This window comes from Misgurnus anguillicaudatus, chromosome 19 (assembly GCF_027580225.2).
Source record: "Misgurnus anguillicaudatus chromosome 19, ASM2758022v2, whole genome shotgun sequence".
Classification (NCBI taxonomy): domain Eukaryota; kingdom Metazoa; phylum Chordata; class Actinopteri; order Cypriniformes; family Cobitidae; genus Misgurnus; species Misgurnus anguillicaudatus.
In genome coordinates, this window is record NC_073355.2 from 52,355,867 (window position 1) to 52,496,147 (window position 140,281).

The window sequence follows — 140,281 nt, forward strand, 5'->3', positions numbered from 1 at the left end:
CTGTTAAATATCTATTTCATTTTAACCTTTTCAAATCTGTTATGTTTAAAGGTTTGTAACAAAAACAAAGTTCTTCTGTTTCAATGCACCGTCAATAAAAATGCTCTAAAAACGTATTTTTCAAACATATTTAAAATATAAAAAATATGCAGCACAAAGTTAAAACAACTTGGTTCTGCGAGTCAAATTAACCTACTATTTTAGGTTTTGGTTTCAAAAAGTGGACATAACTTTTAAATTCAAGTGAAATCGTTCAACTTATTTTTTTTAAGTTAAATTAACATCAAAATATATGTTGATTTTCCAAAATGCTGAAATTTTTTACAGTGAAAATATATTCCAGCAAATATCATTTTTGACAATTTTTTGTATATTTGAACTATTTGAGACATTTTTTTGCTGTATGGGTTTGAATGTTGAAACTGTGTGACCACACGACTGTCTCTCTACATACAGGAGAAGCTCATCACACATGACTGAATGTAAGATTAAAAATATACATTAAATGAACTCTGTTATGAACTTTCAAAAAAGAAAAAACAACATTCAAGCGTTCTGATCAATCTCATATCATCTGATATTCAGTCCTGTGAGATTCACATCATCATTCTCAACAACATACAGCAGTGTTTCCCAACCTGTTTTTTGATAGTAAAAAAAATAATACAGTCGGCACACCACTATCACAATAAGCATTAACAGAACTGTACAAATCTGTATTGCAATGTTTAAATGACTTGAATTTTAAACTGTATTAAATTTAATACATTTAATGTGAAACTTATCTTCTAATAAACACAAAGATGATAACCTGGCATGTGACTCCGCAACCTGGCTTCAAGCGTTTTTTCAAACCCCGGGGCAGTGTTAGTTTTTCAAGGCACACCAAACAAGCAGTCACAGCACAGTGGTTGGGAAACACTGACATAGAGTCCAGGGGTCTCATTTATAAAACTGTGCGTAGGATCCTTACTAAAAGTCTACGTGCGCACAAAAGCCAAAAATTGCATATGCCAAAAAATATAAAACAAATAAATGTTCCCTTTGCAAATCACGGATCACCCGCAAGTGTGCGTACATGAATCATCTTCAGATCCCACCCTGCAAGCCTATTCTCACATTAAATTTGTTTTTTTATAGATCACAACCTTTGTGTGTGAACTGGCATATGCACGTTTCCAGCCCTGTTTTGTGTGTACACACGCTTTATAAATGAGGCCCCAGATGATGAAAAGTAACCAAAAAAACAAACAAACTACAGATTGACTGAATGGAGAGAGACTCTGTAGTTTCAATAGATGTTATTTATCATCCTGTCATAATCAGATTGATCAAGATAAACTCTCAGTGCTTTTCAATTCAAATAGGCCTTCATTGTTCATTGAACACATCTGTAATTGAGTGATCGCTCATCAGGTGGTTTTCTCAGACTTTGGATATTCTGTTAATTCTTTAATTCACAAATGAAGTCAAAAACTGTGACTCGTGCAAGCATCAATTCAGAATCAGTGATTCAATCTGTGTGTGTCCAGCAGAAACAGCATGATATTGTGAAATACTGTTGGGTTTATTTAGTGATTCTCAGATTCATCAATACATCCACATTATCATGAAGAGACATGTTGAGAGCTTTGAGAAAGTCATCATGTGTGAATATGAATGATTGATTCATCTCAATACAAACATTTAACATAAAGCACAGAATAAAGCTATTAAAAATCATTTTACATTCATATCAATATCAGCAGATTTAAAACAACTGTGTCATATTCATTCATTCATTCAGTGTGACCTGTGATTATTCATATAAATATCCCAGACAATCCTCCAGACAACACTTTGTGTAATGAGAATTTCAGACAATGATTTATAATAGTGCAAAACTTGATCTGGAGAATCAAAAGTTTATCAGGGTATCATATAAAGTAAATCATTGAATAAAAGTATCATCACTGTGTAAACTGAAGCTTTAACCCTGAAAAACATAAAACCCATCAAAACAGTGTGACTCAGACATAAAGAAAGCCGAGTGCAGATTTATGGCTTAAAATATCAAAATGATTGAAGCGAGACAGATTCAAGAGATTCATTTACATATGAATCATAGTTCAGCGTGCAGATGTGTTTACTTGATGATTCAGCGTCAGGGTCTGAAGAGAATCGGCTGCATCATAATAAAACTGAAGTTATAATGTTGAGGAAGACCCTGATGTAATGTACTGTTAAACTTCTCCCAGGAGAAGACCGGAAGTCCACCGTCTGTGGTCGGTCCGTTCACGGCCTCGGACACAAACCCCTGAGCCATCTGAATATCTGTTACCTACACGGAGATTACAAATAGTTAGTCAACCATCAGTGAGGTTTAACCATATGGTGTTATGACTGTTACCTTGGTATCATAACATCCTCCAGGACTGGCGTGTTGTTGGCGCAGGTCATTACGGCAACAGATGGATTTACAGGGGTCACCCTCCGAGTACGGATCATTCTTATAATCTAATCACAGATTTAACAATTAATAACTTTTAATTTCTTCAATTTCTCATTGCTTTATCAAGTATTTACTTTATAGAACTAAAAATATCATTTTAAACTAAAGTTAAAAAGAAACTCAATTAAGATTTTTTATGTATTTAATACTTAATATTTTTACAAACAAACATTTACTTGACCAGCATCTCACTCTCGTGTGCTTGCGGCAGAAGGTTGTGCGTAGCATAGATATGTATAAATGCTAGATGTGTTACGGTGGAGTCTCTAACGTCATCACCTGGCGGCCATCTTACCACAGGCAGCTCGCCCACTCGCAGCATCGAGCTCCAATGGTGCAGGTACTTTTAAATGACAAATGACATTTTCACATGGTTTGGTTTCTTACAAATGCTATTAATGTGGCTATAATTCTGGATGCTTTAACATGTTTCATGATTTTTTCTTGTATAAGTATGCAGTGTCATAGGTACATCTTTGACGTTTATAACAAACCAAACTGTTTAAAAATCTGTAGAAAATTGAACAAGTTCTGGTCAATTAAAAGTACCTGCACCATTAAAACTCAATGCTACGAGTGAGAGAGCTCTCCGTGGCAAGATGGCCGCCAAATGCGGACATTCCACTCAATTGGCCAGCAGCGCAGGCGAGACATCTAGCCTTTATACATATCTATGGTGCGTAGCACTCCTTCCTCCACCATTGTTTTGCCACAATGACTTCTGGGACGTCAAAGTGATTTCAGCCCGCAAGTTTGCACTCGATGCATCCTTGATATCAAAAACACATCCAGGTATTTTCATGCGTCCTCTGTACTTAAAGGTATAGCGGAAGATTTTCGTTTTCCGGGTGGATCACCTCTGTTATTGGTCATCCCAGATGTCAATCATTCTGATTATATGTTGACGTATAACCGTCGTACGTGCTCGCCTCTCGGTTCGCTTTCTGCACATGCGCACTTTCACGTGTATGTGTGTTGTGCTACGGTTTCAACCATTCATTGAAGCTCGCGTTCTCGCTGTGTTTTTTTTTTTTCAAAATGTCTGAGGGTCGCAAGAGAAAAAGTGTCTACGAATTGTATGACAAGAAGAGAAAGGACTATAAAAAAAGAAACAAGAACAGACTGTTTATGGGAGACTATTTCACACGCTGGCTGCTGGTGTGAGCTAAAAGGACAGGTTGGGCTTCCCACGCGAAGTTTCTACAGGAAAGGTACATTTTGTCATGCTATTTGGAGAAATCCATTTAAAATCACTGCTAGTAAAAGTTGATGTAAGTTATGATTAGCGATGCTAGCCCTGGCACGAGTCACAAACCGCACAGACACGGTAAACATGCCGACAGCAACTTGTAAACAGAGCGAATAGAAGAACTAGGCTCCTGCATGCTCTCTCTCTCTCTCTCTGTCTCGTGCACGCGTTTAACAGGCGTTCCCTCTCGGGAGGAGGTAGAGAGTTTCGTGTGCATTTTTTAAAAAATACGGAGGGGCGGTTCTTTTAAGTAATTCGGGAAAATCTTCCGCTATACCTTTAAGTTTTTGAGAATGGGAATAGGTTTTATGCCCAGCTGCACTTTTTCCTGAACCTGGATTAATCAGTTTGTCCAATAATGGCAGACAGGAAACCAGGAGCTGGCTGAAGTTCAGGAAGTAGTGCAGCTGGGCATAAAGCCTATTGAACTTCAGCAGTTATGACGTAGAGCGAGAACACAAAGACGCAAGATTGCTGAAGAATGCATATTGAGAAACAGCCAAATATCAGTACGCAGGTCGTAGCAGCCAACACACTGACACATGACCTCCTCACTCACTTTTCCAAGCAAGATCTTTTTTATTCCTGTTTCTATAAAACTACGAAGATGTGTTGTACAACTCCGTGTGTCCACATACAGGAACGATGATTTAAGTATTTCTGCCATGTCATAATCACATCACCACTAAAGCAAGCTCCTGGTTGGTTAACGTGATATGAATATCCGTCAAAGTTGGTATTTTGGAAAATGTGCGAATCAAACGGCCAAAGCGCTCAATTCACATAATTCGCGCCGCCTTATTCCCACGATTACCGCCTCAGGATGTCTATTGCGTCTTTGCATTGACATTTAAATCACTCACACTTATTTCGTGCAAAAATATATCGTAAGCCATCTTTGGTCACAAGAACGGGAGAACTGACTTCATAACAATGCTAGTAAATGGGATATGATGTGGTTGCTATGGTTACCGTTGTATCTCATGATGCGTTTGAGAGAGGTCAGGTCGCTCACTGAAGACTGATCCCGACGGAAGATCTTGGCACGGGGGCAAAGGTCATAGGAGAAGTCATCACCATATTGCTTCCACATCGGCTCGTACCCGCTCATCAGGTAAATCTTACGGTGAAACGGCACGTTGTATGATGGCCAGTAACCTAAAAATGACACAAAGTTTACTATACTGCCCTACAAAGCCAAAGCGCAGTAACTCTCTGCATTTGGTCAAAATTGAGTTAAGGGTTGAAATGGGCTGTGTGAGTTGTGTCTTGTGACAAAGTCCCTGATTCAATTTTGTCTCATTTCAGAGAAACGTGTGTGCCAAAATTGCAGTAACATGTTTGACTGGCTGGTGTAAAAACTTTTTCTCGGTTTTAGTGTTTGCGTAGTTACTGCACTTTGCCTTTGTAGGGCAGCATAGTACTTTACACTAAAATGGCAACTTCAAATAAGATGCCTTAAGAGAAGAAAACTACATATTTAGCATAAAGAAACTGAATGTATGAATATTGTGATGCGTGTGTGTCTGACCTCTCCGCAGGGTTTCTGTTTGATCCGAAAACTCCACCAATCCAGGAATCTGTTCGACCACCGTCAGAGCTCCGTCCTGTAGTCTGCTGCCCAGATTCACTCGACTCGTGTCCACAATCATATACTGATTATTATACGTGCCTGACAAACACATTCACAATAACTCCAGATACTGCGTTTGGTGCAGAAAAAACTCTCTCGACATTCACGTGAATGTTACTCACCAGAGTTGTATTTTGAGAAGGTTTTTGCCCATTCTTCGCCAGTGTGTGCCAGCGCATGTGCCAGTCGAACCCGCTGCCATGAGAACAGACTGGCAGGAGTGATGTAAGAGTATAGTGAGGTGTTGAAGACGTTATTGGTGGTTTGAGTCATCATCAGACCGCTGCCCAACAGATAGAAATCATCCAGAGACACCAGAAACCCTAAACACAGAGGACACGTGTGTACTGCACACTGCATACTACTGTCTGAAATCACATACTCTGACAGTATGTACTGAATTAGATGAAGTTTCTACTCATTGTCCGTATATAGGTAGAGTGGATGAAATGTGGACATCATACCAATATACATCAAGTGACACATGTCAGCATAACAACAAGTAAGCCGTTAACCTGGATAAACAACAACAAAAGGACAAAATCATCATCGCCGTATCGCCGTCTTTAATTGTCCAATTTTGGTGAGCTTGTACAAATTGTAGCCTCTTTTTCCTATTTGTAGTGGAGATGAGTGGTACCCGGTGGGGTCTTCTGCTGTTGTAGCCCATCCGCCTCAAGGTTGTGTGTGTTGTGACTTCACAAATGCTTTGCTGCATACCTCGGCTGTAACGAGTGGTTATTTCAGTCAAAGTTGCTCTTCTATCAGCTTGAATCAGTCGGCCCATTCTTCTCTGACCTCTAGCATCAACAAGGCATTTGTCGCCTAGCTAAAGTCGGCAAATTGAGCGTATTCTCGTCTGAATTTGACGTGAGTTAACTCCATATGTTCAAGCTCCAGTTATAAAAGTTATAAAAAGTAAAAAATAAATATAAAACACATGCACGCACGCACATACTTAATGCAAGTCACTGAGAAATCGTGTTAAAAAATCATGATTACCCATAATGCAGCAGCCCTAATTCGGACATATTACTCACCTTGCATACTGCTCCTGGCCTACTATATGTATCTAGCATAGAAGTAGGTAATATCAGACAGTCTTCAATCAAACTAAAAGATATTTGTGTAATGCTGTGGTTATACCAGGATAGCTGCTGAATGAGAGTTTTCCAGTAGCAGTGTGCGGTTCATTCAGTTTAAAGTCCCAGTGTTTGTAGATGCGCATGGTGGCCGCATACGTGTACCAGCTGGAGTGAGCGAACAACAGATTCTCATAACCGGGCAACATCTGAAACGACACAAACAGAGAAATAAAGCAAATGAAATGAAACTCAGATGAAGTCTGTATAGAGCGTTTCATAATTTCATCTTTATGAGCGCAGAGCAGTGACCCATGGGTGGTGATTTATACTGGTTTAGTGTTGATTTATCACCGGGCACCAGCGCTGGGATCAGATCCAGTAGATCACCAACAGCATTCAGAAACTGAATAGCAAACTGTGAGAGAGGCTGAACGGAGAAGACGACATTAAACATCTCAGTCTGTTTTCAAAGATGAAGTGATCTTTACTATCTTTATCAGCGATTCATCGTTTGCATCATGTAAATCTAATCATCAGATTAATCGACCCTAATAAATGATCATTGATTACTAGTTATCTAAACTTCTTCAGGTTGAGATCATCTCACTTTCTTGCCCTGCTGTTTGGCCCAGTCAGCCACACCAGCCTGCAGTCCGTCCAGCTGTGACACAATCAAACCCACATGAACCCAGAATGGATCCGTGCTATTCTTCTTCACCTCCCGACGAGACCAATAATCCTGTTTCCTGATGGACAAACAAATATAAAAACATGCAGATCAAAGGTGCTGTGTGCTGTATGTCAGAAGATTCATTCCCACTGGTACAAGATGAAAAATACTCACGCCATGAAGCGTTTGACAGCCACCAGTGTTTTAGGCTTGTTGATCAGCTGTGGGTACATGTTGGTGTAATGATCATAAATCTCCCTAAAACAACAACAACACACACACACTTAGAACTTTTTAAGGGGGGGGGGGGGGTAATGCTATTTCGTGCATTCTGACCATAGACTGTTAAAAAAAGAAACACTGCCACCTTCCACTTTATTAAAATGAACGTAAATGTCGGACGATGGGTGCTGACGTTTTACGCAAAAACATCAGTTTGAAGCCAGAGCATGTGCAGAAGGAATCGTCCGTGGAGCCCGGAGGTGGAGCTGCGGTATCAAACTTACGTCAAAGGCTCGCACACCCAATTCACCCATGCCCCATGAAAGTTTCATTTAACTTGGCTTATATAGCAAGCCAGTCATGGAGAGGGCAGCTTCACTTTTCAACACAGTTTAATGCAGGGTTCACACCAGACACGCTAGAGCGGCAAGTGCGAGTGATTTACATGTTAAGTCAATGCAAAGACGCAATTAGGCATCCTGCGGCGCAGCAGGCATGGCTCGAATGGCACGTTCCACGTGAATGGAGCGTTGCCGTGGGAAGTTGAAAAATCGGGACCTTGCTGTAGTAGTGACGTGATTACAGGAAACGAGTGGAGTGGCGGAGTCACTGCGGAGTTGCAGAAGCCCTTTCCATGACGTGAATGTTTCGAATGACTAGAATTTCAGGCGCGAGTAAACTCAAATGTTCAAGCGTCCAACTACGCGCGAATAGTGCGCTTTTCCCGCCTCTACCGTGGTTGATGTGAATGCCCCATTAGACTTGTAATCCTCATGCTAAGCATAGGCAAAGTGTCAAAGAGCAGTAGAGTGTGTGAAGGAGTATTTCTGAGCAAAGTCACACCTCCTTGATACCCATTACGTATCAGTGACCCCATATTCCTTTTATGGGCACGTCCCCTGGAAAAGCACGCACACGTGTCAATTAGAGTGAGAGTGAGAACAATCATTGTTCCTTTGAGCAGAAGTTACAGGCATCGCTTCATGCGACAGCTTTGTTTTATATCAAGACTCAACGATGGCATGCAAGGGGAAGGCAAGGAGAAGAAAGCCTTGTTCAGCTTTCCAAGTAAGCCAGCATTATAAAAACAGAATATAGTTTGTTTAGCAGCTGAGTTGTGCATGTGTTTGTTTAACGCTGGATATAAGTGTATATAATGTAAATGACATGAACGTGTAGTGAATCATAAGTTATACAGAGATAGTGGGATAATGTTTTGTGTGTCGTGATTCGCTTCTCCCGCTGGATGCCTCTAGGGGGTTGTGCTTTTCCGGAAAAATTCACTAGAGCTGATCTGTCTTTTATAAATCTGATCAATCTAAAGACTCTTCAGATATAAGGATGTAATACGACTCTATAGGTACTCACGATTAACATGAGATGAGCAGAAACAGTGTGTGCTTTAACAGAGCAGATTATGACAAACTAATGGATGTGAGGCATCAGAAGGCAGACACTTACGGTGCTGTCAGGAAGCCCTCCAGATAGCCAGCCATATAAAGCGTGACCTCATCAGGTTCTGGTGTCTGTCCGTATCCGGCTCGGACCTCCAGAACACCCCAGCCCGTGGAGGAGAGAGTGTCGTTATAGTAACCGTAAGCATCGCTCTGAGGGTCCAGAACACCCTCCTTCAGCAAAACGGTCTTATGGGTCGAGTCCCAGTATGCAGAGGCTTTCAACAGTTCTGTTGAGCAAACACACACACAGATACTGAGTAATAATGTATTGATCTATATCATGAATTGTTCTGACAGGGAGAACCCCTGATGAAAAATAAAAGTGATATTTTGAGATCATGTGACTCTTCATTAATCCAGGTTTAGATACTTCCTTAAATTCACTTCTGCAGTTTTACCACAAGAGGAACTTAGCTGGGGATATGAAACAGTAAAGCCAAAATTAAATCTAAATATGTAAAATTATTATTATTTTATGCAAACATCCACTCACTAAAGTGACAACAAATGTTTACAGCGAATCAAGGTCTGTCACTATAATACGATCGAGATATGAATGAATAATAGGATAATGGATAATTTAAACTATTTTACTACTTCATCTCTAAAATACAGATAAGTTACACTCCACACTTCATGTACGACATTTAAATATCGCGAGAGACTAGAAAAAGCGCTGCTTTCGATTCACTCTCGCGGTACTTTGATGTAATAAAACGAAGGATCTGCGCAGCGCGCCATAAACACACCTTTAGTTTCAGTTCAGTTGTGTCTGGGATCACGTGAGTTTCTTTATTAATAATCGATATTAATGAGGAGTCAGTAAATTCTTTTGAAATAGAAGTAACTTAACTCTTCAGTGTTTATAAGCGACAGAAACAGATACACAGTCCGAAGCTATCATCTGACCCGTGTTTATATGAAACACGAGCTTTATGAAAGTCAAAGTAATATAAAGTCAGAGTTTACTTACTGTCTCCTCTCGCGGCAACAACAACACAGCAAACAAAGATTAAAACACACAGGCGTGTCATGTTTGCGTCGACGCGGTTCAGCTGCAGCAGATAAACTGAAAATAAACGCGCCAGTCAGTCAGTGTAGAGACGACATGTAAAGAGACGACAACAGAACAACATTAATGAATCAAAATCCGTGTGAAAGACTGAAAAACACAAAAGAACCTTCACCCCAGATGGGACTCGAACCCACAATCCCTGGCTTAGGAGGCCAGTGCCTTATCCATTAGGCCACTGGGGCACATGATGCTTATAGGGGGGCGGAGGCGCTTATAAACGCGTCCAATCAGCTTTTAGCGCTGTGACGTGTCATTTATGCGAAGGCAAATCTGACCAGCTTTTTAGAAGAGCTAGTTTTACTTGGTGAAATGAATACTTTAAAGAATTTGAAATAGTGGTTATATTTTTATTCACAAGTTAAAAATGATCTTAACCGGTTAGCATGAGCTCACGATGGTGTGACTGACTGAAGTGTTTTAATCCGTTTACGGTTATTGTGAAAGATAAACCACACAAACAACTCTGTGCAATTCATCAGTTTGATTTCACACTTCATTTAGGAAGTCACAGAAAACAGAAATGACATTTAAAGTTGCCTGTAGGATTTATATAAAGCCGTTTAATGTCAAACCTCAGTAGTACCATTGTTGTTATCCTTTGATTCAGACACACATAAGGTTTAGTTCAGATGATTTAAAGCAGAACCGATCTGAAATATCATCAGATGCCCACGGCTCTGTTTGACTCAAAACTGACAAATATTCATGCCAATATTCAAATCCTGCATCTCCCTACTAAAAAAATCTAGTTAAGACCAGCATAAGCTGGTTTAAAGTGACAGTAGCCGGTTTAAGGTGTTCCTCCAAGCATGGCAAAGCTGGTAGGCCAGCTGGTCTTCCAGCTAGACCAGGTTAAAAAGTGACCAAAACACAGCTAGACCAGCTGCTACACCAGTTAAACCAGCTCAATTTCTAAAGCATAAATAGAGATATAAATTGTGTCTCAAATTAATAGCACTGTTGAGTACACTTAGATGTTCATAAGTTTATCTGAAGAAGTGCTAAGATGTTTGTTTATGAAGTTCAAACTGAGAGCATGAAAATCATACGTTTACATAAATGCACTTTTATTATCTGTGAATTACCGGGATCAGATTAACAATCACTACAAATAAAATAATCTGAAATATACATTTAAGAAGACTCATTTCTCAATGTCAATAAAGTTAGATTTATATATTCATTCGCATTAACATGATTCATATTTGTCGAGGTTTCTTGTTTAAATAATGCTGCTTTTCACCTTCATCATGTTTAGTAGTCATATCACAGGTGTATACATTACCCACCACCCCAAACCTCATCTAGAAAATACCACAAATGATTAAATTCACAAGAAAATCAAACAAAACTAGACAGACAGAAACACCATGACATTTAGATCTGTAGCAGTAACTTCAAAATATATTCATCCAGTGTTTAAGTGATAGTAAAATATAAATAAATAAGGCAAAAACTTTGTTGTGCAAACACATTTGAATACATGAACTCCACCAGACCTTATCAGATCCACGAGCTTCACAAAATCCATTAGATTTAAGGTCCCTTTGATTTGAAATGTTTGAACAGCAATAAAATGATATAATTATTTAAAATGTTCTGTGTGCACAAACCTTTAAACCCCAGAGCACACATTTTACTCATTCACTTACTGATTCAATCACTCACCTCACTGAAGTGGTTCAATCACTCACTGATTCACTCACTCACCGAAGTGGTTCAATCACTTACTGATTCAATCACTCACCTAACTGATGTGGTTCAATCACTCACTGATTCACTCACCTCACTGAAGTAGTTCAATCACTCACTCACTCACTCACTCACTCACTCACTCACTCACTCACTCACTCACTCACTCACTCACTCACTCACTCACTCACCAAACTCACCAAACTCAAGTAGTTCAATCACTCACTTGTTCATTCATTTCCTCATGTACTTTCATTCACTCATTCATCATCAACGAGTTTCTCTGCTCCGTTCTCTGTTTGCTGTAGATCTTGCTCTGCTCCTCTGTTCTCCTCCTCTTCCTCATCTTCATAGGAGAGGTTCTGTCCACTGTAGTTGATCGTTGTTCTGGACAGATCCACCTCGATCGGGAACACGTCCGCCTCTTTCAGGACAGCGTAACAGTCGTCATAGTAATGAGACATTCCCGAGACGAAGCGCTGCAGCTGGAAGACGATGTCCTGAACTGAAGAGAGAAACAGATGAGAAACACATCTTTCATACATGAACTCAATTCATCTGCATGTCTTCTGAACACACCATGTTTCTGGTCCAGCAGTTCGATCTTCTCCAGAACATCTTTGCGCATTTTAGCGAAGCGAGCGCGAGCTTCCTGACGACAGCGCAGAATCAGACGATACTCATAGTTACCGGTGCTGACCCGGTACAGTGGATCACCCAGAGCCTGACAGAGAGAAGTCATACATATATAAAATCTTACTATTTTTTCTTGATTTTCACATAATTAACAGTGTCTGATTGTATTTAAATATAATGTGTTTAAAAATGTACTTTAATGATAACTACATAAAATCATAAAGCTACAAAGGGCTGCATAACGATTAATCACAACTAATCGTTTGCAGAATTAAAGTTTTTGTTTTCATCATATATGTATTATATACATTTTTACATTACAAATAAAATATGATTTATAAATATGAATACTTGATGCACATTTTTTCTTAAAATTATACATGCATGTGTGTGTATTCATATATAAATAATTATTATACACAGTACACACATATATGATGTAATCAAAAACTTTTAGTCTGCAAATTAGCAGATTAGTTGCGATTAGTTGTTATGCAGTCCTAGAAAAGATTTTGATTTCTGTAAAAGTCTTTCAATGTTTGTACAAAAGTCTCATGACAGCCGCATGGCCACCATCTCAAAATCATCATGACTAATCCAGAGTCAGGAGCTTTGTGAAGTTGATATCAGATTTTTCAGTTTTCTGATGTTGTGTTGCCGTATAAATGAATTTTCTGAATCAATCACATCAACCGTATCATTTAATTAAAGGATATAAAACCACTAAACCTTACAAAAATGCTCAGATGTCATACTGCACATAAAAACATTCACTGACCATTCTCAATATCATAACTATGTGTATTAAATAAAACTTTGTCAAAGATGTTAAGAATTAACCTTTTCACTATTAACCTGTTAATGATATTTAAATAATTTATCTCTTGTTATGATGAGCGAAGGAGAACTTACGATACAGCTGTATTCTTCATCATCCATCTCCTTCACCTTCAGACAGTACGACTGAAACACAAACATCATCATCATCATTACATGACCTCTCAGATGTACAGTAAAGATGTGTGAATAAATCTCTATGACTCTCACCAGATACTCAAACTTAACGTCCAGATATTTTCGGATGGTGAGTTTGGTGTCTGGAATGGCTTTGTGCAGATATGTGTTCAGATCGTGCAGCATCTGCAGAGACACAATTAATTGTGGTATTTATAACTTTTACCTCATAAAATAAATGTTTTAGTCATTTGTTAAGATAAACTACACTGACAGATGTGTTTGATGGGTTTTAACGCAGCTTTAAATCATAGTTCATCATTAAAACACTCATTTTCTCAAATACACTGAATGGATGTATTCTCAGATCAGAAAAACTTATTCATGTCAAATATAAAACTCTGAGATTTTTCAAATTAATCTAATTTGAGATATTTAAGAGACCCAAACGTTGATGTTAAACTCATGTCTGTGGTCTCACAGGTTTGATGGTCTTCAGCAGCTGGATGCCAAACTTCTCCATGTTACGATGAGCTTCAGCAAACTTCACGAAAGCCTCGCTGGCTGCGGCCTGTGGCTCACGAACACCGATGACAGAGAAAACATCGCCAAACGCTGAAAGACCAACACATATGATCAGACACATCTCATAAAACCAATGACAGATGATGATGATGATGATGTAATGTGTGTGTGATCTCACCTCTGTGTGTCTGAGAGAGCTCATAGAAAGCTCTGAGCAGCCTCTTAGTGTGATCCATCAGACCTAAACACACACAAACACACAAACAATAGTTTAGTTCAAGAATCTCTTCAGTCATCGAATCAAATCTTTAGATTAGTAGAGATGAATAACCTTTATAAAGTTCTGCCGTTTTCTCCAGTTCCTCCAGTCTCTTCACCAGACCATCTAAACACACAAACACACACATCAATATAAATGCTGTATGTGTGTGTATATAAATGTGTGTGTGTGTTGGTTCTGACCGTTACACAGAATGGCTCTACTGAGACCGAGAGCATCTGCTGTTCCTGAGCTCAGATTCTCCACCAGACGATGCTTCACTTTCTTCAGAACTGAGAGAGAAACGCAAGCACACATTCATTTTACTCGTGTTATTCAACACAAAAATAAATATAACACAGCAGAAGTTCATACCGATATCCAGAGATTTGCCCTGCTTTGGGTCGGCCTGGAGTTTATTATACTGAATCACAACTTCACTCTGTACATAACAAACACACAAAACACAAGCACATCACTGTTATCACAATATTTCATTATTACTTTCTGTCAGTATTATAGCATACAGTAGTCATTTTTCACAAACACATGGATTTTTAAACCAGTAACAGAGATCTGGAGGAATCTTCTGAACAATCAACAGCAGATCCTGAATCAGTGGTATGAAAAAGTTTTTCCACATACAAAAAACACGTTTTACCTAATTCAACATCTGCTGTAAGATTATCACACGTGTGTCTGTGAGGATTTATCAGACGTGTGTTGGTACCTGAACTGTCTGGATCATCTTGGCCACCTCCACTTTAGTTTTTCCTTTTACTGGTTTACCGTTCACCCCGGTAATCTCATCGCCAGCGGCCAGAGTCCCATCCAGAGATGCTGGAGTGTTATCAAATACCTGACAGACAGACACAGGTAAGAAAACAGGTGATGCCATCCCTCGGCGAGAAGTGTTCACAAATAGATGACAAAAATGATGAAATGCAGCTGTAAATGTTCTTGTGTCTGACATTGATTGACAGGTGTCACCTGTACGATGTAGAGACAGGGACAGAACTGAGCTCCGCCCCCAATGCTGATCCCAATCAGATTCTGTTGGTCTTTCTTTAGAGTCACTGTTCCTGGAACTGTAGGAATCCCACTGTAAGACACAAGACAGTACATATAGTGTTGACAATGAAGTCTCAGAAACAGTATGTATGATAACAGAGAATTGGCTAGCAGAATTTAGAAGAAAGATCATCACAGCTTGAGCTACATTAAAGCTAGACTCATAGCTGTTCAATAGTGCTAGCTTACATTAGGATATCGGATTTATTGGCTAGAAATTCAACTGAAATTGCATTGTTGTTTTTAACTAAACTAAACGGCAAGACTCTTTAACTACATTTAAGTTTACTGTTATAGACAACTCTCCCATTTTTTTCAAATTCCCAGTTTATTCCCCTTAATTCCCATTAATTAGCATAAGAAGTTTTAGCCCTGAAAATCCCATATTTTGGCAACCCTAACTGCAATAAACAATATGAATATTAATTATAATGAAATAAACTCCTGAAATGAGTTCCTTAACGTTACGTCATTTAACAAGTCCTCCATACATGTGTCATGTGTTTTTCTTCATATCATTGTAATAATACTCACAGTTTGTCTTCCTCCAGCTCATAATCCATATCTGTAAACATGACTGCACGTGTCTGTGTTAAATCTTTTCATTCATTAAGATGCTGAACTCTGAAACACAACAATAATACATAAATGAACACAACACTTATAAAGTTTAAACATGTTTATTTAAAACTGCTCTCTAATGTTAAAATATAAAAAGCTATTCATGCATTGTAAGTGGTTTTATATAAAAGCATATGTTAAATGCATGAATGTAATTAAATGTAATTGAATGTAATGTTGTTATTCGTCGACAGATGTTAACATCAGAAAATAAAGCGTTTGTTTCTCTTACCGCGCTCTCGATGAACAATTAAAGATCAATTAGGTTACTGCATGTAAAAATAATGTCTATTCCTAAATATAAGTGTACATTTATGATTTAATCTGACAAACATTCAGTTGTTTTAGCTGAACGTCAGAGAGTACGCTCTATGATGACGTCATTTCCGTTATAGCGGAAGTCGGTTCGAGAGCGCGCATGGCGGCTCGTTCTCGCGTGTGAACTGTGTTACGTGTTCACGTGCTGCCCTCTAGTGGACTAATGACGCTGTTTGTGAAGAATTTTTTTCTATATTTATTTGTGTGGCTGTATTCAGTATATTAAAGCTTTACATATTTACATGTATTTTTTGCCTAAATATATTTTAAATATAAGCTATGTTAATTTTAAAACGTATATTTTTGAATATAATGTTAAAATGTAAGTATAAAATATAAAAGAATACATTTGCAGTTAAAATCTATTTAATTTGAAAACTTATAACACTTATATATATATATATATATATATATGTGTGTGTGTGTATGTGTATATTAAATGGTTAATATTAATAAGGTTAAATGGTTGGTTTTGGAGTTGTTGCCAATACTGTTTTAAATCATTTGTCCTTATTCACAATTTTGCACTTAAATGAGTGAAGAAACTTGACATGTGACAGATGTAAATCTACAGGTGCTGGTCATATAATTAGAATATCAATAGATTTATTTCACTAATTCCATTCAAAAAGTGAAACTTGTCTAGCAGATGACCCCAAACCATTACTGACTGTGGAAACTTTACACCTCAAGCAACGTGGATTGTGTGCCTCTCCTCTCTTTCTCCACACTTTGGGACCCTGATGTCCAAAGGAAATGCAAAATGTACTTTCATCAGAGAACTTAACTTTGGACTACTCAGCAGAAGACCCTTCTGATACTGTCTGTTGTTCAAGAGTGACTTGACACAAGGAATGCAACAGCTGAAACTCAGATCTTGCATACATCTGTGCGTAGTGGTTCTTGACTCTAGCTGCAGTCCAGTCTTTGTAAATCTTCCCCACATTTTTGAATGAGTTTTGTTTCACAATCCTCTCTAGGGTGCGGTTATCCCTATTGCTTGTACACTTTTTTCTACCACATCTTTTCCTTACCTTCGCCTCTCTATCAAAGTGCTTGGACACAGAGCTCTGTGAACAACCAGCCTCTTTTGCAATGACCTTTCGGAAAACACACATTTCAGTACCTCCTAAATGTTCTATTTCCAGCACACTGCTGTTAAACCACCTGCTACCATTTGCAAAAGTATATATGATGTCACTGTTTATATAGTTTAATCTTTAATTTATGGAATGTCTATGAGTCTGACATACTTTGATACATTAATGTTATTAATGCAATGGTAACTAGTTATCTGCAATGTGTTCACGGTGTTAGCAAGAGAGTGTGAGTGCACTCGCGCTGCATGAAGAAGGAATCATCCTGAAAGAGATTGTCCAGTCAAAAGTCAATAGGTCATCATGTGATTCATTTTATTTACGGCAACATTATTTTCATTTATTTTCCTAATAGTTAGATTGGGTAGGCCTTCACAAAAGGCCATTTCAATACAAAAAAATCTTGACAAACATTGGTCATCCAGGGGTAAAAGGGCAGGTGCTCAGACACCCTCCGCCCCCCTGCATGTGCCCGGCCTACATGATGAAATATCACAAAACTTTTTCTGTGTTATGTGTGTCAGCATTTCACTTTCCCTGCTTGATCAGGAGAACAAATAAAAATAAGTTGATAAAAGGAAATGTGACTATGATTTTCTTAAGAAGAGAGTTGTGTAGCCTTTCGGCTCGGTCAGGGGCGTAGCACAAGGTCCCGGGCCCTATGCATAGGCAGTGCTGATGGGTCCCCCCATTTTTCCATTTTAGTTTTCTAATCACTACATGAACAAACTGTATGATAACCAAACAAACTTGATTCAGTCATATTTTATTTTGCTGAATGAACAAGACATTACATTACATTACTTAGAACATTTATTTTTATTTTGCTTTATTACTTTAAGAAATAAATTACATTTTAAATATGCCATTTTAGTTTTGTACATTAACAAAAAGCTCCATTCATAACAAAAGACAAACAAAATTCACTGTCACAAGTAATTTGTATTCGGAGAAAAAAGGCAAAACGAAACAAATGCTATTGCTTACATGCTATAGCTTCCTCAAATGTATAGCTTATACTGAAGTTTATTCCCCAGTAATGCCCATTAGTGTTTATAATATAATGTTGACATGATATGTAGGCTACTACCAAGCTTTCTCAATATGCGTTCTTTTTTGATCTTGCGTCCTTGTGTTTTCGCTCTACGTCATCATTAAAGATACAATTTGTATTATCTGCGCCGCTAGATGGCGCAAGATCAAATCAATAACAATGACGTTGTTTAATGATGCTCTGAAGCAGCGTGGAATTATGGGATTTGTAGTCTTTCACTCAATCGCTGATGGCCATCAATCAGACGAGAACGAGAAATCACGTTGACGGATAAGGTAATCAAGTCTTATAAATGTTGCGTTTGATGACATCGTTTATTTCATTATGTAATTTTATATGTGATGTTCAAATGAAATTGTTAGTCATGTTGATATTACAGTATTAGTCCAAATTCGATGGTAAACACAGCACAGAATTAAGTTTTCAACTTACAATCTACAATGATTTTTCACATAATGTATTGACAGTACAAATCTTATTGTGAAATGTCTTAAAATGACCATTTATATTGCTGTACAATACCTTTTGATGAGCATATCGTCCGCGGGAAGACGCGCTGATTACAATCTATACACTAATGTTGTGATCAATATAATAGCATACGTTTTTTGAAGGGTTACGAATCAAAACATCCCACCCATCGCGTAAAACACAAGCAGGATCAGAATCTCTGTCTAGTTAAATGTTGTCGTGAAGCTCTCTCTATCCAGATAATGCAACACCAAATTGATCCTCTCTCGTTTTGTTCCAAACTCTTCTTGGGTCGTTTGGTTGGCCCGTACGCTTACAGGAGCTGACACAACCAGCGGCAGTCCATAAGCAAGCGCATAGTTCCGCATTTGTCCACAACACTGGCTGCGTCCGAAAACTCAAGGCTGTGAGGACTGTGAGGACTTGTTGCCTCGCTGCCTCATGAGGAAATGACTTCGCACTCGGAGGCCTGAAGGCCGCTCAGAGAAAGGCTTTCCGACGCACTTCAAAAGCAGCGTGTTTGAAATATAAACAGAGAGCGCCTTTGTGATAACTAATCACATATTTGAAAACTACAATACTAATTTCTCGCTAGAAATGCAATTAAAATGTGTAAAAAGTGAAAATATATGTTTATTTACACTAAATTTGCGCTCCAGTCGCTTCCTTGGCCGCCATTTTATTTTTTCGAGCTCGACCAGTGTTCTCATGTGGGTTACGTCAGAAAAGGCGGTGACAAAGGGTCACATGGATATTAACGTCATTGACAGGAGACTGCACTGCCCCGTGTCATTGTTTTGAATGGAAATTTTCTCACGATTTACAGGTAGTTGAAAACATTACAGATATTGATAGTAATCAGCTGGACAAAATATATAACACTGGCCTAGTGGTTTTTGGACATTTTACTGCAAATATCTTACAAATTGCACCTTTAACCGTTGAAGTTCAAGAACACAAGTACAGAGGAGGCATGAAAATACCCAGATGTGTTCTTGATAAGGACCTGGACTGATGAAAACAAACAAAGGCACCAGTAAAAAATTGCAGTATGGTTTACTTGGAAAAAAAGGTAGAAAACAGTTTTCACTTTAAAATCAAATGTAAAAAAGCCAAATAAATGCAAAACACAATTATCAACAGCTTTAACAAATATCTGAGTAATGTTTACATGGGTTTTTAAGTGCATGCTGGGAGTCCTGGACCAGCAGGTCCGGATTGGATATTGGGAGGACCGTGAGAATTCCCGTTGGGCCAGTCTGTCTTTTTGGCCAGGAGGGCCAGTGTTGTCATGCCATCGGGTCCCTAGACTGCCAGCACTTATCCCGCCCCACTCATAATTTGCAGTGTTTAAAAATTGTAATAACTAGAGAGAGACAGATCTGGTCAAGATGAGGAAATTTACTCAGAAGGAACCTGCACCAATGATCACAGGAGGATTATATTTACAACTAACATCTTCTTTGCTGTATTTACTGTAAACCAAGTCAAACGGCAATAGATTGCCCCCTACAGGTCAATCAACCATAGCTCAGTCTATAACATCTCCTTCCCCCCAAGTTTCACAATACAATAAACTTCATTCAACAATCATGTTACAATATAATAATTGTTTTACTTTAGTTCATAATCTTTTAAATTAACAGGCAATTTCTTGGTTCTGTGTGACTGTCTCACAAGGGTGTCTCAGGGCTGAATAATCCCCAATTAATTAAAGGGGATGAGTCTCACCAGTAATGTCCTCAGTCTCTGTTTCATCAGTCTCTTTAGGCTCTACAGGAGCTGAGTTATCTGAGAAGTCCAAATCAGGATATTCACAGTCAATAACCTCCTTTGAAAGGTTCATAAGCAATTTCTGTTGGACATGAATTTGATCCACTCTCCTATCACCCAGCATCACTTTTTAAAAACGTTAATGCCCGGAATCCATTTCGGTCCATAAGTAAAATTCCGAACAAGTACTGAATCTCCAACTTCAAAGCTGAGTTCATGTGCCTTTTTGCCATGATAGACTTTTTTTGGCTTTTGTTGTTGTTTCTGAATCTTGCCCATTAAATCAGGACGTCGCAATTGTTGTCCAGGCAACAGCTCAGCTGGAGAAAGTCCAGTGGTGGTCTAAAGGGGATCGCACACCGGCCGCGCAGCTCAGCGCCGCGCAGCGCCGCGCCGTTCTAAAAAAATGTAACACATTGTTTTCTATGAGTGTACGCACACCGGCGCCGCCAGGTGGCGCCTGTCCGCGCCGCTCAGCTGTGACTCAGGAAGTTGTTCAAATCCCTGTCGCGCCACACAGCTCCACTCACACCTTTTAAAATTTATTATCATCTTATGTGTCGAAAATCAATTACATGTAACATTGGCTGCTAATGTATATTTTACATTTTGAAATAGACGTTATCTGACGAAGCTCGCGCTATTTAATGTGCACTTCCGGTTTACAATACCTCCGAGCTTTCCTAGGCGCGACGCGACGCGGCGCTGCGCGGCGCCGAGCTGCGCGGCCGGTGTGCGATCCCCTTAAGGAGTAATCCTGTAACTGAATAAACTCGAGCCAACTTAGTTGCCATTGTTTCTTCTACACATTTTTTAACATGCCTTTAACAATTTGTACAGTTCGTTCTGCTAACTTATTACAGGAAACATGATAGGATGCAGAAGAAACATGTCATACTCCATTTTTTTTCAGGAACTCTTTGAATTCCGCACTCACAAAACATGGTATCACTAATAATGGAAAGTGACTGTAAATGTGGCCAAACTGGACATTAGAAAAGGCAGACTGACTAGAGAGAGAGAGAGAGAGCAAGAAAGTAAGGGGGAGATTCCAGGCACGCATTTAATTCAACACAAAAGTGGAGGCGGTAAAGTACTAACCACACACACAGACACATACATTGATTCTGTCGCTCTCTGCAATCGCTGCTAACGCTCTACCACCTGTTGAATTAAACTTTGCTATGTACAAATCAGATTGTTTAAAGCCATGCCAAAGTTTAACCTTATAGTTAAAGGTGTTTATGTTGCTTTTAAGGTAGACAGTGGGGCGGGTAGGTCAACCATTTGACCATGTGACATGCCGTCTAAACCTCTACTGACAAACAATACCTTTGTATGTCAGCTTCGGAGCATCACATATCTGAACCTCTAACGGTTCCCCTTCACTGTGAAACGGGGGAGAAAAAACTTTTGTGCTGTCTAATTCCTGTACTGTTCTATAACTAGGAAGGGATTTAATGTGCAAATTGGGCGTATGTCTAATGGCCAACAGCTCTGGGGTTGTGGTTGTTTGCTTTTTTATACATTAAACAGGCAGGAGCTGTGTTAATCTGCGTCTTTATTTACCAGGCTCTGCATCCAACAACCGCAACCCGGCACACACAAACAACATCATGACAGGAAGCAAACCATATATGGCACTACACCGTAACAGTGGTGACCAGGATGGAAAACCCATGACAACAAACTGATTCGTCCTATGCATACGAATAATTGGTACGTGATGAAAAATAGGTCGAGGACATTATTGGATTAGCAAGAACAATGATTTACCCATGTGGTACCAAATTCATGTTGAAACAATTCCTACACTGCACGTCACAAGTCTTATCTGAAAAAGATTTGTGAGAAATATTGGATGTTCCTATGACAAGCTAGAAACAATAAGCACCTCAGGATATCATTAACAATGGAAAGTGACTTTCTGAAGAAAAAAGGGGTGTTTTTACTGTCATATATTAATTAGAAAATTCTGATATGGTGGGACAACCATTGTGTGTAGACACCTGACTTGGATCATCTTATTCTGACTCAGCTTTCGAAAGGATGAAATCTCAACAAATTCCTTTACCCACTCTAGTATTCCAAATCCATCTTAAACTTTTGTGTAAAAACAAACATGTTTCATTAACTCCTGTTACAATCACATGGTGATAGTTTGCACTCTGTTGCTCACTTTTGAAATAAAAACCCTGACCCAGCGGCTTCAGGACTACCTCCATCCCTGCAGAGTGTTGTGGCAGCAGTAAAAGCTGTTCTAGCATCCAGAGAACTTGTAGGCTATTCTGATCTGACTATTATGGTTCCTCATTCTGTTTCTATGATTCTGTTGGAACAGAAAAATTTACATTTGTCCACGTTAATTGTGCTATCACAACACCTTATTAGACTTCCCAATGATTAAGATGCAACACACTAAATCTTGAAACTTTGCTGATGACACCAAAGATGATGGTGAACCACACCATTTCGGATTTACCATCTTTGAAGGAAACTAACAAAATTAATTTCTCCTCCACAGGAAAACTGACTGATATAGCTACAAAGGCAGCTGGCCTGAAACCCATCTCTGTTTCTTTTTATTGATTGAAACTAACTTAACTTCCTCTTCTCTTTTGTTACAGAGCATGCAGTCTCTCGCCATAAACAGTGAGAGGATGATTTAAAAGCGTTGTGGTTTTGCATTTGTCGAAGGCACTTAGGTTGATTTGAATAATCTACCCTATTTACCAAAATAATTATTTCTAAATTATACTGAATTTATCATTGCTCGTATCATACCTCAACTAAGATAGCAGTAAAAATAGAAAATGTAACAATAAGGAAAAAGTGTTATTAAGACACAAGACTAACATGAATATAAGCTCTACCTATTGTGTTACAATAGATACATGAGAATGAGAAAATAGATCAAAACCAAACCCAAGCCCATTCAAAATTTTCTTTGGCAGACCCCATTTATGGGAAAAAGGAACAAGAGAACAAAAAATCCATAACATGTTGAATTATTGGCAGGAAATGTCTTCTCTGTTATCTAAAGTCCATTTGCAGGTTAGAGCTTTTCCATCGAGATCTGCAAGACAAACCTCTGCATGGCCCTTGAAATCTGGTGACTTTGTGGTAATAAGAGACCTGAAAAGAAAGCATTGGAAGGCCAAGAGGTGGCAAGGACCATTCAAGTGTTATCTACAACACAAACCACAGTGAAGGTCACTGAAAGGACTACGTGGGTGCACAATGACCACTGAACGGAGAAGAGCAGACACTAATGCAAAGAGAATTTTGCTTTTTAATCAATGCATAATTCAATGTCTTATAAGTTTGATACAGAGAATGATAAGAACTTCAGTTTCTATACAAATGATCAGACTAGGCATACAAGATAACATTTTTAAATAGGACAACATGTATTAGTCCAGAATATTATTGCTTGGTATTCCAAACGACATGTATATTTGTCACAAAAACAGCATTTTGCAGTATGTTATTCCTTTTTAAGTTTTGATCTGTGACCATGGGTATGAAAATCAATTCATTTCGATTATACTTTTATTTTACTCAGAAATGTTTATAAGTGTTTTAATGATTGTTTAACTGGAAGAAAGGCTTTGACAGAGGTAGTTCAAGTAAATGCATGTGTCTGTGCAAATTAGGAAGTGCATAGAAAGTGCATACCCAGGTCAGCAGAAGTTCAAAAGAGCATTAAAATGTAAATGTTCTCTAGTGCCATTGTGCATCTTTTTGCAGAATCAAATAGGCCTTCAACTCAGTCTTTGGCAAGGGAGCATTTTAAATAGCAGTCACTTTTTCAGGTACTGAGCATAGGCCTGAGTGTAGGGTCTCAACTACTTTATGACCCAAGAACATTACCTCTTTTTCCAGGAAAGTTAATTTACTCCGTTTCAAATGTAGTCTTGCTTCCTTCAACCTTTCCAATACCCTGGCCTGCATTTGGAGATGCTCCCCATTATTGCGACTGGTCACCAAGATGTCATCCAGGAAAACTGCCACATAATGAAGACCTTGCAGTACCCATTCAATGGTCCTTTGGAAGATAGCAGGACTAGAATAAACTCCAAAGGGTAAAACACAATAAGTAAACAGCCCCTTATGGGTATTCACTGTGACATATTTCTTGAACGTAAATTCCTTAAATTTTAACTTATTTCTTAATTAAGTCAAATTTTCAACCCTTTGAATCTTGTGTTTAGCCTCTCATTTTATTCCCAGTTTCATTATCCACCCTCTTGGTATCGAGAAGTTGGGGTTTGGAGAAGTCACCTCTCCACGATACCCTGAATGACCTGCCTGAGAGGTACGACTTGAACCATAGAAGCGCTGTGTCAGAGACACCCATAGCCATGAGGGGCGTAAGGTGAATGTGGTGATTGACTGTGTCAAAAGCGGCAGATAGATCCAGTAAGATCAGCGCAGATCATTTGGAGGCTGCCCTTGCCTGCCTTAGGGATTCAATGACTGAGAGCAGCGCAGTCTCAGTGGAGTCACTGCTTTTGAAACCAGACGGATTGCTATCCAGGAGGTTATTTTGTGTGGAGAAAGAGGAGAGCTGTTCGAACACCATGCGTTCAAGAGTCTTGGCAATGAAGGGAAGAAGATAAACTGGTCTGTTATTCTCTAGCATAGCAGAATTGAGTGTGAGTTTCTTCAGCAGTGGGGTTATCAGAGGCTCTTTAAATGCTGCAGGGAAGGTACCAGTAAGAAGAGATGAATTGATAATGTGGGTGAGATCAGGGATATCCAAGAGCAACTTCATTGACTTCAACCTGGTAAAGACCCATGCCATATCATTAATTTAATGCTCACCCCCTATGTCTGTTGCAGCGTTAGATGGACGACCACTGGGCACCGGAAAAGTCACACACATCACAGAAAATCTCACTTTGAACATCTCTCCCAACCACTCTGAACAAATTCACTTCTACGTGATCAGATCACCACACAACCCTATCATCTTAGGATTTCCATGGCTTCATCAGCATGACCCGCTCATTTAATGGAAGGACAAACAGATAATACGCTGGGGCTCCACCTGTCAATCCAGATGTGACATCATCACTCCGAGTTACCTCTATGCTCAACCCAGATCACTCCAGTAGTCACCATACCTGAAATCCTCCCCAATGCATACCACAACATTGCTGTTGCTTTCAGCAAAACCACAGCCACCCAGTTGCCACCATATCGACCCAGTGACTGTGGTATTGAGCTCTTACCTGGTACTACACTTCCCAAGGGGCAGATATTTCTACTATCCAAACCCGAGACACAGGCTAAAAAGGATTATATCCAGGAAGAAGAGGCTAAAGGCTTTATCCTCTTCTCAACATCCCCAGCTGTGGCAGGCTTCTTTTCATTAAGAAAAAAGATGGAGGGCTACGTCCATGCATCGATTATCGTGGGCTCAACGACATCACTGTCAAGTGCTGTTATCCGCTGCCTCTGGTCCCAGCCGCCTTAGAGCAACTACGCAACGGCAATGTTTACAGTAAGCTAGACCTCTGCAGCGCCTACAATCTGATCCGCATTCATGAGGATGATGAATGGAAAACTGCCTTTTCTACAATCAACGGTCACTATGAATATTTGGTCATGCCCTTCGGTTTATCTAACAGTCCATCCATCTTTCAATCTTTCATCAATAATGTTTTCAGGGACACGCTGAATCAATTCGTCATTTTGTACATAGACGACATCCTGATTTACTGATCAACACCAGACAAGCAAAGTGGTCTTTGTTTTTAACACGCTTCCAGTTCACCATTACTTATCGTCTCGGCTCTAAGAACACCAAGGCTGATGCCCTCTCCAGCCAGTTTGATGCTTTACCTCAGGCCCCTAGCACCGAACCCATCATCCCATCCTCCCTGATCATAGCCCCGGTTCAGTGGAGCGTCATACAGGAAATCGATCAGGCTAAAACTCTCAATCCACCACCCACAGACTACCCTGACGATCGCATTTTTGTTCCACCGACCTTCAGACATCAAATCATCCAGTGGGTACACACTTCTCTCTCCTCCGGCCATCCTGGCGTTAACATCACACTGCAAAAATTAAAGTACAAGTTCTGGTGTCAATCCATGCTGAATGATGTGACTTCTTTTGTGAACTCCTGTGCCATCTGTGCAGCTAACAAGTCCCCTCGTCAAGCCTCGGCAGGCCTCATCCAACCTCTTGAATTACCACAAGACCCTGGTCTCACAACTAGTTTTTATTTGTTTTGTTTGAGCTGACCTCATGATCAATGAGTTTCTGTGTGAATGATGATGTTGGCTTATAATCATTCATGTATTCGTCGTCTTTATTCTGTTCGTTTGTGATTTGCTTTGTGGTTCATTTGAAAATTCCTTTAAGCATCTTGTCCTACAAAGTATTTACAGTTTAATGAAGATATTGTGAAGTTGAGAACAGACTTTCACATCATGCAGAGAACTAACTGTTTAAAATGTGTTATGAAGAGCCATCTTTTATTGGAAACAATAATGCCAATGATCTTCTTATCACATATCATATCAATCATTTCTGCAGAATTTCTAATCCTCTGCACAAACTCACAAACTATTTCTGTGTTATGTATGTCAGCATTTCACTGTTCCTGCTTGATCAGGAAACAAATAAAAATAAGTTGATACAAAGGAAATGTAAGATTTTCTTAAGAAGAGTTTTAGGCTTTATTTCTTAAAAAGCCAGAATGTTTTGCTCATCACATTTTTAGGTATCTCTCAGTAGCGGATCTAGAGATTTTTTCCAGGGATGGCAAAGGGGTGGCATGAGGTTTCAGGAGGGGAGCCATGGACATTTTTCATAATTTAAAATGCTACAGTTTTCATTAAATGTTTTTTTTCTCTACACTACATTACACGGAGTGAGAGTCAAATCAGAGATACAGCTGGGTTTTTGGATGGTGTGGGTCTTAATTTGTGAATTGTGGACGCTTTCTGTGTAATCACTGTCTGTGTAGTTTATAATTCAATTGTACTGTGTGAAAAAGCAATTCTTGGGGGGTTTAGGGGTATGCTCCCCAGGAGATTTAAAAAAGACCCCTCAAATGATGTCTTCTAGTAAGTTTTGAAGAAATATAGACATATTTAGTCATACAACATAAGCCATCAATAGATTAAGGTTATCAGGATTGAAACTGAATCTGGATTGAGACTATAATGCAGGATTATTGCAATTAAAGGGCATGACTATCAAACATTTCCCTCTGATTCAATAAAAAAGTACATAAGAATGTCTCTCACACACACTAAAATGTTTGCAGTTTACATGATTGTAGTATATTCTAAAAGAAGACGCTTGAAACTTTCTTTTCTGAATTTACGATTTCAGATAAGTTAAAAAGAAAACAAGTTATAAATGTTTAAGTATAGTGGAATTGAAATGTTGTGCACAAAACATTTTTCTATTTAATAAAAAATATATAAAATGTGTCTCATAGCAGCCTAGAAAATCAATGGTCTTAAAGCCACAAGTCTAACAAAGGTCTTATTAAAATTTGAGATTGATATAATATAAAATGTGGCTTCTGTAAGCTTTAATCTTAATTATGGCACATTTCCAAAAATGGCCAGTGGGCTCCAACTCGTCACCTGCTATAATGATGTAGAAAAAGTAGAAAAAGTTTAAAAATAACTTATTTACATGTGGTTATTACCTAGAGTATGTATCTACAAAACTTTATTTATTAAATTTAAATATGTTTGTCACAAACTGGAATTGGAGTGAGGACGCAAGTGCAGAGTTCGTGATGTATAAATAACATTTAATAAATAAACAAGAAACAAAACGCGAGAATCAAACAATGGCAGGACCAGGTAAACGTAGAACAGGAACAGACATGAGAGTGACAACAATGACAATGATCCAGCAACAGGTAATACAAAAGTTGTTGTATATAAACAGCTGTCATGTTAAACAAAAATCATCAGATCATCTGCTCTTTACAATCAGACTAAAAAATTATTCAAGTAAGTGCACTTAACAAATTTATTAAAAAATCTGTTTGTTTTGGACAAAATATATTTTAAATTTATGCTAAAAATAAAAAAATCAGTGAAGCTTAATTAAATATCTTTTTGAATTTGAGATATTTAAAAGTTATTAAAGTTAAAAGTGAGGGCTAAATATATATTTTTAATTGCTTTAAAGATTTATTTATGTTTTTAATATGGATTCCAAAAATATTCAGACAATCTGCATACATAAAAAGTACACTACCAGTCAAAAGTTTTAATACAAGAATCTGTCCTCGCTGAGGGGATTTAAACTCACGCATCAGACACAGTAACAACTTGCTAGTAGGGGGAGCACACAGCTAAAATTTTATTTATTCATACAAATCACTTCTCTGTCACTATATGTACAACCTGAACAAGTTATATAAAAAAAAAAAACTAAAATACATCCTTTTATAAATGTAAAATATTTTAATTGACATAAAATTATCAATTTATGACCATGTCATTTTTCTTAATGAACGAATATATATATTTTTTATTAAGTATATTTTGCATACAAAAAAATCAAACTTTAAAACACACACCTACAGATAAAAAAAGATTGTTGTAAATATTTCAATCAAATGTTTCAAAACTTTTCACTGGTAGTGTACATTTTCATGAACATGTTTTGAAAAATATATCTCCATTTTTCTCTTTTCCTTTTTTGCTCTATGAGAAGAGACAGCAGAGCCAACGATTTAGTTTTTATCCTTTAACTAAATAAAGGTGCTTAAAAGGTTTTTCACATTTCTTTTTTTTACCTTTTTCTAATCTGAACAACATTTTTCATCACAAAGAAGCTTTTGTAAAACAGAAATGTGTTTTTAATGTTAAAGTTAAATTTTTATAACTAAAAATGGTTCTTTTGTGGCATCGTGAAGCACCTTTATTTTTAAGAGAGTAAAACTGATTTCTTTAGTTTAGTCACTGATTGATTGTTTAGTCATTTCTGATGTTAATTTGTAATAATATTTTCAGATCTTCTCGCTTTGAAAATGTCAACAACTCTGGGTTTAATCGGTGGTAATGGAGGTCATAGGTTTTCCTTCACCGGTAAGAGTAATGGTGCCAGTTTACAGAGGATCTGGGTTTGGGTTGGAGGATCACAGGTGAATGCGGTCAGGGCCTGGCTTACAGACGAAAGAGAAGAAACCTTTGGTAGACCGGACGGATCATATCAAGAGTATGTGTTTCAGCCCGGTGAACTCATCACATTTTTGTCCCTGTGGGGAAACGGCATAGGAACGCGTCTCGGAGCCATCAAATTTGAAACCAATCGTGGAGGAAGATTCTTTGCGAAAATGACAAGCTGGCCATTGCAGACAGAATATCCTATGAATGTCGGCTCTGGATTTTGTCTGGGCCTTGTGGGCAGATGTGGACGAGAAATTGACAACATAGGTTTTTTGTTTCTCAATAAAATACAATCAGTAGTTTCCCAGATGAAACCGCATGTCGTACAGGAAGAAATGATATCTAGTAACTATAAGAATCAAAGCTCCGTCAGTCAAGAGCAAACGAGTGAAAGCTCAAAGACAATAACCAAAACATCCTCTTGGTCTACAAAACTAAGCATTGCCCTTGCATTCTCTATGGAGGTAAAGGCCGGGATTCCAGAGGTTGCAGAAGTTACCACCGGATTCAGTTTTACAGTAGGAACAGAATTCACTTACAGTAGAGAACAGAAGGATGAAAGAACACAAAAAGAAACATTTAAAATAGATGTGCCACCGATGAAGAAAGTGGAGGTCCATATCACCATAGGCCGATGCAGTATTGATCTTCCTTACACCGGTACAATGACGATCACGACTGAAGATGGGGTTGTGTTAAATTATGAAACCAGAGGACAATTCAAAGGAGTCACTTACACTGAAATTAATGTAAACACCAAAGAATCTGATCTGTGATATGAAGACTACATACAGAAATTCATTTTTTCATTTGATAATTAATCTTTCTACATTTAATTGCATAATTTCTTAGATGTTTAATTTCAAAATTAATATTTTCAAGTTAAAGTTACTTAAGTTTTCTACTTAAGATGAAAGAATAAATAAATCACCTGTATAATCATTTATTGCTTTACGTTATGTGATTTCTTGATGATCTTTCACTTTCAGTCAGTCAGCTGACATTGGCTTAACTTAGAACTCTCTTCTATACATTACATTATTACTACGCTTGCTAGTATGGTTTAATCATTATACTGCTACTTATGTTGTCCATTGATTTTTCTGTGTTTTCTCCTACATCTATTAATGTAAAGCTGCTTTGAAACAATAAAACAGTTGTGAAAAGTGCTATATAAATAAAATTGAACCGATCGTGTATTATGAAAACTTAACATGAATAAAGTTTTTTTAGCATCAGTTGCTTGCTTGAATTTCTCTTTTATCTTTAGCTCCACTGCAGGAATGAAAGCTAAACTTTAATCCAACCAAATAAACCCTGAAACTATAAACAGAATAAAAAATCTACAATACTAAGAGACTTTTATATCTTTAAATAGTGGTAAACCTTTACAAGTGTAAAACTTTGCCCATTGACTGTTTTAATGCTTCAATTTCTATAGTGTTTAAAAAATAAAATAGATTTTTACAGAGGCAAGGCAAGGCAAGTCAGGTTTATTTGTATAGCACATTGATACACAGAGGTCATTCAAAGGGCTTTACATAGAAATGAGAAAACAAAAATACCAATTAAGAGAATTTAAAACAACAATTAAAAGATTAAAGCTGAAGCAGCGATGGAAGGGCCCTGGCATGTATATTTAGTGTGGTAATATATGTGGATATTCTAATTAGACTGAACAAATATGATGTTGATATTGTTAAATATCTTAAAGCAGTGAATCAGTGTTTCGTGCTGCCTCTAGGTGGTGCTATCACTGTATCTGTATTTTGCTTTGTTGATGTGTTTAGGCCAGGACCCTTATGAACCGTGTGAAATATTGGGCAGGTCAGACTTGTATGCCTGAATTACAACAACTTCCAGTTTCATGGTGAAACATCACACTTTTTATTTTCTCGGCTAAACAACCTGGGGGTTTTGTTTTTTTTCTCCTAGGGGTTTTTTTACCCCGGGGAGGTAGCCTGCTTGGGCTTAATTTAGCTTCTTCTCCTAGACCAGGGGTCTCCAACCTTTTTCAATGGAGAGCTACTTTCTAAAAAATAAAAGTGGTCGAGAGCTACTTGTGTCACGTAATACCTAAATTTAGTTAATAGATAACGATCTATTAACCCACTGTGATTTTAACTCTTTCCCCTACAGCATTTTTAAAAAAAAAATTTGCCAGCCAGTGCCAGCATTTTTTTATATTTTTCACAAAATTGTAATACCTTCCAGAAAATGCTTTTCTTTAAACATAAACCATACATCAAATGAAAGAACAGATCCTCTTAAACATCAACAACAAAAAAACTTTCATGTTGTTTATTTATACTTTTTATCACGGATTCTTAAAAAAAAACACATTTTGAATAAAACAAATCAATGATCAGATTTAGAAAGATGTTCCAAACATACATAGAGTATTTACTGCTTTTGGATTCATATTAGGGAAGTGCATGTGTCATTTTTTCATTTCGACTAATCCATAGGTCTAAAAAACGATTAACTGAGGGCAGGCAATGGAAAGGGCGTCATTGTGGAAATTAAAATATTTTTATTAAAAACACTCAAATAAAACTTAATTTTGAAGAAACTATGACAGAAAAATGAACACATTCTAGATTATTAATGAAACAGATGCTTTTTAACAGAAACCTCTAACAGGAAAATCTGCGTGATGAAGTGAAACTAAAGGGTTAATAAACACAAACTGATGCGCTTTATATACTGTATATGACGCACTCTACATAATATTAAGCCTTATATACAACATAAATGTGTTATACAACGTGCATCTGCACAAAATGCAAAACTTAAACTAAGTTATGTACTGGACAGAAAGTTTAACTCCTGTCGTGCATGCGCATTATCAGCATGCGTTTAAACACATTCAGTCAAAGCACAAGCTTCATAATATTAAGCAATAAGCAGCCTTAAGTATTTTGCTATCATTTTAGCGATTAACGTTAGCTGTGTCATGCCGTCCTCTCACCTGTTCTTAGTCAAGATGTAATGCTCGTATGAGTCTTTGGTATTTCTTGCCATTTGATGTTTAAATATGAGATGATAACCCATTGAACTTGTGACGACGACTGTATTTTCGTTTTACCAAAAGTGAATCCAAAAATCACGGCATCCTTTTTAGCCATAGTGCCTCTACTCGAGGTGTGTTTGGCTTCAAAGCATCACGCGGATCGGCCGGTTGCCATGGCGCGGGCTTCACAGCGTTGCGCGCATCGGCCGGTTGCCGCGGCACGGATGCGCGGACTTATCTGTTTGTTTTTGGAACAACGCCGGTCTACAACGCGACGTCCAACACGCACCCAGTTTTAGTACCACTGGAGCTTGTAACACTAACCAGACATCCAAATGCGCCATCCACAGAAAATAAATAAATAATCAAACCCACCAGCGAGCTACCTGCAATTAAGCCACGAGCTACCAGTAGCTCGCGAGCGACGTGTTGGAGACCCCTGTCCTAGACGTTACACTAGTAATACGCTCGCTCATAATGTCGAGTCATAGCCGCAGCAAATTTGACTGCTTATGCTATTGTGTATTATGTTGTGCTATCTGTCGTTTTTCTGTGCTTTTACTGCTTCTATTAATGTAAAGCTGCTTTGAAACAATTAAGTATTGTGAAAAGCGCTATATAAATAAAATTGAATTGAATTGAATTGAACTTTGCCAGGCAGTGACTTCAATCAGCGGAACCTAAAATGGCGGAAATCATTCCACCCGGACCATTGTCCTTGAAACACCCAGCCAATTCCAGCAACTCCGGGCAAACAAATCTGGGGATTATTACAAACAGGCGTGCAGAGAGAACGTGGCGATTGGACATCTGTCACAGGTCGGGGCGGACTACAGATGTTGCAAGCCACACCCCTTCCTAGGATTCACCTCGGGGAGTTCCCAAAAGCACCCCAATGACCAGACAAACGAGAAGAGATAGGTAAAATTTAAAACAAACTTTATTAAATTACTTAAAATCAATAAGGGGGGAGGGGTAAGGGGAGCTAAAAACCAAGAACTTGGATACAGGACAGTCTTGGGTCTCGTTGACCCAGTCGTGGGTAGGGCTTGATAAGTCCTTTCTTCGTTCTTCAAGACCTGGTTCAGTTCGTTCACAAGTCTCCTGTTTTTGCTTCTTTCTACACGCCGCCGATTCCAGAATGCCCACCTTCTCCTGTGCGTAAAGAGAGACAAGGGTGAGTAGTTAACAGGGAGAGGCTCGTACCTGGATCACTGTACGGCGTTTATCTCAGCTCTGTCCGTTCGATGGTGTTACGGAGAACCCCAAGGTAAGTATGCCGTCTATCTCTTTCCGAGGCGGAGGGAGGGATGGGTGCCTTGGATGAATGAAGCGTCCCTCTCCCTAGAGGCTGTGACACTTCGTGGTGGCGCTAGAAGGTAATCACAAGGTAAGTATTTCGAATAACTGAGACATTCCTCTCGTTAGGGGCTGTGACACTACGTGATGGCTCTGAAGGTAATCACAAGGTAAATCTTTCGAATGACTGAGACGTTTCTCTCCTTAGGGGCTGTGACACCACGTGATGGCTCTGCAAGGTCATCTCACGGTAAATATTTCAGATGACTAAGACGTTTCTCTCCTTAGGGGCTGTGACACTACCTGATGGCTCTGCAAGGTAATCTCACGGTAAGTATTTCGGATGACTGAGATGTTTCTCTCCTTAGGGGGGTGTGCTACTACGTGATGGCTCTGAAGGTAATCACAAAGTAAGTGCTTCGAATGACTGAGACGTTTCTCTCCTTAGGGGCTGTGACAGTACGTGATGGCTCTGCAAGGTAATCTCATGGTAAGTATTTCGGATGACTGAGACGTTTCTCTCCTTAGGGGGTGTGCTACTACGTGATGGCTCTGAAGGTAATAACAAAGTAAGTACTTCGAATGACTGAGACGTTTCTCTCCTTAGGGGCTGTGACAGTACGTGATGGCTCTGCAAGGTAATCTCACGGTAAGTATTTCGGATGACTGAGACGTTTCTTTCCTTAGGGGTTGTGCTACTACGTGATGGCTCTGAAGGTAATCACAAAGTAAGTACTTCGAATGACTGAGACGTTTCTCTCCTTAGGGGCTGTGACACTACGCGATGGCTCTGAAGGTAATTACAAAGTAAGTAATTCGAATGACTGAGACGTTTCTCTCCTTAGGGGCTGTGCTACTAGGTGATGGCTCTGAAGGTAATCACAAAGTAAGTACTTTGAATGACTGAGACGTTTCTCTCCTTAGGGGCTGTGACAGTACGTGATGGCTCTGCAAGGTAATATCACGGTAAGTATTTCGGATGACTGAGATGTTTCTTTCCTTAGGGGCTGTGACACTACGTGATGGCTCTGAAGGTAATCACAAAGTAAGTACTTCGAATGACTGAGACGTTTCTCTCCTTAGGGGCTGTGACAGTACGTGATGGCTCTGCAAGGTAATCTCACGGTAAGTATTTTGAATAACTGAGACGTTTCTCTCCTTAGGGGCTGTGACACCACGTGATGGCTCTGCAAGGTAATCTCACGGTAAGTTTTTCGGATGACTGAGACATTTCTTTCCTTAGGGGTTGTGCTACTACGTGATGGCTCTGAAGGTAATCACAAAGTAAGTACTTTGAATGACTGAGACGTTTCTCTCCTTAGGGGCTGTGACACTACGTGATGGCTCTGAAGGTAATCACAAAGTAAGTACTTCGAATAACTGAGACGTTTCTCTCCTTAGGGGCTGTGCTATTACATGATGGCTCTGAAGGTAATCACAAAGTAAGTACTTTGAATGACTGAGACGTTTCTCTCCTTAGGGGCTGTGCTACTACGTGATGGCTCTGAAGGTAATCACAAAGTAAGTACTTCGAATGACTGAGACGTTTCTCTCCTGTGACACTATGTTATGGCTCTGAAAGGTAATGAGAATTGGAATTGAACTCCCATCTAGCGGTGAAATTCTATATGACAACCAACTGAATATTACTTTCTAGCCCCCCCACTCTTTACTTTGAGAGAGTGTTTACTCCTAAATAAAAAGACAATGATTGTTTGTCTACAAACTGCATAAGTTAAAATGTGTTTTGAAGCTCATTGTGGTATTAAGTCGGTTGATATGTTATATTTCTCTGATTTTATACAGCTTTTATACAGTCTTTTTATAGAGATGTTTTATTAGAAAATTTAAAAAGGTGAGTGATATCATTGTGTAACATTTGTATGTGTGCATTATCATTTATATTGTAATATATTATGAAATATCAAATTATTAAATTCCTTTAACAATAATATTGTTATATATAGGGGCCCAAAATTCTGTTTTGCATACCCCCCTTAAAACTGTTAATTGAGCCACTGGTCTACAAGCATCCAAAAAAAAAACCTCTTATAGTGTCATTGTCTAGATGGCTGTGATTAAAAAGATGGCATTAACAACAAAGTGCAGGTCATTCGTAACTGGAGTGCTCTTACCTAAAGCCTGGGATACACGGCACACTTTTTGTTGTCCCAGACGAAAGATTAACATCGTCAAACATTTATAACCATTTCTGTGTTTGTGGCTCCTACTCAGTAGTCCTATGTCCTACGATAGTTATCTGACGGTGTCAGAAATTTAGCATGATCAACGAACAGTGTGTTTGCTGTCATGACCAGTATTAGTTTACCACTAGCGCATGCTAATGAAGTTGCGCAGCCGTCCAAACCTAGGTGTCATCATCATACAGTCTCCATGCTTGTCATACTCAAGTTTAAACCAAACCATTAGTTCAGCTTTCGCTCATGGCCTTTGTGGTTTCATTTGTGCTTTTTCAGATAATAATGTTTTAGTACTATTAACATTGTATGAATTCATATGAAAAGGTGATGCCATGTTAAAATGAGGCAGATTTGTTTCACTAGATCATGTTGAAGAATACAGATGTTTTAGTTTATATCAAGCTCTTAGATAAAGCTTTTCATAACACTCTGAAAACAAAGGCTTGAAGCACACACTTGACACAGGCAGCTCCCAATTTCTGTTTTATTGAAAGCTCAACAAACAACAACATTATGAAAAGTGTCTCACCCACACATCTGAGTTACCTCAAAGTCCAACTCTTTGTGTTGATGGGCCACACCGTAACAGCTAAGAAAGCAGTTTTGTCCCAATCCAGAGTGAACTCCCCACCCAGGCCAGACCCTTTGTTTCAGATACACTAAAGACAGTCATTCGCCCCACACATGCTAATGGGTCTCCATTCTGATGGGAAAGGTGGAACATTTTTCTCCTCCTTCTGCCGGTATGTTGCTCCCTAGCCGAACCAGAGGTATGAAAATGCTTTTTATTCTATTGAACAGCGAGCCCTATAAACGCCCTACATTTTATCAGAGGTCCTGCTGCTGTCCTGTCCTCAATGCACTCCAAAATAGTCAGGGAGTCACTTAATAGAGATACCCAATTAAATAATCTGTTCATGTTTTGTAGTCCACAGCCTACATTACATATTTTCACATTGAACTTTGTTATTTTACATGTGAGGTGCACAAAACATTGTTCATTGATTCTCACCCTCTATATTCTCTCTCTCTACTTCTCTTACTATATTCTCTCTCTTTACTTACTCTCTTACTTATTTATCAAGTATGGTGTTATATGCAATAAACATGTATTTTTCAGTAAGTAGATGTCCTGGACATTGTGTTTTCAATGTTTTAAGGTAGTGTCCAATGGATGCTCTCTAGTGTTTTATATTATAGACTTACAGTGAGGAAAATAAGTATTTTAACACCCTGCAATTTTGCAAGTTCTCCCACATAGATCTGTCCACCCCATACAATCAGTAAGAATCTAACTACTAACATGACCAAGACCAAAGAGCTGTCCAAAGACACTAGAGACAAAATTGTACATCTCAACAAGGCTAGAAAGGGCTGCGGGGAAAGTGTCAAGCAGCTTGGTGAAAAAAGGTCCACTGTTGGAGCAATCATTAGAAAATGGAAGAAGCCAAAGATGACTGAGCATTAGCAAACAAGGAAACGCTGCTCCGTGCATTGGAGCTCCGTCGAGTTCATAATCTAAATCCTATTTTCTTACTATCTCGTTCCTATCTATATAATATAACGTACTAGTTTATCTTAGGAATACTTTACCGTGACGATTTTTGAACAGTATTAATAAGTAAAACGATCTATCACTAGTAAACACCTAGTGCTTGCATATAGCGCACTAGCATAAACAAACGTGCCGGTTGAAGTTAGCACTTGCTCACTGTCTGTTTACTGTAAATCTGCCTTTTTCGATCTAATGGCGGACTCATCCGATGTATGTTTTTCAGACCTTTCCTCACCAGAGCGGGAAGCTGTGGAGGAGTTGTGTCCCGGCATTAGCACCAGGCGGTACAGCATGCCTCACATCACCCTGGCTCCAGGCACCCGGAGACGACCGAGGCACGCAACGAGCGAGCACCCATCTCGATGCAGCTTCACGGACTGCTGTCTGGCGAACGGAGACGCCATCGCCCAGCATGAAAACGGTAAGACTCCGCTTGTCATTGTAACCTGCACTACTTGCCACATGTACAGTTTAGCTTCTTCCGTCAGCATAGAGGGGTTTACATGTGCTAAGTGTATTGAAGTAGTAAGGCTGACGGAGAAGGTTGCAGAACTAGAAGCGCGCATCCGAACGCTAGTTGAGGACAGTAAGACCGCTAATGTTAATGTTACAAACACTGTTTCGGGTGCGCCTAGTGTTAAACGTAATACACATGGCTCGGTTCCGACTTCAGAGTCAAGGCGGCTGACTAACTGGGTGACTGTCAGGCGGCCTAGTCGCATTCGGCATCCAAATCACGTTCCTGTTTTAATATCAAACAGATTTTCTCCACTCAGCAATACACCGGCTGAGACATCTGTTAAAGGTGCCCTGGTTATTGGAGATTCTATACTCAGGAACGTTGGCATTGAGGCACCAGCCACCATAGTCGATTGTATACCGGGAGCCAGAGCGTCTGACATTAGATCCAAACTTAAAGTGCTGGCTAATGCTAAACGTAAGTTTTCTAAGATTGTTATTCACGCCGGCACGAATGACACCAGACTCCGCCAGTCGGAGATCACCAAAGATACTATTAAAGAGGTGTGTGAAATTGCAAAAACAATGTCAGACAATGTAATTTGCTCTGGTCCCCTCCCCGCCTACCGGGGGGATGAAACTTACAGTAGATTAGTGTCTCTTCATGGCTGGATGTCAAAGTGGTGCCCTCAGCATAACGTAGGGTTTATAGACAATTGGAAGCATTTCCGGGGAAGACCTGACCTGCTAAAGAGAGATGGCCTCCATCCGTCTCCGGAAGGAAGTGCTATACTCTCTAGAAATCTGACCAATAGTCTTACTTTTGATATTGTCTGACTATCCAGGGCCCAGGTCAGGAAACAGACAGATCGGCTTACCCATCAGTCTGTTAGCTGCCTTGACATGTCAAGATCACATATATCCCAGCACATAGAGCCTTTTTTAACAGAGTACCAACACATCTCGACTGTGTCTGTTCCTCGAACAAATAAATACAGAGCACCGTTTACCTCGTCTCGCACAAATCTTATTAACATAAAACTAGAACATAATACATTAACAGATGAAACTCAAATGTTAAAATTCGGCCTTCTTAACATTAGATCACTTACCAACAAAGAACCAATTATCAATGAAATAATTACTGACCAAAACTTAGATGCACTCTGTTTAACAGAAACCTGGCTTAAAGCAGACGATTACACCAGTTTAAACGAATCCACCCCACAAGACTATTATTATAAACATGTTCCTCGTCTAATAGGGAGAGGGGGTGGTGTAGCTACAATATACAATAAAATATTTAAAGTAAACCATAAATCCAACCTAAAATTTAATCGTTTGAAATAATACTGTTAAATATGGAAATAACTGATCGCAACAACAAACGACTTTCGTTCATTTTAGCTACAATATATAGGCCTCCAGGCCACCACACAGATTTTCTTAAAGAAATAGCAGACTTCCTATCTGAGCTTACAGTCACTGTAGATAAAGCTCTTATCGTTGGTGATTTTAATATCCATGTGGATAATCCAAAAGATGCATTAGGACGTGCGTTTATGGATGTTCTAAATTCTCTCGGCATTAAACAAAACGTGTCAGGGCCCACGCATACTCGTAATCACACACTAGACTTAATTCTGTCACTCGGACTCAATATTAATGACATCGAAATATCACCCCAGAGCGATGCCGTTTCAGACCATTGCCTTGTGTCATGTACAATACTTCTAGATAGGACCGCTCAGTCTACAACATGCTACAGATTAGCCAGAACAATAATTTCCACCACTAAAGATAGCTTTATTAGCACTCTTCCAGACCTGTCTCAAATGAAACATGTAGCAGATAATCGTGAAGATCTAGATATTATAATAGAAAACCTGAACAACGTCTGCTCTAGCACGTTGGATGCCGTTGCTCCCATTCGAAAAAAGAGAATCAAAGAAAAACCGCCAGCTCCATGGTATGACCATCATACTGCAGCCCTTAAAAAAGTAGCTAGAAAAATGGAAAGAAATTACCGAAGCACAAAGTTAGAGGTATGGCGTTCAGCATGGAAAGAGAGTGTTCAACACTACAGACAGGCCATTAAAACTGCCAGATCTACCTATCTCAGTACGCTTATTAAAGAAAATCATAACAACCCTCGTTTTCTATTTAGCACAGTTGCGAAACTGACTAGAAACAAAGAACAAACAGAAACCAATAGTAAACTCCAACACAATAGTGACGACTTCATGAACTTCTTTACTAACAAAATTATGTTTATTAGGGAAAACATAGAAACTATGCAAGCAGCCATCACTCTACCCAATAGTACATTTTCCACTAGATTACCAAACGAACATCTTGAGTCATTTAATCCTACTACAATAGAAGAGCTCTCTAAACTAGTAACGTCATCCAAATCATCGTCCTGTATACTAGACCCCGTTCCCACAAAATTACTAAAAGAGGTATTTCATGTAGTGTCAGACACTGTACTTAATATCTTTAACTCATCTCTAGAATTAGGATACGTTCCAACAGCTTTCAAACTAGCAGTTATTAGACCGCTCATTAAAAAGCAAAACCTTGACCAGGGAGATCTTAATAACTTTAGACCAATCTCAAATCTACCTTTTCTTTCTAAAATATTAGAAAAAGTAGTGGCAAGCCAGCTACGCACATTCGTAGAAAATAATAATACATATGAAAAGTTCCAATCAGGATTCAGGCCCCACCATAGCACAGAGACAGCGCTGCTTAGAGTTACAAATGACCTCCTATTAACATCCGATCGTGGTGAAATCTCAATCCTTATATTACTAGACCTTAGTGCAGCCTTTGACACAATAGATCACACAATCTTACTCAATAGACTAGAAAACTATGTTGGCATCAGTGGTCAGGCGTTAGCCTGGTTCAGATCGTATCTAACCAATCGATATCACTTTGTTTATGTAAATGAGGAAGAGTCATATCACTCCCCCGTTAAATACGGTATACCTCAGGGATCAGTTCTAGGCCCTATCCTATTCTCGTTATATATGTTACCTCTAGGAGACATTATCAGGAAACATAACATAAGTTTTCACTGCTATGCGGATGATACCCAGCTTTACATCTCGTCGCATCCTAGCGAAACCCACCAGTTTTCTAAGCTAACAGACTGCATTAGTGATATTAGGGACTGGATGGCACAAAACTTTCTTATGCTAAACTCCAATAAAACAGAGATACTTATTATTGAACCGAATCGCTACAAACATAATATGTCAGATTACAAGTTGCCCATAGATGGCTGCACGGTGGTGCCATCTTCCACGGTTAAGAATTTAGGCGTAATGTTCGACAGCAATCTATCTTTTGATAGTCATATCGCCAACATCTGCCGCACAGCATTCTTCCATCTTAGAAATATCTCAAAAATACGCCATATGCTGTCTGCATCAGACGCAGAAAAGCTTATACATGCTTTTATGACCTCTAGAATAGACTATTGTAACTCGTTACTCGGGGGATGCCATGCAAATCAGGTAAACAAGCTACAGCTGGTTCAAAACGCCGCCGCAAGAGTGCTTACTCGATCTAAAAAGTATGACCACATCAGTCCAATTCTGGCATCTTTACACTGGCTACCAGTTAAATATCGTATACAATTTAAAATATTACTAATCACCTACAAAGCCTTAAATGGCCTAGCGCCTTCGTATATTAAAGAACTACTATCAGAATACAATCCATCACGTAAACTGCGCTCACAAAATTCTGGTCACTTAATTATCCCTAGAATATCAAAAGTGTCTAAAGGTGGTAGATCCTTTTCCTACTTAGCCCCTAAGCTCTGGAATGATTTACCAAACAATGTTCGAGTATCAGACACAGTCGATCAATTTAAATCTAAACTTAAGACATTCTTCTTTAACAAAGCATTCACATAAAATGTCCAGTAAATGTACATTTCCCGCAGTAGTTAGTTTGTCCAGAACAAAGCACTCACATACCTCATATGGGTAATATACTTATGCCGCAATAGTTAGCCTGTCTGGAACCGAGCCGACTTGAACCACTATAATGTTTGACACCTGCATTGCATGCGAACGGCCCCTACGCTAATAGAATTCTGTTTTTCTCTCCCTGTCTCGTCCTCAACCACGAGGACCATGAGACAAACAGACCCAGTTCCGGTTGCTGTGAAGATCATTGCATCACTGATCCACTGGCTGTCCTTCAACGTGATGACCAGCCGATGCCCGACCAACGACCACCGGCTAAACCAGTTTAATTCGCTTACCCGCCTCCTATCCCTACCGTTTCTATATATATATATATATATATATAAATATATATTAATTCCTCCCAAGGGTTTTTGTCCTTCTAGGACTTTTTCCCATTGGGTTTTTTTTCCTAGAGGGTTTTTAATCCCAGGGAGAGTCAGCCAACTTTGGCTTAATTTAGCACTTTGCAGTATACGTTACTTTATTAATATGCTCGCTTGTACGGTTTAACCGCTTTCTCTACTTCTTATATTATCTATTGATTTTCTGTGTTCTCCTCTACATCTTCTCATGTAAAGCTGCTTTGCAACAATTAACACTTGTGAAAAGCGCTATATAAATAAAATTGAATTTAATTGTATTGAATTGAAAAAGTACAGGGAACGTTTGACCTCTGTAATTGCAAACAAAGGCTACTGTACCAAATTTTAACATTGATTTTCTGCCAACTGTGTGCTTACCGTCATTTATCACAATACTTACAAAATATTTAATTCCTACTATGGAAGTCAATGGTCACTTACTGCTGTGTGTTTACCAACATTTCTCAAAATATCTTCTTTTGTGTTCATCAGAAAAATAAATTCATAAAGGTTTAAAACAACATGAGGGTGAGTAAATGATGACTTTTCATTTTAAAGTGAACTATCCCTTTAATAGATGCATGTGTGCCACATACACATTCAGTTCTTGTGTGTGTATTATGATTAAAATAAATATTTTGTAGAGATTAATTACATTTGTGGCAACCTCTAACTGCACAAGTTATGCAGATCTTATTGGATTTCATAATAAGCATTAAAATGCCAGTCAAAATGGCAGACTCGTATCCCTCGCAATAGGACTACCATTAGCTGTAGTTGTAGACTGTAGACTACCATCACTGAAAGTTTTAGCCATATGAGCTCAAAGATGGTGGTGCCACATTTAGCTCAAGAATAAGGTGGATAAATAGACATACAGCTTTAAGAATTTCAAGCCCAACAATGGCACAAATGGCCTAAACTTAGGTAATGCTCACAATGTCATGCTACCCACATCTCTCTATGTTCTGAAGCATAGTCAAAAGAGTTGCTAAACTTACTTATGCATTTAGCTGACGATTTTATCCAAAGCAACTTATAATTGCTATATGTCAGAGGTCACACGCCTCTGGAGCAACTAGGGGTTAAGTGTTAAGCTCGGGGACACAATGGTGCGTCACAGTGGATTGGAACCGGGGTCTCTCACATCCACTGCACCATCACCACCCCTATTGCCAGGGTGCCAGGGTACTCTGTTTGATTGGGGTGAATTTGCATTTACCAATGATTATACTCTAAGCCACGAATGAAACATACACTCCCCATGACTCTTTGATGTATGATGTTCAGGTGCAGCGATATAGTAGTTGTTAAATGGTTGGGAGAGAGAGAGAGAGAGCGTGGGAGAGAGAGAGACTTTTAACACAATTTATTAAATCGTTAAGTTAAGAACATAATTTACTTGCACTCAATCACCTCATAATATAAAACTCAATTCATAATGCATCCACCCATACATAATCACACATATACATATCTCCGTATACACATAAAATGTGTAGGCAATTTCAAAGACTAACAAATATTACCAATTAAACAGTATATCTTTCAGTTGGAAACAGGTTATCAGTCAGTTGGAAAAACCTGTGCTCTACTTTTACTCTGGATTCAACCAATGCGGTGGATAACTCAAGAAGGTTCACATTATTCCCCTCAGCCGCTAGTTTGTCAGATTTCCAAATGGCCAGCTTTGCTTGTCCAGTTAGGAAATTGGCTAAAGTACATTGGTGTTTAAGCGCCCTTGAGTATCTGGGGCCAAAAATAAACAGACTTATATCAAAGACAAACCCCAAAACATCAAGTATTTTTCCTACAGCTGAAAACAGTGGAATCAATCTGGGGCACTCAGAAAACGCATGAAAGACAGTTTCAGGTCAATTTGGTAAAACATTCATGTTGAATTTAAACACATGGGTATTGGTGGGCAGTATATGCAATACCCTCCACTGTAGGTCTCCTGATCGCTTGGGTAGGGGACCCTTGTAAAAAAGCCTCCATGATGGAGAAAGACCAGCTGGAGTCATTAAAAAGAGAGAGAGAGAGTGAGAGGTGTATCTGAAGTGAACAAGTGGTTTATTGTAAGTGACTTGTGGACTTTGTATATAAATAGCTGTCACATCAAACAGAAATCATCAGATGATCTTCACCTGAAGTTTATCAGACTACACTCATTCAAGTAAGTGAACTTAATGGGCTATATTTCTGGTTTAATGTTATTTCGTTTTTATTGTGCATTAAAATTGCATTTCTCTTTATCATTGAATTTCTTGGCCATTTCTGATGTTAATTTGTGATTATATTTCTCAGATCTTTTCGCTTTCAAAATGTCAACAACTCTGTGTTTAATCGGTGGTAATGGAGGTCATGAGTTTTCCTTCACCGGTGAGAGTAATGGTGCTAGTTTAGAGAGGATCTGGGTTTGGGTTGGAGGATCACAGGTGAAGGCGGTCAGGGCCTGGCTTACAGACGGCAGTGATGCAACCTTTGGTAGACCGGAGGGATCGTATGAAGAGTATGTGTTTCAGCCCGGTGAGCTCATCACATCATTGTCTCTGTGGGGAAACGGAGCAGGAACGCGTCTCGGAGCCATCAAATTCAAAACCAACCGTGGAGGAAAATTCTTTGTGTCAATGACAAGCTGGGGATTGAAGACAGAATATCCTATTAATGTCGGCTCTGGATTTTGTCTGGGCATTGTGGGAAGATGCGGATGGGACATCGACCACATGGGTTTTTTGTTTCTCAATAAAATACAATCAGTAGTTCTCACCGATGTCAAGTATCCCACTCTTTCCCAGATGACACCGTATGTCGCACTGGAAGAAATCAAATCTAGTACCTATAAGAATGAAACCTCCGTCAATCAAGAGCAAACCATTGAAAGCTCAAAGAAAATAACCAAATCGTCCTCATGGTCTACAACAGAAAGTGTTACTACAGCATTCTCTATGCAGGTGAATGCCGGGGTTCCCGGGATTGTAGAAGTTTCTGCTGGATTCAGTTATACAGTAGGAACAGAAAACACTTACAGTAGAGAACAGTCGGATGAAAGAACACAAACCGAATCGTTCAAAATAGATGTGCCTCCGAAGAAGAAAGTGGATGTCCATATCACCATAGGCAGGTGCAGTTTTGATGTTCCTTACACCGGTACAATGAAGATCACGACTGAAGATGGTGCTGTGTTAAAATATGAAACCAGAGGAAAATACAGAGGAGTCACTTACACTAAAATAAGAGTAAACACCAAAGAATCTGATCTGTGATATGAAGACTACATACAGAAATTCATTTCTTCATTTGATTAATCAATCTTTCTTCATGTCATTTCTTAGTGTTTCTAAAAGATTCATTTATTCTGTTTGATTTGATGTTTGAATGTTTTCAAGTTCAAATTTAAAAGGCTGTGTTATTTTAACTTTCTGCTAGAATGCTTAAGATGAAATTATAAATTAATCACCTGTCATCTTTTGCTTTAAGTTGTGATTTAATCACGCAAAAAAACATGTAAATCAATTGTGTTTATTGATATCTCACTTTACTGTTAATGAGCTGTGTATTATGAAAACCTAACATGAATAAAGTTTTTTTAACATCAGTTGCCTGATTCAGTTTCTCTTTTATTTTTTAGTACCACTGAAAGCTAAATTTTAATCCAACACAATAAACTCTGAAACCATAAACTGAATAACAAACAGGACAAAATCTTTACATCCTAAATAAAGCAAAAATTACATAGATTTAATACATGAAACTTGTATCAATCAAGAAATATTTAGATTTTTTTTACAGGAAAACACACAATACAAAAATATCTTTTAATATTGGAAATCCTTGTAAAAAAGTGTAAAACTTGTGCCCATTGACTTTTAATGCTTCAAATCTTATGGTGCTTAGAAAATAGAATTTATCTTTACAGAAATAGACACCTATTTAATCACTCCAAATATTTTCATCTGAATGTCTCCATTTCATTTCTACTTTTGCACAGCATGTTGATATCAGATAGGGATGCACAGAAAGGTAAATTCTTGGCCGAAGCCGAATATAATCAAACGGTGAGTCAAAGGCCAAATAATAATAATAAATAACAATAATAATTTGTCACATTTAAATAGCGCTTTTCTGCAGCACTTTAAAGAGCTACAGAAAAAAAGCTATTTAAATGTTACAAATTAGTATTGTTTTTAATCATATGAAAGGGGGATTCGTCTCAACCAGCACCAATGTGCAGCATCCACCTAGATGATATAATGGCAGCCATATTGCGCCAGAACCCCACCACACACCAGCGTGTGTGCAGAGGAGACAGAGTGATATAGACAATTAGTCTATGAGTATACTATACTTTAGTATACTAAACAACTAGGGGTTTCCCCGACTAAGGATTTACACTATACAATCGGTATTGATTAGTCAAAACATCTATGTGTGTGCAACTGTGCATATGGGTTGGGAGGGGGACCAGACCAGGTTGTCATCGAATGGGTAACTTTTCTTTCAAAACCAACACAAGGATACAACTGTCTGATAAAGTGACCAAAACTGCCTTTCAAACGACGAACAAAGACAAAACAGACAATGCATTTTGATCTTTTTTTAAGTTAAAATGAAAGGCATAAACATTCATTAAATTATTCCTCATAACATTTTAAAGCCACTATGTACAGAACATCACACAAAAATATTACAAAAACTTTTTCACTAACTAAACCTAAAAAATAACATATGTGATTCTGCTTGGGAATCCCCGCCTCAGTGACTTTATTTAGTTTTAAGATTTAGGGTGGGTTGCACCAACAAGGATTAAATTAAACAGAGTTTAGAGCTAATCTAGGGTTTGTTGATCTCAGTTTAATTTTAATTCGAGTTGTGTTGCACCATTTAAATTTAAACGCAGATTAACAAATCTGAGATTAAAACTTTCAACTATATTAAACCCTTCATCTGTGATTTATTTTGTCTGCCATGTTGAATTTTCTGGTGTAATTAAACAGCAACAATGTTGACGTTGTCATTCAAAAAGGAAATAAACAGTTTATGCAAGCAAAGGTAATGTCATTTTTGTATTATAAATCACCTACATACACCGGTAGGCTAATCTAATGGTCTGATTCAAATAAAAACATTAGACAATCTTTTAAACAATTAACAGATCTTTTGAGCCGCCAAACTCACTTTGTTGAGACGTTATAATAAACCCATCTTTGAATAACGCCACCACGCTCGCGGTATGTGTTTCTAATCATTTAGCCAGACATTTAATTGTAAAAAACATATTTAAACCTCCTCATATGCAAGTTTAAAGTTAATCCCTGACTGAGATTTAAAACAGAGTTTAAAGTAATGGAGCAACAGGATTAAAGATGATCTAGATTTACTGTAAGATTTAAACCTGGATCAAAATGACTTTTTTTATTTTTAAACAGGTTTTAAGTTTGGTGCAACGGAATTATTAAATAAGCTTTGATGCCTAATCCTGGTTGGTGCAACCCACCCTTAGAGTGTCAAAGTAGTCATGACCAAAAAACAACAAATGACATATAATTTGTGAAAGTGACATATTTGCCAATGTATGGTAAACCATATTCTGTATTTAACCCATCCAGTGAATAGTGAACACCCGGAGCAGTGGGCAGCTATCCCTGTAGCAATTGGGCAATTGACACTCTAACCACTAAGCTACTGAGTTGTATATTTTTTTTATATTTTTTTATAGTTTTATAACAAGAAAAGTACTAAAATTAATGATTTTGCTTGCTTGACCAGGTCTTGCTGACCCACAGTTCTGCCGTTTACAGGTGTGTGGTGGTCAGATATCGCAGCGATATCGACTTTAATAGTAGAAAGTGCAACCCTTTTCTCCAAACAGTGCTGGAGATAAGAAAGCACGACACTGATCGGGCATTATTGGGGGTTTTCACGTTGGGAAGAATACCAGATGACGAACAGATTCCATTTAAGAGCATAATCTCATAGTCTCGTAGATGGCGCTTGTGCTGCAGCAATAGTGTTAGATACCCCCTGAATCACTTAGAATCACCCCCATAATGTGCCCCCTTCTTGAGAAAGAAGGTCCTTCCTCAGGGGAATCATCCAGGGAGGGGCTGTCACGAGGAGCAAGAGTTCTGCAAACCAACTCCTGGTTGTCCAATATGGCGCAACTAATAGAATGTTTTCCTCGTCCTTCCTGACTTTGCACTTTTTCAAGTCTGTGCGATAAGGCTCACGGGGGGAAACGAATATTCACGCAGAACCCGTAGCCAGCTGTGAGCCAGACCCTTCTCTCTCAGGGGTTTTAATGTCCCCTCCACTACTTTGGTGAATACACGGTGTGAGAGAGACTGAATGGGAGGACTTTGTACTGGTATGCTCGCCCCTCGAATGAAAAGCAGAGAAACGGCCTGTGGTGAGCGAGAATCGATGTGTGAAGTATGAATTATAATAATAATTTTAATAATTTGTTACATTTATATAGCTCTTTTCTCAGTGCTCAAAGCGCTTTACATATGAATGGGAGAATCTCCTCAACCACCACCAATGTGAATTCTTCATGTCGAGGGATGCAAACCAATTGTTTGGACAAATGCATGGAAATATGCGTTTGGGCATCAACGTTTTGAACGCCATTTTGTAAAGTGCATGGTTCAGCGTACGCAGGTCCAAGATCGTCGCAACCTGCCACGTTTCTTGGGTACAAAAAAAAAAGGGTTGTAAGACCCTGACCTCATCTTGGCTGGAGGAACCAGCTCGATCGCATCCTTCACCAATCCAACATCGATTTCTGCACAAAGTACGTGTGTACTTTGTTGGGGGCATGCTCCCCAACTGGAACCCAGCTAAATGTGTTAGATGGGCTTTTGGAGACCTGCCCAAAGAAGACCACCTTTAACCCCCACTGTACAGGATAAACAGCTCTGCCAATAGTCTTTTTTCACTATAAGTAAGCACAGGAATGCAGAAGGTACAGGACGGAAAGGGGGTTAATACAATTCATACAATTTCAATCCTACAAGAAGACAAAACAAAGCAAAACAGAGAAAAGGTATTAAATAATCCACTCTATGAGAACAAACACAAGAAACCACAAGCACCACATCCAACAATGACTGACAAAAGACAACCAAAACACAAGAGCAATATATACACATAATAAGATAATAAGACCAATAAACAATAAAACTACAATTGACGTGCATAAGACAGAAGGCAGGAACTGTGGGTGTTAGCCCATCAAGGCTAACACCATGGAAATTGAGGTCAAAATTAACTGGGTCCAAGTTGGAGACCCAATGTGGGCCCCACATATCAGCCCCTCTATTGGCCCCACATGGGACAAAAGATGGTGTGCCACAGCAGTTCATATGGTTTTGTGTATACAGTGTGTTTTCATTTTCTAATGAAATATTAATTTAAAACTCTTATGCCTTGGCACATATGGTAGGTTTATTAACAGTTTTTTTTTATTTAAAGCAGGTACAGTACTTAACACAGTCGTTTAATTTAACCATTACCTTTAATATTTGTCTAAAACAAAAAACTTGTACTCCTGCACAAAGGGTAAAACGTTATCCCAGTGATTTTAATTTTACGTAGATTCTGTAAGATGTAGTTTTTTTTAGAGTCAACATCAAAAACTTAATAAAAACACACTTACAGTCTGTGAATAAGAAGCATGAGAATTTCCAAGCAAAGTTGGAAATGTGTTGGGGCTTTTCAGATTGAGGAGTTTTATTACACAGGTCTCAGCGATCTCTTCAGAATTAAGACCAAGCTTTGTAATGCAGATCTTATACTTAATAACCCACTATATAAAAAAAGAAAACATGAGATCGCATTTTACCCTCTTAGGGGCCAATTACACAGAACAGGTTTTAAACACCTGCAAATGCAAGGTGCGCCGTTTTCACTGGTCACTGGTTTGATCAGCATAACATTTAAAAAACGGGACATGAGACGTCCCTTACAGGACAAATAAATTAGTCTCAAAATATGGGACGTCCCAGCTAATACGAGATAGTTGGCAACCCTACTTAGGTGTGTGGTTTTACACAAAGTCTATTATTTTTTTCCCCTAAATTAACTAATTGAAGTGTCAAAACAACAACAAACAGCATTTTATAGACAAACTTTAAAGACACAAAACAGTATGTGCACTATATCCATGTAATAAACATTTGTATTTGATTAATTATGTTTGTACTTGTATATTTGATGAAACAAATTGAGTCCCTTATGTGTATCATCTTGGGCCAATGCATACATTTCCCATTAATGAGCTGACTAGGAATCACATGTGGGATCAGATGTACATTTTGAGCCCGCTATGTTCTCCTGCAACCCATGTGTAAACCATGTGGGCCTCACATTAATGTGTTTGCTGGGACCTATTGAGGCAACTTTACATATATTACGCATAGTATGAAATAGCTCCATTTGCCATAACTGCTCTCCACCTCTACCACCTCATGAATAAATACAAAGTTTGAGATTTTGAATTGATTTAATGCAATGTAAAAAAATATGCCTCTCCAACATAAAAATTTCTAGTGACCCGTTGCATCTAAAATTTTTAGTTGGCCCAATTTAAGTTGTGGAAACTAACTTTTTTGTATTGTGCCAACTACCCCAGCATGTAGGCTGAACTTAAAATAAAATGTTGTGTCAATTAAATATTCTATGTTGACTAAACATGGCTTGTTGGGCCAAATTAAAATAGAATGTTGTGTCAGTTAAATATTCTCTGTTGACTAAACATGGTTTGTTGGGCCAAATTAACATAGAATGTTGTGTCAATTAAATATTCTCTGTTAACTAAACATGGCTTGTTGGGCCAAATTAAAATAGAATGTTGTGTCAATTAAATATTCTCTGTTAACTAAACATGGCTTGTTGGGCCAAATTAAAATAGAAGGTTGTGTCAATTAAATATTCTCTGTTGACTAAACATGGCTTGTTGGGCCAAATTGAAATAAAATGTATTAATTCAATATTTTATGTTGGCCAAAGTGTATTTTTCATTCTTGTTGGCCAAAAAAACTATTTGTCATGTCAAATAAATTACACACTATGCTCTGATAAAATACAATTTCTTTATTCTTTTTTCTTTTTAGTGCAATGCAGGGGCGTCGGACTGGGGGTAAAACCAGTACTGATTACCAGGGCCCCAAAGGAAGAGAAGGCCCTTGAAAGTCTGGAATATTTATGGGGGTGGGGCATGGGGGCCCACCAGGACTGCCTATGCATAGAGCCCGAGATTTTGTGCAACGCCCCTGGTGCAATGTAACATTACACAAAAATAAAGGTTTCAGGTTACAATGGTAACCAAGCTCTGATAAAATATAATTTCTTTATGTAAATATATATGAACTTGCCTATTAGGCATGTAAGATCTGACAGTTAAAACATATCTGTTTTACAAAATAAAACTCAGTAAAACATGAAAACTGCTTTGACTGTGAACATAAGTCTGTTAGGAACACTTAGTGCAATGTAACATTACAAAAAAATAAAAGTTTCAGGTTACAATGGTAACCATTTTCCAAGTTCTATTAGAAAAAAACTCTGCTTTAAAGGTTGTATCAGCAATTTCAGGACCAAATATAAATTATCACATTCAATCTTTCCTTAAGATCCGCTAGCTGCCCGTTCCATAAGCAGGCCGTCAAAAAATCTGCCTCTCTGTAGACAGTCTAGCCTCTGAGATTTGCACACAAAAACAATTGGTTTCACCAACCACTATAAACCAAAATAAAGTGTTCCAACCAATCACCGACAGGGGGTGGGTCTTGTGAGGTTTCTTCAGTGCTTCTTCAGTTCCGACTTCGTGTGCAGCCGTGCACGAGCGCAAAACCTCACAACACCCACCCCTGTCGTGATTGGTTGGAACAATTTATTTTGGTCTTGAGTGTTTGGTGAATCAAATTGTTTTTGTGTGCAGATCTTAGAGCCTGGGCTGCTTACAGAGATGTGTTTTTTTTTGACGGCCTGCTTATGGGGTGGGCAGCTAGCTTTAGGAAAGATTAGATGAATGTGATAATTTATGTTTGGGCCTTTTTTGGGCCTGAAATCGCTGATACAACCTTTAAAAATGAAACATATGACTGCTTTACAAATCATATATCAGTATGAAGTCAGATATCGTTGAAACAAACTTAAACTGCGTGGGGGAAAGTAATCAAAAAGATTGGCTGTGGACAAGGTAAGCACTGCTCCCCACAAATTATAATGTTTTTGAACAAACACATAAGCAAAATGTAAAAATGGGTCAAAAATGATTTACCAAATTGTCTTACTTCAGACAAGTTCCAGAACAGTTACAAACATTCAACAAAAACAAACATTTGCACGAAACCTTTAAAACCTGGAAATACCTCAATAACTGACAATTAACATGTCAGTGCCATTACACCTGTAATAACTTTGTTTTGAAGGACTGTATCCTTGCTGTGCACTCATTTCCCAGGTTTAAGATAATCTTCTGGACTGCCTCGAATGTGTACGTTAACTCCTTAGGGTACTCCATATTTAGAGCATGAAGCAGACCAAAGAGCATCATGAAGGCATTTGTGAAGTCTCCCAGATTGTCCATGACAACTTCCTTCTCCAGTACCACAGCGACATTGACCACTGTGGGATATGGTCCTGAGCTAGTAGAACTCTCAGTAACTTCCAGGATCCCCATTTTCATGGCCTTTGTGTGTGGCCCCAGTGCCTCATTGTCCTGTGAAACACAGTAAATGACGCCATGTCAGACTAAAACGAGAACATGCAATGTAGCACCAGCCTATCTGATCAGTCACTCTGTGATAATAAAAGCGCTAACTTAGTTGCTAAGATTAGCTGTAGCCGTCGATTATCATACATATCATACAAGCCAAAATGCAAACGGAATTTGAAAATATTGACCATTAAAAAAACTAAACGAGAACATGCAATGTAGCGATAACCGTTTGGGTCAACATTAAAACCACATGCCAGTCGGAAAGGAATGCTAGTCATTTGCCAGCACTGCTAATCACTGTATGTGCTCACAATATAGCTAGTTGAAACTTTGTTGATAGACAATACATATATTCTTAAACTAAATTTGCTAATTACCCCGCAGCACAAAGACGGAGCTAACTTTGAAACGCTCACCTCTTTAACGTCGTGCCTCGTGCTTGAAAATTCCCGCAGCCTGGTAGAACTCTTCTGCGCATGCTCAGACGTTTGACGCTGGTCCCTCTTGCTCAGCCAACGTAATATTTTTTGTGCAACGTTAAAAGTTCCGTGAACACAATTATTTATTTTCTCTAGATGAACATTTTGTAGTACAGTCATGGAAATCATGCAATCATTGACCAAACATGTTTTTCTTTTTTGACACAACCATTATGTTGAGCCAACATGTATTTCCTCATTTGTACAACTTTTTGCATCAATCATTTTTTACAGTGTGGTACCCCAGATCAGTTAAACATCATTGACCTCAGTTCTAAAACCATCATTTCATACCGTAGGGATTTGATAGAAGAACAGTATAACAAATCACTCAGCAGGCCATGGAAATGGTTCTCCAAGAGTGCTTTTGTTTCCCCTTCCAGAGTTTAATCTCCAGAGTTGAAAAAAAACACAGGCAAAGAAAATCTATGTGATGAAATTGGTAATTGCGAGGTTCACCTAGCAATGCTGCAAAGAGGCATTCACTTGTCCAAAGCCCCTGGGATCGGGGCTTCCCATAGATTTGTTTCCATAGCCACACTCATGGAGGTTCGCTTAAATAGGGTGGTGAAACGGATGCCTGGTAAAGTACAGCAGACGCACCAGAGCTCAGCCAGAGCTCTCACACATTGGATGAACAACTAAGCAGAAATCAGCATGATGCTGGCAATAAACTGAGTCGTGTTTCAATACAGTAGGCCCAGATAATGTAGAGATGACGATAAAGCATGACAAATATGCTGCTAGGACCGGGGCTTCCCCCAGACTCCTTTCTATAGCCGGGCTAATGCAGGTTTTCTTGAAAGTGGAAGGTAAGACGGGTTCCTAGTAAAGTATAACAGATGCACCAGAGCTCAGCCAGAACTCCCACAGGCAGATTTAACTGGGCTTTCTTAATTTTTAGTTTATTAAAAAACTTACAGTGTATCAAAGACTAAGATTTGATCACTATTTATAATCCCTGAGAATCAAACTCGCAACCCTTTGCACTTCTAGCACCTGAGCTACAGGTTTCGTCAAAGGTACTCATTAGCCTCTTTCACGTGGTAATTTCGGTAAATCACAATGAATTTACAAGTAAATACAAAAATGTGCTGTGAAGTTCCATCTTTTTACCAGTAATATATCATTCACACATCAGTATCAAGATACCGGTAAACTCGGAGAGAAAGCGGGAGTTACGTGTGGCGAGTTCAGTGTTGTATTTGTAAACAATGGCGGGATATGACTTCATATAACGGTCCATATTTTGTTGTTTTCACATATGTGGCAAGCGCTTACGCAAAGTTACTCGTAACCAAACAATATTTAATTAGGCGACGTTAAATGGAACCCGTGTCTTAAAAAACCGAACGTACACGCAGAAAACGCGCGTACGCCTTTCAAATTTATAAATTGCAAATTGACTTGAACTTGTGCGCGCAGCCGAGCAGTTTCAGATCTCCGCCTTTAAACAATGCCTAATTAATGTTATAGACATATAAAAGAACACTTGTCAATGTTTAAACACAATTTCGAGCAGCAAGAATGGCTTATATTTCCAAAAACCTGCAGCAATCAGACAAGCAAAGTGCATTCGTCTGCTCAGACCCTGATGTGGTGCTAAGCACTTTTCCACGTCAAAGACAGTTTTTATAAATATGGACTTTGCCGTGGAATTTTGCGTAAGGCCCCAGGTGTGCTTGGAAACGTCCGTAAACAGTGCAGGGGTAAAGGTGTTATCTGTATTAAACATTATGATTGGCCCAAAGATGTCGGCGTGGTCTGACGTCGTCCGTTCTAAATGTTGGTAATCTATATTTTTTTGTTCACACATAGCGCTTACCGGTACATTAAATTTAAGGTTAGAGGTCATCATTATACAGTTACAGTTATCATGGCCCAAAAAGTACATTTTACAGTCACATACACAACGGTAAATGTATAAAACACAATCTCATTGAATTGTGTACCCTATTTTACCAGGTAGTTCAATCTGCTTTCGCTCCTGACACTGTGGTTTCATTTGTGCTTTTTTGATAAAAAATAAAATAGATTAAATTCTTAAACTCATTTAGCAAGTAAAATTATTGGCATCCCTGTTTCAAATTTATTGGAGTGTCTCGACATTCATGTTACGAAAGGCACAAAAAATGATTCAAAACATCCACTTTACAAATATTTTATTCCTCTGCCCTCTTGCCATAGGTTTAGGGTACCGATGTGTAGAAAGGCCAAGTTTAGTAAACGTTTTATTCCTGTATCTATACGAGCTCTAAGTGCATAGGAATTGGCCATTGACATGTCAGGTATGCTCCCTGTATATGTATATGTGTACATGTTTATGTTGTTATGTATGTTTGTATCATGTGTGTGTGCATCTATGGTGAAAACAAATTTCCTCTTGAGGATAAATAAATTATTTGAATCATAAATCTTGTGTTTTCGTGATGTTAAATCTTATGAAAGGATGCTGTCATGTGAAAATGAAACATTAAGTGTACAGATGTTTTACTGTATATCTAGCTCTTATATAAAGCTTTTTTTCTTAAAACAAAGGCAACACACACTTGACACAGGCAGCTCCCATTTTCTGTCACACTGAAAGCTCAACAAACAACAGCAAGATAAAAAGTGTCTCGCCTGCACATCTGAAAGACCTCAAAGTCCATCTCTTTGTGTTGATGGGCCACACTGTAACAGCTAAGAAAGCAGTTTTGTCCCATTCCAGAGTGAACTCCCCACCCAGGCCAGACCCTTTGTTTCAGAAACACTTAAAAAAGTCATTAGCCACACACATGCTAATGGGTCTCTATTCTGACGGGAAAGGTGGAAAAAATTTTTTCCTCCTTCCGCCGGTATGTTGCTCCCTAGCTGAACCAGAGGTATGAAAACGCATTTTATTCTATTAAACAGCGAGCCCTATAAACACCCTAAATCAGATGTCCTGCTGCTGTCCTGTCCCCAATGCACTCCAAAATAGGCAGGGAGTCACTTAATAGAGATACTCAATAAAAGAATCTGTTCATGTTTTGTAGTTCACATCCTACATTACATATCACACATTTCACAGAAATTTGTTATTTTACATGTGGGGCACACACACCCTCTTAATTCTCTCTCTTACTTTTAGTTTTTGAATAAAGGTGAACATTTTTGGCTGAATGGTTTCTGCTGAGACATTGAACAGGAGGCTCTTTGTGAGGAGGTTGTTGTTGAAACGCTCTGATTATGTGCTGGGAGATTACCGGGAATTCGGATTTACTGTGTTTGTTTCAACATCCCACTATGCAGCAGCTCTGTGTGCGTGGAAGATAAAACCATATAACATTTCTGAAGGACAAAAATCTTAAAGATAACGCTGGTGGAATTTTTATGTGCATTTAATTGGACAGGACGGCGTAGAGAGACAGAAAATCAGGGGGTAAAATGTTTCAAAGTAGAAATGCACGGATATATTGGTGTCAGCCAGTAGTTATGCCGATGTATTCTGTCATTCAAAAGAGAAGAGGAAAATGCTATCAATTCTGAGTTCTTGTAACTGGTTAATCTGGTCATCTTTTAGATCCAGGTTATGCTGTGGAAATTGAGTCTAATTTTGCAATAACAAGCAGATCATGTTTTTAGCTCTTAGAATTACAGTCACCGATAAGAGTAATGGTGCTAGACGGGAATTCATACATATTTTACGAGTTGTGTCGTTTCTATGTTAATTTAACATTGGGCAGTTGTAGCCTAGTGGTTAGATAGTCAGGCTTGTAACCTGAGAGTTGCCGGTTTGAGTCTTATGACTGGCGGGTTGCAACTGTGGTGCCCTTGAGCAAGAAAACTTACCTTAATTGCTCCCCAGGCTTAGGGATAGCTGCCCACTGCTCTGGGGTGCGCTTCCCCAACAACGACGTAACTCGCTGCTGAACCACCATAGTACGATGCATAGTCGGAGAAACAAACTACCTTGTAACGACTGTTTCCCGAAAGCAAAGTAACTTAGTCGCACATTCTGGTTTCACAACATAGTTGATAATGTCATGTGGGAGGTGAAGTACTAATTAATCTGTGCAAATTGATTTAATGTCAGATTACTGCTGTAAAAAAACATATATTGCATCAGAAGTTGTTTATTTTCAAGATATTTAATTCATGCGCAAGTTCCCTCTTACGTCACTCCTCCAAGGGATTCCCCAGGGTCTTTAAGCCTATAGTTCTGCGCACATGCGCAATTTTCAAATGCAGCGCTTTAATTCTGTTTACAAACCTAAAGACATTAAATTAAATTGTAATATATTTAGAATGATGGATATAGACTGTACTACATGTTTTTTTCTTCTTATTTTTTCAAAAGCATGATCAACGTAAGTCTACATATTATAATAACAAGGAAGGATGCTTCTTACGACAGGTGAAGAGCTGTCGTTCAAACCACAAGTTTGCGATGCAGCTTGCGAATGTTCATTTGAACTATGGTTTCGTAAAACACCAAATTGTTGAACTTTGTAAGTAACGATGAAACTTACGACAGTAGTTGGCTAACGATGTTTTCGGGAAACGCACCCCTGGTTGTGTTTGTTTTAAAAACTTGCAGTGCGTGTGTTCACTACTCACCAAGGTTATTATAGTTTTGCTTTTTTAAATTAGTTAATTATTTTAATATCGTTTTAAATTTTGTTTTAAATTTAAGTTTAGTTTTAGTTAGTTTCATGAATGGTTTTGTTAGTTTTAGTTTTAATTTTGCAAACACATTTCTATTTAGTTTTTTATTTTATTAAGTTTCAGTTGTAGTTTCAGTAGTAATAGTTTAGCAGCTAACAGCAGCTGTCTGACATATCAGTTAACTGATACTGCTGTCAGTCTCAGCTAACCCCACATGCAATAAAGCACCATTTACAGGTTAACCCCCCTAAATTAGTAAACATTGCAATTTCTCAGAGTGGGCGGAGCTTAGCTGGAGGCAAAAATAGGTGCGGACACAATGCAAGCAATACAAGTGGAAGCTAGCATGTTTTAGGAGATATATATTAAATATGGATGCAGAAGAAAGTTCGGAACTATCCGAATATGTACAGTCACTGACTCTGCGGGAGTTAATTGTAAACTAACTGTGTAGTTCTTGTATTTTGTTCTCATGGGAAACATTTTAACCAGGTTTTGGATATTTCCTAGACCAGTGGTTTTCAAACTGGGGGCCTGGGTACACAAGGGGGGCCGCACGCTGAATTATTTTAAGAGACTATTCAAAGGATGGCACACACATCTATTGCTGTATGTTTGTTTAACATTTAAGCTAGCTAGTGCACTGAAGGTTGGCGACTTATAACCTATAAAACAGAAACTTGCTGATTGTTACTAGATAAAACCAACACAAAAGTACATATGCATAGATTATTTTACCAGATATGAATTGTGCACTGAAAACACGAGCACCCCTCTAAGGCTGGGAAGTGGCTATGAAGACCATAGGGTCAAAATTTATTTAAGTCCACATGGAGCAGACGTTCTGCTGAGGCAGGAGTTGAGCTTGGGGAAATGAAGACTCCACCCTCACATGGGGGAGCAAGTCTGGCTCAGGTTCAGCCAAGCGAAAGCTGACCTGTTTGCGTTTCAGAGTAATTCAAACTCTTCGGTTTTCTCTCTTTTACCCAGTTCCACTCGGGCTGGATGCAAATGACACATGAAGGGGCTGAGGGACTCCCGTGTGTTTTTCACTAATCGCTCTGCTCCCTGGAGTTCTGCAGAAGGTCCGGCAGCACAGGTGCAGCCAGGGCCGGTTTTTGCTATGGGCAATGTGGGCGAACGCCCAGGGCGCAATCTATGTGAGGGCGCACGAGCGCATTAAAAAAAAAAACATCAAAGCGTTTTTTAGACTAACGCTCATTTCCATGTCAAGTTAGTGCTGAGAGTCATATACACAGGTTGTGTGCGTGTCAGAAGAAGCACGGGAGAAAGGGGCGGGCCAACTTGCGACTGCAAATCGCTCGCTCGGCTTATGTGGGGCGAGCGAGGGATAGACTGATCCCAGGCCAGAGGCCACACACAACACAAACTGCTGCGTCTGCTTCCAAATAAATTGTATTTTTCATTCCTAAAATTAACATAGACCCATATACCTACGAACATGTTATCAATTGGATTTTGTGAAAAAAAAATCTGTAGAGTCATCTACTACGTGACCACGTCACGTGACACCGGTTGATTGACGGGCGAACGGACGTTGCTGTTGGCAAAATGTAATGCAAAGTTAATGATGTCGAGTCTTCATCATCATCACGCCATGGATCGAATTAAAAGACCAAAGAAGCCATAAGTTGCCCAGATCAGAAAAAGAAGAAAAGAAGATGAGGAAAAATTATAAAGATAAAGGTATGCCGATTTCTATAAGTGACGACGTGAGTGACAGTAGGAAATAGGCTAACGTTATTTATATTAGCCTCGCCCTCTTGCTAATATGTTGCTATTAGCCACAGAACACGACTGTTTTTTTGGTTTTAGTTTTGCTGAACTAGCAACTATTAGAATTGAGGCACCATGTCATGCAACTAAATTCACCCATAGGCAACACACAGTCTAGTTTGTGTTTGCAACACAACAAGTGCAAACTCACACAGACCTCCTGACTGTGTCCTTTTTTATTGCTATATAAACTATATGTAACGGGTGTGTTTTGGGAACTACAAATCCCATCAGCCTTAGTGCTATAAAAGGAAGTGGTATGATTCGTTCTTTCACTTCCTCCTTTGGTCCTTCCGCTAATCCATGAAAAGTAGCTACGACAAAGCTAAGGTATGGCATTGATATTATATGGGAAATTATCAGTCATCGAGTTATTTTAAATAATGCTTTTCTGTCTCTCGTACGCTTTGTGTGGTGATTGAATAGAAAACACAGCGCGATGTATTGCGTAATGGCAATAGACCAGCAGGAGTAAAGATCGTTTGTCTGCAGTTGTATATCAAACACTAGTGATATTAGTGTCAAACATATGAGGCATCGTTTGGCAGGTAGTGATTTTATTGTTTGATTAAAATGAACCACATGTATTTTATTGTATTTTTTATCTATATTTTGTTTGTTGTTTTTAGTATTAAGGACTTGCTGGTTGCCTGAATATCACTAAAACAAGATAAAGGATGGTAGAGGTATTGTTTATTTTATTATTTTTAAAGGGTTTATAAAGTTTTAATTGTTTTATGACTATTGATATGAAGGTTGAATGTAAATCTGGGCTTCTCTGTTTTATTTATTTAGTAATGGATTGTGTTTTCCCTTGCAGGGATGCACGGTTACCGTTTATTTGATATTTAATTTTCCTTTTAAAGTGTTGTTTCTTTAGGTTGACCATATAAGAACTAAGGTCACAATCAGAGAACAAACCGAATGATTTCTAGTTTATTTAAAGTGTTTATGTACTTCATTTGCAGTACCCACTGTTGCTAATATTGGTTTTTGTTTCCTTTTGTAGATTTTCATTTTGACCCATCGGTGGCTGCGGGGTTGCCTTCACTGGTGGATGATGGTGTGGTGGTTTGGTCACTCTTATGTCTTTTTCTTTAGGTCTGCAGTGTGATTTGCTGTGAGTGGATTGCAGTGCGAGCACATTTGTCTAACACATTATCTTCACACGAATAGGTAACCTGTGGCCATCCGGGGGTCGCTCTGTTTTATTTTGTTTTATTTCTTTTGATTTCTTTGTGGGTATCTGCATTGGAGATTTGCGTTACATCCTATTGTCTCTATTTGTTTGAATAAAAATGTTGTTGAGTTAAAACTTCACCACTGCCTTGTGCCTGGTCATTTACCACCTTTTATGGGGTACCTGTAGGTTACAATTGGCGTAGTCGGCAAACATCTCTGTTGGCGAAGGTGGTTGTGAAGTTTTGTTAGTTTTTTTTAAATAATAAACGGTAATCGTGCATGAGGTTGATCATCAGACTCTGCATCATTGGACTTCACTTCGTGGGACCTCTATCACTTTTTTTTTTCCCTGAACTTTGTCAAATTTGTCAACAGAGATGGAACAAGAACTATTAGACTTGCGGGAGCAGATACGGCAGCTGCAGGCTCAAAATGAGCAGCTGACGAGAGAGAATCCCCCCTCCAGTAGCAATGCTTCTAACCAACGGCCCCCTTCTATGACTAATGCTAATTCTTCATCTCCAGTGTCTTTGAGTAGGGTATTTTATGTTCCACGAGAAAGGAAATGCCCACGGTTTTATGGGAATATGGACTCCACATTAAGCGTTGAGGACTGGACTGAAGAGGCCAAGGTGTGTATTGAGGGCAGGGGTTGGTCTGATAAAGAGAAGGTTGTGTTTTTGCTTGATCATCTGGGGGGGGAAGCTAGAATGGAGATAAAACTCCGTCCACAAGCTACTAGGGAAACTCCAGAATCTGTTTTTGATATTTTAAGAGACTTGTATGGGGGGAAACAGACATTTGTACAACTACAACAGAGGTTTTTTGAACGAAAACAGAAAGAGGGTGAATCATTGACTGAATTTTCCCATGCTTTAATGTCTTTAATGGACTTGATTCTTTGTGGTAATCCAGAAAGTGTTCCGAACTCTGATAGGGTTCTTCGTGATCAGTTTATGGAACATGTTCGAGATGTGATGCTGAAACGTGAATTAAAACGATTAGTACGGGAGAAGCCATCTTCTACTCTACTGGAGGTTCGAAGTGAAGCTCTTAGGTGGGTGGAAGAGGGAAACGGGGAAATAGCTGCTTCACGTGTTCAGCCATGGTGCAATTTGACTCAAGGCCGAGTAGTTGAGCATGAGCCTAAAGTTAAATTTCATGAGTCTACAGAGTTAAAAGAGGTTAAAGAGATGTTGAGGCAGCAACAGATACAAATAACTGAACTTACCCAACGTTTTGATAGTTTAATGTCTCAAAAGAATGAGTTCTCTGTTACCTCAACTAGACAAAATAGTTCACGACGATGTCTTCGTTGTAATAAGGTTGGGCATATAGCTAGACATTGTCGACAACCTTGGCCTATAGAGTCGAACCCTAGAACACCCCAAGTAAATGTAAATGAAACTTCAGTGGAGGAGCATGATAGTGTGGCATCCCCTACAGTTCTGAGTCAAACTGTTAATAATAGTGAAGTTTCACAGTCACCCGTCTGCCCTACTATTTTACAACGTCTTGTGGGCAAATGTCCCATTGTAACTGTGCTTATGGGTGGGGTTGAGATTTCTTGTTTATTAGATACAGGGTCAATGGTTACTACTGTAACAGAGTCATTTTTTGAGAAGCATTTTCAACAATTGGGAGTAGATGTACTGAAAAAATGTAGTTGGCTCCAATTAAAAGCAGCTAATGGTCTTGAAATACCATATGTGGGATACTTGGAAGTGGACGTGACCGTATTGGGGCAAACTCTTCCTAGACAAGGTATTTTGGTTGTGAAAGATCCTGTTGATGCTGGGTTTCATCAGCGGAAAGAGCTGACCCCAGGTCTTTTAGGTATGAATGTGATTGGTCAATGTTATAATGATCTATTTGAAAAACATGGCACAGCACTATTCTCAGTCCCACAGGTCAGGCAGGCAGAGATAGGCTGGAAAGATGCCTTGTCTCAGTGTCAGCGAGCAGATGATGCCCCTTTTCCTGGATTTATTGGTTACGTGAGAGTGCAGTCCCTCCATCCGGTTCAGATTCCAGCTGGGACCATGAGGTTAGTACCTGCATTGTGCCCTAAGAGTATAAAAAGTTGTACCACCTTTGTTTTAGAACCTTTAGGTCCCAGTGATGGGGGGTTGCCTCCTGGGGTGTTAATATCACCGGCCTTAGTTCAATGTACACAAGGTATAGTTCAGATACCAGTGGTCAATGTTGGTACAGAAGCTTTATATTTGCCACCAAGAATAAGATTGGGTAGTTTGGCTAGTGCAGAGGTAGTTATTAAATCAGAACAGGACATTGTGTTCAAAGCAGATTTACAATCTGACCCTAATACAGTGATTGTACAATGTCAAGCCATTACCATAACTTCAAGCATTGATGTTCAAGGGCTAAAATTGCAGGGGCTGTCAGGGACTGAGGAGGAGGCAGTTGGGAGATTATTAACAAGATATTCTGATGTTTTTTCTAAGCATGATGGTGATTTGGGGTGTACAAATTTAATTGATCATCAAATCCCACTAGTGGATGATACACCAGTACGTCAGCGATATCGTAGAATTCCTCCCAGCCAGTTTGAGGCCGCAAAGGCACACATTAGGCAGTTGTTGGACAGTCAAGTCATTAGGGAGAGTTGTAGCCCATATGCATCACCCATTGTGTTGGTGAAGAAGAAGGATGGCTCACTGAGGATGTGTGTTGATTATCGCCAGCTCAATTCTAGGACTCGCAAGGATGCCTACCCCTTACCAAGGATAGAGGAGTCGCTTGATGCCTTGACTGGAGCAAAGTGGTTTTCGACATTAGATCTGGCAAGTGGATATAACCAGGTGCCAGTAGCTGAAACTGATCGTTTTAAGACTGCCTTTTGCACCCCATTTGGCCTTTTTGAATTTAATAGGATGCCCTTTGGATTATGTAATGCCCCAAGTACTTTTCAAAGGCTAATGGAGAGAATTTTTGGCGACCAGAGTTTTCAGTCTTTATTGCTGTACTTGGATGATGTGATTGTTTTTTCAGCAACTGTCGAGCAACATCTTCAGCGACTTGAGTTGGTGCTAGAACGACTGCGACAACAGAATTTAAAGATAAAGCTGAGTAAGTGCCATTTCTTTCAGCCAGAGGTCTGTTATTTGGGGCATGTGGTCTCGTCTACGGGCGTCAGTACAGATCCGGAAAAGACATCTGCGGTAGCTAAGTGGGTTCGCCCGAAAAATCTTCAAGAACTTCGATCCTTTCTCGGCTTTGCAAGCTATTATCGGCGGTTTGTGAAGAATTTTTCTTGTATTGCTGGACCCTTGAATACGTTGGTGGCAGAAGTGATCAGGGGAAAGAAAACCAAGCGGCCAAAGATTGATCTAGGGACTAAATGGACTGAGTCATGTGAAAATGCATTTCAAACTCTTAAAGCAGCTTTAATCAATGCCCCAGTGCTAGCTTATGCTGATTTTAGTAAGTCCTTTATCCTGGATATTGATGCAAGTCACCAAGGTCTAGGAGCAGTTCTATCGCAGGAAGAGGGAGGCAAGTACAGGCCAGTTGCATTTGCCAGCCGAGGTTTGCGACCCTCAGAACGTAACATGCAGAATTACAGCTCCATGAAACTGGAATTTTTGGCTCTAAAGTGGGCTGTTACTGAAAAATTCAGAGAGTATCTACTTGGTCAGAAATGCCTGGTGTATACAGACAATAACCCACTCAGTCATCTGCGCACCGCAAAATTGGGGGCGTTGGAACAACGATGGGCTAACCAGCTTGCGGATTTTGATTTGGAAATTAAGTATAAGCCTGGACGGTCCAATGTGAATGCTGATGCTCTGTCTAGAAAAACTGCTGCACCTGTAGCCGAACTGGCAATGACTACTGTAATACCAAGAGAGTTATATCAATGTGCTCAGAACTGTCAACATGTTGCAAGTGAAACCATTTCTGTTTTCCCCGAACAACCGAGAGAAGATCTTAGCAAGCTACAAGAATCTGATGCAGTTATTGGACGATTTCTTGTTTATTGGGATCGGCAAAGACCACCAGATGCACAGGAGAGGGCGTCAGAGCCATCGGAAGTACTTGAATTAGTACGGCAGTGGGGAAAGCTGATTAAGATAGAGGCAGTGTTATATCGCCGTTTTTTCCCACAAGATGAACATCGAGAAATCCGTCAAGTTGTATTGCCAGCCGCCCTCAGAGAAAGGGTCCTTACAAGTTTGCATGATGATCACGGCCATCAAGGGATTGAAAGAACAACAAGCTTAGTGAGAACTCGATGTTATTGGCCTGGTATGTTCAAGTTCATTGAGGAATGGTGTAAGAGATGCCAACGTTGCACCTTAGCGAAAGTGGTACGACCAAAAGTACGTAGTTTTATGGGGCACTTGACGGCGGAGAGGCCATTGGATATACTGGCTATTGATTTCACCTTGCTGGAACCTGCATCAAATGGACTTGAAAATGTACTGGTCATGACGGACGTGTTTTCAAAATTCACGCAAGCCATTCCGACAAGGGATCAAACAGCATCAACAGTGGCACGGGTCTTGGTAGAACGTTGGTTCTACTTATTTGGAGTACCACGACAAATCCACTCAGATCAGGGGCGGTGCTTTGAAAGTAGACTGATTCAAGAGTTATGTAGGCTGTATGGCATTTCAAAAACTCGTACAACACCTTATAGACCACAAGGAAATGGGCAATGTGAACGCTTTAATAGAACAATGCATGATTTGCTGCGTACTCTGCCCCCGGAAGAAAAATGCCATTGGCCAGACCATCTTGCCCAGGTAGTATACGCTTATAATACCACGGAGCATCAAGTTACTGGACACAGTCCTTATGTACTTATGTTTGGACAGGAACCACATCTACCCCTTGACATTATATTAGGATTGGATAGTCAGACCCAGAGTGAAGTGGATTGGGTAGTGGACCACAAAGATAATCTGGAACGGATGTTTAATAAGGCTCGAGCCCGCCTAAAGTCTGCCGCAGAGCATCGTGCCCGATTGAATGATTCTAAGGTGTCCCATGAAAAATTACAAGAAGGCCAGGTGGTGTATCAGAGAGCTCATAACATAAAAAGGCAGGAATAAGATCCAGGATGCCTGGGATGCTACTCCCTATAAAGTGGTCCGATGCCCAGATGAACACGGAGCAGTCTACTCCATTGTTCCGTTGGAAGGAGGTGGTAATCTTCGACATATTCACCGTTGTGAATTGCGACCAGCTTATATTTCATTGGATGATCCTGGACTCTTGAATTTAGGGGACCGTCATGAAATCTTTGGAGACAGAGATGAGGAGAATGTCATTGTGGCCCTAGCACCTGAGGATGTCATTACTCAAGATAAAGTTAATATGCCTCAACCTCTGTTAGATGATGCCTATCAAGATGTTTCTAAAGACCATCAGCCCCCACAACAACTGGAAGTGGTAGTAAGACGAACCAAGAGGCCGACAGCTGGGTCCCACTCAAATCCACATCGTCTCCCTCGGCCAGTATGTGCTAATGAAGTCCAGCTAAGTGATCAGCTTGCTCTTCCTATGATAAGACTGTCTAACAATGGGCCTAATGTAATGTTCCGTCCTTGGTTGTAGTGTTCTAAAGTAATCGACGGGACGTCGATTTAAATCTAGGGGGTAGATAGATTGTAACGGGTGTGTTTTGGGAACTACAAATCCCATCAGCCTTAGTGCTATAAAAGGAAGTGGTATGATTCGTTCTTTCACTTCCTCCTTTGGTCCTTCCGCTAATCCATGAAAAGTAGCTACGACAAAGCTAAGGTATGGCATTGATATTATATGGGAAATTATCAGTCATCGAGTTATTTTAAATAATGCTTTTCTGTCTCTCGTACGCTTTGTGTGGTGATTGAATAGAAAACACAGCGCGATGTATTGCGTAATGGCAATAGACCAGCAGGAGTAAAGATCGTTTGTCTGCAGTTGTATATCAAACACTAGTGATATTAGTGTCAAACATATGAGGCATCGTTTGGCAGGTAGTGATTTTATTGTTTGATTAAAATGAACCACATGTATTTTATTGTATTTTTTATCTATATTTTGTTTGTTGTTTTTAGTATTAAGGACTTGCTGGTTGCCTGAATATCACTAAAACAAGATAAAGGATGGTAGAGGTATTGTTTATTTTATTATTTTTAAAGGGTTTATAAAGTTTTAATTGTTTTATGACTATTGATATGAAGGTTGAATGTAAATCTGGGCTTCTCTGTTTTATTTATTTAGTAATGGATTGTGTTTTCCCTTGCAGGGATGCACGGTTACCGTTTATTTGATATTTAATTTTCCTTTTAAAGTGTTGTTTCTTTAGGTTGACCATATAAGAACTAAGGTCACAATCAGAGAACAAACCGAATGATTTCTAGTTTATTTAAAGTGTTTATGTACTTCATTTGCAGTACCCACTGTTGCTAATATTGGTTTTTGTTTCCTTTTGTAGATTTTCATTTTGACCCATCGGTGGCTGCGGGGTTGCCTTCACTGGTGGATGATGGTGTGGTGGTTTGGTCACTCTTATGTCTTTTTCTTTAGGTCTGCAGTGTGATTTGCTGTGAGTGGATTGCAGTGCGAGCACATTTGTCTAACACATTATCTTCACACGAATAGGTAACCTGTGGCCATCCGGGGGTCGCTCTGTTTTATTTTGTTTTATTTCTTTTGATTTCTTTGTGGGTATCTGCATTGGAGATTTGCGTTACATCCTATTGTCTCTATTTGTTTGAATAAAAATGTTGTTGAGTTAAAACTTCACCACTGCCTTGTGCCTGGTCATTTACCACCTTTTATGGGGTACCTGTAGGTTACATATATGTGAACTTAAATAACTTCTAATATAAATTGACATGCCATTTTGTAAGCAACACAGTGATATAGCTTTTTAAATAATTTGTAGTGTATGCTTAGCATTTGTTAACATCCTATAAACTAATAAAATATGTGTTATGGTCATTTAAATTGGGTAACTGATGCATGTGTGATGTAAGTGTATCTAACTTACATATTGGATCTTAATTGTAAATTCAGGGGCACTTCTGAAATATTTTGGAGTTAGAGCACCCACTGTGTGTGTGTTTATACACTGTATTACATTTATTTATCTTGTTTTTCTCTGTTCTTGTTACCTTTTTGTATTTAAGATTATATATAATAAAATAATACACGTTGGTGGCGGGATTTGGGTGTAATTTTTTTTTCTGGGGGCGGCGAAGGGATGGTTCGCCCAGGGCGTAAATCTAGCCAGGACCGCCACTGGGTGCAGCTTTTGCTCGTAGCCTCTTGTTGGCCGACCGGAGAATGGTTTTCAGACCTGGTCTCCCTTCTAGACGGTTCCCCATTTCATGGGCCAATCTGGAGGGATTAGTAGTCTCAGGTGAGGGGCACTGTGTTTTACCCCTGCCTAGAGTTTTTGGGTCTGGCCCATATATATGTTTGCTTGGGTTCGGCCAGGAATGGGTTCCCAGACCCCACCAAGCAGAGTTTAAACCGAGGCTATCCCATGTGCCTCTTGACTGCCCTTTCCTTTAAACGACAGAGCACATTCAACTCAAGGTATGGCAGCACATAGGGCCCTGTGGGCAGGGGCCTCGATCCAGGATATCTGTGATGCGGCAGGCAGATCCTCACCGCTCACTTTTCTACACTTTTGAATTGGATCTTAACTTTACTCTTGGGGATCGTGTGCTTTGGTCTCAGTTGTGCTTTCCACACACAGACAGGCACTTAGGTAGTCTGGTGGAATGGGTATAACATTCCCCATAGCATTAGCTCTGATGCATCGTTGAAGTTTCCTCAAAAAGTAAAGTCTCGGGTTACGTATGTAACTCTTATTCCCTGAGAAGGGAACGAGATGCTGCGTCTTCCTGGTCATACTTTCAAAGTTCCTGTACATCTGCTTCAGCATATGCCAGATAAAGTGGGCGTTCCTTTCTGCCATATTTATGATCTCTGGCTTCCGTCTATGATGTCACGCCCAACCATTGGTCAAATTTGATATACATACTCAGACGCCATCTTGCTGTAGGCATTCCCAATAGCATCAGCTCTGATGCAGCGTTGAAGTTCCCTTTTTAGGGAACAAGGCTTACTTACGTAACCCAAGACGTTTTTAAATGGTTGGTAGGGTACTCTGTTTAGTTGCTAGGGATTGAAATGGCATCCATAAATAAGTATACTCTAAGCCAAAAATGAAATAAGACCACCCCTGTGTCTCTACAGTGTTCTGATCTATGTTTGCTTGCTAAGGAGTGAATTGGCATTCGACAATGATTATACTCCAAGCCACAGGGGAAATCACCCAACCTTGTTTCTTTACAATGAGAGAGAGAGAGAGAGAGAGGGAGAAAGAGTGAGAGGTGTATCTGAAGTGAACAAGTGGTTTATTGTAAGTGACTCGTGGACTCTGTATATAAATAGCTGTCACATCAAACAGAAACCATCAGATGATCTTCACCTGAAGTTTATCAGACTACACTCATTCAAGTAAGTGAACTTAGTGGGCTACATTTCTGGTTTTTATTTTATTGTGCATTAAAATTGCATTTCTCTTTTATCATTCAATTTCTTGGCCATATCTGATGTTAATTTGTGATTATATTTCTCAGATCTTTTCGCTTTAAACATGTCAACAACTCTGTATTTAATCGGTGGTCATGGAGGTCATGAGTTTTCCTTCACCGGTAAGAGTAATGGTGCTAGTTTACAGAGGATCTGGGTTTGGGTTGGAGGATCACAGGTGAAGGCGGTCAGGGCCTGGCTTACAGACGGCAGTGAAGAAACCTTTGGTAGACCGGAGGGATCGTATGAAGAGTATGTGTTTCAGACCGGTGAACTCATCACATCATTGTCTCTGTGGGGAAACGGAGCAGGAACGCGTCTCGGAGCCATCAAATTTGAAACCAATCGTGGAGGAAGATTCTTTGTGAAAATGACAAGCTGGGGATTGAAGACAGAATATCCTATTAATGTCGGCTCTGGATTTTGTCTGGGCATTGTGGGAAGATGCGGATGGGACATCGACCAAATGGGTTTTTTGTTTCTCAAAAAAATACAATCAGTAGTTCTCACCGATGTCAAGTATCCCACTCTTTCCCAGATGACACCGTATGTCGCACTGGAAGAAATCAAATCTAGTACCTATAAGAATGAAACCTCCGTCAGTCAAGAGCAAACAATTGAAAGCTCAAAGACAATAACCAAATCATCCTCTTGGTCTACGAAAGAAAGTGTTACCAGAGCATTCTCTATGGAGGTGAAGGCCGGGGTTCCCGGGATTGTAGAAGTTTCTGCAGGATTCAGTTATACAGTAGGAACAGAAAACACTTACAGTAGAGAAGTGAAGGATGAAAGAACACAAACCGAATCATTTAAAATAGATGTGCCACCGAAGAAGAAAGTAGATGTCCATATCACCATAGGCAGGTGCAGTTTTGATCTTCCTTACACCGGTACCATAAAGGTCACGACTGAAGATGGTGCTGTGTTAACATACGAAACAAAGGGAAAATACAGAGGAGTCACTTACACTAAAATAAGAGTAAACACCAAAGAATCCGATCTGTGATATGAAGACTACATACAGAAATTCATTTCTTCATTTGATTAATCAATTTTTCTTCATGTCATGTCTTAGTGTTTCTAAAAGATTCATTTATTCTGTTTGATTTGATGTTTTAATGTTTTCAAGTTCAAATTTAAAAGGCTGTGTTATTTTAACTTTCTGCTAGAATGCTTTAGATGAAATTATAAATGAATCACCTGTCATCTTTTGCTTTAAGTTGTGATTTTATTATGCAAAAAACATGTAAATCAATTGTGTTTAATGATATCTCACTTTACTGTTAATGAGCTGTGTATTATGAAAACCTAACATGAATAAAGTTTTTTAACATCAGTTGTTTGCTTCAGTTTCTCTTTTATTTTTTAGTGCCACTGAAGGCTAAACTTTAATTCAACACATAAACGCTGAAACCATATGTAACCCAGGTTACTATTGCCCACATAACCCTGAAGTGTAAAAGTGAGAACAGAAAATTAAAATATGCATATAAGCATTTTATTTAGTTATTTGAGTGCCTGAGCAACGCATTTCTGTAAAAAGCAGTAATAAATATAAAAAATTGAAAACATAATTGTAATGAGAAATTGAGAATAACTCCGCCCTTAGAGGATTACGTCATCGGTGCGCTGATCAGAAACGAGCAGACTCTCATCACGGAGAGAAGTGAGATGGCCTTTTGATCAGATATGTGCATAATCAGAGTTTAAAGATCGATAAAAGTGAGTAAAACACTGGATTAATTGTTAAAATGCATGGATTGAAACACTGATAACCCGATTGTGTTGTTAATAAAATCTAAAATGCGTTTGTATTGACCTTAGAGATATATTGAGACGTTGGGCTGATCTATCCAACGAAAATACAGCTTAAAGCAGTATTTCTAGATACATCGGGACTTTTTCTGATCGTTATTGATTTGTTCTTGGTAAGTGAGCTCATAAATCACTATATTGAGTATGGTTTACGTGTTATTTAGTCTTTTATTGAGTCACGTGTTTTAACTGGCTCTGTAATGTATGTTTTCAATCAAATTTCATTAAAAATAAGTGAATGTGTTAATATATTACTTATATTATGTGTTGATATGCTGTTTAAAAGAGTTTATGTACATTTTGTTAACTTTATAAAAGTGATGACTGTGACGTGGTACACGTGTGGCTTGTAAACCATGCGGTCTCATGTGCTATATGAGCTAAAGCTAACTATGTGTGTGTTGTCGTTTTAAGATGCTATTTTTCATTAATATATGATGATGATGATAAGAAATGTTTGAAGGGAAAGGATAAATGTTATCTGTAAATGTGTATTGATGCACTTTAAGCATTTATTGCAGTGAAACTGACCATTTAAAGTGTAAATGCTGTTAAGTGGAAACTAATTGTGATTTTTCTGCCTTGTCTTTGCAAGGTTGGGTTTTTTTTTCTCTCCTTTTGTTTGTTTTTCTTCTATCTTATTGTTCCCTGATCTGCTACATATCTCATTGAGATTTGACGAGGATTTCCTTGGATTCTGGAGTTTCAACTGTTTCTACCAGTAATGAGAAGTGTTTGATATTGGTAGAAACTGGCGAGCCAACCGGTTTATTCGAACTTTGCACATTTCGTGTTCATCAAAGTGGTAGGATTGCACACATTATTTCTCGTGGACATTGCCATACCGTGAACAGAAAACGGTCTTCCATTTTTCCATTTCGTGGAGTTGCATATTTGCATTAAGTTGACTGAACATTGAACAAATAGCACAAAGGACACTGAATTGAGTCAATCCTTTTATTGGTTGAACATTTCTACAATTTATTGAAAAGATACTTTGATTGCATTGTTATTAGATTTATAACTTACCTGAAGGTTAATGTTCTAGTGTTTTATTTTGTTTTTTTTTCTATATTGAGTTTTCTCTTTTCCTGAAAAGGAAATAGAAGGTGGTTTAAAGAAACTGTGAACTTAAAACTGGTTGTATTTCTGTCTGTGAAAGCAACAAGAGTGTTAAAGGGACACTACTACTTTTTTTTGTGTAAAAGAAATTTGAAGCTGGTATTATATATAATATATATTTGAATAATTGAATAGCTTTAAATTAATTTGAGAAGTTTTCCCAAGACCAGAAGACTTTTTGTACATTTTGAAGGTTTCATTTGAAGCTGCTATTTTGAGTTTATTTTGTTGTTATTGTTTATTTTATTTTCCTGCAAAGAAACAATTTTAATACAAAAGAAATACTTACCTTTTACTACAAACGGTTTCAGTCATTATTTCCCTTGTCTCACTGCAACACTGGCTCTCGAGCGAATTTAAGTCTTCTGATCTGGTCCATAGAAATAGAAAGAACTGATACCATACTGTAGGGCGTATGTGCTACACATAAACTGACAGCACTTATGTTAAGAGACATGTGTCTGCTCGCTTGATCCAGCATAAGCTTCAGTGCACACTACAATACAGAGCAGTGGGAGATGAGATGATGCAATGATTGACAGGAGCCTGACAGAGGAAAAACTGTGCTGTCTAACAAAAAGGTTTTGTTAATGAACAATTATTTTTTGTTTCATATAAGCAAGTTTGTCATTGTAGGACTTTACTGGTTCTAAAAAAGTGTTTTTCTACCCTGTAAGAAATCATTTAAGCACAAATCATTTAAGCACAATTGTGCATTTAAGCACAGTTATTAAACATGTTTTTCCCTCATTACTTTTCTTTTTTTGTCAAAGTTAACAAATGGATTATACTTATGTTCAAATTTAATTCCTCACCTGTTTGTCCCTGTTCCCTAGTTTACTTCTCCCTCATTTAATGCCCTTGTGTCTACTGTCTTGTGCTGGATCATTGTTCTTCTTTCGATGATGTTGTAGGTTCCTGTCTCGTCTCGTCCTCCACCGCTAAGTGTCACGTCACGTTATATTATTTGGATCATTGTTGGCCCCCTCAAGGGTGTTTCTGTTAACAATAAAAGTATTTTTGTTCAAAAGTTGTCTGCAAATGGGTTCTGTCTCCCCCAACATCATGTTTTTATTATCTGAAAACTAAAATAAAGTGTAGAAGACTTACAAGATATACAAACAGTTTGTTAACTTGATTATTTTGATAGTCAGCTACCCACACGATGCTATCATGCACACCCATTCAAAGTGTCTGAACAGAATCAGCAGCGCTCCAGTTTGATCTGTCTTGAAATAATGTTGATACACAGAAAAAAGTCAAGTTTCTTATTACAATCATTTTAAAATATTTGCATGCCAGTTTCGCTAAGCTGAAAACATAGGATGTGATAGCCGTTTCAGTGTCACTTAAAGTCCGTCAGCTGCAGAGTTTTGAATGTTGTTCATCATATAGGCTAGGCTTCTTTGACTTCATGCGGTGCTGCAAGAACCAACGGGTGGATGACGTCAAAGTACAGCGAAAGCGATTCAAGAAATCATACAGAGGAGTCTGCTAATCAATTGTTCTCGCGGTAGTTTGATGTCATCCACCCGCGGTTCTTCCAGCAAACTCTCCTTATGACTTTGTCTATTGCTGTCAGTAGTGATTGGGGCTCAGCACACATTGATATAGCAGTTATTGAGGACCCTAAGGATGCTCCAATAAATCGTCCGACAGGGCCGTGCACAGGAGGGTGGCCCAGTGGCTAGAGCCACTGTCCCTTGTTGTGTGAGATGCAAATTATCCAACCTTTAAAAGCAAAGTATTACACCCAAATTTATATGCAATCCTTGGGAGCAATAAAAACCTGTGGATTGTTATTTTATACTCCATTGTTGAACTTCTTTTGTTATTTTATACGCCAAGTGTTGCTTTAATGTAAAGTATTATAATCACTAAGTTGGGAATATATGCATGACAAATTGCATGTTTAATAAAAAGAAGACACATGTAAGATTTTAAATTGTTTTACTTAGAGTAAAACAAGTAAAGAGCTCGGGGGAGAGAAATAAAGAGACATATGTACTATTCGCACGGGATTAGTATTACCTGGGGACCTGTGTGATTTAGAAATTACCTCCCTACGTCTGAGTTTCGTGTGGCCGGTTCGCACGGGATAAGCAAAGCCTGTGATTTCACTTAAATTTACTGACTTATCTCCCTGATATAATGTTGAGGCTTTGCATAACACTATCACGCAACACCGCGACATGCTGTAAAAGGTACCTTTACCAAATCATATTTCGTTAAATCATACAGTGAGTGAACGTGTGGGGAAAAAAGTGAAACTGAGATGACAGAATTAGCGTCCTCTGCCTCTAGATGCCGTTTTAAAGATTAAAATTACTTTTAACTATCTGATCAACACAAATACAAGGTGCCAAAATATGATTGCTTACCAGCATTAAAACCGATAAAAACCGAATTTCTCCGCTCCGTGGACGAGGAGGCAGCAGCCAATATAACGTCTGGCTGTATATTAACTGACTGAACACTTGACTCTCGCCTGGGGATTTAGATATGCAAATTTTTCATCAACAATATCTGCGTGAAACATTAACATCATGATTATCTGCCGACTCGACTGTTTCAGCACGTCCTCTACGGAGAGTCTGCTTTATTAACGGCTTTTCGTTCGCTCCGCGTGAGCTAAATGTTTTTGTTCTGTACTTTTTTACTCGTATATATTTCTACATATTTTCAACCAAGGAACACACGGAATATAATATAAGTTATTATGAATAGCAGTTAAGCTTGTTCTGAAATGATGAAAAAAGCCAAATGACTAAAAATGATCTTACAACTTAATTTCAAACGTTAAAGATACAAATTGAAAATGTCCTAATATGTATTGCCTTCAAGCCTAAACAATGTTCTTTAATATAATATATATATATTCTCATAGGGGAAAGATGGCACCCTGCGTTCTACCTCAGTGCATCTCGTTGTTCTGGATTTAAGTAATAATCTTATTTTAATAAACAAGGTATACCACGCAAGTAAGCCACGCAAAATCACCGCAAATGAAATTCCTTTACCACGACATCCATAGCTCCACCTAAACTTAGAGATCGCAAATATTGACAGTTCTGCATATTTTTAATCATCAAGATGGACGAGAGAGACTGATTAGAAGTTTAAAATTAGAAATATACTTATAAAGTTCTCAAGTTTCACAATGAAAGCAAAAAAAAAATCGAAGGGATGTGTCTCTGTATGTGCGCTTCACAGCTGCAGTGCGAGAGGCGCAGAAACTGAGAAAATAAATAAATAAAAAAGGCTCACTGGTAACAAATGCTGGCCAAATTACAGAGATGCCTATTCGCACGGGACTAATATTATCAGAGGACCTCGGTGTTCGGCGAAATATGGTAGGTCATTTGCGGAGGAATTTTTACTTTACAAATTACAGACATGGCCGATTCGCACGGGATTAAGATCACAGACAACCTCTGTAATTATTACAAATCACTAGAGGTCACCAGGTAATACTAATCCCGTGCGAATAGGGCTTTAGTCGTATATATAAGATGTTAGGGGAATTCCCCAGAAAATGTAAGATTAAAGGATCAGAGGCTTGCCATGAGGCCTTGAACATGATCCTAGAATTTGGCCTTGAGACCTTGACCATAAATTGATCCAACTGTGGGACTCTATTTAGTTCTGGATGCCACAGCCAGCATCTCCCTTGTGCTCAAGACTTAGTATTTTTTAGTCATTACCTTGACTAAATCTAATTTGGGTAATATTATTTATTTTCTTTTTTCTTTTCCATTTGGCAAAACTTGTAATTGCAAACAACCAAACAGTATTAATACATTTTATAAAAGACATGAAGAAGTCTACTTTTGTGAACTTAGCTCAGATAATCAACTAATAATAATAATTAATAATTCATTTTATTTGTGGGCGCCTTTCAAGACACTCAAGGACACCTTACAATAATAAAATACATAGTTAAGCAATAAAAAACAACAACACATTAAACAATATGTGGCCAGTGGCATGAGATACTTAAGAAAACTGTATAGAATTATATAATGGTCGACTACGCCACCCGGTATATACACCGGGAACTCAGCCCCAAAACAAGGGACACACAGGTTCGTAACCAAAAGAAATTGGTGAGCAAAGAGACATAGGCCAGGGAGTACCAAAGATAAGCAGCTTTATTTAAATACAAAAGTTAAAAACCCAACACATTGACATCATAGGTTCAATAGCCACATATCAAAACTAAATGCAACACTTTACAAAACTTCCAAAAGAAAATGAACACAAAAAGAAACAGATACACGAGAAGGCTTAAGGGGTAGGGTGATGGCCTGCTATGACCCTCAATACACACGACACGCTTAATATCCGTACATGACACACTTAATATCCACACACACCCACACTGGTGAAATCAAGTCAATCAATGCACTGCACTCAGTGTGAACCCGTTAAATAGCGGCTAAACCCCTCCTCTATAAACCCCCTTCGTCACGCGATAAATAAAGAGCAAAAGACACACAATAAACATTAACTGGCAAAAGCAAGCCCCCCCAAAAGGGGAGAAAATCAGTTCACAACAAAAGAAAAAAAAAAAAACAATATTAATGTCACTTTCGTTTTGGGAACTCAACTAAACTTAAATCTAACAAAGAAAATAAATTAAATTGCAAAATACACAAGTGAACACAAAACAAAAGAAAACAAAATCTCATTGATGGTTTGAAACAAAATGACAAATCAAAACAAACTCCAATCGACGACACATTCAAAAAAACAGGGCAAACCAGCGAGAGACAGCCACGTTCAGGTTTACTAAAATGAAAGTTATTTGCTTAAATAAGGAAACAACAAACACAGTACAGGCAAGGCAGCAGTGCGTCCATTAACAAACCCGCATCTCGTCCCGAAATATAAAGATGAAACCGTTGTGCCTTTCACTCCATCTGTCAAACATGAAACGGCAAAATTAATAATAATAAAAAAAGAAAAACCACGCAAATAGCTCTCATACATACCAGATGATGTTCATAATGTGGTGCTATGCACGGTCTTGGACCATAACATGCAGTGGATTGTTTGTTGACGAGCTACACAGAAACTAAAGATAATAAACAAACATTCAATTGCCAAAAAAATCTTCCTTAAAGCAAACGAACCAACCTCAAAGCCAAGGGCAGCCTCCGCACAGCAGCAGAACAGAAAGACGGCACTTCCAAAACGCTCCCGTTCATAAATGGCAACTTCTGTAGTAATCTAATACTATGCCCAATCTCCGGACCATTACATGCAGTGGATTGTTTGTTGACAAACTATACAGAAACGTAAGATTATAAACAAACACTCCATTGTCGAATCTTTAAGACTAACGTACTAACCTCAAAGCCAGGGGCAGCCTACACACAGCAGCAGAACAGCGAGACAGCACTTCAGAAACTCTCCCATTCATAAATTGCAACTTCCGTAAAGGGGCGGTACGAATGACGACACATCCCGGGTAACAAACGCGTCCTCATTTTATACCCTGCCAGCCAACTGCTGATAGGTTCAAGGTTTTCACATGACACTGGCCAATAATCAACCCGAATACTCTTCATTCTGCTACAAATAAATACATAAAACCAATACCCAATAACAATACTTAATCAATCATGATAAGCTAGTCTAAAAAAGTGAGTTTTAAGATGTGACTTAAAAATTGAGAAACTAGAACTGTTTCGTATATCTTGAGGTAAAGTATTCCAAATTTTTGGAGCAGTATAACTAAAGGCTCTAACTCCCATCGTAGTCAAGCGCACAGATGGTACAACGAGAGTCACTGAAGCAGAAGACCTGAGGGTTCGAGAAGGTACGTACACATGAAGAAGGTCGCTCAGATATGAAGGTGCTAGATCATGAAGGGCCTTGTAAGTGAAAAGTAAAATCTTGAACTGGATACGGTATCTAATCGGAAGCCAGTGAAGGTGCTCTAAAACTGGAGTTTGTGCTCATTCAATGGTGTTCGTGTAATGATCCGAGCTGCAGAATTTTGAACCATCTGAAACTTATGAATAATTTTCTGTGATACACCACTAAGCAGAGAGTTACAATAGTCAATTCGAGAAGTAACTAATGCATGCACAAGGACTGCAGTACTATTAACAGAAAGAGAAGGTCGGAGACGATTGATATTACGCAGATGGTAGTATGCTGATCGTGTTATATTATTGACGTGTGCCTCAAAAGAGATAGTACTGTCGAGGACGACACCCAGACTCTTAACTTGAGAAGAAGGAAAGATAACAGAGTTATCTTCTGGGGAAGTCTTCTGACAATTATATGTGAGTATAATCTAATCTTAGAGTTTTCCTTTACTTAAGGTAATGTGATTGGTATACTTGTGGATATAGTGGCAAACTCGACTTTCCTTACCTACCCTGAATAGAAAGAATAGGCAAAAGGTACTTAATTAGATGACTTGGGAAGCATAAAAATATACACTCCCTGACAAAAGTCTTGTCGCTTATCTATTTTGTAGAAACACCTGCTATTAACCTGACTTTTAATTAATCAATTGGTGTTAGAAATATCTCATATGAAAAGCTAAAACCCTCCCAAATGTTGTTTAATGCACTGAAATAAATTTGTTTCATTAAAATATTTTTTTATCATTTAATCAAGAGAGAAAGGTCAAATTTTGGCAAAACAAAAGTTGTGTCGCTTATACAGAAATTGAACAAATTTACTGCAAATACAAAAATATTTCAGCAAATTAATTAGTGGTGCTGTGAGATCCAAATTAAATATCTTGTATGACTTCCATGAGCTTGAAGGACTTCATCCATGCGGTTTGGCAAGGATTCATATAATGTATTGATGAAGTCATCCGGAATAGCAAAGAAAGCAGTCTTGCATGCCTCCAAGAGTTCATCAATATTCTTTGGTTTCATCTTCTATGCTTCCTCTTTCATCCTACCCCACATATGCTCAATGATGTTCATGTCTGGTGACTGGGCTGGCCAATCCTGGAGCATATTGATCTTCTTCGCCTTGAGGAACTTTGATGTGGAGATGTATGCGATGGAGCATCATCCTACTGCAGAATTTGGCCTCTTTTATGGTTGGGAATATAAGAGGTAGCTAAGATTTCTTGGTATTTTAGATTATAGATGTTGCCTTCCACCCTGCAGATCTCTTGCACACCCCCATACTGGATGTAAACAGACCATGATTTTTCCAACACCAAACTTCACTGTTTTCTGGGTGAATCTCAGATCCATGCGGGCTCCAGTAGATCTCCTGCAATATTTGAGGTGACTGTGGTGTAATTCAACAGAAGATTCATCTGAAAAATCAACCTCCTGCTTTTTCAGCATCCATCCTTTTAGCAGGCTGTGGGCCTCGGCAAATGCCACATGTTTTTTCATTTGTTTTTTTTTAGTGCTGGTTTCTGGGCACTGATTCAACCATGGAGGTCATTTCAAGACAAAATTCAACAAACTGTTCTGGTTGACGGGACCTCAGGTGACCTGGTCTTGTGGAGCTCTGCGGCAGTGGAAAATGCACCTTGGATTTTCAAGCCAACAAACGGTCCTCAAGAGCAGTTGTCTTGGGGGGTCTGCCTGACCTGGGCTTGTCAAAAACGTCTCCAGTCTCTTCAAATCTTTTTTTTATCCTCTGTACTTGACACTGAGACACATTGAAGCTGTCTGCCACATCAGCAGTGGATCTGGTCTTCAGCCTCTTGATAATCAAAACTTTAGTCTCAGGGTGAATCTGTGATGAACTGGCGCATAAATTTTTTCTATGACGCTAAAATTGTGTTAAAAAGTTTATATTTGGTTGCTCCAACCAGGCAGCTAACGCGCATGTGCTCTTTTAATGTTTCTCTGGCTACCAGTCAGGAGCTTCTGCAGTGAGAGGCAACGTAGCAGAGAATTAGAATTTAAAACTCTGTGTACGAGTAAAGATAAGCAGACCGAAATACAGTCTAAGGGTGTTTTCACATATGTGGGTGCGCACCGTGGTGCTGACTCGGAGCGCACCAAAATACATTGTATAATTCTTCAGTTAGTGCGGTCCGTTTTCACATATTTTTTTTACTGTACTCGCAATGCCGCACCATACACCATGTGACAACGGTCAGCGCTGTCATTGGTCTCTGACAGCTCTTACCATCTCATGACCACCCCCTCGTTTCCACGACAATCAGCCTGACAGGGAGAGCGCAGCTATCAAGATGTGGAGATAAACGATGCACGTCTTTGCGAAGTTTCTTTGCTTTAACGCAAAATTGCGTAGCTGTTCTATTAAAGCCTTTCTCACGGAGCCGTTTGCTACTTTCATTCATTTCATGAAGCCTCTAGTACTTTCTTTATTTTCAGGTAAACTAAAACTGGTTGCAAAGCTGGAGAGTTTTTGACTGAGTTAATAATTTAGCACGAGTATGGCTATATTACCCAACATCAGCTCACATTGTCTATTATCAAAGGCGAGTCCAGGAATAGTAAATTCAATATGATACAAAAATTAAGTGTTTTTTACCGTATTTATCGGATCTTGCTCTTCCAACAAACTCCGCGTGATAGGTGGATGACATTAGAACAGCGTAAGAGCGTTTTGAAATCAAACTCCTCCCATTGTGTGTTTTGGTTCTTGCATTGCTGCGTGAAGTTGAGAGAACGTCCCTGCCTTTGCCTCATCCATTGTTTTTATATAGGAAGAATGTCTTATTTTCAGCATGAGAAATACAAGGTGTGGCATGTGAACTGGCTGAAATGCGTGTGTCTCACGCCGAATCTGTGAGACTTGAGAGCCCTGTTTGCATCTAACGTTCTAGAGATGTTAATACACATAGACAGCAATAAACAAAAGCTGTGCATGCTCTCCTCACGTCTTTCTTGTAAAATAATAATAATAAGTAAGGTTAACATTAAGCATACCGCTTCGGTTCAATGCCGGCTCGAGGGGGATCCTCCCTGTTCTGCGCACAGTGTCGGTCATGTGTGGGCGCGCCGCTAGCGCTGTGAACTAGTGATCGTCCCTAAAGAGATTGTCCAATGGAAGGTCAATATGTCATCAAGTGACTAATTTTATTTACGGCTAAATTATTTTTTATTAATTTTACTAATAGTTAGATTGGGCAGGCCTTCACAAAAGTGCATTTAATTACAAAAAAATGCCTTGACAAAAAGGGCACTTTGGTCATCCAGGGGTAAAGGGGCAGGTGCTTGGGCACCCCCCCTCTGCACGTGCCTGAGCAAAGATATAGACCCCTTCAAGGTTTGTAAACATTGAATGAGTATCGGGTGCGCGCAGCATGGGGTCAAACTGTTCATACCATTTAGGATTCATAATTTAATCTAACAGGGCTGAAAAATGATGACTTACCTCAAATGAAGTGAGCACTACAAACACAAGCCTCTTTGATCTTTGCATTGTCCCAGTCTGCACGTTAACTGCTTGCAGACGCAGATGCTGTATTTTTTTGTTTTTGAGATTCTGCATGAATCGCAAAAACTTAACGGAAGACCTGGTGCGATTTTCACAGCCCACGACGTAAGTAGGCATTTTTGACGATACCGAATAATACGCAACTCAATCTGCTGTAATGACTTTTTTGACCCCGACATGCGCAGTGGGAACCGCCTGTGACGTGAACCGTGAAGGGGTCTATTTGTTACAACAACACCACTAAAAGAGAAAGAGCAAAAGTATTGTTCAGACGTATGATGGAACTAATAAAAAGAATTAGTGAGAGAATTATTTGGAATTAAAATGATTAGAGGTAACAAAAACTTACTTGCTGGGATTTGAGACAAATATTAAGATTAAAAGAAATAAATTTAAAAATGTCAAAAGATACTTTAATATTGCATTTTAACCAAATTTATAATGATCCAAAAACATATCTGCAAAATGTGTTGCATGGACACATAACAAACATTATCCAAAAAAAGTTACATAATAAGATATATGAGCATATCTTTGACATGACTTTAACTCTCCCATTCATTAAAACAAGTATAGGTTTTGTCTTTATATCACAGCATCCCTAAGTTGATGTTTTGAATTATAGTGCTGTCCACAAGGGCAGGTGTAGCCTAGTGGTTAGTGTCGGGCTGGTAACCTGAGAGTTGATGGTTCGAGGCTCATGACTAGCGGGTTGTGACTGTGGTGCCCTTGAGCAAGGCAACTTAACCCCAACTGCTCCCTGGGTGCTGCATGTATAGCTGCTCACTACTCCAGGTGTTTGTGTGTTTACAACTTGCAGTGTGTATGTTCACTATTCACTGGATGGGTTAAATGCAGAGTCAGTTTCACCTCACAGATCTTTTGTATAATGATGCTCCACAGGCTCTTATTAGGACTGAGGTCAGAGGATGATGGTGGACACACCTTGATTTCTTTCTTATTTTATGCCCATATTAATTAAAATAGTCAGTGATGCGTTTTCCAGTATGGGATGGTGTATTATCCTCCATGAAAGTAATTTTATTTCAGACGACATGACTCCTGTCATATCTCATAGTAAAAAACATCTAGGAACTCTACATATTTCCCTAACTGTTAAAGTCTTGTTGAACATAGTGGCTATTAACCAACAATAATAAGAATAATTCAGATTACAATAATAAGGTGAAAAGTCATCACTCAGATCCAGTTGACTTTATTTTACAGTTAAATAGCAACTACTACTGCACAGTATTGTAATTTGATGTTAGAATTCTGCCATCTGCTGGACAAAAAAGACAGACACAAACGTCATGTTCATTGAGAAGTCATGTGAAGTGAGTGAAAGTGACAAACTTTGTCAAGTACTTGAAATGTGACCTTGCATTTTACCCATCCTAGTGAGTAGTGAACACACAAAACCCTAACCCAAACCCTAACCCTTAACCATCACAGAAAACTTTTTTGTACCTCAGATTTTCAAGAAACATCATTATGTTTGATTTATAAGCTTGTTCCCTTTCAGTCGGTCACTACGACGTCACGTCGTGACCGACGAATTGGGAGCTCGCTTAGAGAGACCAATCTGCTTCGAATACTACTAAAACGCCAATGAACTTGGCATTGAGATATTTGCATAATGCTGGCGCCGCCCCGCCAGGTGCGTATATAAGGCGCACGTGCAAATAGGGAAATCAGCTTTTTTCGCTTCGAAAGCCGGCTTTATCTGACTGAGAAGCTACTATCTGCTCTTCTGGGAACGGTTGCTGAAGTTGATTGACAAACAGTACTAACACAGCGGACGCTCGCAGTATTCCACTGCTCTGCATATTTTTTGTTTTGAGTTTAGTGTGTGCGTTGCCTTTCCCTGTGCGCATCATCAGCTGAGCACCTAAAGAGTGATTTCCCTAAAAAGAGTGATACGTGAGAGCTCTGTGTCTTTTTAAAGACAGCCACTCTCTCGTAAATTCGGAGATCAGCATCCTTTTCAGGATTGCTTTTCGTCCGTGCGATCTTGGATGTGAGAGGTATAAGGGTTCCAGTTACGGTCACGAGCGCTGTCTTCATGCTTGGGCATCAAGCACTCTGAGGCTGCGCTCGTGGAGAGTTTTTGTTCTCTCTGTGAGAGCATAACCCTCTTGGGTTGCGGAGACGACTGACGTTTCTACGGGAATGCTGTCCGCGTCTTTGCAGTGCTGACACCGCCATGGTGCGGCTGTCAAGCGCTCGCATGACGCTCTTCGCATCACTACGCTGAGGAGGACGGAGGGCGCGTCCTCCACCTACCGGCCTTTCATCCTCAGCCGGTTGAGGTTCCGGTGGAGACGGCAGAGTCGTGTTCTACGATGTCTGCCGAATCCATTGGACCTCCTTCTGGTCCCGTTCACTTCTGCAGCATCAGAGGGGTGTCTAAATTTCCTCCGAAGTGGAGTCGTTCCGGAGATGACGGCCGTGCCCGCTCGAGCGGCGGTAACGGTAGAGTTGGAGGGGTTAACCCCTCTCCGCCCGAACCGTACCGCCCACGTGATTGGTATTTCGGGGCTGCTCGGGCCTCTCGGTCCTCTGCTCCTGTGCCTTTCTTCCCGACGGCACGAAGAGCTGACGTGGTTGCGGCCATCCGGCCGTTCAGCTTCAGCTTTCACCCCTCACCTCCCTCACCAATGGAGCTGCTAAGGGCAGGGACCCTTCAGTGGAGCGGGGGGTTGCGATGCAGCTGCGTTCCTGGAGGGACCACCCAACCCTTCCCTCCCGTGTTTGTAGATAGTCGTCCGGTTACGGGCGCTGTCCGTCAGGCATGCGGAGAGGCGGCTTCAGCCCTGCACGCAATAACGTTGCTACGGGTTCACCAAGGATTTACGAGGGAGGCCGCGACCTTCAGTCGTGCGATGTTCACGACAGTGGTTCAAGATCGCCACCTTTGGCTGTGTCTGGCTGACGGACGCAGGCGAGAACAACTTCTTGAATGCTCCTGTCTCACAGACCGGCCTCTTCGGCGAGGCCGTGGAGTCGTACAGCTCCGCTGCGCAGACTGAGGCGATCTCTGTGGTCACGCCCCGGCGAAGGAGAGCTGCCCTTGGTAAAAACCACCACGCCGGTTCCTCAGTCTGCCTCTCGCCGTCGGCGTCCTGCGGCGACCACCTCCGTTCCCCTCCTCGGACTCCATCTCGGCAGCGCGGGGGAACCGGTCGTCAGCAGCTCGCCCCGCCCGCTTAGCCGCTTCCCGTGAATCGGGAGTTTAAGTGGCCAGTAAGCGGGCGACCTGGATTGGCAGAGGATCACTCTTCAGGAGACGGTGATTCGCTCCTTCCCCCGATAGAGGGTCGGGTGGAAAATTCTTGGTTTACATATGTTCCACCGGCTGTTTAGCCGGTGCCCACTAACCACACACAGAGTGCATTCCTCTTCCCTCTCCAGGTCTCCAGAGGATCGAGAGAGCCGTGAGCGGGCACACACCAGCTCACCCTACCTCTCCTCTATCGCCAGCGGGTGTTCTGAGGAGTCCGAGCCCTCCACTCAGGAGACCGGACCACCAGCAACCCCTTCGGAGTCTGCGTCCTCAGCTGAGGAGACCGGACGACCGTTTCCCTCAGCGGGCTCAGGTCAGTGTCACACACACACATACTGTAGATGCTTATGCTGTCACGGCAGACGCACCGGCAGTCCCGCCTGTCCCGCCTCGCTGCCCCACCGCGGGTACACCGGTAGTGTCGTTAATTCTCCTCGTACGGTGCCTGGGTGCTTGGCTTCAGTTCCCAGCCCGTTTCGTTGGGTTTTACGCACGATCCGCCTCGGTTACGAAATACAATTACCGGCACAACCCCGAAATTCTCGGGCTTTCGTTTTTACTATAGTGAAAGTATCCGATGCACAAGTACTGCGTGCATAAGTCGATGTCCTGCTGGCGAAGGATTATCGAGCCGGTCCCTCTTACCGAGATGATGATATGATGATAGGGTTTTTCCAGCCTTTATCTCATAGTACCCGAAATACGCGGTGGGTTACGATCGATTTGATTTACGCCCGGCTCTACGGAGGTGGTCTTTTTTGGATGATAACGCCGAGGCTCGTATTTCAATATTCAGATCGGTTGCAGCTTTAGACCTGTAAGACGTGTACTTTGTGTCCATCTCCCCTCGCCTTAGACCGTTTTTTCGCTCTGCGTCGTGGGGTGGGCATATTAATAGTAAGTACACCATTCGAGCTGTCTCTCTCTCTCCGTGTCTCCATGAAAGTGTTAGTCACGGCATTAAAATATCAGAGAGAGAGCGTTGTTCGCATTCTGCTTTATTTACGTTGACTTATAATAGCCCGTTCTTGGCAGACGTGCGCGAACACAGAGAGTTAATGCTTCGGCATCTCGCTCGTTTAAGTCATCAGGTCGACTGGGAAAGAGCAACTTTGCCCCGTGCAGAGGATCCTTTTTCTCAGTATGGAATTAGACTCGATCAACTAATTGGCGTGTTTTACAAGAGCGCGCAACTAGTCAGTTCTGATTTGCCTCGGTTTAATTCGAGGGAAGTACGCGGTCCCTCTGATACAATTTCAGAAGCTCCTGGACATATGACAGCATGCTGCAGCCGTGACACTGCGAGCTGCGTCATATGAGACCGCTTCAGCGTTGACTTTACGATCGAGTCTCGAGGAGAGCGTGGCGCACCGGCATACATTGTGTAAACACTACACCTGCGTGTCATTTAAATTTCCCCGTAGTAGACCCAGCATTTCTGATAGCAAGATATGCCTCTGAGGGGTCTCCTGGCATTCTGTAGCATGCGATGCCCTAAGCACGGGATGTTCAGCCACGTATGACGGGCCTGCAGTCTGGGGTGTGCATAGCACCCCAACTGCCGCGAGCGGTGCGCTGTATATCTGGGACTTGTACGCTCCGCTATGGAGATGCGAGGGAAGGATGTATTTGTCGACACCGATAACTTTGCGACTGTTGCGTTATTTACCGTTAAGGCGGTTTTGCGCTCTCGTCACCTGTCGCATCTCGCTCGTCATCTCCTCCTTTGGAGTCAGAAGCATCTGAGGTCCCTTCGTGCCATTTACATCCCGGGATCGCTCAATACAGCGGTACGCGCTTCCGAGCTGCGCCCCCGGCGAATGGCGACTCCACCCCCAGACGGTCCAGCTAATTTGGAAGAAGTTCGGTTGTGCGTAGATAGATCTGTTTGCGTCGCCGGACGATACCCACTGTCGCCTATTTTATTCACTAACCGAGGGCAGCCTCGGCGTGGATGCGTTGGCACACAGCTGACCGCGGGGGGTGCGTAAATACGCATTCCTTCCAGTGAGCTTTATTGCGCAGACACTGTGCAAAGTCAGGCAGGACGAGGAGAGCCTTTTATTAATCGTCCGTACTGGACGACCAAGAATTGGTTCATAGTTAATGCTCCTCGCGACAGCCCTCCCTGGCGGATTCCCCTGAGGAAGGACTTTCTTTCTTAGGAAGGGGCACATTTGGCACTCGCGCCCCGACCTGTGGATATCCATGTACGGTCGTTGAGCGCGCGCAAGGCTTAGGTGATTTATCGCAAGCGGTATCTAACACCATCGACGCGGTTCGAGCACCGTCCACAGGACGGGCTTACGCGCTTAATGAAACCTTTTCGTCACCCGGTGCTCTTCGCAACGCGAGGACCCAGAGAATGCCCTTTAACATTATGCTTTATATCTTTAACATGGGTTAGATGGTAGGCTGTCCCTCCGCCATTAAAATTGATATCGCCGCTATTTCTGCTCATCACTCACTTATCTACGGCAGATCAGTTGGCCAGCATGATTTAATTATTAAATTTTAAAGAGGCGCTCGCAGGCTAAACCCCTCGCGCCCTCCCTCTTTTTTCCTGAGACCTGTCCATGGTGCTGAAGCCTTCAGGTCTCCGATTTAGCCTTTGCAGTTTGCGAGTCTGAAGTTTTTATCAATGAAAACTCTGACCCTGCTAGCATTGGCCTCCATGAAAAGAGTAGGAGATTTACATGCATTCTCTGTTGACGATTCGTGCCTTTAGTTTGGTCCTGCTGTCTCACTGAAGACCCAGACCAGGCTACGTGCCCAAAGTTCCCACCACTCCCTTCAGAGATAAGGTGGTGAGCTTGCAAGCGTTGCCTTTGGAGCAGGCAAACCCAACCGAGGCTTTGTTGTGCCCCGTACGCGCACTGCGATTCTACGTGGTCCGCACGCAAAGCTTCAGGACCTCAGACCAGCTCTTTGTTTGTTATGGTGGCCAGCAGAAAGGGAAAGCTGTCACTAAGCAGAGGATGTCTCATTGGATAGTTGATACTATCGCCCTGGTTTATAATTTGCAGGGCATTCCTTGCCCCTTAATTTGAGAGCGCACTCCACTCGGAGTGTTGCCTCATCTTGGGCATTAGCTCGTGGTTCCTCGCTAACAGACATTTGTAGAGCTGCTGGTTGGGCGACACCTAATACGTTCATTAGATTCTACAATGTTCGTACCGAGCCTGTATCCTCTCGTGTTCTGTCCTCACCAGGGAGGACACGGAGAGCAGACTCGCAAGTCGGCTTGCAGCCTCCGACTGAGGCTCCAAATTGAGTTTTCAGTATGGAAGGCTAACAGAGCAAAGATGCGTAATGGTTTGATTTGCTCTCTCCACTGCCTTGACAGCCTTTGTTGCGGAGCATTGGCTGTCAGCCTTTCACTAGTTGTATTCTTACGAACCTACGTGTTTGGCCAGGGCCCCACATTGTGTCCCAACGGGTTCCTTTGTGAGTATTATTCCGTGGGGTTAATCCTACCAGCCCACGTTTCCCTTAGCAGAGCACTGCTTTGCTTACACAGCCACGGCTGTCATTTATACCTCAACTACGGTTGACTTTCGTCCACCATTAGCCCTTAACGGGGCGGTGGCTTCCGCAGCGTCCCTATACCGCTCAGTTAGGGCGCTTCCCAGTCGCTGGCACTACTGTGGGGTTAAAGGAACATCTAGTGCCCGGCCTTCTGCCTTGAAACCTAATTCTCCTATCCTTAAGTGGAACCGGAGGGCTTTAAGCAGACACTGGAAGAGGTCAGCCCCTAGTGGCGTTTTAGTAGGGTTTCCCAATTCGTCGGTCACGACGTGACGTCGTAGTGACCGACTGAAAGGGAACGTCTCGGTTACGGATGTAACCCTCGTTCCCTGAAGGAGGGAACGGAGACGTCACGTCCCGTCGCCACAGGTGCTGCCACCTGCTGTTTAGGCCGGTCACCTTCCGGCTTTCTCAGCGAACAGAAGCTGATTTCCCTATTTGCACGTGCGCCTTATATACGCACCTGGCGGGGCGGCGCCAGCATTATGCAAATATCTCAATGCCAAGTTCATTGGCGTTTTAGTAGTATTCGAAGCAGATTGGTCTCTCTAAGCGAGCTCCCAATTCGTCGGTCACGACGTGACGTCTCCGTTCCCTCCTTCAGGGAACGAGGGTTACATCCGTAACCGAGACGTTTCCTCATGGGGACCCACAAGGTTACAAATTTACTGGTATTCCCATCTTAACACAATAATTACCAGGTACACACACACACACACACACACACACACACACACACACATTCTGGTTTCCATGTTTTGTGGGGACATTCCATTGACGCAATGCATTTTATACCATACAAACTGTATATTTTATTCCCCTTACCTACCCCATTCCCTAACCCCAACCATCACAGAGACCCTTCTACTACTTCACATTTTCAAGAAACATCATTTTGTTTGATTTATAAGCTTGTTTCCTCATGGGGACATCAAAATGTCCCCACAAGGTCACAAAAACACTGGTATTCCTATCTTTGTGGGGACAATTGGTCCCCACAACGTGATAATTACCAGGTACACACACACACACACACACACACACACACACACACACACACACACACACACACACACACACACACAGTACAACAATAATAATATAATCTAGAGCAGTGGGCTGCAATGACACTGGGTCATAATATAAGAGATGAGTTAAATGTCATTAGGAACCTTTTTCTTGTAATTTAAAAAAAATTAAAGAGGTACGGTGTGCAAAGTAAATGTGTCTATAGGTTATGTGTATAAGTTTTCATTTTAGAAAAAAAATTCTAATATAAATAAAAAATAAATATTTAACATTAGGCTATTTTGAGGCAAACTCTACATTAGAGTTTATGTTAAATCTGTGAAACCTGACTGGTGGTATGTGATTCCCAGAGTATTGTAGTCTCAAAATATGCATGAGGAAGTGTATGTGATAAAATATATAAAGAGATATTTAAAAATGTAGATGTTATTAAATAAAACTGTGTGACATTTACAGAGCATTTGTATTATAAATGCTGATATATGATTTTAGTAAACGGATATGCATTAAAGCAACAATATGTAGTTTTTTGACCTTTAAATAATGTTTCTAAAATTATTTCAGTGATAGAACAACTTTTAACTGGACAAATTGTACTGTTGCTGCAACATTAGCAGCCTCCTAGCTGCTACAAGCACACTCTGAAAGTTGTGGTGGAGGGTAGGAAACACAGCCCCGCCCCTGCCTGCAGAAGAGTGTCTAATACCAGGCACTGTTGCGCTTTTCAACCACATGGGGGAGCTGTAAGTCATTTTTACATAGAAACTACATAGTGTTGCTTTAACAATACAATCTGCAATAATTGGTCAGCAACACTGTAAAAATTGATATCAACATCAATTTTTATATTACCTTAACTTAGTATGGCACCCAAAGGTGTTATTCTAAACTTCTAAACTAAATTGTGTTTACCAAAATAAATGTTTAGAACCTCTTAAAAATGACTATACATCTGAGTCTTTGTAACACAGAGTAACACCCCTTTGTAACACCCCTCCCATAGAGTTGGTTCGGTCCATAGCGCGTCCAAGAAAACTTTTCTCGGTAGGCTGGGCCGGCCCTACCGTAACAATACGCGTCTAAGAAAAGGAGGGTGTAAAAAACAGGTTGAAGAAAAAATCCATTGGAGGAGGATGCTGCCAAACTTACAGATTTATTTTCAAGAGGACAAACAAAAGTCACAACAACTGGTAACTTAAAGAGAAATAAGCCTAGTAATGATTAGCATTAGCAATGTAATTATTCTGCTAATACCGTTGTCAAACTATTTACAAGCCAACTTTTTTTAGTTAAAATATTAGCATTTGGTGTATACATGGCGATTCATAGACTTTGCTAATATTATGCAAGCAGCTTCTGAGCAGCAGATAAGCCAGTTCGCCGCTGAAAATGACGAGGCCATGAGAAAACAATATGAATTAAAGTTATTTAACCCTATAACACTTTTTGTGTTCCCAGTCAAAAATGACCAGCCAGAAAAAAGCTTATAAATCATTTATTTTGCTATATATTTACCCAATATCGGATTCATTATTTTTGTCAAATTGTTTTCTTTTTTAATTAGGACTGGGTTTTATATTTCTATTTGCATCTGATTATGATCATAGGCCTCATAGCATTAGCAATGCTAATAATTTATCAACATTTCCTTGTGGATTAGACTCCAAAAAGGGCTGGATTATTTTTGACCCATATATTGGACAGAATGGGTTAAAATTGACCCAATGCTGGGTTATTTTAACCCAACTGTTGGGTTATTATAATCCATGGTTGCATAACAACAACCCAACATTGGGTTATTTTTAACCCAGCATATGTTCTGTCCAATATTTACCCATTATGGGTAAAAAATAACACAGCCATTTTTAGAGTGTAGAGGAATATTTAACTTCTCATCTTAAGTGAAATATTATTTAACTTTTACCTTTTTTGTTTAAACATGATATTAATAAAAACTATATTAAGAGCTGAACTGTTGCTTTATTTATCCAATTTGAAAAAAGTGCTAATTTGGAATAACACTATGGAAAAAGTGGGCTGGTCTTGGGCCTGAAACTCCGGGGCTGAAAAGTGGCCCCACTCTGGCCCTGCTAGAGATGATTCTACTGGATTCGAGCGATACATTTGTAGCCCAAGCTGCCCCCATCTTAGCCATCGGAAGGAAGTGGACCCCGTTGGCTGCAACTGAGCAGGCAAAGGCAGCACTCAGACACAAGAACATTGTGGGCCAAGTGCAGGAGGGGAAGGGTTGTCTTGGGGCCAACACCAGTGTGGAGTAAGGCCTCTCCATCTCAGAGATGCAAGATGGTGGTCCAGGAGGTACGCCGGGAGGAGGAAGCAAGAAGGTGCGCCCAAGCTGTGGCACAGGCAAAGCAAGGGCAGTGGATGGCAAGGGAAGGAGCAGAGAAGAGGAAGATCTCCTGGAAAGATCTATGGAAGATAGAGGAGTTCAGGGCAAGCTTTACTGTCAGGGCTGCCTACGATGTCCTGCCTTCTCCTACACACCTAAGCCAATGGAATGATGAGGACCCCGCATGCCCTCTATGCCAAAGTCTAGCACATCTTAGTAGGATGTTAGATCAGCCTCACCCAAGGCCGTTACACCTGGCGGCACAACCAGGTGCTGAAGTGTCTTGCTGCAGTGTTGGAAAGTCGACAGACAAGTGTGAATGCCCTTTCTCCCCCATTATCCCAGTGGCACCCTACGCCATTTGTTCGGGAGGGTGAGGGTCAAGCCACCCTCACTACCATAAGATCAGACTCTGGTCAACTAGGCAGAGCATGGGACTGGAAGCTGTTGGCAGACTTAAACAAAAGACTCTGCTTCCCAGCTGAAATTGCAGCCACCAACCTGCGACCAGACCTTGTTCTGTGGTCAGCCTCGCTCAAGCTTGTCTACATGGTTATGACCTTCAGTCATTTGTTTTATTTCTGTACTGCCCTCTTGTGTCTTCTCTCTGTATTTGACATTTGTTTTCAGGAATTGGGTCCTGGAGTTAATGTGATGAAGGCTGTGATTGGTCATTTTCTCCACCTGTTCCAGATAAAAGGACTGCTTGGATCACTGATTGAGGCATTTGTTGGCATTTTGATTACTTTGTTTGTGCTGTGCTTTTGTATTGGTCATTCTTATGTCCTCTAAGTATTAATCCAATTTGTTAATTGTTGAGTGTCATAGCATAGAGAGAAAGGATTGTAAGTTTGTTGTCAGAGTGTGTTGAGCCTGTGATTTTGTTTTATTTTGTTTTGTTTATTATTTGATAGATTTGTTTGTGCTTGACACATGCCTCATATTGACTATGATTATGGACTGTTAGCCAGATAATTTTATACACTTTTATTAAAGGAATACTTCACCAATTTAGCATTCAGAATTGTATCCCTAGAAACCTGGCAGTATTTCTGAATTACCGTGTTTTCCTCCCTCATGACCCCGTGAGAGGAGGGATATCGGTATTCTGGTTGTGCAAAAAAGTCCTCCGATGATGCAAAATGACGATTTTTTCATGCATCCTCGTTTGTAAACAATGCAATTTTTTTCAATCCGAAGCGTGCAGTCTGCTGAGGTCACTTGTGTAGGGTGAACTGCACAAGCCATAAGCATATTACATGATAGCGAATATAAATGAGGATTAATTCACTGTTACTTACTTTAAATATCCTCCTCCAGTGCATCTTCCATTGTTGTTCTTCTTAGGTAACGTTAAAGATAAACGCTTCTCTTCCTCAATGTCCAGACATAAATGAAGATATTCCTCACGTGTGTGCAAAGTTTATCATCCAAACATGCGGTAAAGTCTTTAAATCTGATCAAACTTTACTTCTTCTGTTTATTAACGTTTGAGCTGCTCGTGCATTACCATGTCAACAGCGGATACCGCCTGTGGGCGTGACCGCATTAAAGATAATGAAGTCAGCCAGGAAAAACAGTACTCTCTTTACTTCAATGCAGATTATATAAATTTGCAATATTTGTTTTCGATTATAATTAGATTGTTTAAAAGTATACATTTCAGGCTTTCTTTGGATATGTGTATCATGTTTGTGTGACGAGTATTCGCGGAGTTTCAACAGATTTTTGTAACGTGTTTTGAAAGACAGCTGGCGGAGACAAAAATGTCTAAATGTGCACCTTGTTTATTTTCTTTCTTTGACAAAAACACAAAGATCTCTTGTTATTGTGAATGTACACAAATTAAAGAAGTCCCTTTACAGTTTTAAATTATGTAAAACACGTAAGTGTACGATTATTAATGATGGAGTATTTTAAGTTGATTCTGCAATGATAAGGAGAAAACATGTTAAAACGCGGTGCTGCATTTTTGGACCCCTGGGGGTTAAATAATTCAATAACATGAATACTTGGTTGTGTCTTTTCAGAATGCCATCAACCGTCTCCTGCTAAGAAGGCCAAAAAGTCCCTTTCCAGGTCCCAACTTATTGTTAAAGAGGTCAAGGACTTTTTTTGGAAATGGACAGAGACTTTGGGGAGAGGCAAAGTCTTTGCTTGGAGTATGAAGAGCAACTGAGGAGGGAGGCACATCAAGCCAGGGAAGCAGAACTAGCAACACAGATGCCGATGAGTTACAAGAGTCACAAAACCGCTTCTTAAGGGAACTTCTTTGCCGTATGCCATCATCATCCCCATCACCCACACCAACACCCACACCATACTATGTGCCACCTCACCGTACTAGCTTGATGTATTCAAGTAAAACGACATTGAAGGACATGGACAACACCGCATTTAGGCCGGTGTCATCTCGGTCCTACCTACAACTAGACGCGATGGACATTAAGAAACAGTTTTTGGACTGTTGTACTCTGAGGGTGTGATGTGCAATATAAATACTATTTGTATATAAATACTATAACAGCACTCAACTGCTGCTTTAACAATGGGCAAACATTGAAGAGTTTGTTGTTTTAAAAAAAAATGTGTGTTTGTGTAGTAAATTTATATAAGCTATTTTAACTTTACTTATTTGAGCACTACATTGCTCTTAACTACATTTAGTACTTTTTTACCAAGGTTGTGTACAGTGCAAATATCTATGTACATATTTAATTCAAATAAGGGCTTGTTTAAAAATATTTCATTAATATTGTATAAATAAAGCAAGTTGAACACACATTTAACCTGTTGTCAATTGATTATGAAAGCAGATTGAATCATTAGGGGATCAAAGAAACTTAAGAAAACAAAGTAAAACCAGTAAAATTATTTAAAAAATATATAAGTTTGCATCGGAAAACAAAAAATTTACCAATGCAGCCGACATTTGACAGTCATGGGGCTGACACATAAATAAGGTATATTTAATTTTTTTGCCTTAATTTTCAGTAGACATGATTTTCTGTTCTCAATGGTTTTGTTCCTCACTTTAATAAAAATCACTTTACATTAATTTACTTCATATCAATTTATTTTTTCACAAAACAATTGATGCGCTTGACCAGGAAATTTTTTCAAGGTGAAAAAGTAGTGTAGTGTTCTGAGTTTTGTGTTCCAGCAAACTTTAGCGTCTTTTATTTTGAAAGAGATTTAATTTGAAGACATTTAATTATTTTTGTAATTTCATACGTGTTTCTTATCCATCTATCTTATTTTCATTCTTCATTTTTTATATTATACAAGAAAAAAAATGTACTTTGTAAAAAATAAATAGTTTAAGTTTGAGTGACGTCACTTAGTGGCGCTGTCGCGTCCGACTCTCTCAGTTCTACATGTGACTGGAGAGAGTCAGGTTGGTGTTTTTGCATCTCTGTATAACGATTGATAAAAGTGTAAAAATTGTTAAAAATATGAGTCAATATCAATGTTAGAAGTGTTAAAAAGATGGATTGAGTGCATAGATTTGATTTTCTGTGAAGAATCAGATGCATTTAGCAAGTTTTACAAACGAGTGGCCTTAATATGTTTGTTTAGTGTTGACGCCCGCACGCTAATTTGGAGTGCGAGTTTTTCCTTTTAATATCAGTTTTAAATACAAAATTTTGGTGGATTGAGTCTGTAGAAGTGATATGTTGTCTATTTAATTTAAGTTGAATGTGTGTAATTTTTATTTAAATCGTATTTTGTGTATATTTAGTCAACTGAGGCCCAAATTGAGTTTGCAGTCACTGTGTTAATGGAGGACACGGATTAATCTGTTTGGTCTCACATCCTTCAGATAGACTGTTGGTGAGAGGATGTGTGTGTGATCCCGTGTCTTTTGTTTATTAAACTGCAGGTATGTAAATCAACAAACCACTATACGATCACATAACTGAGTGAAATTGGCTAAATATAGTCTGATGATAAATGTGTTTCCTTTTAAGTGTAATGTTAATGTAAAGGAAAAGTGTACATGTTGAATTCATTTTATTTTGTTTTATAATTTTTGTTTATGTATATTTGTGTAAGAAATGTAATGAGTGACCAAAGAGACTTTTTGTCAAATGGACTTTATTATAGAGTCTCGCAGTTCTACATGTGACTGGAGAGAGTCAGATAGACTGTTGGTGAGAGGATGTGTGTGTGATCCCGTGTCTTTTGTTTATTAAACTGCAGACGTGGTTCACCAAAGAGCTTGGAGTCGGTGTGTCATTTGTGGTGCTGGTTGAAATCCGCTACAAATTTGGTGCCGTGACCCGGATTTCAATAGATCAGCCATTGCAGATCGCCGGTGGAGACCATCGCTAACACCTTCTACGACAAGATCTTTGGAGAATAGATAAGCAGTACAATTTAAAACATGGACAATCATAGTTTTGCACACACTAGAACACAAGAGACATTGCTGAATGCAAATGTTGGAAATGTTGATGTTACCCCTGTGAATACTGTTCCAATGTTACAGAGAACTTCTACTGGGTTGGGGCGGGGTGTTCTGTTGAATGGTATGTTAGAGCAGAGCATGATATCTAGCCCAGTAGGTCCCTCTATGCAAAATGTCAGCCACACAGGCCAGGTTAGGTCTAGTCATGACTCACCTGTTACTTATAGTGAAAGACATGGTGCTACAGTAAGTGACCAACCAAATCAGTGGCAAACAATGGCAGACCTAATGAAGCAGCTAGGTAATGAGATAGGTAGCCAAATAGCTGCTAGCTTGTCATCGACAGGGCAAAATGTCCAGAGAGACTATACGAATGCTCAGCAGTCTTCAGCCCAACCCCCTGACTGGTCAAATCTCAACCTAGTTGTCAGACACCAAGATGTAAAAGAACCTCTAGCATTCAGAGGCGACAAAAGTGATAGATGCACCATTGATGAATGGGAGGAGTTAATGCAGACCTATCTAAATAAGAAAGGACTTGGTGTGCCAGAACAAGGTCAGGAGATTCTCGATAGATTGATGGGCCGTGCTAAAGATGTTGTAAGAACGTGCATTCGTAACAATCCCCTGATTAATGTGACTAGAGACCCACATGTTATCTTCTCTATTTTGAGACAACACTTTGGAGATGCAGTCTCATCCACTACTCCGCTGAGAGATTTTTATGAAACCTTGCCCAGACGGTCAGAGAGTGGCTTAGATTACTGGATCAGACTTAATAAGGCTGTAGACCTGGCAAACGAGTGCCTGAAAAGACAAGGAAAAAGAATTGAAGACCCTGGTCATGAGGTTACAATGATGTTTGTCCGACACTGTCCAGAACCAACCTTGTATGCAGCCCTTCGGAGTAAACCACTAGAGACCTGGACTGCTAATGAAGTGCAAGCACTGATAGACAGTCATCATATGGATAAGCATTTAGCCAATGTGGAGAGAGCACAAAGGGTTGAAGAGAAGCCTTCTGGTGCTTGGTGTATGACACAGCAGCAGCTTGCCGACAGTAGTCAGTCCAGTGGTCTAGATTCAGCTCTCCTTGGTAGGGCAGTGTCTCTTCTAGAGCAGCTTATCATCTCACAGAAGGAAAGCATGCAAAAAGCAGAGCATGTAAAAACCCCATCTGGAGAAGCAAGTTTACGTTCAGGCTGCTGTAGAGTTTGTAAAGCTTCTGATCACACAACAAAGACACACTGCTTTAAAGAGGGCCTGTGTTTCAAATGTTTCGAGACTGGGCACAGAGGCTTTGAGTGCCCCAAACAAAAGCCAATGAAACCAGAAACAAACAGAAGTTCCTCTGCCCCTGAGCGCCCTTTAAACTAGAAAGCTCACCCTGTAAGGGCAACAGTGTGAGCGCTGATAAACTAAAGCCCCCAGAGAATCCAGTTAATGTCCATTTTAACTTAGTTGACAGTCTGACTCCAAAAGTAAACAGTGAAAAAGAAATAAGTACTTTTAAGACTAGTTCCTGTTCACTTAGAGAACCAACTTACAAGAAAGTTAGTGATGAGGATGAACTGTTTCAAGTTCCAGTACTAGTTGAGGGACAAGTAGAACTCCAAGCCCTTATAGACAGTGGATCTGTAACCTGTACATTGAGTGAAACAGCTGAACGCACACTTCAGGACCAGAAGATTATCTGTGGCAGGGTGAGAAAACCCACAACAAAAGTACTCACTGGATGCGGAGGCAGCCAGGCTAAGACAAAATGTACCTACGAACTAAATGTTGATCTGATTGGATGTAAGATGACAGTCAACTTTTTAGTTGTCCCAGGCCAAGATGATGACATGATCGTAGGCTCCAATGTTCTAAGACACGTGACGCAACAAGCAAAGAGAACAAAATGGTACTGGGAGAATATTTCCCAGCCTGTTAAGGAAAACAGTCATGATCCCCTTCTCGGTCTGCTTTCCAATGTTGACCGTTGGCACGGAGAAAAGATCCCAAAAAGAGTTGGCATTGTAATGTTAAAACAATGTGTGACACTGGAGCCACAGCATGAGCATCTGATATGGGGCAGGCTAAACGAAGAGGTCCCTCTGTCTGTTGGGAGTACAGTGATGGTAGAGCCCTCAGCTTCTCATTCTGCACCAAGAAACATCATGATTGCTCGTACTGTGTGCCCGCTGTGGGGTGACAGATGGATTCCCATGAAGGTGATAAACATGCTGGATCGTCCTATTGTACTTCGTCGGAATGCAAAGATTGCTCAAGTGCATCCGTGTCTTGCCCTCGAAGAGTTACAGCTAACAGAGGACATAAAGCATGAGCCAAGACCGGTCCCTCAGAATGTTCACAAAGAAAGTGAGATGTTGCAAACTGACTTCAGAGTTAAGTTGAGAGAGTTGGGACTGAATGAAATCGATATTGACTCCTGTGAAGTTAATGATTTTTGGAAAAGACAATTGGCTGACCTCATTGTGAAGTATGAGAGCACTTTCTCCCGTGATAAGCTAGACTGTGGTGAGGTCAAAAACACTGTCCACAGGATACATCTGAAAGATGAGAAGCCTTTCCGCCTTCCCTACAGGAGAGTCCCACCAGCTCAATACCAAAAATTGAGACAGACACTAAATGAAATGGAGGCGCGCGGTATCATCCGGAAGTCAAACAGTGAATGGGCCTCACCTTTAGTTTTAGTCTGGAAACCCTCTGGGGAATTACGAGTGTGCACAGACTTCAGGTGGCTCAACCAAAGAACAGAAAAAGACGCATACCCACTGCCCCACCAAGCTGACGCTCTTGCCTCCTTGGGAGGGAACTGCTATTTCAGTACCATGGATTTAACATCGGGTTTTTATAATATCCCAATCCATGAGGAAGATCGTAAATACACAGCCTGCACTACCCCGGTCGGCCTATATGAATACAACAGAATGGCTCAGGGCTTGTGCAATAGTCCAGCAACGTTCTCTCGCATGATGACTTCAATCTTCGGGGACCAGAACTTTCTTTCCCTCCTTTGTTACTTGGATGACTTGCTGGTGTTTGGAAAGACGGAAAAAGAGACACTCGACCGCCTTGAAATGGTGTTTTCTCGTCTCAAAGATCACAACCTCAAATTGTCTCCAAAGAAATGTTACTTTTTGAGAAAAACTGTCAAGTTCCTGGGACATATTGTATCAGAGAGTGGCATCACAACTGACCCAGCAAAAGTGTCTGCAATCAGTGATCTCAGAGTGGTGGAGCTGATGGAAGAAGATGGAAAGACTCCATCACCGACAAAAATCAAATCTTTTCTTGGAATGGCAAACTATTATTCACATTTCATTGAGAGTTTTTCATCATTAGCCAAACTGCTGTATAAACTGACTGCTGGACAAAAGATCAAAGGTGGAAAAGTTGGCCCCAGAGCTGTCAAACCCAAGCGTCTGAAACCTGAAGATTGGACTGCAGAGTGCGATTTAGCTGTGGAAAAAATTAAACATGCACTTGTTAACACAGTTACTTTGGCTCACCCAGACTTTCAGAGACCTTTCCTCTTGTCCACGGATGCGTCTATGGATGGACTAGGTGCGGTTCTGAGTCAAACACCTGAGGGAGAGAAAAAACCGAGACCTGTGGCATTTGCAAGTAAGTCCCTGTCAAGAGCTCAGTCCCGTTACCCCGCCCATAGATTAGAGTTCTATGCTTTAAAATGGGCAGTCTGTGATAAATTTGCCCATTGGCTGAAGGGGACTAAGTTCACAATATTAACAGACAACAATCCTGTGACATATATTATGTCAAAACCAAAGTTAGATGCCTGTGAACAAAGATGGGTGTCTAAGCTAGCGCCTTTTGACTTTGACTTGAAATACATACCTGGCACTCAGAATGTTCCTGCTGATCTGTTAAGTCGACGCCCCTTTGCAAAAACTCTGGAAGTTTGTGAAGCTCTTAAGGGTGAAGCTCAACTTGTAACATCCGAAGCAGTTCAAGAAGCTTTCCGGTTGTCAGTGAATGTACTCCAGATGTGTGACAGTAGTGTTCAGAGTGATGAAGCTGGGAGTTTGCACCAGATTGAAAATGAGGGAGTGAAAGCTATTTTAGAGTCCTGCCTTGACTGGGAATCCACCAGACCAGTTCGTGGTGCTCAGCTTTCCCACTGCACTCACAGTTTAATTCAAGGAGGTGAGGATGCACTCCCTGTCTTTTCACTGGAGGAAATTCGGGTGAAACAGAGAACAGATTCCACTCTTGCACGTGTTATATTCTTTGTTGATAGAAAAAGGAGACCATCACGAAGAGAGAGAGACAATGAAACCGCATCAGTACTGAGAATGCTGAAACATTGGGATAAACTAGTGATCAGAGACTGTGTTCTGTATCGCAGGTCCAAGGATAGGGTAGGAAAGGTCAGGTACCAACTAGTTCTTCCTGCTTCGCTTCGAAGTGCTGCTCTGAAAGGAACTCACGATAATGCCAGTCATCAAGGGCAAAGTAGGACTCTTCACTTAGTACGGCAGAGGTTTTTCTGGTCTGGAATGGACACAGATGTCAGAAAGTATGTTTCGCACTGTAAACGCTGTGTCGTTGGAAAGACTCCAGAACCTGAAGCCAGAGCACCACTGGAGTCCATCAAAACGAGTGCACCATTAGAACTTGTGTGTATCGATTTCTGGTCTGCAGAGGGGAGACATGGAGAGAATGTTGATGTTCTTGTAATAACGGACCATTTTACGAAATTGGCCCATGCGTTCCCCTGCCCGAACCAAACAGCAAAAGTGGTAGCTCAGAAGCTGTGGAATCAGTTTTTCTGTATATATGGCTTCCCACAAAGAATACATTCTGACAAAGGAGCAAATTTTGAAAGCCGACTGATTGCAGAGTTGCTACAAGTTTCTGGTGTCCGTAAGTCCCATACTACTCCGTATCACCCGATGGGTAATGGGCAAACAGAAAGATTCAACCGTACTCTTGGGAGCATGATCCGTTCTTTGCCTCCACGATCAAAAGAGAGATGGCCCCAAGTGATACAGACACTCACATTTTCATATAATTGCACCACTCATGAAACTACGGGATTTGCACCCTTCTACTTGATGTTCGGTAGAGTACCGAGGCTGCCCGTAGATATCATGTTTGGAAATGCTCTGAAGAATGATGAGGTGCAGACTTACGATGAGTATGTGGACTCTCTTCAGAAAGATTTCAGAGAAGCTGTAAAAATTGCTCAAGAAAGTACAACTGAAGCCCAAAGGAAGCAGGCGAGAGAGTATAACAAGAGATCCAGAGGTGTGGCTTTAGAAATTGGAGACCGTGTCCTTCTGGTTAACAAGAAAGAGAGAGGAAAAGGAAAGTTAGCTGATGTGTGGGATTCTGTAGTTCATGTGATAACTTGGAAAGATCCAACAGTGCACATCTATAGGGTAGAAGACCCAGCTACAAAGAAAAGTAGAGTAGTTCACCGTAACTTTCTCTTACCTGTCAACTTCCTTCCTTTGGAGAAACCAGAAGCCAATACTACCGTGTTCTCCACAATCTCTGAGGAAGAAACATATGAGATGAAAGACCAAAAGCACAAGTCTATGTTCAGTTCTGAAAGAGAATCTAGGAGTGGCAGGATTGCTGCCTGGATATTGGAAAGCCGAGGCCCAAAAGAGTCTCAACCTGTTAAGACACATTCTGTTCATGGACAAAGCACGAGACAAGCCACAGAGATTGACACATTGGCTTCAGCAGATCACACAAGAGACAATGACCCTTCAGTAGTTAATGGTGGAAGCAACCACAGTGACTTTTCTTGTGGCAATTGTGATATTGATGATGTCAGTCTAAATGGCCAGAATACAGATGATGGGAGCAGTGTGACTAATTCAGACTCAACTGGAATGAGTATTGAAGAAGAAATGGTTGAAGAGTCTGTGACCAGTCATAGTGTTCAAACAGAACTTAATACTGTCCCAAGTGAAGCCAGTTCTGAAAGTAGATCAGACAGTAGTCACAAGTTTAAAGTTCCAAGTAGTAAAACTAGAGTCACAAAGAAACTGTCCCCAAGAAAAGTAAGTGTGTCAGACACTGTTTTGAAACCAAATGAAGGCAGCGTAAGAACTAGATCTGGTAGATTAGTAAAGCCTGTTAAAAGACTTCTTGAGTGTATGAGCATGGTAATAAGTGAGCCACATACTACTGATCCTTTAGCAGAATTGCTCAGAATCCTTTCCAGTCTTGTTGGATGTAAAATTTCATTGTATAGTGTTGAAGTGTTCTGAATAATGTCAAAGAGTAAGCATGTAAAACATTAAGAGTATTTGAGAAGTACTTTATTGAGGGATGTATGGTTATATGTATAAGGGCATATTTCTTCCAAGCAAGGTTAATTGCTATTCATTTGAATGACTGAAGTCTGGATATCCCTTTAAAAGGAAATTGTCTCATATACAGCCTTAAAGTTTGCTGAAATTTGGGAGGGGAGAGTGTAGTGTTCTGAGTTTTGTGTTCCAGCAAACTTTAGCGTCTTTTATTTTGAAAGAGATTTAATTTGAAGACATTTAATTATTTTTGTAATTTCATACGTGTTTCTTATCCATCTATCTTATTTTCATTCTTCATTTTTTATATTATACAAGAAAAAAAATGTACTTTGTAAAAAATAAATAGTTTAAGTTTGAGTGACGTCACTTAGTGGCGCTGTCGCGTCCGACTCTCTCAGTTCTACATGTGACTGGAGAGAGTCAGGTTGGTGTTTTTGCATCTCTGTATAACGATTGATAAAAGTGTAAAAATTTTTAAAAATATGAGTCAATATCAATGTTAGAAGTGTTAAAAAGATGGATTGAGTGCATAGATTTGATTTTCTGTGAAGAATCAGATGCATTTAGCAAGTTTTACAAACGAGTGGCCTTAATATGTTTGTTTAATGTTGCCGCCCGCACGCTAATTTGGAGTGCGAGTTTTTCCTTTTAATATCAGTTTTAAATCCAAAATTTTGGTGGATTGAGTCTGTATAAGTGATATGTTGTCTATTTAATTTAAGTTGAATGTGTGTAATTTTTATTTAAATCGTATTTTGTGTATATTTAGTCAACTGAGGCCCAAATTGAGTTTGCAGTCACTGTGTTAATGGAGGACACGGATTAATCTGTTTTGTCTCACATCCTTCAGATAGACTGTTGGTGAGAGGATGTGTGTGTGATCCCGTGTCTTTTGTTTATTAAACTGCAGGTATGTAAATCAACAAACCACTATACGATCACATAACTGAGTGAAATTGGCTAAATATAGTCTGATGATAAATGTGTTTCCTTTTAAGTGTAATGTTAATGTAAAGGAAAAGTGTACATGTTGAATTCATTTTATTTTGTTTTATAATTTTTGTTTATGTATATTTGTGTAAGAAATGTAATGAGTGACCAAAGAGACTTTTTGTCAAATGGACTTTATTATAGAGTCTCGCAGTTCTACATGTGACTGGAGAGAGTCAGATAGACTGCTGGTGAGAGGATGTGTGTGTGATCCCGTGTCTTTTGTTTATTAAACTGCAGACGTGGTTCACCAAAGAGCTTGGAGTCGGTGTGTCATTTGTGGTGCTGGTTGAAATCCGCTACAGTAGTACACTTCCATAGTGTACTTAAACTGCTCTACTTTCGCACACTAATTTTGTACTTAATATACTAAAAATTCATCTTTAGTGCTTCTTCGGATGAAGATCATCTAAGTGTTCTTATTTGTGCTATTTTGAGACTCCATGAATATGAACTAAAATGCACGTTTAACATACTATCTCTAATAACATTTATTTAGTTAACACTTGTATTAAACTCAACTTTCATACAAAGATGGGTTCAAGCTTACTACAAGTGGTACCTAAATAATTTTTTGCACATTTTAGTTTATATTTATGGTGTCTCAAAATAGCACAGTGAAGTACACTTCAACAAGAATCTTTAGTATATTAAGTACAAAATAAGTGCGCAAAAATAGAGCATATTAAGTATACTTTGGAAGCGTACTTGTTTTTTACCTGGGTTCAAGAGCATAATAGCAGGCGCTTACAGAAAGACTAGCATTACTGTCACACTGTAAAAACAAGACAATTATTTTCCTCTAATGTAAGCTCCACAGTACACTTACAGTCTTGTTCAAAATAATAGCAGTACAATGTGACTAACCAGAATAATCAAGGTTTTTAGTATATTTTTTATTGCTACGTGGCAAACAAGTTACCAGTAGGTTCAGTAGATTCTCAGAAAACAAACAAGACCCAGCATTCATGATATGCACGCTCTTAAGGCTGTACAATTGGGCAATTAGTTGAAAGGGGTGTGTTCAAAAAAATAGCAGTGTCTACCTTTGACTGTACAAACTCAAAACTATTTTGTACAAAAAAAAATTTTCTGGGATTTAGCAATCCTGTGAATCACTAAACTAATATTTAGTTGTATGACCACAGTTTTTTAAAACTGCTTGACATCTGTGTGGCATGGAGTCAACCAACTTGTGGCACCTCTCAGCTGTTATTCCACTCCATGATTCTTTAACAACATTCCACAATTCATTCACATTTCTTGGTTTTGCTTCAGAAACAGCATTTTTGATCACCCCACAAGTTCTCAATTGGATTAAGGTCTGGAGATTGGGCTGGCCACTCCATAACATTAATTTTGTTGGTTTGGAACCAAGACTTTGCCCGTTTACTAGTGTGTTTTGGGTCATTGTCTTGTTGAAACAACCATTTCAAGGGCATGTCCTCTTCAGCATAGGGCAACATGACCTCTTCAAGTATTTTAACATATGCAAACTGATCCATGATCCCTGATATGCGATAAATAGGCCCAACACCATAGAAGGAAAAACATGCCCATATCATGATGCTTGCACCTCCATGCTTCACTGTCTTCACTGTGTACTGTGGCTTGAATTCAGAGTTTGGGGGTCGTCTCACAAACTGCCTGTGGCCCTTGGACCCAAAAAGAACAATTTTACTCTCATCAGTCCACAAAATGTTCCTCCACTTCTCTTTAGGCCAGTTGATGTGTTCTTTGGCAAATTGTAACCTCTTCTGCACATGCCTTTTTTTAACAGAGGGACTTTGCGGGGGATTCTTGAAAATAGATTAGCTTCACACAGACGTCTTCTAACTGTCACAGTACTTACAGGTAACTCCAGACTGTCTTTGATCATCCTGGAGGTGATCATTGGCTAAGCCTTTGCCATTCTGGTTATTCTTCTATCCATTTTGATGGTTGTCTTCCGTTTTCTTCAACGTCTCTCTGGTTTTGCTCTCCATTTTAAGGCATTGGAGATCATTTTAGCTGAACAGCCTATCATTTTTTGCACCTCTTTATAGGTTTTCCCCTCTCCAATTAACTTTTTAATCAAAGTACGCTGTTCTTCTGAACAATGTCTTGAACGACCCATTTTCCTCAGCTTTCAAATGCATGTTCAACAAGTGTTGGCTTCATCCTTAAATAGGAGCCACCTGATTCACACCTGTTTCTTCACAAAATTGATGACCTCAGTGATTGAATGCCACACTGCTATTTTTTTGAACACACCCCTTTCAACTAATTGCTCAATTGCACAGCCTTAAGAGCGTGCATATCATGAATGCTGGGTCTCATTTGTTTTCTGAGAATCTACTGAACCTACTGGTAACTTGTTTGCCACGTAGCAATAAAAAATATACTAAAAACCTTGATTATTCTGGTTAGTCACATTGTACTGCTATTTTTTTGAACAAGACTGTATACAATAAAGTGTTTTCAATACCTATTTGATTTGAAGTGGCCTGGAGAGAGTTTACATCCATACTAAAATAAACAATATTATTGTGCATCTTGAGACAAAGTTATGATACTGATACATTAGTAAGGTATATTTCACATAAGGCATCTTAAACATCCATTTTATTTAGTGTCTGGTATTAGTTCAGTCCAAGTACACTTCACAAAACAATATATAATATGCTGCCATTGTTTAGGGCAATTGGGGTGCTTCAGTCAATTATACACAAATTCTGTGACATGTATAGTTATCAACATTAAAGAAAAAAAAAAACATATACATTCTCAATCATGTTTATTCTGTACATCAATCATATCACACACGTATAAACAGTAAAAAAGTAAACAACGGAACGCTTCAGGGTAACAATGCTTCATCATGCCATAAAAACATGGTACCCAGATTACAGGATGAGTCATTATAGCCGCAAGAATAGCTTGTGAATTAGGCCCTCCCACCCCTAAAGCATATCTTGTTCTGGCTCTTGCAAAACATCTGTAATGTTCCAAATGTAACGTTTTCCCACACTTTTTGTTAGGTTCTTTGCTGGGGTGCCAGACAGGTTTACTGTCATAAATTAAATTTTAGATTGAGAAACGTACAAAGATCTTGTGTATTCTGTGTCTGTGTAGTCGTACACAAGCCCCCTAACTTTATGAAAAAGGATTGAACTTATGCAATATCACCAGTATTAATCACTCCAAAATAGAACACATAAACACATAAACCTTTAAACTCAATATATTTTCAAAAAGGTTTCAACATAAATTTTCCATTAGAAGTTAGAAGAAAAATAATAAAAACAGATCATCAACAACAAACACACACAAAAAATAACAATTCAAAGGGTTTGATCACAAATGATGACCACAATGAAACACATGCGGCCCAGAGCAATAAATCAGTTCACAATGCTTTGCAGCAATAATAGTTCACACAGTTAAATGGTGAGCAAAAAATACTCTGCAGTCAAACGATAGTTCGCACAGTCACTAGGTGAGCAAAAAATAAAAAATCAATGCTCAGGATTAATGTACTCACGACTCGTTTTCCCAAGTCCACGCCACCTTTTGTATGGATTCGGGTATGATAGCACTCAGCTGTAGAGTTCCGCTCCATTCGTCCACTTCGGGTTTTGGAACTACTCACTCTGACTCGTAGTGTTGTGTTTCTCTTCCCTGTAGCGTCTCAACGACAATCCGCTAGACAGACAACGACGGTGATAATGTAATTCCCTTCCGTGTTTCAGACGAACGGTGACATTGAATCCATTTGGATAACCTAATAAGACTCTGACCGCGGATACACAACAAATCGCCGCGGGAGTCTTGTAGCTCCGCGAGGTACTCAACAGCAACACAACCGCTCCAGCCATCTTGCCTCGTCATCAATATATAGGTAAAAAAGGCTGGACTTAACCCGTTGCCATCTTGATCCGTATCCATAGCTGATAGTATCCATAGTGCTGATCTCAGTCGATAGTTATAATGCCGTTGTTGTGGGGTCAGCGTATTAAGGTTGAGTTCTTCAGAGGGTATGCAGCATCATCAATTAAATGGACAGGAACATCGACTCCGTTCACTGACATGAAGTTCTGTAAAAAAAATGCAATCTTGTTAAATACAGCTGTTAATGTCTTACATGATTTCAAGTACTTCTATATGAATGTGAACCTTGAACCCCAAATCAGGCATAAGTTGCACGGTTATATTGCTACCATTAGCAAACACTACATTGTATAAGTAAAAAATTAACTTGTTTGTATGTTATGACAAACATCATTGCAATAGTATTGCTCGATTTGAAGTGAATCAAAACTTTTCATTCAAGTTGTCCAAAGACAAGAATGTCTATTGATTTAAATAATATTTTGGGTTTGGATCCACTTCAATTGCCAATTGTGTAGTTTTTTTTGTCTCTGCTAGATACCCGATAATTTCCATGTCAAAACATTATGAATGGTTTCTATTGCAGAGTTACAAGTAATGAATTATAACATATAAAATGTTTGAGTAAAACAAACATATCATACCTCATGAGGAAACAGGTATCCGCCTTGTTCTTCTGTCATTTTGAAGATAGGAGAATGGGATAAAACACGAGCATCATGCGTGAGACCAGGCCAGCCCACATATATGTCTGTAAAACTAGTTCAAACCATATTGCGTTAAAATGTGTACACAAACAAAACAATGAGAACGTTTCTTTTATGATCATTACGAGTTATGAAATGTATTCTTCCCAGAAATTGTGGTCCACAACAGCCTGAAGTACAATCAAATGCCATCCCTAGCGATTGTAATACGCCGTCGCATCTTCTTGTGGAGCAATAATAGGGATGTGGCTGCCATCTATTGCACCAGCATTCAACGGATACCGACGTGCAGCGTACCCATTTATCGTCTGTTGAAGAGCTTCCCTTTGGGTAAGGTGATGAAATGTTTTAAAAGCATTCTCTTTAATGTCGTTGTGACCTTGTAAATCAGTGTACAAACAGTGGACAGTCCAACACCAAAAAGACAACTGATCATACGGTACTCACCAGGGGTTGCATACCACCACAAAACAATAGCCAATCAATTGTGTGGTGGTTAGGGCTTTCTCCAATTCTTACGTGTCATGCTTTGATCAGTCTCTTGCAAAATAAATTCAAAGGTGTTCCTTGACATTCGAAAATGCTGTTGCCACTGGTCGTCATTAAAGTTCTCCAAAATATTTGACCAAAACAAAGGCCCCTGAGGTCTTGGTACAACCCACATTTTTCTCTTGGAAACACTCTTTTCTGTGAGCCTTGTTGAAAGAGTTGTAGCTTTAAATATCCGATGGCACATCCGTGCTCTGCGTGTCTCTGCATTACATAACTTTCTGCTGTGTGCATTTTTTTGTTGGAGCTCATTCGTTATCGAATTTACACGTTGAAAATAAGTCAAAATAAAAAAAAACACTCTGCTTTGGCCAAGAAGCATATTGTAAACAAACAACAGAGTTTCCACAGAACTGAACGCGCATCATGTTTATTTTCTTAATTTTGAGAAAAGCACAACATTTTGTTTTTATTGGGAGTGGACACAAAAAAACTCAACACTTTAACGTTTTGAATGATGTATAAATCATATATGTATGCCCAAAATCAGCAGAGTTATCTAAGTCTTTTTGAAATGCTGAAATGAATATGCTACAGTACTATAAAAGACAGGTTACACAGTTTCACATTAGGCAATACACATACATTACCCAACATTCACATCATCTATAATTTCCAAAATATCCATCCTACGTGCAATCAAGTGAAGGATCAATGAAGACATCCCCTACAATCATTTGACAACTTAGTTTTTCTTTCAGATATAATTGTAACATAGCTATACTTTCTATAATGTAACTGAATGAAAACATAACATTTAGCGCACACATTACATTACAGTAATTTGGATCAAGCCTGTCTTGAGTATTTGGCCGTAGATTTTCATCCACCTCTTTGACCTCTCTGTTGGTGCCCATGCCCACCTCTCTGACAGATCCCTTGTCCACAAGATCTTCTTATTCCTTGCTATCTGTTCTGCTCCATGTTGAAAGAAATTGCCAGTGTTTACACCCCCACTTTTAAAGTATATCTACTGTAGTGACCAATTGTGGCTAACACTATGCAAAATCAATTAACAATAAACGTATTTGATCATGTGTGGTTACACATCATTTATATGTTCATACAAACACACATTTTATTTCTGTAGTTCTCAAAATCCATATACTGTTTCACGAGTTCGCCCTTACATCTAATCTGATTGCGAAAGTAATCCTGGGGGAGGGCTCTGGATCCGGAGTAAAGCTCGAACTCCGAATCCGGGGTATGGCCCGAACTCTGAGAACTCTCCCATCCCAAACTAGAACAGATTAGAGTGGTGAGTTGAGGTGGTGGAGGGATATCGGAAAACAATCTCAAGACTGAGGTAGGTAGGATGTCTGTGTCAAGAAAGTTCAGGAGTCAGAGTCTCAATGCGAGATATGGAAAGTTTATTAGAGAACACACAAAGTCTGAAGGGATACGCTTGAACACGAAGCACCCAACAAACACCAGGGAGACAGGGTAGAGACGTGGAGCTTGGTCATGGGGCAGGAATAGACCTGGATCACAAGGAGAGGAGAATCAGAGTACACATCGGCCTCCACCTCGGTGTCTTCTGCCTCCTTCCTGTGTCCGGGTACTACCCCCCCCCAAAAAAAGGGAAAGCTTCCACTGACCAGGGTGGCGCTGGTCCTGATGGTGAACCAGACGACTCATGTGAATCAGGTGAACAAGGTGAATCAGGTGACTCAGATGAATCAGGTGACTCAGATGAATCAGGTGAATCAGGCGAACCCGGCGACTCAGGTGAACCCGGCTACTCAGGCGAACCCGGCGACTCAGGCGAACCCGGCGACTCAGGCGAACCCGGCGACTCAGGCGAACCCGGCGACTCAGGCGAACCCGGCGACTCAGGCGAACCCGGCGACTCAGGCGAACCCGGCGACTCAGGCGAACCCGGCGAGTCAGGCGAACCCGGCGACTCAGGTTCTAGTTCTGGCGAAGTCCAAGGAGTGCAAAAACAGGTTTCATGGTGCTGGTGGGAGATTTCAGACCTTCGCTGGATTACGGTTTAGGGCTGAATATTCTGTAACGGGGTTGCTTTAATGAAAGCGGAGAAGAGGTGAATCCATGTGCAAAAGGTGTTTTATTAGTAAAATCCCAAATGGGCCAGCAAACAAATCCAAACAGGGTAAATCCAACAATCATAATCCAAGTATTAGGCTAAAGTTCAGGGCAGGCAGCAAAGCAGGCAAAATCCAAAATACAGGCAGTAGTCAAACACAGGAACAGAATACAAATAACAGATAACAGAATGCAGGTAAACAGGTACAGATAGGAAACAGGCTGGCTTACTATTGTATAATATTCAGCAGAGAACTGGTGTACAGGAAGTGGCTTAAATACAAAACAGACAGGAAGTGTGAAGCGTGACATGGCAAGATGCATTTCAAAATAAAAGTCAGAAGAGAGCAGAGTATCAAAATAAAAGTCCAAAACACAACCAGAACACATAACAAACCATTACAGTGTGTGTGTGTGTGTGTGTGCGTGCGTGCGTGCGTGCGTGCGTGTATTTTGTTTGTAGTTAATAAACTGGTTTGCATTTCACAATTTTAATATTTCAGTGTTCAATGCTCAACGGAATCAATGTGACTTTATCTGGTTTTTAATCTGGCTACAAGCTTTGAGTTGTACTGTATATCAGTAAGAAAGTTATTTTTCTAAAGGCAACAGAATGAACATTTCTTAGAGTTAAATGTACAATTATTGATATATTCGGTGGACGAATGCATTAATTGTTATTATCAATTCTGCTACATCAGGTAAACCTTATAAATTTGCATAGTTAATTACAGCTAATTATATGTATTCCCTTTTGAGCTAAAATTAGGATTCCCTTAAATGGTTAATGGACTGCATTTATAAAGCGCTTTTAACGGACCTATGGCCATCCAAAGCACTTTACAATTTTGTCTCATTTTCACCCACCCACTCACTTATACACCGATGGCGGTGTCAGCCATGCAAGGCACCTTCCAGCTCATCGGGAGCATTTGGGGTTAGTGTGTCTTGCTCAATGACAATGTTTATGTGTTCATGCCAGGACACTTATCAAACATGACGTTTGGGGCGGGTTGATTATTTAAGCCTGAACTAGAACAACTTCCTATTTCATGTCGAAACACCTAAATGTGTCAGGCTGCCACCGACACACAAACAGTTATTATAGGGATAGTTCACCCAAAAATGGAAGTGAATGGGGTCCAAAAACAGTTTGATTACAAACATTTCTCAAAATATCTTCATTTGTGTTCATCAGAACAACAAAGAGATTGTACTGTAAAAGTTTGTAACAACATCAGGGTGAGTAAATAATGACAGATTTTTCATTTTTGGGTGAACTAGCCCTTTAATTCTAAGGGTTCACTTAATTTTTCCGCTAACATTTTGAATGTTGAATGAGTGTATTCAATAAAGACATAAAATATAATAATTTTTGTGTCATTATTTTTAGACATATTGGGGAGGTTTCCCGGACAGGTATTAGACTAGTCCTAGACTTAAACACATTTAAGAGCTCTCCAAACTGAAAACAACTTGCACTTACATATCTTAAAATACATCAGATCCCTTTGTTTTACCTCAAAATGCACACAGGTAATGTTTTTAGTAAGGCATGTTTGTTAAAACGAGTTATATTTCCTAATTAAACTAAGGCCTAGTCCTGGACCGGGAAACCACCCCATTATGTTTGCAATACACTTGACTTAAAATCATGAAATTCCAAAAGGTTCACATACTTTCTTGCCACCGTGATTTCGACAGTATTAATGATCCTCTGGCACTGAAGATGTTATGGGAGTTTCCTTTTAGGTTACACAATGTTCAGAATGACTCATGAGATTTGTATATAAACAGCTGTCAGGATCAACAGAAATCATCAGATCATCTGCTCTTCAAGTTTACTATCAGACTACAATTATTCAAGTAAGTGCACTTAACCAATATATTAAAAATCTATTTGTTTTGGACAAAATATATTTTAAATTTATGCTAAAAATATTCAAAAACAGTGAAGCTCAATTAAATATATTTGTGAATTTGATATATTACGATTTTTTAAATACATTTATAATAAAGTTAAAGCTTTTCTTGTGAATGTGAATGTACTATTTTATTGGATTAGGGCTAAATATATATACATATATAATATATAATATAATGAACATATATAATGACCAAGAACTTTTTCACCTGGGTATCAAATTCGACCAATGGTTGGGCGTGACGTCATGGGGGGAGGCCAGAGAGCATAAATGCGGCAGAGAAGAATGCCCACTTTGTCTGGCATAAGCCGAGGCGGGTATACAGGCACGCCGGAAGTATGGCCAGGAAGACGCAGCGTCTTGTTCCCTTCTCAGGGAACAAGGGTTGCATATGTAACCTGAGATGTCCCCTTTCGAGGGATCTTCAAAGCTGCATCAGAGCTGATGCTATGGGGAACGTTATACCCAATCCACAGACTACAGTGCCTGTCTGTGTGTAGAAAGCACAACTGAGACCAAAGCAAACGATCCCCTGGAGTAGAGTTGAGATCCAACTCAAAAGTCTACAAAAGTGAGCGGTGAGGACCTGCCTGCCGCATCACAGATATCCTGGATCGAGGCCCCTGCCCACAGGGCCCTATATGCTGCCATACCTCGAGTTGAATGCGCTCTGACGGTAAAAGGAAAGGGCAGTCAAGAGGCTTCATAAGCACATGGGATAGCCTCAGCTATCCATCTACTTCTGAAGACGAAGCACTGCCGCATGGGCGGAGTGATCTGCTCGCAGCACACGAGAAGCCCCTGGTGAGGAGCAGAGAGTTCGGTCAGAATTGTGCAAATCACTCCGCCCATACGGCAGTGCTTCGTCTTCAGAGAATATAGTTCTCAGTATGTATACTGTTAAAAGATCGCTGTGTCTCATATCACCTTGTTATTTGTACACGGTTTGACTATACAAATCACAACACATAAATAGGAAAATGATCGCGTTATTTTGTCACTTATTGGGAGCAGTATACTAGCTGGAGCCATGCATTTCCAGTCTTTGTGCTAAGCTAAGCTAGCGGGGGCTGCGTCAGACAGAGTTACAGCACGCACGGAGATGAGAGAGGTATGTATGGACTTATCTAACTCTGGGGGATACGGTGAATAAGCTAAATTCCCAAAATGTGGGCGTGTTCCTTTAAAGGAACAGTATGTAGGATTGTGGCCAAAACTGGTATTGCAATCACAAAACTTGTGGCTAAAACTGGTACTGCAACAACACAACTGGTGGCCAATACACAAAATGACAACATAAACATCAGTTGAGGGCTGCAACTCCACTTTTTAAATGACAATATCCTGGCCAGACCACTGTTGTCAGTGATATAAGTATTTGAAATGAAAATGATTTCTTAATGTCTAGTGACATATCAGGCCCATTTTATGATTAATTGATATACATTTCTTACATACTGTTCCTTTAATGGTCAAAGGAGACAGCCCTGCTGCGCACTGCTCCTATGGGGCAGTTAACTAAGTCATATAAGTGCTCGTGGTACCATGTAATGTAAAAAGTTTTTTTTTAAATGCGTATCATTTCCTGGTGGAGGGAGCTCTAGAAGTAAAATAGTCTGCACAACCTCAGTTGAGAGACCCATTTCTATGAGTCTGTCCTCCTCAGAGGCCAGACCCAAAAATTCTAGGCAGGGGTAAAACACAGTGCCCCTCGCCTGAGACTACCGATCCCTCCAGATCGGGCCCTGAAATGGGGAGCCGTCTAGGAGGGTGACCAGGTCCGAAAACCATTCTATGGTCGCCACAACAAAGGCTACAGCAATTGGGGAAAATCACCAAGGCCCTACCTGTGTCATGGCAACCAGTCCGAGTGGAACTGGGTGAGAGAGAGAGAACCAAAGAGGACAATGTGAATTCTCCTGAATTGCAAACAGGTCAGCTTTCGCTTGGCCGAACCTAAGCCAGATTTGCTCCCCCACGTGTGGGAGTAGTCTTCATTCCCCGAGCTCAACGCCTGCCTCAGCAGAACGTCTGCTCCATGTGGGCTTACATAGATTTTGACCTTATGGTCTTCCATAGCAACTTCCTGGTCTTAAAGGGATTCATGGGAAAGGAACCATTGTTTCTTCCATAATACTTAGACACAAAGCATCTGTGTGTGACCTTGATCATGAGAAACGGGTTACCCCTTAGGGAACCCCATGGTTAAAGGATGGATTCGAATATATCAACCCCCTCGGGGGAATATTACATGAGATTGCGTCCCTCTCACTAAGGGTAAGTAACTGCAGCGCAGGCTTCCACACCTAGAGGGGAAACAACGGAGCATTTTGAAAGATTAGTTATCATAATGAACACACGTCACATTGTGGCATGAGCGTGCTTAGCTCCTAAACTTTCTGATTTCTTAGTTTCCTTCAATATCAACCACACAGTTAAACTATTCAGTCACAGAGTTAAAGCTATTCAAACACTCTTGATACACACACACATAGAGAGCCGCTGAGGCGAAAAAGAGAAGGTGGGCGTTCCTTTCTGCCGTGTTTGTGCTGTCTGGCTTCCGTCTATGACGTCACGCCCAACCATTGGTCGAATTTGATATACATACTCAGACGCAGTCACACCGTAGGCGTTCCCCATAGCATCAGCTCTGACGCAGCGTTGAAGTTCCCTCGAAAGGGAACCGTATTTACCAGTGATGTGAACACTATAGCATTCTGTGTTTATAATAAAAACCGCTATAATAGTAATTCAAAATATGAATAGTTTTTAGACAAAAAACAAAGACCAGACCCCTCGAAGCCTGTGAATCCCCCCGAACAAGAAGAAGTGAGTGAACATGTATGCATCATTGTTTATATTTGTATGTTGTAGACGTTTAGCTGCTGAAGCTAATGTTACTTGCATCTAACATTCTAGAAAGGTTAATACAGAGCAATAAAAGCTATGCCTGCTCTCTTCACGTCGTTCTTGTAAAATAATAATAAGTAGCATACGCTTCGGCCAATGTTGACTCGAGGGTATCCTCCTGTACTGTGCACTGTGTCGTAGAGTTTGTGAGGCCGCTCACGCTGCGTGAGCGAGGGATCATACCGGAAGAGATTGTCCGGTCAAAGGTCAATAGGTCATCATATGATTAATTCTATTTACGGCTAAATTATTTTTGATTCATTTTATTAAAAGTAAGATTGAGCAGGCATTCACAAAAGAGCATTTAATTACGAAAAAATGCCTTGACAAAAAGGGCCTAACTCTGGCACCCAAGGTTATAATGTGGCACTACACAAAGCGGAATTACACTGCGGATGTGCATTATTTTTAAATAACTCAAAGGACCAGAGTCAATTATTCCTCTTATAATACTGTAACCACACATTACTCTGGTGGTTATTTTAAGACATTTGAGAGGTCAGGTGTGGATTACTGAAATTAATCAACACCTGTGAAACATTTCTCAACCAATTAAAATAAAGCAATCAACAGACCTGTGGTATTTATTTTAAAACAAAATTTATATTGTTTAGTTACTGATTGATTGTTTAGTCATTTCTGGTGTTGATTTGTGATTCAATTATTCAAATCTCGTTTTGAAAATGGCAACAACTCTGGGTTTAGTTGGTGGTGATGGAGGTGAAGAGTTTTCCTTCACTGGTGAGAGTAATGGTGCCAGTTTAGAGAAGATCTGGGTTTGGGTTGTAGAATCAAGGGTGAAGGCGGTCAGGGCCTGGCTTACAGACGGAAGAGACCAAACCTTTGGTAATCCGGACGGATCGCATCAAGAGTATATGTTTCAGCCCGGTGAACTCATCACATCATTGTCTCTGTGGGGAAATGGAATGGGAACGCGTCTCGGAGCCATCAAATTCAAAACCAACCGTGGGGGGGAATTCTTTGCAAAAATGACAAGCTGGGGATTGAAGGCAGAATATCCTATGAATGTCGGCTCTGGATTTTGTCTGGGCATTCAGGGAAGATGTGGATCAGACATCGACAACATGGGTTTTTTGTTTCTCAATAAAGTACAATCAATACTTCTTACCAATGTCAAGTATCCCACTCTTTCTGAGATGACACCGCATGTAGTAGTGGAAGAAATTACATCTAGTACCTTTGAGAATGAAACCTCCACCAGTCAAGAGCAAACCATTGAAAGCTCAAAGAAAATAACCAGAACATGCTCATGGTCTAATACAACAAGCCTTTCCGCAACATTCTCTATGGAGGTGACGGCGGGGATTGCTAAGACTGTAGAACTTACCACCGGATTCAGTTTTACAGTAGGAACAGAAAACACTTACAGTAGAGAAGAGACGGATGAAAGAACTCAAACGAAATCATTTAAAATAGTTGTTCCACCGCAGAAGAAAGTGGCTGTCCTTGTCACCATAGGCAGGTGCAGTTTTGATGTTCCTTACACCGGGACAATGAAGGTCACGACTAATGATGGTGCTGTGTTAACATATGAAACCAGAGGACAACACAAAGGAGTCACTTACACTGAAATAAGAGTAAACACCAAAGAATCTGATTTCAAATAAATTTCTTAATTTGATTAATCAATCTTTCTACATTTAATTGCAGGGTTTCTGAGGTTTGATTTCAAAATGAATATTTTCAAGTTAAAATTACTTAAGTTTTCTACTTTAAATGAAAGAATAAATAAATCACCCATATAGTCATTTATTGCTTTTTGTTATGTGATTTCTCTATTTTAAGATGATTTATCACTTTATTGCAGGGTTTCTAAAGTTTGATTTCAAAAGGATTTTTTCAAGTTAAAATTACTAAAGTTTTTTACTTTAAATAAAAGAATAAATAAATCACCCGTATAATCATTTATTGCTTTTTGTTATGTGATTTCTCTATTTTAAGATGATTTATCACTTTATTGCAGGTTTCTGAGGTTTGATTTCAAAATGAATATTTTCAAGTTAAAATTCCTAAGTTTTCTACTTCAAATGGAAGCATAAATAAATAAAGAATAAATAAATCACCTGTATATCATTTATTGCTTTTTGTTATGTGATTTCTTTATTTTAAGATGATTAATCACTTTACTGTTAATGAGCTGTGTATAATAAAAACTCAACATTAATAAAGTTTTGTTAACATCAGTTGCTTGCCTCAGTTTTTTTTACTTTAATCCAACACATAAACCCTGAAACCATTAACTGAAGAACAAACATGACAAAAAACTTTATATCAGAACGTCTCGGTTACGGATGTAACCTTCGTTCCCTGAAGGAAGGGAGCGGAGACGTCACGTCGTGACCAACGAATTGGGAACTCGCTTAGAGAGACCAATCTGCTCCGATAACTACTAAAACGACAATGAACTTGGCATTGAGGTATTTGCATAATGCTGGCATCAACCCGCCAGGTGCGTATATAAGCCACAGCTGCAGAATACAAAATTAGCTTCTTTTCGCTGAGAAAACCGGGAGAATTTGACTGGCCGTGACAGCAGGGAGCAGCACCTGTGGCGATGGGACATGACGTCTCCGTTCCATTCCTTCAATGAACGAGGGTTACATCCATAACATAGACATTCCCTCTTAGTTGGTCATTACGACGTCACGTTGTGACCGACAAATTGGGAATCCCTACCAAAATGCCACTGGAGCTGACCTCTTCCAGTGTCTGCAAAAAGCCCTCCGGTTCCACTTAAGGAGATGGAGAATAGGATTAAGACAGAAGGCCGTGCACTAGATGTTCCTTTAACCCACAGTATTGCAGTGACAGGGAAATGCCCTGTCTGAGTGGGATAGGAACGCTGCGGAAGCCACCGCCCCGTTAAGGGCTAATGGTGGGCGAAAGTCAACCGTAGTTGAGAATAGACCGCCGTGGCTGTGTAAGCAAAGCAGTGCTCTGCTGAGGGAAATGTGGGCTAGTAGGATTAACCCCACAGAAAAATACTCACAAAAGAACCTGGTTGGATGCAATGTGGATGCCTGAGCCAAACACATAGGTTCGGGAAGATGCAGCTAGTGAGAGGCTGACGCAACATCAGCTGCCAAGGCAGCGGAAGAAGAACAAATCAAACCATTACGCATTTTTGTCCTAATGGCCTTCCGTAGTGGCACTTATTGTGAAGCACTAGTCGGAGGCTGCAAGCCGAAGTGCGAGTCTGTTCTCCGTGTTCCCCCTGATGAGGAAAGGACATGAGAGGAGACAGGCTCGATATAAACACTGTAAAATCTAATGAACTTATTAGGTGTCGCCCAACCAGCAGCTCTACAGATGTCTGTTAGTGAGGAACCACGAATTTGATTTGATTTATTGGACAAAAAGTGAAATAACATTTGTCCAGGATAACACAATAAAGTTAAAAATAACTTATTTCCATTGTGGTCCTTGAAGTAAAACACAACTTCACTTCTAGTGCAAAGGAAGTAGGGGCATTGGCAGTGTGGGGGCATTGAGTGCGCTCTCAAATCAAATGGACAAGGGATGCCCTGCAGATTATAAGCAAGGACGATAGTATCAACTATCCAATGAGACATCCTCTGCTAAGTGACAGCTTTCCCTCTCTGCTGACCACCATAACAGACAAAGAGCTGGTCTGAGGTCCTGAGGCTTTATGTGCGATCCACGTAGAGTCGCAGTGCGCGTATGGGGCACAACAAAGCCATGGTTGGGTCTGCCTCCTCCGGGGGCACCGCTAGCAAGCTCACCACCTGATCTCTGAAGGGAGTGGTGGGAACTTTGGGTACGTAGCCTGGCCTGGGTCTAAGTGTTATGCTCAAGACAGCAGGACCAAACTGAAGGCACGAATTGTCGATGGAGAATGCGTGTAGGTCCCCTACTCTCTTCACGGAGGCCAATGCTAGCAGGGTCAGAGTTTTCAATGACAAAAACTTAAGACTCACAGACTGCAGAGGCTCGAATGGAGGTTTCCTGCAGGGCTTTCAGCACCATGGACAGGTCCCAATGAGGAATAGAGGGAGGGTGCGAAGGGTTCAGCCTTCGAGCACCTCTTAAAAACATTCCTATTACTTTTGCACAGCATAGACTGATATCAAAATGTAGAAATGTGAGTGTGAAAGTTAGTCAAACTCTACAGAAATAACCTGAACTCAACTCATTTTAGCTGATAACAATATAAGCAGCCAAAAACTTATTTTTTTTCAGAGTTCGGGTCTATTTTAACAATAATCAAATGGAAAAATATTGTTCACCAACTTTTTACAACCCCTTAAAACATAAATTGTAAGTTTAACATTTACATGTCATTAAATAAACTGGAACTCAAAGCAATGCAGTGTTTGAAATAAAAAGTAGGGTAATGATATCTGGGCCACAATATTATATGTGCTTCATGTATGTACATGTTTGTATTTTTAAGAGAAAAATGTTTATGCTTGTTTTTTTTTTAAAAAGCTAAATTTTTAAGTCACTGATATAAGTCCACAAAACCCATACAAAACATGTTTTAACAAGACTTTTCTAAACAGAATCTAGTCGTCTAGAGTTTATTCTTTCAAATGATGTGAAAATCACATAAACTTCTCATTCACATAAAACAATATATTGATTTAGAAATTGTAAGACACTTTTTGTTAAGAGGGGCCGTATGCGAGAAGGATTGATTGACAGCTAGCAAACAAAATACTTGCATAATGAGCCTTTAGGCATGAATGTGAGAGGGAACTACAGTAAAGAATGTGAGGAGGACAAATAAAGGTATACATGTTTGTTTGAGGTTTATTAAGAAGTTAACAATATAATCAAAATAGAAATGAAGGTCAGTAGGACATTTTCTGTTTATTTGGAAACAAACCCTATTCAAAAACTTACAGATACAAATACACAACAGAGCTGTAAACTTCATGTGGCTCATGTTACCATATAACTTTATGTCCAAAAAATGTGAATATGTGTTTCCACTTCATAGTTTTGTACTGATGAGAGGGATGCAGACCTGTAAGAGAGTTAGAAACAGCTGTTAACATAAATTGTCCACAGAAATACCCTTACATACATAACTGATGGGTAAATAGCACTACATTTAGATAAACTATCATGTACATGAACTAAATTCAGAACATCTTACATAAACATCTGCAGTGATTAGTTTTATAAAAAGCTGTTTTCAGATGTTTTTTAAGATGCCCATCGATCGTCTAGCTTCTGTTTATAACGCGTTTCTGTAAGCTTGTATGAACTTTAAAAATACATCACATATGGCGACCATGTGCATGAATACTCATGTAAACAACACGGCGCTGACAAATAAACCGTGTTGCATGGAAAGCGCAATGTATGGAATTCCGTTGCATGTAAACAATATAATGGAATCATATTACAGCACACACTTAAAAGACCCTGCAGTGCAGCCTTACTCAAAGTTGCCATGAAGGATACGCAAGTAAATAACTGTGTTTAACACTGTACTTACTACATGTAACAGTCATCCGCCATTACGTGACTTTTCAATTAAATTCAATTTTAATTTTAAATCTCTCTTTACTTCAATGCAGATTATATAAACAGGCAATATTTGTTTTCAATTTTGTTTAAAAGTAGACATTTCAGGCTTTCTTTGGATATGTGTATCATGTTTGTAAGACGAGTATTCACAGAGTTTCAACTGATTTTTGTACATGTTTTGAGAGACAGCTGGCGGAGACAGAAATGTCTAAATGCACATCCTGTTTATTTTCTTTATTTGACAAAAACACAAAGATCTGTTGTGATTGTGAATGTACACTAATTAAAGAGGACCCTTCACAGTTTCAAATGATGTCAAACACGTAAGTGTATGATTATTAATGATGGAGTATTTTAAGATGATTCTGCTATGATAAGGAGAAAACACGTCAAAGCGCAGCACCACGTTTTTGGACCGCTGGGGGTTAAATACAAATCTTTGGGAATTAATGAAAAAGGGATGCTTCTCTGAAATTTTTTTTTAAATCAAAATTAAATACTGATCATCTGATTTTTAAAAGCTTAAGAAATAAAGTTACACAACAACTAGGGCAAATTATTTTCTGAATATTATTAGTGAGGCAAAAGGAAACTAAAAAAAAAAAATGTATGGAAGAGCATTGATATACTGGGGAGGGAAAAATCAGCAAATAAACATTTAAAACTCATGATGGATGGTTGTATCCAGGATAATGATCAGATTATTGGGGAATGTTTTAACGATTATTTTATAAATTCGGTGCGAGAACTGAATTTAACTAAACCAATAACTCAATGTACACAAGATTGAACCTGTAATGATTCTTTTTTTTTAAAGTTTTTCTTAGCAGAGAAAGTTGAACATGCAATTTCATCACTATCTAATAGTAAAGCTAAAGATATATATTGTTGTGATACAGCTTTTCTTAAATAATATAAGACATCTATTATGATGCGTCTAAAGATAACAATAAACAAGTCTTTTAAGTCTTTTAATGAAAATGATTTCCCAGTGTTCTTAAGCCTGCCATAGTGACCCCTGTGTATAAGTCCGGGGAATACTCAATAAGTCCGACCCATTAGTATTCTCCCAGCTGTATGAAAGGTTATTGAAAAATTGTGGTAGAACAATAAACAGCATATTTGGACTTTAAGTCCCTTTTCTATCCGATGCAATTTGGCTTCAGGAAATAACATTCTACTGAAACTGCATGCTGTTATTTCATCGAGGAGATTAAATCTAGCCTAGATCAAGGAGGAGTGGTGGGAGCAGTTTTCTTAGATTTACGCAAGGCCTTTGATACAGTCAATCATGAGGTGCTAATACATAAATTGGCCACATATGATATCTCTTTAAATTTCCAAAATTGCATATAATCTTATTTGATAGATCAAAAACAAAGTGTTCAAATAAACAGCAAATACATATACATCTCTTGTTTCTACTGTGGGCATTCCACAGGGGTCGGTTCTGGGGCCATTGTTGTTTTGCTTATATATCATTGACCTGCCTTTGGTCTGCAAGGGTGTAAATATTGTCATGTATGCTGATGACACGGTATAACAGACGTAGCAAAAGTTATCAAGTGCTACGAGCAAGGTCAGAAATTGGTTACAGGATTCATGTCTTACGCTAAATATTGAAAAAACTGTAATTATGTTTTTTACAAACCGGTCTATACTTAAGACTTATCCAGATGTTTTCGTAAAGGGCCAATGTATTAATTATGTAGATAGGTTTAAATATTTAGGGGTAACTCTGGATCTGACACTTAGTTTTAAAGGACATGTTAAAAAATTATGTAAGAAATTTAAATTTAATTTAGTAAATTTAAGATACATAAAAAACTCACTTACCAATGAAGCACCCTGTATTTATTTAAATGCAATGATTATTCCTCACCTTACGTACTGCATTACATCTTGGTCTCAGGCATGCAAAACAGTTTTAAAAACGTCTCAAGGTCTTTCTTATCATCATTGTCAAATACTTTCTAAATATGACATACTTAGTATGAATAATTTAATAAAATACTCAAATGTGACCTTGCTTCATAAAATCATATATGGTGCTACTGCTCCTCCTTTGAAAAAGGTTGTTACATTTTGCTCTGAAAAATCAGTGCAAACAACTAGAAGTGTTACAAGGAGGGAGTGTAGCTTTCCACATCTTAAAACCCAAATTTGGGAGTTCCTCTTTCTGGAACCACGAGACAGTGGAATAACTTTCCCACTGAATATACTTTATGTACAGATTCTCACACTTTCTCATCCATGACAAAGAGTTGGTTATTAAATGAACAAGTTTGTACACATTGCTGATGTGATTTATCTGTGTGGTGTTGTGTAAGATGAAAATTATACAACCTTTATAAACCAAATAGTACACACCTAATTTTATATGTAATTCTTCTGAGCAATATAAACAAACCTGTGATTTGTTATTTTATAATCCTTTTGCTTTGTTAAACTCTTTGGGGTGGTTTCCCGAACAGGGATTATCTTAAGTCAGGACTAGGCCTTAGTTTAATTATGAAATATAACTAGTTTTAACAAACATGCCTTACTAAAAGCATTACTTGTGTGCATTTTAAAGCAAAACAAAGGGGACTGATGTATCTTAAGATATGTCAGTGTAATATGTTTTCAGTTTGGACACCTCTTACATTTATTTTAGTCTATGACTAGTCTAAACCCTGTCCGGGGAAACTGTTAGTAAATTGTTATAATTGATTCATTTTAATTCTTCAGAAATTGTATTGATTTATTTTAATTCTTTCAGAAATTATTATTTCCAGTAGATTAGGAGGAGTCTGGTATTACCGCTAAATAAGTATGTCAGGATATGGTCACACTGGTGTTTTGATGTTGAATGGGGCACGTTCACCAGGACTCTCAGATTTATGTCTATCACCTGACTTAGCAAGTTGCATGATCGTGACTAAAGTAACTATTTTATGATCGGAGCAAGCATGGAGCGGCCAGACGTAAAAATATTAGTTTACCTGGCAACCTTTGACTAAGATCAGAACTGGCAATTTTGTGTCTGTGAGATATACGCAACGGCCGACGTATACTCTGTGCGATATCGGGTCCCTAATGAACGAATAATTAAGACTATGGGAATTTATAAATAATCAAACATCTAAATTATTATCAACAGATAATTGGAATAATACAATAAATTCTTACTTTATTAAATTGGAGTCAGATTATAATTTAAATACAGAGGTCAAAAGAATTTTTATTAATCCTGATATGGAATTATTCCTTTAGAAGCGCCAAGACACGAAAGAACACGAGACCCCTTCTCCCACGCCATTGGATTCTGTCGTTGGGCTTGTGGGTGGGTCCTTACAGAACAGTGACTGAGGAGGGAGGCACATCAAGCCAGGGAAGCAGAACTAGCAACACAGATGCCAATGAGTTACAAGAGTCACAAAACCGCTTTTTAAGCAAACTTCTTCGCAATATGCCATCATCATCCCCATCACCCTCACCCACACCATACTATATGCCACCTCGCTATACTAGCTTGATGTATCCAAGTACAAGTACTTTGGAGGACATGGACAACACAGCATTTAGCCCGGTGTCATCTCGGTCCTACCTACAACTAGACTAGATGGACATTAAGAAACATTTTATTTTTGGACTGTTGTACTCTGTGTGTGTGATGTGCACTCTTTGTATATAAATACTATAACAGCACTCGACTGCTGCTTTAACAATGTGCAAAACAGTTGTGTGTGTGGGTGTGTAGTAAATTTATATAAGCTATTATAATTTTACTTATTTGAGCACTACATTGCTCTTAACTACGTTTAGTACTTTTTTTTCTAAGGTTGTGTACAGTGCAAATATCTATGTACAAATTTAATTCCAAAAATATTTGATTAATATTGTATAAATAAAGCAAGTTGTACACACATTTAACCTGTTGTCAATTGATTATGAAGAGTTTACATCCAGTACTAAAAATAATAAATAAAACAAGGAGTTTGCATTAGAAAACAACAAATTTACTGTTACCAACGCAGCTGACATGTGACAGTCATGGCCCTGACACATTAATAAGGTATATTTATTATTTTGCCTTAATTGTTAGTAGACATGATTTTATTTTCTTGTTTTGTTCCTCATTTTGAAAAAAAAATCACTTTACATTAATTTACTTCATATCAATTTATTTTTTGACAAAACAATTGATGCGCTTGACCAGGAGATTGCTTTAAGAAATCTCACATTTCCAATATTTCCAAGGTGAAAAGTAGTACACTTCCATAGTGTTAAACTGCTCTATTTTTGCACACTAATTTTGTAATAATATACTAAATATTCATCTTTAATACTTCTTCGGATGTTCTGAAGATCATCTAAGTGTACTTATTTGTGCTATTTTGCACTTTTTACATACTATCTCTAATAACATTTATTTAACACTTGTATTAAACTTCAACTCAACTTACAAAAATGGGTTCAAGTTTACTACAAGTGGTACCTAAATAATAATTAATAATTTATTTGCACATTTTAGTTCATATTTATGGTGTCTCATAATAGCACAGTGAAGTACACTTCAACAAGAATCTTTAGTATATTAAGTACAAAATAAGTGCGCAAAAATAGAGCATGTTAAGCGTACTTTGGAATCGTACTTGTTTTTTATCTGGGTTCAAGAGCATTGTTCAGGATAGCAGGCACTTACAGAAAGACTAGCATTATTGTCACACTGTAAAAAAGACAATTATTTTCCTCTAATGTAAGCTCCACAGTACACTTATACAATAAAGTGTTATTTGATTTGAAGTGGCCCGGAGAGAGTTTACAGTACTGAAATACAATACTATTGTGCATCTTGAGACAAAGTTATGATACTGATACATGAGTAAGGTATATTTCACATAAGGCATCTTAAACATCCATTTTATTTTGTGTCTGGTATAAGTTCAGTCCAAGTACACTTCACAAAACAATATATAATATGCTGCCATTGTTTAGGGCAATTGGGGTGCTTCAGCCAATTATACACAAATTCTGTGACATGTATAGTTATCAACATTAAAGAAGAACAAAAATATACATTCTCAATCATGTTTATTCTCTACATCAATCATATCACACACGTATAAACAGTAAAAAAGTAAACAACGGAAAGCTTCAGGGTAACAATGCTTTATCATGCCATAAAAACATGGTACCCAGATTACAGGATGAGTCATTATAGCCGCAAGAATAGCTTGTGAATTAGGCCCTCCCACCCCTGAAGCATATCTTGTTCTGGTTCTCGCAAAACATCTGTAATGTTCCAGTCAGGCAAGAAATGTTCTTTCTTTAACTCGCAGGTATTGTGCAAAACACAACACACAGCAAACATCCGACATCAAAACAGTGTCGACATAAAAACAGTGTTGACATCATCGCGCTTTAGCAAGCACCTCCAACGACCTTTTAGGCGACCAAAAGCATTCTCCCCAACCATCCGTGCTGAACTCAGTCGATAGTTATAATGCCGTTGTTGAGGGGTCAGCGTATTGAGGTTGAGTTCTTGAGAGGGTATGCAGCATCACCAATTAAATGGACAGGAACATCGACTCCGTACAGTGACATGGAGTTCTGTAAAAAAATAAATACAGCTTTTAATGTCCTACATGATTTCAAGTACTTCTATATGAATGTGAACCTTGAACCCCAAAAAAGTTGCACCGTTATATTGCTACCATTAGCAAACAATACATAGGTAAAAAATTTACTTGTTTGTATGTTATGACAAACATTATTACAATAGTATTGCTCAATTTGAAGTGAATCAAAACATTTCATTCAAGTTGTCCAAAGAAAAGAATGTCTATTGATTTAAATAATATTTTGGGTTTGGATCAACTTCAATTGCTAATTGTGTAGTTTTTTCTCTCTGCTAGATAATTTCCATGTCAAAACATTATGAATGGTTTCTATTGCAGAGTCACAAGTAATGAATTATAACATATAAAACGTTGGAGTAAAACAAACATATCATACCTCATGAGGAAACATGGTTCTTTTGTTATTATGAAGATGGGAGAATTGGATAAAACACAAGCATCATATATACAGTGGATATAAAAAGTCTACACACCCCTGTTAAAATTGCAGGTTTTTGTGATTTAAAAAATGAAAACAAGATGAATCATTTTGGAACCTGTTCCAACTTGATTCCGTACTTCCAAACTATATATTAAAGTTAATAACAATAAGAAAACTTTTGTGGTGAAAAAATGGCAAAATATTGAATTTGCAATATTTTGCCATTTCTCCTTGCAAAAGCATTTTAAATCTGTCAAATTGGTTGGGTTTCTCCTGTGCACAGCCCTCTTCAGATCACCCCATAGATTTTGGATGGGATTTAGATCCGGACTCTTGCTGGGCCATTCCAAAACCTTGATCTTGTTTTGGTGAAGTAATTCCTTTGTGGATTAGAAGTGTGCTTTGTGTCATTGTCATGCTGTAAGGTGAAATTTCTCTTCATCTTAAGTGTTTTGGCAGAAGCCTTAAGGTTTTGGGCCAAAATTGACGGGTATTTGGAGCTATTCATTATTCTATCTACCCTAATAAAAAAAAAACAGTTCCAGCTGAAGAAAAGCAGCCACAAAGTATGATGCTGTCACCTTCATGCTTTACTGTGGGCATGGTGTTCATTTGGTGATGTGATGTGGGTTTTATTGCACCAAATATATATTTTGGTATAACGGCCCAAGTTCAACGTTGGTCTCAATGGCCTATAATACATTATTCCACATGGATTGGGATATAGAAATATTTGTTTTTACAAACTTTAGATGGACTTGATATTATTTTTGGTTAAAAAATGCTTATAGCCCAAACATGAAGAATTCAGGAGATTTTTGTCACATGTAGGGAGCAAAAAGTACTTGCCAGATATTGTTACAATTCTTTTAATGTTGCTGTAGGACTCTTGGCAGCCTTCCTGACCATTTTTTTCCTGGTTTTCTCATAAATTTTAGGTATATGCCCTGGTCTTAGTAATGTCAATGTTGTGCCATATTTTCTCCACTTGTGGATTATTGTTTTTACAGTATTCCATGGTATATTCAGGGTCTTGGAAATGTTTTTAATCCTCTGTTGATAAAGATTTTTCAACAATGGGATCATGTACCTGCTGAGTAAGCTCTACACAGATAATGGCTTTTTCAGTGGGATGATACTTAGAAAAAATCCTTTAGGACCATGCACACTTCATTAATAGTTAAAAAGTTATTTTAATTGATGACAGGTATGTACTACTTCATATTTAACTTAAGTCTAAATGTGACTGGTTGCTTCTGAACACTGCCACAATCACTATTGTAAAAGGGTGTGCACACCTATGCAACCTGGTTATTGTACAACTTTACTTGCCATTTTTTCACCACAAAATTATTCTTAATGTTTTTTACTTTAATATATAGGTTTGAAGTAGGGAATTAAGTTGGAACAGGTTCCAAAATGATTCGTCTTGGTTTCATTTTATAAATCACAAAAACATCCTATTTAAACAGGGGTGTGTAGACTTTTTATATCCACTGTATGTCTATAAAACTAGTTCAAAACATATTGCATTAAAATGTGTACACAAACAAAACATTGAGCAAGTTTTAGTTATGATCATTACGAATTATGAAATGTATTCTTAGGCAAGGCAAGGCAAGGCAAGTTTATTTGTATAGCACATTTCATACACGGAGGTAATTCAAAGGGCTTTACATAGATATGAGAAAACAATATATAAGAGCGAAAAAAGTATGTAGAAATAAAACACACAAAAATCAAAGATAAATGAGAATTTAAAATACAAATTAAAATAAATGTGATTTTAATAAAAACTGTTTAAAGGGGACAGAGAATTAAAAACCATTTTTACCTTGTCTTTGTTGAATAATGGTAGTCTACCCACATTCACAAACATACAAAAATTGCTAAACATGCTAAACATCTCAGTCTCATAGAAATTACTCCTTTAGAAATCTCAGCCAGAAAACAGCCCAATCTGAAAAACTGATGCTTATGACATCACAGGCATCTAACTGCCCCTCCACTTTAAAATAATTGGCTACATTTTTGAGTGGCAGCAAAGTGAGCCAATCAGTAATGAGATTACAAGTTAAGCCAGTAGGGGGAGCCAAATAGGTGCAAAACCACTTGTTTAAAATCCCCCACCCTAATAGAGCTATCTGAGAGAGGTTTTTAGGAAGCTTCTAAGGCATTACAGACCCCCCCCAAAAAAAAATTGTCACATCACAGAACAAGGATAAATACTCCGTTCAATCAATCTATGTCACCTTTAAATGTGTGAAAAAAAATAAGACAGGAATAAAATTATAAAACAGTTAAAAATAAGAATAAAAACAAGAGAACTAAAAATAATTAAAATAGTGCATATAAAATATAGTGCAATCAGTTCAGACGTAACACAGTGCTCAGTCAGAAATTCATTTGAAATAATACTGTTAAATAAGGAAATAACTGATCTGGGTGCCGTTGCTCCCATTCAAAAAAAGAGAATCAAAGAAAAAACGCCAGCTCCATGGTATGACCATCATACTGCAGCCCTTAAAAAAGTAGCTAGAAAAATTAAGAAAATACAGAAATGATCAGACAGTGCTAAATCCTTAATAACAATCGATGAAATGTTTACACCCTTACTGATAATTAAATCTAGAGTTTGTCCAGAATTGTGTGTGGGTCCATGTACATGTTGAGTCAGATCAAAAGTATTTAACACAGCTGTGATTATCTTTTGCCTTAATACTTTCTGGCTTATCTATTTGAATGATAAAATCTCCAGCAATAGCAAAGCAGTCTAACTCTGAGGAAATCATTGATAACAGTTCTGTAAAGTCCTCACAAAATGCTGGAGAGAGTTTTGGGGGCCTGTAAATAATGATAAGTAGAATGCGTGGAGTACCTTTTAACCAATACCTAGATATTCAAAAGACGGGTAATTCCCAAATGACACTTGCTTACATTGATAGACATCTTTAAATAGAGCAGCTACACCTCCACCTCTCCTAGCAGTTCTGCAGACACTCATAAAAGAAAAGTTAGGAGGGGCTGTTTCATTAAAGGGGCTCTCCATAAGTTGAGAAATTTCTAACCGTTACTGACACCAGTGGCCGTTATAGAAACTGCAGCCAGTCTCATGCTCGTTCTCGGTGGGCACACTCGTACGAGCACGACCACAACAACCAGAGTTGCCGTAGCAACCACAGACAGCTGATTGAGATTTACCAGCATGTTTACAAATGTAAGAAAAGTTACAGTAACACGACACTGTAAAACACACTCCCGACACTCACAATCTTAATGCACTCTTGCTCTGAATAAAGAGAATTCATATAAGACAGTAACTTTTGAAACAGTCCTGTGCTACATGCTATCGTTAGCATTACACCACAAAAACAATAAAATAATATATTACAGATGCAGGGCTCCATACTGCCACCAAAATTTGAGAGTGTGCCACTGAATTTTACATCCAGTCGCACATGTGCGACCAGTAAAGTTGCCCTTTTTTTTGATGTGACACTGAATTTGAAAACAACACATTGTACTTTCTGCATTGCATCTATCATAAATGTATTTATTAGTAATAAAGTGGAAATTAGTAGAAATGTGAATATTTGGTTAGGATGTTGATTTAGGGTGTGTGCCCCAAAATTTTCTGGTTGCGCCCCTAAAATTTTCAGTTGGGGGCCACTGTAATCCTAGTGAAAAAAGTTAGTCTGGAGCCCTGACATGCCCTGTAACTATGTCTTACCTTTGCAGTAAAAAGAGGTCTGTTTTCATACCCATCGCTGACCGGAGCTCCCTTCAAGAATCAAATGCCAATCCGATGTTTACTTTTGTCTTTGCCCCGACGCCGGTCATGCTTTATTTTGGCCGCACTAGAAAAGGATTTTTTTTTATCTTATGAGGAGTTTCCTTGAGTGTCTGGATTGTGCTGGAAGTTGGTCACTTCTTTCCATCTACAGAGTCCTTTTGAAACATGCTAGTGATTGCCGCTGTTTACTAATGGCTGGGGTACGCGTCTATATGGAACGCCCAAGTAGACGAGCAGGCGCATGACGTCACATTTTGAATTTCGCACCAATTCGGACCCGACTCCTCCACACATAAAAGAGCCTACAGGCTGATAGAGACAACAGCGGAGGACAGTCAAGGTGTCATTCTTTCTATTACATTATGGTTGGCTCATAAATATACAAAAGAAAACTCTATCTTAAAGATTTTTTTAAGTAATAACCTATGTAGCCCCTTTAAGGACTGTTGCACTGTAGCTTTCTTCTTGCCATGTTTCATTTAGAAACATAAAATCCAGGTTGTCTGTGGCTATTAAGTCACTGACTAGAAGTGATTTATTTTTAAGTGAACAGATGTTTAAAAGTGCTAACTTAACAGTACTAATTTTTCCCTAACAGAAATCTTAGCTTGACATGTAACAGGCAGCAGATTAGATTGATTTGCCATACAGTTTGATAAAGCCTTGGACTTTCTATCATGTAATAGAACAGAAATAGAGAAAGATATAGGCACACTGGGTTCCTGCATGTTTTGTATACATTTGATAAAATTAGTGTTTTCATAGCAGGGACCCGACAGTCACGGAAAGTAGGGACACATGTCGGATCTGGGGCATTTTGAGATATTTACAGATTCTGAAAGTGTATTTTCTAAGCTTTCCAACGATGTGTAACAAATGAAAATCTGATAAGATTTGGAGAAGTTGTGGCCATTTGAATATAACACATTCAAGAAAGAGAATGCTGAGGCATTTGAGAAAAAAAGTTAACACGTTTCCCTTTTCCCTGCCTGGAGAGACAATAGGGCTCATTTAGCTAACATCTCATTTAGCTAAGCCATACCCCCTGTAAAGCCGTTTTGAGATACAGATGTTCTAGCATCATATGTAGTATTTTGTGACAGAAGTTTGGATGAAAACATGCAAAAATAAACATAACTTTTTACCTTTGCATGGATCACAAGTCGAATCCAGTCTGTTTCAGATGTATGATTCATCCAATGAACATTTTTGTCTAAAAATGCGTATTATCCATGAAATATACATATATAGTTTACATCAGTTTTTGCATGAATGTCTGGTAATACAATACAATATAATATACAATCTGAGGACTATTTACATCGTAACATGTAAGGGTATATGAGATTACACTCCGGTAATTTACGTTCCGTTAAACACATGAACCCACCTTCAAAGTTTGTATTTAAAATAGGGAGGTAGTATAATAGGTCATCCGAACAGCACCGTCGAAAAACGTAACGTCCTTTAGAGATGTTACCAATCGCTCGCTCGTTCCTTCATCAGTCAATGACTTTATGGAAAATACATGTAGACAAAACATGTAGCCAATTATATAACGAATTCAATGATCTCTGTGTGACTTTTTGTGTGTGTTTGACTTCTTGCTGCGCTGCAAGAACTGAGAGATGTCAATGATGGCTCTCGCAGTACTTTGCCGTCATCCAACTGCGGCGCCGCATAAAGTTGGTAACGCGACTGACGTATGACGCGGCTGACTGTTATCTGTTCTGCCCCCCAGCTTCTTTTATTTGTGTTTTGTGCGGCCGAGCTTCGTTTACAGTCTGGGGAGATGCACGCTGTAAGTTAGAAAAAAAAACTTAGCAAACATGTCTGAGGAACAGGGCAGCCGCGTCACTACAGTCACGTGACTTCACGCTCGAGCCGGAAGAGAAGACCATGCTGAATTAAGTCGTAATCTTGCTATTTTTGGACCAAAATGTATTCTCAATGCTTCAACACATTCTTACTGACCCACTGATGTCACATGGACTACTTTGATGATGTTTTTATTACCTTTCTGGACATGGAAACCGTACATAGAATTTCAATGGTTGGGACAAAAGCTCTCAAACTAAATCTAACGTTAAAACATCTTAAACTGTGTTCCGAAGATGAACAGAGGTCTTCCGAGTTTAGAACGACATACGGGTGAGTCATTAATGAAATTTTTTTCAGTTTTGGACAAACTATCCTTATTTAGTAGTCACCCTGTTCCCTTTGGGGGGGGGGGGGCAAAAACACAAGCCGCTTATACAGTATGTAAATACACACAGACAATCACACCCCCCGCTGCACGCTAGAATCTCCGGAAAAACAAGCTGATTTCAACCACAAAATGTACACTTTTAAATGTACAAAAACTGCTATCTCAAACATGGAGAGGCTTCTTCATGATCTCTGCAATAAAACGAAAATCACAAATAAAAATAAAAAATTTGTTTCTCATTATCTCGAAACTTGTGCTGCCGACTTGTGTCACTGGTTTCCCTGACGGGTCACATATCACTGAGAGCTGTAATCAGTTTTTGGTTCACCTACAGCAGATGGAGGAAGGTGTGTGCCTTGGTGTTGTGTCAGAGACCAAAGAGCTCTCACAGGACGAGGAGGGGAAGCTGGGCCCACTGGCTTTGGTGGTTCTGGGGCTTGCCGTTTTCTGGTTGAAAGGCTAGACGGATGAAAAATTTCACTTTTTTGTAATCTTCCAGTACCGAAAGTTTGTAATTTAACGTTGATGCCAGGCTTTGTTGTTTGAGCACTATGCTGATTTGCTGAAGTTAAAATTATAAGATAAGATATAAAAAGCAATAGAGCAAAGCGCACAGCAGTAAGCAAGAGCGTCCGAACAGTAGCAAAGCAAGAAGTCAGAAATTGTGGTCCACAACAGCCTGAAGTACAATCGAATGCCATCCCTAGCGAATGTAATACGCCGTCGCATCTTCTTGTGGAGCAAAAATAGGGATGCGGCTGCCATCTATTGCACCAGCACACAACGGATACCCACGTGCAGCGAACCCATTTATCGTCTGTTGAAGAGCTTCCCCCTTGGGTTAAGCGATGAAATTTTTAAAAAGCTTTCTCTTTAATGTTGTGGTGACCTCGTAAATCAGTGTACAAACAGTTGACAGTCCAACACCAAAAAGACTGATCGTACGGTACTCACCAGAGGTTGCATACCGCCACAAAACAATAGCCAATTGATGGTGTGGTGGTAAGGGCTTTCTCCAGTCGTGTCAGGCTTTGATCAACCTGTTGCAATATAAACTCAAAGGTGTTCCTTGACATTCGAAAATGCTGTTGCCACAGGGCATCATTAAAGTTCAGTCGACCTCAGAGTTTTATGTCAGATGTGAAGAGTCTCAGTAGATTAAACCCTCACTCAGAGTTTACATGATTTAATGTCTGCATGTTCTTGCTCAAAAATGACAGTGGCTGTATCATTCTGGTGTAAAGAAATGGAGAAATATTAAAGATTCAAATGGATTTAAACATTGTTTGGCTAATAGTCCAGATCAAATGTATTTACACAAATCAGGGCCCGGTTCCCCGATAACGTTCACTCTTAGCGCGCTAAGAAGACTCAAAAAGATATATCTTACCAAAGTTGTTTAAGTGTGTTCCCCGAAGTGTCTCTTAGGAAGCTTCTTAACACGCTGCCTCTAAGTTCAACGTAACAGTGGCGTTATCCCAAGTGAAGGTGCTGAATTATTTGCGATCGATCTCTCAGGGATCGATTTTCCACTTCACGCGAAAGTGCATTACGGCGTTAAGAAAGACAACACGCTCTATACAAATGGAACATTACTCAAATTATTCCAGTAACGTTTATTTTAACATAGTTTAAGTTATCCGTAAAATATAGACTATTAATTAAATTATCAAATTGTCAGTAATACGGGTAGATGAACCTCGCTAATCATCCGCCCTCGATCCTTATTCCGTTGTGCCACTTGTGCCGCTTCTTGACATGGGTTTAACGACGAATCAGAATTACTTGGCAAGCAGCTGTAGTACTTCTGTTTAATGCGGTATTGCTTGCCATTAATGTTTTCAATAAAAAACAACCTATCTACAATAAACAGAGAGAGTTAGATAGAGAATATGGTCTGAGAATATCCAGCAGCTCCATAATGAGTTGTCTTGGGAGGCAAATTGTCAAAAGGTTTTAAGTGTTACTGAATAAAAACAAATTGGCATGGACTAAAGGGTTACCGGTGTTGTGTGAAAGTCTGTTCCCCCTATGTTTCCCTTTAGTGTTTTTATAGCGTTTTTATCACATTATACGTTTATTCTTTTATATACATTGAAAGTTTTAATGGCTACTGAGATGTGTGTGTGTGTGTTTTTGTAATGTATCTTGATTGTTCTTGATTGTAAATTATTTTTACAGTATTACAGTATGAATCATATTATATGTATAATGTATTATGTATGGAAACATAACAGTTTTAAAACAAACAGTAGAGAAAAAAATGGAAAAAAGACAGGTTAAAAGATATAAAACTGTCATATAAGAAATATTTAATAAATTGTATAATAGAATACATGATATTATTGCTATTAGTATAACAAATTCAAATCTTTAATATTTCTAAATAAATTATAAATGTAAACGCTATAAACATAGAGGAAACAGACTTCGATAGGGAACAAACTTCAACACCGGCGCCATCTTTGATTCATTCTGATACCAAATAAAGTCAACTGCATAAATAGCCCTGTATACATTGCAAACATATTTTATTATAAGTCTTAAAATGTCCATAACATAAAATCATTGTCAGCATACCATAGTTTGACTTGTACTGCGCTGCGCTGATTTCTAAAGACTGCGGCGATAGCGTTTTGCGCTCAAACAACGCTAAGAAAGAGCTTACGAATGGTCCAGACCAACCTTACGAAAGTGTGACTTACAGAAGATATACTTAGCGTACAAACGTTTCGGGAATTGTGCCATAGAGTTAAGAGAGAGGTTAAGGAATAGGTTAAGAACTACTTAGCGATAAGAACGTTTTGGGGAACCGGGCCCAGATAAGAAGCATATCAAAAGTATTGCGAGCATTGCATTGTGAAAAGCAATGACTTCATATGAACGGTATTTCTTTGATGACACAATGATTAAGTGTGATGAATCTATAATTTTGTGTGTCAATTGAACATGTGATTACATTACTTTTTGTTGATCTGCTTTGAGTTTTGTACTAACAGTTGTGAGGTTTTACCACATACTTGTGAAAATAGTACCATAGCAAATAAAAAACTGTAATGTATGTTGTTTAACCCTCATAAGCACCTCAGAGAGGTGGGCATGGGCACCCACAGAGAGGTCAAAGAGGTGGACGAAGGATAGGATGGATATTTTGGAAATTATAGATGATGTGAATGTTGGGTAATGTAATTGCATTGCCTAATGTGAAATGATGTATCTGTCTTTTATAGTACTGTATTAATTTCAGCACTTTTAAGGCTGATTTGAAACATGTATCTTGCTGTTGCATGAACTGATTGTTAAAAAAACTAAACTGAAAGAAGATCATACTGTTGTGTTTCAGTGATTAAACCAAATGTACTCATTACATATGACTAGGGGTGTGGCGAGACACTTAATCCACGAGACGAGACGAAACATGAGATTGGGTTCACGAGAACGAGACGAGACAATATTTTTACACTTTTTAAGAAACCCTCAATAAAATAAATGATTAAGAAACTGAAATCACATTATTTTTAAATGTTTTAACTAATCAAGGACTGGCCCTAACAATTATTTAGCTAACTGATAATGAAGTAATTTGTTATTTTGGGGTAATACAAATAGGCCCAAGTGAGCAGTATCATTTAAATTACATAATAACGAAGTTGCAATAATAATTGGTTCACATAAAGTATCAAAACCAAGTTACATTAAACAACATTTTGTGACCTATAAATAAAAAGCATTATGTATGTATTATAACAAATGCCTGCAGGGGGCGATAGAGGACTCGTCTCGCGGACGCTGTCTTCACTTTCACTTTAGACAGAGAGAAATGCTTATTTTTAGTCAAACAATGTTTAAATCCATATTGATATTTAATATATGTCCATTTCTTTACACTAGAAATGATACAGCCACTGTCATTTTTTGAGCAAGAACATGCAGACATTAAATCATGTAAACTCTGTGTGAGGGTTTAATCTGCTGAGACTTCACATCTGACACTGATCAACAGACAAACACAACGCGTCTCAGACTTCACACGAGTTCCCAAATGAACGCATTCATTTTACTGCTCAACATCACTACTTTAGTAATACATTTTGTGAATTTATGTTTATATAAACATTAGAAAGAACATTAAAAATAAATATTATTTCAAATAGTAGAATTTTTTGTAGTTTTTGATACATGTTGAAATGTCTGTTTTTACAAAATGCCACAAAAATGTGACTGTGTGTGTGTGTGCGTGTGTGTGTGTGTGTTTTGTTTGTAATTAATAAACCAGTTTGCATTTCACAATTGAAATATTTCAGTGTGCAATGCTCTGCTTTTTAATCTGGCTACAAGCTTTGAGTTTTACCGTATATCAGTAAGAAAGTTATTTTTTAAAGGCCACAGAATTAACATTTCTTAGAGTTAAATGTACAATTATGGATATATTCGGTAGACCAGTAATTCTCAAAGTGTGGTCCGCGGACCACTAGTGGTCCGCCAAACCCCCCTAGTGGTCGGCCAAAAGATGACCTAAACTAGGCAAGTGTTTATACAATCGTCACTTATATAGTAGATTTTTAATGCACTTGCGAAACTGTTATATCAGTTCTTGCCATTCTGTTTTAATAACGTAAAACTGTATCGGTGGCTAAACCAAAGAGGAGTCAAAAGAAAAGATCAAGCGTCAACTGAAAGCAGCTAAAATCCACAGATCTATTAGTTTTGTAATGTACTAGTTTTTGTTTCATGTGTAAAATCCCTGTAATTTCAGTGATTTTGGACATTAAGGGGAACATTTTTCCAGTATTTTATTGTTACAATAGTTACAACCATACACTGTTAAACCTTACCAGGCTTTTTAGGAGTAAATTACTGGCAACACTGTTGCCAGCTAGTTACTGTACAGCATCTGTAATGGTGACTTACTGGCAACAGTGTTGCCAGTATAGTACTGTGTCTATGACAATACAGTGAATAACTGGCAACAGTGTTGCCAGTAATTTACTGTCTCTGTACCATTACGGTGTCTTACCGGCAACAGTGTTGCCAGTTTTATACTGTAGGTTAGGAATTACAGTTAATAACTGGCAGCAGTGATTTCAGTTAATTACTGTACAGTACCACATGCTTCAGGTATAACACTGTATAGTATATAAAATGCTGTACTCATTGTGGTACTCTAAAACTTTTGAAAGATTTTTTTTATGTTACTTTATTAAAAAGGGAGAAAGAACCCCAAAAAATTTAGACAAATACACTTTATTACTGCAATAGATGTCAGGATCAGAGGACGGATGAACCCAATCGCAGACGAAGTCGGGGAAAACAGAAAACACTTTATTTACTAATATATAACAAAACCCACAAGGGTGTACATGACATGAAAGACTGTAAGCAGATAGATAATACTAAACTTGACAAGATAACTCCGCTAGATAACCACATGAACACGAAAACAAAACAAAACGAACCTGCACAGAACTAAGGACACAATGACATTATATAGAAAAAAACAAACAAGATAACAAGGGGAAACAGGTGATGGGAGAAAACCAATGATTACTAATAAGCAGGAGAACGAGGGGGCGGGGACAAGAGACAAGACACCGAAGGAACATGACCCAATAAACAAGGCATGAACCTTCACATTGAGCAGGGATGGGCAACTTCGGTCCTGGAGGGCCGGTGTCCTGCAGAGTTTAGCTCCAACTTGTCTCAGCACACATGCGTTAAAGTTTCTAGCATGCCTAGTAAGACCTTAATTGGCTGCTTCAGGTGTGTTTAATTAAGGTTGGAGCTAAACTCTGCAGGACACCGGCCCTCCAGGACCGAAGTTGCCCATCCCTGACATAGAGCATGGGACTGCCAGAACTCCAAACTGCCATCATAACTAGATATAAATCCAAAACAAGACTCCTTGGTAGGATCCTGACAATAGATAAATACATAGCACAAGGAATCACAAAATTAAACTAAACAAAACAAATTTTCTGTAGAATTGGCAAAATAAGATAAGATAACAAAAAGCAATAATATAAACAAAGAACACTGCCACAGCATGACAGTTAAACCAAAACTAACAAAATCATACTCCAAAACAATGCAATCAAATAACAATTTATTGGTAGTGCGACACATAGCAAAAAACCACATATGGCAAATTGTGTGGTTTACTTTCAGTGTAATAGACAAATTCTTTTAAGACACTTAACAAAATCATGTCAAATCCCACCCTCAAAAAAAAAAAAGATCTCCAGACCTGCAGTTATTCAACATAATTTAAATGACCTTCTTATATTCATACAATTCAATGATTAACAAAAATGCTTCATATAACACGAAAACCAGAAATTAAGCTCTGTTTTTTGCACAGGCCTACTAAGGGGTTAATGGTGCCACATGGTGATCGACAGTAAAAATGACAAATTTTACCTTTTTGCAAAAGGAAAAACCATCATCAATCAAAAATGGCTTTGCAATCAAAACATGTTGCTATAATGGAAGTCAATGGGGCAAAAATGACCACAAACCATAAATGAGGAAGAAAAAAAATTAAATCTGATGCTGCACAAAAACAAAAAAATCATCAAAGCCAATGTTTTTTTTCTAATTGTTGAAACACTGCGGTAGACGAATGCATTAATTGTTATTATAAGTATTCCCTTTTGAGCTAAAATTAGGATTCCCTTAAATGGTAAATGGACTGCATTCATAAAGCACTTTTAACGG

General features: G+C 39.3%; 7 protein-coding genes, 1 long non-coding RNA gene and 1 other non-coding gene across 14 annotated transcripts; 6 read left to right on the forward strand and 3 right to left on the reverse strand.

The window, feature by feature from the left end:
• Positions 1–1,546: 1,546 nt before the first annotated feature.
• On the reverse strand, positions 1,547–10,120 carry plbd1a (phospholipase B domain containing 1a). 2 transcript variants are annotated; one of them, XM_073857854.1, is made up of 12 exons: positions 9,995–10,120; positions 9,781–9,876; positions 8,812–9,034; positions 7,303–7,386; positions 7,066–7,204; positions 6,742–6,885; positions 6,520–6,661; positions 5,496–5,696; positions 5,272–5,412; positions 4,713–4,898; positions 2,390–2,496; positions 1,547–2,320 (listed from the first exon to the last, which is right to left on the reverse strand). In XM_073857854.1, exons 2-12 carry the CDS (start codon positions 9,839–9,841, stop codon positions 2,144–2,146), a joined length of 1,605 nt encoding a protein of 534 aa, XP_073713955.1. In that variant the 5' UTR covers positions 9,842–9,876; positions 9,995–10,120; the 3' UTR covers positions 1,547–2,143. The 2 variants fall into 2 exon arrangements, with proteins under 2 accessions (XP_073713955.1, XP_073713954.1); XM_073857853.1 differs by having other exon boundaries at positions 9,989–10,083.
• Positions 9,992–10,064, reverse strand: trnar-ccu (transfer RNA arginine (anticodon CCU)). The gene has a single exon. It is a non-coding gene; the product is annotated as a tRNA-Arg (tRNA).
• Positions 10,121–10,928: 808 nt separating the features above from the next.
• Positions 10,929–16,051, reverse strand: pick1 (protein interacting with prkca 1). The gene is made up of 13 exons (XM_055195093.2): positions 15,873–16,051; positions 15,554–15,643; positions 14,939–15,050; positions 14,679–14,807; positions 14,324–14,390; positions 14,152–14,241; positions 14,021–14,074; positions 13,868–13,930; positions 13,646–13,779; positions 13,258–13,350; positions 13,123–13,173; positions 12,154–12,298; positions 10,929–12,079 (listed from the first exon to the last, which is right to left on the reverse strand). Exons 2-13 carry the CDS (start codon positions 15,592–15,594, stop codon positions 11,835–11,837), a joined length of 1,224 nt encoding a protein of 407 aa, XP_055051068.1. The 5' UTR covers positions 15,595–15,643; positions 15,873–16,051; the 3' UTR covers positions 10,929–11,834.
• A 13,308-nt stretch (positions 16,052–29,359) lies between these two features.
• On the forward strand, positions 29,360–30,646 carry LOC129426490 (aerolysin-like protein). Its single transcript, XM_055182852.2, has one exon. The coding sequence runs from the start codon at positions 29,376–29,378 to the stop codon at positions 30,288–30,290; it is 915 nt and encodes a 304-aa protein (XP_055038827.2). The 5' UTR covers positions 29,360–29,375; the 3' UTR covers positions 30,291–30,646.
• A 13,781-nt stretch (positions 30,647–44,427) lies between these two features.
• LOC129436835 (aerolysin-like protein) lies at positions 44,428–45,974 on the forward strand. The gene is made up of 2 exons (XM_055195101.2): positions 44,428–44,565; positions 44,697–45,974. The coding sequence occupies exon 2, from the start codon at positions 44,714–44,716 to the stop codon at positions 45,653–45,655; it is 942 nt and encodes a 313-aa protein (XP_055051076.2). The 5' UTR covers positions 44,428–44,565; positions 44,697–44,713; the 3' UTR covers positions 45,656–45,974.
• Positions 45,975–60,328: 14,354 nt separating this feature from the next.
• On the forward strand, positions 60,329–67,958 carry LOC129446846 (retrovirus-related Pol polyprotein from transposon opus). Of its 5 annotated transcripts, none has more exons than XM_073857838.1 (3): positions 60,354–63,246; positions 67,268–67,324; positions 67,459–67,958. In XM_073857838.1, exons 1-2 carry the CDS (start codon positions 61,577–61,579, stop codon positions 67,290–67,292), a joined length of 1,695 nt encoding a protein of 564 aa, XP_073713939.1. In that variant the 5' UTR covers positions 60,354–61,576; the 3' UTR covers positions 67,293–67,324; positions 67,459–67,958. The 5 variants fall into 5 exon arrangements, with proteins under 5 accessions (XP_073713937.1, XP_073713939.1, XP_073713941.1 ...); XM_073857840.1 differs by having other exon boundaries at positions 67,740–67,958; XM_073857836.1 differs by lacking the exons at positions 67,268–67,324; positions 67,459–67,958 and adding an exon at positions 60,329–60,347 and having other exon boundaries at positions 60,647–66,824.
• A 1,627-nt stretch (positions 67,959–69,585) lies between these two features.
• Positions 69,586–71,104, forward strand: LOC129436837 (aerolysin-like protein). Its single transcript, XM_055195103.2, has 2 exons — positions 69,586–69,686; positions 69,809–71,104. The coding sequence occupies exon 2, from the start codon at positions 69,826–69,828 to the stop codon at positions 70,765–70,767; it is 942 nt and encodes a 313-aa protein (XP_055051078.1). The 5' UTR covers positions 69,586–69,686; positions 69,809–69,825; the 3' UTR covers positions 70,768–71,104.
• A 278-nt stretch (positions 71,105–71,382) lies between these two features.
• LOC129442995 (uncharacterized) lies at positions 71,383–73,000 on the forward strand. The gene is made up of 3 exons (XR_012359461.1): positions 71,383–71,483; positions 71,586–71,689; positions 72,172–73,000. It is a non-coding gene; the product is annotated as an uncharacterized lncRNA (long non-coding RNA).
• Positions 73,001–112,931: 39,931 nt separating this feature from the next.
• On the forward strand, positions 112,932–117,773 carry LOC129436833 (aerolysin-like protein). The gene is made up of 2 exons (XM_073857861.1): positions 112,932–113,020; positions 116,659–117,773. The coding sequence occupies exon 2, from the start codon at positions 116,684–116,686 to the stop codon at positions 117,626–117,628; it is 945 nt and encodes a 314-aa protein (XP_073713962.1). The 5' UTR covers positions 112,932–113,020; positions 116,659–116,683; the 3' UTR covers positions 117,629–117,773.
• The last annotated feature ends 22,508 nt before the right edge of the window (positions 117,774–140,281 follow it).

Bases quoted from the DNA above. Each gene is read 5' to 3' on its own strand.
- LOC129436837 (XM_055195103.2), top strand. From the start codon at position 69,826: ATGTCAACAACTCTGTATTTAATCGGTGGTCATGGAGGTCATGAGTTT.
- LOC129426490 (XM_055182852.2), top strand. From the start codon at position 29,376: ATGTCAACAACTCTGGGTTTAATCGGTGGTAATGGAGGTCATAGGTTT.
- LOC129436833 (XM_073857861.1), top strand. From the start codon at position 116,684: ATGGCAACAACTCTGGGTTTAGTTGGTGGTGATGGAGGTGAAGAGTTT.
- pick1 (XM_055195093.2), bottom strand. From the start codon at position 15,594: ATGTTTACAGATATGGATTATGAGCTGGAGGAAGACAAACT. The intron at 15,051-15,553 runs GTGAGTATTATT...TGTGTCTTACAG, and splicing joins GAGCTGGAGGAAGACAAACT to TGGGATTCCTACAGTTCCAG. The intron at 14,391-14,678 runs GTACCAACACAC...TGTTATGTACAG, and splicing joins AGATGATCCAGACAGTTCAG to AGTGAAGTTGTGATTCAGTA.
- LOC129436835 (XM_055195101.2), top strand. From the start codon at position 44,714: ATGTCAACAACTCTGTGTTTAATCGGTGGTAATGGAGGTCATGAGTTT.
- LOC129446846 (XM_073857836.1), top strand. From the start codon at position 61,577: ATGGAACAAGAACTATTAGACTTGCGGGAGCAGATACGGCAGCTGCAG.
- plbd1a (XM_073857854.1), bottom strand. From the start codon at position 9,841: ATGACACGCCTGTGTGTTTTAATCTTTGTTTGCTGTGTTGTTGTTGCC. The intron at 7,205-7,302 runs GTGAGTATTTTT...TTTGTCCATCAG, and splicing joins GCTGTCAAACGCTTCATGGC to GAAACAGGATTATTGGTCTC. The intron at 6,662-6,741 runs AAATTATGAAAC...TCGTTTCAGATG, and splicing joins GCTCTGCGCTCATAAAGATG to TTGCCCGGTTATGAGAATCT.